Source organism: Balaenoptera musculus, chromosome 10 (assembly GCF_009873245.2).
Source record: "Balaenoptera musculus isolate JJ_BM4_2016_0621 chromosome 10, mBalMus1.pri.v3, whole genome shotgun sequence".
In the NCBI taxonomy this organism is placed as follows: Eukaryota; Metazoa; Chordata; class Mammalia; order Artiodactyla; family Balaenopteridae; genus Balaenoptera; species Balaenoptera musculus.
In genome coordinates, this window is record NC_045794.1 from 7,636,963 (window position 1) to 7,760,189 (window position 123,227).

The 123,227-nt window shown below is 41.7% G+C and overlaps 3 protein-coding genes and 1 pseudogene across 7 annotated transcripts; 2 read left to right on the forward strand and 2 right to left on the reverse strand.

Annotated features, from left to right (window-relative positions):
- The first annotated feature begins 26,134 nt into the window (after positions 1–26,134).
- A2ML1 (alpha-2-macroglobulin like 1) lies at positions 26,135–70,081 on the forward strand. The gene is made up of 36 exons (XM_036865585.1): positions 26,135–26,261; positions 26,743–26,926; positions 27,236–27,398; positions 28,126–28,178; positions 35,504–35,524; positions 36,244–36,403; positions 37,340–37,424; positions 37,919–38,045; positions 38,545–38,659; positions 38,994–39,103; positions 40,108–40,275; positions 41,779–42,006; positions 44,165–44,225; positions 44,473–44,618; positions 45,079–45,228; positions 45,814–46,008; positions 47,295–47,385; positions 48,032–48,143; positions 48,762–48,990; positions 49,158–49,284; positions 50,421–50,542; positions 51,107–51,158; positions 51,520–51,603; positions 53,054–53,230; positions 53,388–53,469; positions 53,830–53,986; positions 56,978–57,052; positions 58,169–58,331; positions 59,927–60,141; positions 62,893–63,108; positions 63,487–63,614; positions 63,788–63,878; positions 64,182–64,250; positions 68,365–68,467; positions 69,275–69,316; positions 69,836–70,081. Exons 1-35 carry the CDS (start codon positions 26,140–26,142, stop codon positions 69,313–69,315), a joined length of 4,422 nt encoding a protein of 1,473 aa, XP_036721480.1. The 5' UTR covers positions 26,135–26,139; the 3' UTR covers position 69,316; positions 69,836–70,081.
- An 11,505-nt stretch (positions 70,082–81,586) lies between these two features.
- PHC1 (polyhomeotic homolog 1) lies at positions 81,587–102,941 on the forward strand. Of its 4 annotated transcripts, XM_036864651.1 has the most exons (15): positions 81,587–81,864; positions 84,668–84,825; positions 85,934–86,044; positions 86,851–86,931; positions 87,413–87,562; positions 88,298–88,453; positions 94,185–94,674; positions 96,066–96,829; positions 97,342–97,489; positions 97,729–97,940; positions 98,581–98,695; positions 99,854–99,962; positions 100,170–100,320; positions 100,790–101,021; positions 101,938–102,941. In XM_036864651.1, the coding sequence occupies exons 2-15, from the start codon at positions 84,712–84,714 to the stop codon at positions 102,090–102,092; spliced, it is 2,988 nt and encodes a 995-aa protein (XP_036720546.1). In that variant the 5' UTR covers positions 81,587–81,864; positions 84,668–84,711; the 3' UTR covers positions 102,093–102,941. The 4 variants fall into 4 exon arrangements, with proteins under 4 accessions (XP_036720546.1, XP_036720544.1, XP_036720543.1 ...); XM_036864649.1 differs by lacking the exon at positions 81,587–81,864 and having other exon boundaries at positions 100,790–101,050; XM_036864648.1 differs by lacking the exon at positions 81,587–81,864 and having other exon boundaries at positions 88,322–88,453.
- Positions 102,942–103,059: 118 nt separating this feature from the next.
- On the reverse strand, positions 103,060–115,063 carry M6PR (mannose-6-phosphate receptor, cation dependent). 2 transcript variants are annotated; one of them, XM_036864654.1, is made up of 8 exons: positions 113,833–115,063; positions 108,593–108,772; positions 107,677–107,843; positions 106,214–106,323; positions 105,804–105,934; positions 105,123–105,249; positions 104,533–104,651; positions 103,060–103,531 (listed from the first exon to the last, which is right to left on the reverse strand). In XM_036864654.1, the coding sequence occupies exons 2-8, from the start codon at positions 108,769–108,771 to the stop codon at positions 103,372–103,374; spliced, it is 993 nt and encodes a 330-aa protein (XP_036720549.1). In that variant the 5' UTR covers position 108,772; positions 113,833–115,063; the 3' UTR covers positions 103,060–103,371. The 2 variants fall into 2 exon arrangements, with proteins under 2 accessions (XP_036720549.1, XP_036720550.1); XM_036864655.1 differs by lacking the exon at positions 103,060–103,531 and having other exon boundaries at positions 104,127–104,651; positions 113,833–114,332.
- Positions 108,783–111,476, reverse strand: LOC118901498 (annotated as a pseudogene).
- Positions 115,064–123,227: the final 8,164 nt, after the last annotated feature.

Consider the following 123,227-nt stretch of genomic DNA (forward strand, 5'->3'; position numbering starts at 1 on the left):
ACAAAACACAAGATGTGGTTGAATGTACACACAAGGAATTAGGAGGTCCTCTGGACTTTATTCATGTTTTCTCCTGCTTTTACTTATACTGTATAACTAATCTCTTCAGGATATTGAATGAAGAAGTTTCTTTTTAAGTCAACAATTATATAGGTGGATAAATACTTTTAGAAAAAAATTTTTGTTGCACATTTTTTTTTGTTTTCATTTAAGAATGGTGGTATTGAGAGAGTTTCCTGGCAGTCCAGTGGTTAGGGCTCAGTGCTTTCACTGCCGAGAGCCAGGGTTCAATCCTTGGTCAGGGAACTAAGATCCCACAAGCCCAGCGATGCAGCCAAAAAATTAAAAAAAAAAAAAAAATGGTTGTATTGAAACAGTTCTGGAGATGGATGGTGGTGATGGTTGCACAGCAACGTGAATGCACTTAATACCACTGAACCGTACCCTTTAAAATGGTTAGAAGGGTAAATTTTATGTACAATTTGCCACAATTTTTTTTTTTAAAGTGAGCGGTACCTTATTTATTTATTTATTTATTTATTTATTTATTTATTTATTTATTTTTGGCTGTGTTGGGTCTTCGTTTCTGTGCGAGGGCTTTCTCTAGTTGTGGCAAGCGGGGCCACTCTTCATCGCGGTGCGCGGGCCTCTCACTATCACGGCCTCTCTTGTTGCGGAGCACAGGCTCCAGACGCGCAGGCTCAGTAGTTGTGGCTCACGGGCCTAGTTGCTCCGCGGCACGTGGGATCTTCCCAGACCAGGGCTCGAACCCGTGTCCCCTGCATTGGCAGGCAGATTCTCAACCACTGCGCCACCAGGGAAGCCCCACAATTTTTTAAAAATTGAAAAGTTTGCAACACAGTTCTACCGTTAGTTTCTAAGGTCCCATTTCACATCTTCATCAGCATTAAAAATCTTGACAAATCGGTTTTTAAAGAAGAATGATGGTCTTATATAACAAGTCTTCAAATAATTCTAGTAGGAATAATATTTTCCAAGTACACATCCAAGCTCCCCCTGAAGTTCTGCTATTAGACATTTTTGCCCTTTGAAGTCATGTTTTTGAGGTATTTCAGGCTGAGCTTAATATCAGGTCCTGCTTCCCACAGTTTGCGTCACTGTATCCCCATCTCAGCCCAATCTCTAGGTTAAATTCTGCTCTTTGGTAAAACACATTAAATATTTCTCATCCAACAATAACACTTCGCATCAAATGATCTTTGTTACTGGCAAGACTCTGATATTATACTCCATTTTTGATAATTGGATTTCTGTTTTGTCTCCTGTGGCTGAGTGCCTGTTTTGTAACCTTCCTAATACCCTAAATGCTCTATGATTGGGCTCAGAGTTTCATCCAACAAATATTTAAGGGATCTACTATGTGCCACACACTATTTTAGATGTTTGGGTTAAATCCTTGCCATCATTTGCTTTATGGTACAGTAGGGGAAACAGATAGTAAATAGTAAATGTTCTTAAGCTGGAAGTGTGCCTGGAATGTTTGAGGAACAGCAATGAGGTCAGTATGGATGGAGCACAGAGAGCAATAGTGGAAGAAAGGTATTTAAGGACCAGATTAAGTGGGCCTTAAGATAACTGCAGAGACATTGTTTTATTTTGAGAGAAATTGAGAAGCATTGGACAGTTTTGAGCAGAGAAGTAATATGATCTAACTTACATTTTTAAAAGATCATTTTAGCTCCATTGTTGATAATAGACTCTGGACAGGTAGAAACAGGAAGACGACTGCAGTAATACTGGCAAGAGGACTTCAGCTTCTGGCCAAGATGAAGTAACAGAGACTGAATTTACCCTGCCATCTGAAACAACTGAAAAATAGGACATAGTATATATAACAATGGTTTTCAAGCACTGGACATCAGTTAGCCCATGGTAATGCTCCCTTAGAAATGGAAAACAACTGGGGTGAGCCCTGTGATTGCTCCATCTTACTACATGGGGAGTTTTCAGGTCACAGTGCAGGGGAAGGCAATCTTAAAAGAGTTTAGTGGGGCCACTGAGTTGAAGAAATGGAGTTGAGGGTTAGAGGGCCAGCCTGGTGGAATTCTCAGGGCAGAGTACCAGAGAGGAAAGATGATCACAGAGAGAGAATACAGAGATTTGCAGAGGGTCTTGCTGAGTTTTTCAGATGAGTCTTACCAGCATATGCATGTGAAGAAACTACCCAAGGGCAGCAAAAGAACCACCTGAAATTATTAGTAGGAATGGTCCCTGGGGCTCACAAAAGGACTGGAATAGTTTTATTCCCACCAGCCACAGTGGAAAACCCAAATATATCATGGGACAAAAAGTAGAGAAGTCAGAAGGGTATTGCATCAGGAGTGGGAAAAAAATGCCACAGACTAAAAGCCATTCAGGAACTTCCCTGATGGTCCAGTGGGTAAGACTCCACGCTCCCAATGCAAGGGGGCCTGGGTTCGATCCTTGGTTGGGGAACTAGATCCTGCATGCATGCCGCAACTAAGAAGTCTGCATGCTACAACTAAAAGATCCCGCATGCCACAACAAAGATCCTGTGTGCTGCAGCTAAGACCCGACGCAGCCAAATACGTACATACATAAATAAACAAATAAATAAAAGCCATTCAATCACACTTAACAAAGCTTAAAACCAAGCCTTACCAACAAGGACCTACTGTATAGCAAAGGGGACTCTACTCAATATTCTGTGATAACCTATATAAGAATCTAATAAAGAATGAATATATGTATATGTATAATTGAATCACTTTGCTGTACACCTGAAACTAACAACATTGTAAATCAACTATACTCCAATAAAATTCAAATATTAAAAAGACAAAAAAAAGCAAGCCTTGATCACAGCTGGGGCAAACAACAGATTAACCAAAAACCGTAAAAGGGAAAAGCTGAAGAATGAATTGACCATAGGGGCTTTGAAAGCTTCAACATATTCCTGGAATCTAGGAGGCCATGTGCATGAGTCAGGTTGTGCACATGCTCAGGAAAGACCGTAAGGAAAAAAAAAAAAAGAAAAGAAAAAGGGAATTCCCTGGCGGTCCAGTGATTAGGATTTGGCACTTTCATTATTGTGGTCCTGGATTCAATCCCTGGTCAGGGAACTAAGATTCTGCAAGCCACACCCCACGACAAAAAAAAAAAAAAAAAAAGGAAAGACCTGAGAAGGCCCTAAGCTCTCACCTCTGACTGACCTTGAGACTCTGTACAAGCAGGAAGTGAAGGCAAAGATACTGTTGCAAACTGCCTGGCTAAATTTGAAGATATGCTCCAATATAACCACAGAGCCCCTCAGCAAGACTGAGAGATTTATTGGTTTAAGGACATTTTTTGCCTTAAAGAAATCTCTCTCCAGTTATTAGTTGACCACTAAGCTAACTGAGTAAGGACTTTGGTGGCTGCACACAAAAAAGAATATAGACTTTACAGAATCAGTACAGAAGAGTCACTAAACCATCAACAATTACAAGAAGAAACAACAACGAACTGGGAAGAGGAGAGACTGACTGGCAGAGTTGCTACATTATATTACTTGAAATGCCCAGTTTCTGACATAATGTTAGGACACATTAAATCAGCTATTTAAAATATTCAAAGAACTAAATGAAAACTTTGTCTAAAGAACTAAAGTTTGAGAACAATATCTCATCAAATAGAGAATACCAATAAAGAAATAAAAATTATAAAAGGAGCCAAGCAGGAACTCTGGAGTTGAAAAATATAACACCTGAAAGGAAACAAGCACTAAAGGAAATTTGAGCAGGAATAAGAATCAGCAAACTTGAAGATAGGTCAATTGAGATTATACAGCATAAAGGTAGGAGGGAGTGGAGCTATGTAAGAGCAAAGTTTCTGTAAACTGTTGAAATTTATATTAATCCAAGTTAGATTGCTACCAATTAAGGTGTTAATAGTAATCCACAGAGCAACCACAAAACACATAATTTAAACATGCTGGGACGTAGTGAGAGAGTAGCACTGACATATATACACTACCAAATGTAAAATAGCTAGCTAGTGGGAAGCAGCTGCATAGCACAGGGAGATCAGCTCGGTGCTTTGTGATGACCTAGAGGGGTAGGATAGGGATGGTGGGAGGGAGACACAAGAGGGAGGGGATATGGGGATATATGTATATGTATAGCTGATTCATTTTGTTATACAGCAGAAGCTAACACACCATTGTAAAGCAATTATACTCCAATAAAGAAAAAAAACATGTAGTAAAGAAACAAGGAAATTTAAGTGATATCTACAACAAAAGGGAATGCAGTAATGGAGGAATTGAGGAACAAAACGACATATAATAAGCAAATGGCAAGATGGCAGACATAAATCCTAACATCCTTTTTTTTTTCTTTTTAGCTTGTTTATTTTTTAATTTTTTCTTTTTTTTGGAATTTTATTTATTTTTTTATACAGCAGGTTCTTATTAGTTATCCATTTTATACATTAGTGTATATATGTCAATACCAATCTCCCAATTCATCACACAACCCCCCTCCACCCCCCACCCCCACCGCCTTCCCCCCTTGGTGTCCATACATTTGTTCTCTACATCTGTGTCTCAATTTCTGCCCTGCAAACCGGTTCATCTGTACCATTTTTCTAGGTTCCACATATATGCGTTAATATATGATATTTGTTTTCCTCTTTCTGACTTACTTCACTCTGTATGACAGTCTCTAGATTCATCCACGTCTCTACAAATGACCCGATTTCGTTCCTTTTTATGGCTGAGTAATATTCCATCGTATGTATGTACCACAGCTTCTTTATCCATTTGTCTGTCGATGGGCATTTAGGTTGCTTCCATGACATGGCTATTGTAAATAGTGCTGTGTGAACATTGGGGTGCATGTGTCTTTTTTTTTTTTTTTTAAGATTTTTTTTTTAAGGCATTGTTTACTTTGTATATTTATATATTTTTGGCTGTGTTGGGTCTTCGTTTCTCTGCGAGGGCTTTCTCTAGTTGTGGCAAGCAGGGGCCACTCTTCATCGCGGTGCGCGGGCCTCTCACCATCGCAGCCCCTCCCGTTGCGGGGCACAGGCTCCAGACACACAGGCTCAGTAATTGTGGCTCACGGCCCAGTTGCTCCACGGCATGTGGGATCTTCCCAGACCAGGGCTCGAACCCGTGTCCCCTGCATTGGCAGGCAGACTCTCAACCACTGTGCCACCAGGGAAGCCCCTCATGTGTCTTTTTGAATTATGGTTTTCTCTGGGTATATGCCCAGTAGTGGGATTGCTGGGTCATATGGTAATTCTATTTTTGGTTTTTTAAGGAACCTCCATACTGTTCTCCACAGTGGCTGTATCAATTTACATTCCCACCAACAGTGCAAGAGGGTTCCCTTTTCTCCACACCCTCTCCAGCATTTGTTGTTTGTAGATTTTCTGATGATGCCCATTCTAAATGGTGTGAGGTGATACCTCATTGTAGTTTTGATTTGCATTTCTCTAATAATTAGTGATGTTGAGCAGCTTTTCATGTGTTTCTTGGCCATCTGTATGTCTTTTTTGGAGACATGTCTATTTAGGTCTTCTGCCCATTTTTGGATTGGGTTGTTTGTTTTTTTAATATTGAGCTGCATGAGCTGTTTATATATTTTGGAGATTAATCCTTTGTCCGTTGATTCTTTTGCAAATATTTTCTCCCATTCTGAGGGTTGTCTTTTCGTCTTGTTTGTAGTTTCCTTTGCTGTGCAAAAGCTTTTAAGTTTCATTAGGTCCCATTTGTTTATTTTTGTTTTTATTTCCATTACTCTAGGAGGTGGATCCAAAAAGATCTTGCTGTGATTTATGTCAAAAGAGTGTTCTTCCTATGTTTTCCTCTAAGAGTTTTATACTGTCCAGTCTTACATTTAGGTCTCTAATCCATTTTGAGTTTATTTTTGTGTATGGTGTTAGGGAGTGTTCTAATTTCATTTTTACCTGAAGCTGTCCAGTTTTCCCAGCACCACTTATTCAAGAGACTGTCTTTTCCCCATTGTATATCCTTGCCTCCTTTGTCATAGATTAGTTGACCATAGGTGCATGGGTTTACCTCTGGGCTTTCTATACTGTTCCATTGATCTATGTTTCTGTTTTTGTGCCAGAACCATATTGTCTTGATTACTGTAGCTTTGTAGTATAGTCTGAAGTGAGGGAGTCTGATTCCTCCAGCTCCATTTTTTCCCCTCAAGACTGCTTTTGCTATTTGGGGTCTTTTGTGTCTCCATACAAATTTTAAGATTTTTTGTTCTAGTTCTGTAAAAAATGCCATTGGTAATTTGATAGGGATTGCATTGAATCTGTAGATTGCTTTGGGTAGTATAGTCATTTTCACAATATTGATTCTTCCAATCCAGGAACATGGTATATCTCTCCATCTGTTTGTATCATCTTTAATTTCTTTCATCAGTGTCTTTGAGTTTCCAGCATACAGGTCTTTTGTCTCCCTAGGTAGGTTTATTCCTAGGTATTTTATTCTTTTAGTTGCAATGGTAAATGGGAGTGTTTCCTTAATTTCTCTTTCAGATTTTTCATCATTAGTGTATAGGAATGCAAGAGATTTCTGTGCATTAATTTTGTATCCTGCAACTTTACCAAACTCATTGATTGGCTCTAGTAGTTTTCTGGTGGCATCTTTAGGATTCTCTATGTATAGTATCATGTCACCTGCAAACAGTGACAGTTTTACTTTTTTTCCAATTTGTATTTCTTTTATTTCTTTTTCTTCTCAGATTGCCATTGCTAGGACTTCCAAAACTATGTTGAATAATAGTGGTGAGAGTGGGCAACCTTGTCTTGTTCCTGATCTTAGAGGAAATGCTTTCAGTTTTTCACCATTGAGAATGATGCTTGCTGTGGGTTTGTCATATGTGGCCTTTATTATGTTGAGGTAGGTTCCCTATGCCCACTTTCTGGTGAGTTTTTATCATAAATGGGTGTTGCATTTTGTCAAAAGCTTTTTCTGCATCTATTGACATGATCATATAGTTTTTTTCGGTGTATCACATTGATTGATTTGCATATATTGAAGAATCCTTACATTCCTGGGATAAATCCCACTTGATAGTGGTGTATGATCCTTTTAATGTGTTGTTGGATGCTGTTTGCTGGTATTTTGTTGAGGATTTTTGCATCTATATTCATCAATGGTATTGGTCTGTAATTTTCTTTTTTTGTAGTATCTTTGTCTGGTTTTGGTATCAGGGTGATGGTGGCCTCATAGAATGAGTTTGGGAGTGTTCCTTCCTCTGCAACTTTTCGGAAGAGTTTGAGAAGGATGGGTGTAAGCTCTTCCCTAAATGTTTGATAGAATTCACCTGTGAAGCCATCTGGTCTTGGACTTTTGTTTGTTGGAAGATTTTTAATCACAGTTTCAATTTCATTACTTGTGATTGGTCTGTTTATATTTTCTATTTCTTCCTGGTTCAGTCTTGGAAGGTTACACCTTTCTAAGAATTTGTCCATTTCTTCCAGGTTGTCCATTTTATTGGCATAGGGTTGCTTGTAGTAGTCTCTTAGGATGCTTTGTATTTCTGCGGTGTCTGTTGTAACTTCTCCTTTTTCATTTCTGATTTTATTGATTTGAGTCCTCTCCCTCTTTTTCTTGATGAGTCTGGCTAATGGCTTATCAATTTTGTTTATCTTCTCAAAGAACCAGCTTTTACTTTTATTGATCTTTGCTATTGTTTTCTTCGTTTCTATTTCATTTATTTCTGCTCTGATCTTTATGGTTTCTTTCCTTCTGCTAAATTTGGGTTTTGTTTTTTCCTCTTTCTCTAGTTCCTTTAGGTGTAAGGTTAGATTGTTTATTTGAGATTTTTCTTGTTTCTTGAGGTAGGCTTGTATTGCTATAAACTTCCCTCTTAGAACTGCTTTTGCTGCATCCCATAGGTTTTGGATTGTCGTGTTTTCATTGTCATTTGTCTCTAGGTATTTTCTGATTTCCTCTCTGATTTCTTCAGTGATCTCTTGGTTATTTAGTAACGTATTGTTTAGCCTCCATGTGTTTGTGTTTTTTACATTTTTTTCCCTGTAATTCATTTCTAATCTCATAGCGTTGTGGTCAGAAAAGATGCTTGATATGATTTCAATTTTCTTAAATTTACTGAGGCTTGATTTGTGACCCAAGATGTGATCTATCCTGGAGAATGTTCCGTGCACACTTGAGAAGAAAGTGTAATCTGCTGTTTTGGGATGGAATGTTCTACAAATATCAATTAAATCTGTCTGGCCTATTGTGTCATTTAAAGCTTATGTTTTCTTATTAGTTTTCTGTCTGGATGATCTGTCCAGTGGTGTAAGTGAGGTGTTAAAGTCCCCCACTATTATTGTGTTACTGTCGATTTCCTCTTTTATAGCTGTTAGCAGTTGCCTTATGTATTGAGATGCTCCTATGTTGGGTACATATATATTTATAATTGTTATATCTTCTTCTTGGATTTATCCCTTGATCATTATGTAGTGTCCTTCCTTGTCTCTTGTAATGTTCTTTGTTTTAAAGTCTATTTTATCTGATATGAGTATTGCTACTCCAGCTTTCTTTTCATTTCTATTTGCATGGAATATCTTTTTCCATCCCCTCACTTTCAGTCTGTATGTGTCCCGAGGTCTGAAGTGAGTCTCTTGTAGACAGCATATATATGGGTCTTGTTTTGGTATCCATTCAGCGAGCCTGTATCTTTTGGTTGGAGCATTTAATCCGTTCACGTTTAAGGTAATTATTGATATGTATGTTCCTATTACCATGTTCTTAATTGTTTTGGGTTGTTTTTTTTTTTTTTTTTTTTTTTTTTGGCTGTGTTGGGTCTTCGTTTCTGTGCGAGGGCTTTCTCTAGTTGTGGCAAGTGGGGGCCACTCTTCATTGCGGTGCGCGGGCCTCTCACTATTGTGGCCTCTCTTGTTGCAGAGCACAGGCTCCAGACGCGCAGGCTCAGTAGTTTGTGGCTCACGGGCTTAGTTACTCCGTGGCATGTGGGATCCTCCCAGACCAGGGCTTGAACCCGTGTCCCCTGCATTGGCAGGCAGATTCTCAACCACTGCGCCACCAGGGAAGCCCCTGGGTTTGTTTTTATAGGTCCTTTTCTTCTCTTGTGTTTCCCACTTAGAGAAGTTCATTTAGCATTGTTGTAGAGCTGGTTTAGTGGTGCTGAATTCTCTTAGCTTTTGCTTGTCTGTTAAGCTTTTGATTTCTCCATCGAATCTGAATGAGATCCTTGCCGGGTGGAGTAATCTTGGTTGTAGGTTCTTCCCTTTCATCACTTTAAATATGTCATGCCACTCCCTTCTGGCTTGTAGAGTTTCTGCTGAAGAATCAGCTGTTAACCTTATGGGAGTTCCCTTGTATGTTATTTGTCATTTTTCCCTTGCTGCTTTCAATAATTTTTCTTTGTCTTTAATTTTTGCCAATTTGATTACTATGTGTCTTGGCGTGTTTCTCCTTTGGTTTATCTTGTATGAGACTCTCTGTGCTTCCTAGAGTTCGGTGGCTATTTCCTTTCCCATGTTAGGGAAGTTTTCGACTATAATCTCTTCAAATTTTTTCTTGGGTCCTTTCTCTCTCTCTTCTCCTTCTGGGACCCCTATAATGTGAATGTTGTTGTGTTTAATGTTGTCCCAGAGGTCTCTTAGGCTTTCTTCATTTCTTTTCATTCTTTTTTCTTTATTCTGTTCTGCAGTAGTGAATTCCACCATTCTATCTTCCAGGTCACTTATCCCTTCTTCTGCCTCAGTTATTCTGCTATTGATTCCTTCTAGTGTATTTTTCATTTCAGTTATTGTATTGTTCATCTCTGTTTGTTTGTTCTTTAATTCTTCTAAGTCTTTGTTAAACATTTCTTGCATTTTCTCGATCTTTGCCTCCATTCTTTTTCCGAGGTCCTGGATCATCTTCACTATCATTATTCTGAATTCTTTTTCTGGAAGGTTTCCTATCTCCACTTCATTTAGTTGTTTTTCTGGGGTTTTTCCTTGTTCCTTCATCTGGTACATAGCCCTCTGCCTTTTCATTTTGTCTATCTTTCTGTGAATGTGGTTTTTGTTCCACAGGCTGCAGGATTGTAGTTCTTCTTGCTTTTGCTGTCTGCCCTCTGGTGGATGAGGCTATCTAAGAGGCTTGTGGAAGTTTCCTGATGGGAGGAACTGGTGGTGGGTAGAATTGTGTGTTGCTCTGGTGGGCAGAGCTCAGTAAAACTTTAATCTGCTTGTCTGCTGATGGGTGGGACTAGGTTCCTTCCCTGTTGGTTGTTTGGTCTGAGGCAACCCAACACTGGAGCCTATCCGGGCTCTTTGGTGGGGCTAATGGTGGACTCTGGGAGGACTCACGCCAGGGAGCACTTCCCAAAACTTCTGCTGCCAGTGTCCTTGTCCTCATGGTGAGCCACAGCCACCACCACCTCTGCAGGAGACCCTCCAACACCAGCAGGTAGGTCTGGTTCAGTCTCCTATGGGGTCACTGCTCCTTCCCCTGGGTCCTGATGCGCACACTACTCTGTGTGTGCCCTCCAAGAGTGGAGTCTTTGTTTCCCTCAGCCCCGTCGAAGTCCTGCAATCAAATCCCGCTGGACTTCAAAGTCTGATTCTCTAGGAATTCCTCCTCCCGTTGCTGGACCCCCAGGTTGGGAAGCCTGAGGTGGTGCTCAGAACCTTCACTCCAGTGGGTGGACTTCTGTGGTATAAGTGCTCTCCACTTTGTGAGTCACCCACCCAGCAGTTATGGGATTTGATTTTTTTGTGATTGCGCCCCTCCTACTGTCTCATTGTGGCTTCTCCTTTGTCTTTGGATGTGGGGTATCTTTTTTGGTGAGTTCCAGTGTCTTCCTGTCGATGATTGTTCAGCAGTTAGTTGTGATTCTGGTGTTCTCACAAGAGGGAGTGACCTAACTTATCCTTTAATACATTAAATGTAAGTAGATTATATTATCAAAAGGCTGAAATTGGCATACGGCTATATAAAAGGAAAAAAGTGATCCAGTGATATGTTGTCACTTTTGATTCAAAGATGCAAGTAGGCTCGAAGTGAAAGGACAGAAAAAGATATGCCATGAAACAGTAATCAAATGAGAGCTAGAGTAACTATACTAATATTAGACAATACAGACTTTCAGACAAAAATTGTTACTAGAGACCAAAAAAAGGACATAATGACAAAAGGTCAATCTATGAAGAAGAAATAGCGATTATAAATATATGCACCTAATAACAGGTCTGAAAAACAAGCAAGAAATGCACAAAATTGAAGGAAGAAATAGACAATTCAACAATAATAGCTGTAGAATTTAATATCCCACTTTCAATAATGGATAGAACAACCACAAAGAAGATCAACAAGGAAATAGACTTGAACAACAGTACATCTAACAGACATCCATGGAACACTTCAACACCCAGCAGCAGCAAAATACATTTTCTCTAGTGCATATAAAACATTGTTCAGGATAGAATATATGCTTTTCAACTTCAGAATCTCTATTTAGGTCCTTTAAAAACTTTCTATCTCTTTATTGATATTCTCTATTTGATGAGACATCATTCCCATACATTCTTCAGCTCTTTAGACATGATTTCTGTTAGCTCTTTGATCGTATTTAAAATAATTGACCCGAAGTCTTTATCTAGTAAGTACAACATCTGGGCTTCTTCAGGGACTTTTTCTTTCTTTCTTCCTTTCTTCCTTCCTTCCTTCCTTCCTTCCTTCCTTCCTTCCTTCCTTCCTTCCTTCCTTCCTTTCTTTCCTTATTTCTTTCTTTCTTTCTTCCTTCCTTCCTTCCTTCTTTCCTTTCTTTTTTCTTTCTTTCTGTTTTCTTTCTTTCTTTTTTCTTCTTTCTTTCTTTCTTTCTTTCTCTTTCTTTCTGGCTGTGTTGGGTCTTCGTTGCTGCACACGGGCTTTCTCTAGTTGCAGTGAGCCAGGGGCTACTCTTTGTTGCAGTGAGTGGGCTTCTCATTTCTCATTGTGGTGGCTTCTCTTGTTGCGGAGCATGGGCTCTAGCCACACAGGCTTCAGTAGTTGTGGCACACGGGCTCAGTAGTTGTGGCTTGAGGGCTCTAGAGTGCAGGCTCAGTAGTTGTGGCACACGGGCTTAGTTGCTCCGTGGCATGTGGTATCTTCCCGGACCAGGGCTCGAACCCATGTCCCCTGCACTGGCAGGTGGATTCTTAACCACTGAGCCACTAGGGAAATCCCAGAGACTATTTCTATTGATTGTTGTTGTTTTTTTCCCCTGTGTATAGGTGATACTTTCTTGTTTCTCATATTTTTTTTTTATTAAACATCTCAAATAATAATATGTGGCAGCTCGGGAAAGCAGATTCTCCTGCCTCCTCAGGGTTTATCATTTTGCAACTTCTTAGACTAGTTATTTGTTTGTTTAGTGGCTTTTTCAAATAATTCCAAAGAATTTTTCAGTGTCAGAGTTTTTCAGAGTCCCTATGGATATCTCATGCCTCAGCTTTTCTTGTTAAGCTTTCTGGTTAGTCTACTGTGTGTGTCAACATCTCAGGCAGCTGTGATGTTGAAACATTCCGGAAAAGCTCTTCCCTCCCTCCCTAAGGTGGTTAGTACCAGGCAAGTTTGTGTGAAGTTGAATAAAGAGCCTTTCCAGTGCTCTTCCAGGGAACCCCTAGCAGATAGATCAAATAATGACATTTTTTTGGGAATGAGATCCTTTCTGCTCCCTGCCAGTATTAGAAATGCAGGCTGTTATTTTAAGGCTGCCAGGGAACTGGGGGGATGGGACTAAGGTGAGTTAAAATGCCACAAGGCTCATTGCTGTTACCAGGGTTCAGCTCTTTTTCTTAACTAAATGTTCCTTGGATTGCTGAAAGCCTTAGGTTAATTTTGAATTCTAGAGCTGATTCTGGCCATTCTTGCCAGGCTTTTTGGTTGCTTTTGTGGAGGGACAAACTTTTGGAGGTTCTTACTGTATGATTTTTGCTGAAATCACCTTAATTAGGCCTTTTTGCTCTCATTATTTTTTTCATTCATTCCTATTTATTAAATGCCTAGCACAGCCAGACACAGTTCTAAGAGGCCTGAGGATACAGTGTGTTCTTCCCTGGGGCTCACATGTTATATAACCACAGTAATAAAATAGTGGCTGGTGGTATAATGTAATTTTATCCAGTATCTTGCTGTGAAGAATTTGTGTCCTGTTGGTTAAGTAGTCAACAAAAATGTATTGAATGCTTACAATGTGCCCAGCATTGCTGACTTTCCAGGAAAACTTTTGTTCCACTCTCACATCAATCCCTTATAGTCTACTTCTCCAGAAGGAAGGTTATACTTCACAGGAAGCACTTACATCTGTTCTGCTACCTCTCCCCCTCCTCCCCCCTCCCCCAAATAGTCCAGTCAGATTCAAAAAGAGTGGCTTAGTATGTATAAGACAGTGCCTCATAGTCAAAATAATATGGTTAGGCCTGAGGAGGAAGGTCCTGACTTTCAAAAAAGAAGATTTTCTTTTGTTGAGGCAGGGGGGTGGTGGGTGGGTGGTAAAGGATTTAAAGTTAAAAAGTAAGAACGATAAAGGCATAATGAAAACCTGTATGAAAGAGGTTCCCTGAAACTTCTCAATTACACACTATACTCCTTTGAACTTTTCCTTATAACTCTAACCCAGCCCACAGGTCTGTCTTCTAAATGAGTAATACCTGTAGCATGCTTTAGGTACTAAATCATATGCTATTTAAGGCATTTCTTTAGTATTTTTCTTATTTGTTATTAGACTTTTTGTGTGTATCTTATGTTATGAAATATTTTCTTTGAAGTCAAAGAAAAGGTCTTCAAATATTTCCCCTATTATGTCTGACATGCTGAAGGTGTTTTATATATATAAATCAAATACACACACACACATACACACACACACACGATTTATAATTGGCTCATGTGATTGTGGAGACATGTCCAAAATCTCCAGGGTCAGCTGGCAGACTGGACACTAGCTACAAACACAGTCACACTCTGAGGCACTGATTGGGGTTAGGGCCTCAACATATAAATTTTGAGGGGACACAATCCATTCTATAACATTGATCAATAGATAGTTGTTGAAAAAATGTCCTTTTCCCAAGTATAATCTGAGCACGTGATCTCTCTGTTTCTCCTTTGCCTCTTTCATTAGGGACTTTCAGTTTTCTTTCATTTCTTGCTTAGGAAACTAAATGCTGGTTCAGGTACTGTCGAAGCTTGGGTGGGGTTGGGTGGCAACTGCATTTGCCCTGATGCATTCATATTTGAACGTTGACATATTGCATAGTTCACTTGAATGGGTTTGGGAAAGAAATAATTGAACCTATAATTAGTAGGGAAGGGTGGAGGAGACCCAGAGGTAAGCAAGGAGTGGCCCCAGCTCTGGGTGGGTTTTCCCTTGCTTTTCCTCAATAATATGACTTGCTTTGGTTACTTCCTGCTCTCCAGAGGTAGAGTCTCAGATCAGCAGACCTACAGTGGGACAGAAACAGGCCTTTCTCTGCTGACTTCCTCTGGAATGAGGAGAGCAGAAAGCTGGCTTGCTGAGAATATCATAGTACTAATGTGTATCCTAGGAGACTACCAAGTAAAGAGAGCTACTCACATTTTGGACAGCAAAGTATTCAAAGAAAATGTTAGCAGAGGGAAGACCAAAGAATATGTGTGAAAAAGTGGAAATAATCTGGAAATGAGAAAATAACATCCTGGAGTAGAAGGGTGTGGGACAAAATATAAAATATATAGAAAAGGATCAGGAAAGCTGGGATGAAATAAAGAAAAAAAATTCCAAACACACCAGAACAAATTTTTTCCTTAGTTGTACTGAGTACTTATTACCACTATTTTTTTGTTTATTTTTTTTGAGGGTGAATAGGAAATTTTTATGAGTACCCCTTAGTTATGCCTAAGATAATACATAGAATACTATAATAAGCTATTAAGATAAGATAATCTATAATTATATGATATACTATTGATACAATTCTTACTCCAGAAATACTTTTATTGTTTACAGTAAAAGGTCCATGGACAAGAACTCTTTCAGATAATATATTATGACATCTATTTAGGCTAACACCCTCAAGTCAGGATTCTAATACCCAAACAAAACCAAGTGAGCTAACTCTTTACAAAATACCCTTTAACACAGCTGCTTTATCCGTTTGTACCACATGATGTGCCAACCATAAGACTTTATGCAGCCTAACTTTTGGAGATTTTTACACCCTCAACATTTTCCCCCGCCAAATTCCAGGCATATTATCAGGCTGTTAACTACATTTAAATAGATTTTAAAATGGATCAGAAAAGAAAAAAATAATTGGTGGGCCAATTTGACTGACAAGAGTGGTAAAGGAAAATAAACAACTTCCAATGGAAGATCAGTTAGGCTTCTTCAGAGGAGCTGGTATTACTGGAGCTGGGCGATTCTCCTTACACAGAAAGCAGAGACAGAGTGATGGACAAAGGAGAGACAGAACTTGCTAAAATCAAGCTTCAATCATGTTCCTATCACATGCCAGTGTTACAGGCAAACCACATTCATGGGGACTTCAGGGAGTGTTTATGCTCTGGAGTTTATTCAAATTCAGCTGCAGTTTGATTGAAATTGAGAGCAGAAATGGTTTCCTGATTTTAACTCAAAGTAGTGTATTTGGGCTATATTAGTATTAATATAATACTTAACTAGTGAAGCATGTTTGAAGTTTCTTTTTCTCCCCAACCTTATTGAGATATAATGGATAAATAACAATGTGTATGATGAAGGCATATAATGTGACGATTTGATAAATGTATATGTTGGTAAATGATTACCACAATAAGGTGAGTTACCACATCCATCACCTCACATAGTTATCATTTTGTGTGTATACGGTGAGAATATTTAAGATCTGTTCTCTTTGCAAATTTCAAATAGACAATACTGTATTGCTAACTATAGTCATCATGCTGTACATTACATCCCCAGAACTTATTCATCTTATAACTGAAAATTTGTACCCTTTGGCCAACATCTCCCCATTTCTCCCACTCCCCAGCTCCTGGCAACCACCATTTTACTCTGTGTCTATGAGTTTGAGTTTTTTAGATTCCACACATAATTGAGATAACACAGTATTTGTCTCTCTCCATATGACATTTCACTTAGCATAATGCCCTCAAGGTACATCCATGACATCTCAAATGGCAGGATTTCCTTCTTTTTATGGCTGAAAGTATTCCATTGTATATGTATATATATGTATATACATATACCACATTTTCTATATCCATTCATCCACTGATGGGCACTTAGGTTGTTTCCATGTCTTGGCTATTGTGAGTAATGCTGTGCTGAACATAGGGGTCCAGATGAACCTTAGCGATAGTGATTTCATTTCCTTTTGATATATGTGATATATATAAGTGGGATTGCTGGATCATATGGTAGTTCTACTTTTAATTTTTTGAGGAACCTCCATACTGTTTTCCATAGTGGCTGCACCAATTTACATTCCCATCAACAGTGAACAAGGGTTCCCATTTTTCCACATCGTTGCCAACACTTTTTGTCTTTTTGATAATAGCCATCCTAACAGGTGTGAGACAATATCTCATTGCAGTTTTGATTTGCATTTCGCTGAAGATTTGTGATGTTGAACACCTTTTCATGTACCTGTTGGCCATTTCTATGTCTTTGGGAAAATGTCTATTCAGGTTCTTTGCCCATTTTTTTTTTTTTTTGGCCACACGGCACAGCTTGTGGGATCTTAGTTCCCTGACCAGGGATCAAACCCGTGCCCCCTGCAGTGGAAGCATGGAGTCCTAACCACTGGACCACCAGGGAATTCCCTCTTTTGCCCATTTTTAAAATTCAATTGTTTTTGCTATTGAGTTGTGTAAGTTCCTATATATAGTGGATATTCACTCCTTATCAGATATATAGTTTGCAGATATTTTCTCCCATTCCATAGGTTGCCTTTTTATTTTGTTGGTTATTTCTTTTGCTCTGAAGAAACTATTTCATTTGATGTATTGTTTATTTTTGCTTTTGTTACTTATGCTTTGGGTGTCATATCCAAAAAATTATTGCTAAGACCAAAGTCAACGAGCTTTTCCCCTATGTTTTCTTATAGGAATTTATGGCTTCAGATCTTATGTTTAAGTCTTTAATTAATTTCAATTTTTGTGAATGTCGTAAGATAGTATTCCAATTTCATTCTTTTGCATGTGAATATCCAGTTTTCCCAACACCATGTGAAAAGACTATATCTTTCCCAGTGAGTATTCTTGGATCCCTTGCCAAATATTAGTTGACTGTATATGCATGGGCTTATTTCTGGGCTCTCAATTCAGTTTCATTGGTCTGTGTGTCTGTTTTTATGTTAGTACTATACTGTTTTGTTTACTATAGCTTTGTAATGTAGTTTAAAAATCAGAAAGTGTGATGCCTCCAGCTTCGTTCTTCTTTCTCAAGATTGCTTTGGCTATTTGGGGTCTTCTGTGGTTTCATATGAATTTTAGGAGTGTTTGTTCTATTGCTATAAAAGTGCCATTGGAATTTTGCTAAAGATCACATTGAATCTACAGATTGCTTTGGAAAGTGTGGGCATTTTGACAATATTAGTAATTCTGATCCATGTATATGAGCTATCTTTCCGTTTATTTGTGTCTTCTTCAATTTCTTTCATTAATGTCTTATAGTTTTCCGTGTACAGATCTTTCACCTCCTTAGTTAAATTTATTGCTATGTATTTTATTGTTTTTGATGCTGTTGTAAATGGGATTGTTTCAATTTTTTTTAGATAATTTGTTTTTTGAAATTTCTAAAGTCACGACTGGCCCTATCAGCAGTTAGAAAGCTATCTGACACTACCCTTCATGGTCACCTCAGGGAGGGGTAGATAGAAAAGGAAAAGGTTGGTTTAGGATAGAAGCATATACTTAAAAGGAAGTAGTTATTAATAATAGAAAGAAGATGAAATATATAGTTCAGGATATCTCAGAATTCTGATTTCATGTTTCTCTAAATTGGTATTCATTTTCATATAAACTTTCTGTAGACTATGATTGTATTTGTAATAAAACTGATTATTTACTTAAGAATTTATTTAATGTAGAATAAAACGTAAATTGGATGTACTGGTACTCCCTTCTGTCCACATCAGTCAGAGCCTGCAAGAATCAACCACAAAATGTTCCATACCTAACAAAAAGCTTTGGCATGTGCATGTATGTGTGTGCCTATTGTGTGTATTTGTCCTAGGATCCCACAAGCCACGCAGTGGCACAGCCCTGGGAAAAAAAACAAAAAACAAAAACCAGCAACAAATACAAAATTGCAACTGAGAAAAGTGTTACAAAAAACTTGTAAGAGATTTTATTAAAGGAATTTGCACAAGTAAATGGATGTCAGAGGAGGTCTTTGTGAGCAGAACTTCCCTCAGACCCTGGGAAGTGGGCTCCTGCCCAGGTTCTGTGCCTCAGTGGACCCAAACTTTGGAATGCTTTCCTCAAAAATTTACAAGTCCCATTCTGATGCCTGGGACAAGCTGAGGCTGTAGGAATGAGGGGAACATGGACGGATTATTTTAAACTGTAGATAGGAGTTCCGTAGTACATTCCTAACAAGGAGCTGATGGGATATTTATGGACGACCCAATCATGATCTCATCAATACCCACCAGTATTGACTGATTAACTGAAGGTTCCTAGGTGCCAGGTACTATATTAAATGTGGGAGATACAATAATTAGCAAAACAGGGTCCCTGCCCTCACAGCTTATATAGTCTGACTGTGCACACTGGAGAGGTTTCCAAATGAATTTAGATGTGACTCTTACATTCTGGGCCTTCGAATGCTAACTACTGCAGGGTGTAGGTTTAAGTTAATGTTCACTGTTTTCATTATGCATCATTGCTTATATGGTTATATCTTAAAGAAAATTGTAGACAATAAAGTACAGAGGCAGCCCTTTGTATTTTTCTGAGCAATTCTCCTTTCCCATCAAGGGAGAGTTCATTTGGATTCATTTCACAAAGACCTCATTAATGTTGGCATCTTATTTCTTCTATCCCATATGGTTACTATTTTCATTTTATTCCAGGTAGCAGAGTACCAAACTAGAGAAGTCCTGGGAGGACCAAACTACAAGAGACAGAGGATGAAGAGAGAAGGAAGACAGTTTCATGGCCTCTTTCTTTTTAAAAAAATTTTTTATTTTTAAATTTTTTACTGAGGTATAGTTGATTTACAATGTCGAGTTAATTTATGCTGTACAGCAAAGTGATTCAGATATATCTATATCTATATCTATATCTATATCTATATCTATCTATCTATCTATCTATCTATCTATATCTTCTTTTTTAAAAATATTCTTTTCCATTATGGTTTATCATAGGATATTGAATATGGTTCTCTGTGCTATACAGTAAGACCTTGTTGTTTATCCATTCTATATATAATAGCTTACATCTGCTAATCTCAGCCCCCCACTCCAACCCTCCATCCCTCCCCCAACCCCCTCCCCCTGGAGTCTCTTGGCCTCTTTCTATTGGGCTTTGGTGGGAGCAGTGCAGAAGAGAGTTTGACATTCTGTGCCTTTATTATCAGAACTTTGCTCTAAACTCCAGGAAGCCTTTCTGACTAAACTACTCTTAGAGCCAACATTACAGTGCAGTTCTCAAAGCTGCTGGACCAGCAGCATCGGCATCACCTGAGAACTTGTTCAAAATGCAAATTCTCAAGCCCAGCTACAGACCAGTGAATCAAAAACTCTGGGACTGGGGCCCAGCAAGATGTATTTCAACAAACATTTTTTTGTGTCTCCCTTATTAATAAATCAATTAAGACAAAAGATGGGTTCTTCTCCCTATAGTATATGAAGTATGTGAAGTTACCTATAAGAAAGAATAATTAGTTAATAATGCCACAAATCATAAAGTCATATCAAACAAGAGCCCCAAAGAGGGAAGGACCATTGAAAGGGTTTGGGAGAGCAGGAGCCAAGTGAGTTATTTTGAAGGTAATGAAGAGATGGATAGGATGAAGGATAATTTTTGCCCTTTACTCCTCATTTATGTGTTTATACTGAGTACCCAGGCTAGGAGAAGGAAGACGGATAAGCTTTAATTCTCACTCTAAAGAGTTTGACAGTATGGGTGGGGAAAAGAGGCATGTAAATAAGTGACAAGACAAGGTAGATAGTGCTGTGGTCAATTCACTAGGTAGTGAAGTTTGGGGTAGAGAAAAAAGGAATTGGTTCTGTCTGGAGCAGTGGAGTATATGAGGTGGATTAGAAATGCCTTCATAGAGGTATTAGTTGAATCTGGAAGGACAATGAGAAATTCTCCCAGTAGAGAAGAAAAGGCAATTCAGGCAAAGGGAATGGCATGGACAAAACCATACGTATGAAGAAGCAGTCTTTCAGGTTTTTTCCATCTGCTTTGCTGTGTCACTCTGCCTTCTGCTGATCATGTGGAACCCTCAATGCCCCAAACAGAAGTAAACATCTTTCTACAGATCTTTTTCTTTTTAATGAAAGTTGCAAGTTTTTTAATTTAAGAAATACTAGAACTAATTTAATTTGTCCTATTTTTTCCAACCTCCAGATCTTTATTGATTATCAATTATTATATTTTAATTTTTAATTGCATTAAAATACATAACATAAAATGTACCCTCTTCACCATTTCTAAGTGTACACAGTTCAGTATATTCACATTGTTATGTCACAAGTCCACAGAGTTTGCCTTATTTTACTCTTCAAAATGTTAATTGCTTGAAAGTTGCTAACCCTACGAAAGGGTGCTCCATCATAATTTTTAATAACACTAAAGCAAAATTTGCAGAAAGCTTACTATGTGCCAGACACTGTGCTAGGCACTTTCCATTCATCAAGTCATTTGATTTTTATACCAACTCTATAATATAGGTGCTATTATTGTTCTCATTTTATAGATGAGGAAACAAAAGCACAGAGAGGTTAACAACTTGTCATGGGTCACACAACTAATAAATGGCATCCTCTGTACAGATTCTTTGCACAATTATCTTTCTTCTGCAAGATTGGTGTCTTATGGTTGCTGGAGCAGTAAATAGATGTTTTAAATCTCCCTTAGCAGTGAAGTTAACTTCCTAGGTATCCCAAGTTAAATACATGCAGTGTAAATAAGCACCCCTCCCTAGCTTAGGTATTACTATTTTTTCATTGCATAGCTAATATATTATTGGACGTGCATAGCTGGAACCATACCTGTCTCCATTCTCACTTCTCTTTTAGATCCACATGGTTGGAAAATGTTCAGCAGAATCCCAAAGTTAAAAAATCTTATAAACTAAAATCAAAGGGCCAGGGTAAAAGAAGATTCTTGGCTGAAGAGAATGAAGGTGTATTTCTGTGATTTTAGAAAAGCTGTGAGAAGTAGACATGTGTAGTGGTGGGCCCTGAACATGTTACAAAGGGAAGAAGAGGGGAAAAATTTAGAATCAGAAAATTCAAAGTAGGAGGAGAGAAGGAAAAGGTGCCAAAGGAAGTATGCTAAGCAGGTTCTATAAACTTTCTTTCTTCATTTTTCAGTTCCTTTGTTTTGACATGTAAAACATTACCTCTACATTACAGCTCAGAATGAATTATATTTTTGCTTTAGGCAGTCATTTATCTTTTAGAGTGATTAAAAATTGATTTAAATGCCTTTTATATTTTATTTGATATCATTTCCAGAGATCTTCATTTATTTGTGCAGTTTCTGTATGGTGTGTTATCCCAGGGATTGGCATTTACTTTTTTCTGTAGATAATCAGATAGTAAATAATGCAGGCTTTGCATACAACATAGTTTCTAATAATCCCGCAAATCTACTATAGCACAAAATAGACACTGATAATATGTAAACAAATGAATATTACTGTGCTCCAATAAAACTTTATTTACAAAACCCGTGAAAGGCTGGATATGACGAACAGGCCATAGTTTGTCAACCCCTGTTTTGTCTTCTGCCTTAATTAAGAGCTCCCTTTAATATTGCTTGTAGCATAGATCTGCTGGCAGTAAATTCTCTCAGCTTTTGTTTGTCTGAAAAACTCTTTTTCCCCTTCATTATTGAAAGATATTTTTGCTGGGTACAGAATGCTGATTTCCATTTTTTTCCCCCTCCTTTTAGTACTTTAAAGATGTCAATCCACTGTCTTCTGGATAATATTGTGTTTCATGAGGAGTTTGCTGTAATTCTTTTTTTTTTTTTTATGTAATGTGCCTTTTTTTCTCTGGCCACCTCCAAGACTCCCTATTTATCTCTGGTTTAGAGAAGTTTGAACATGATGGATTAGGTGTGTTTTATTTTAGCATTTATCCTGCTTGGACTTCTCTATGATTCCTGGATCTATTGTTTGATGTTTTTCGTTACTTTTGGAAAACTCTCATGTGTTATCTCTTCAAACATTTCTTCTGCTTGTTCTTTCTCTCTTCTTCTAGGATTCCAATAACTTGTACATTAAACCATTTGATATTGTCCCACAGCTCTTGGATACTCTGTTCTATTTGTTTCTCCTCTTTTCTCTTGATGTTTCAGTTTGGGTAATTCCTAGTGACCTACCTTCAAGGTAGGTATTGGTTTATTATTTCCTCAGCTGTGTCAGGTTTACTAATGAGCCTTTAGGAGGAGCTGCTCATCTCTGATACCATAGTTTTTATTTTCAGCATTTTTATCTGACTTTATCACTTATGTCTTTATTCTCAAATTCCCTATCTGTTCATGGATGTTGTCCACCTTTTTCATTAGATCTTTTATTAAGATTGCTCCCAGCCATTTGAAAGTCCTTCTTTGATACTACTAACATGTAGATCATCTCTGAACCTGGTTCTGTTAATTGCTTTGTATTTTGAAGACAGGTGGTTGTCTTCTTTGTTACTTTTCTTTTGGTAGATTATATAATTTTTGATTGAATGCCAGACATCTTGTGTAGAATAGGAGGGATTTAGGTAAACACTATTTGTGCTTCTTCTCAGGCAGTTTAGCATGGTGGATAGAGTCAATCTAGTTAAAAGGTGAGGTGGAGTTAGGTTTTGCTATTGCCAAGATTACTTCCAGTGCACCATAAGCTTCAAATTCCTCTTACAGTATCTTATGCTTAGGGTGGGGTCTGGAATGCTGGAAAGATTTCTCAGTGTTTGTTCTCTGCCCTCAACTCTCAACCTTCTTTATACACCTTGTAGGAGTATACAGAGGTAGTTTCTCTCCATATTCATGCTCCTCTGCCAGTGGCAGACTGCTACTACTAGTTACTTGGTGTTTGCTAGGGTAGTGGTGAGGGGTAGGGTGGCTCTCTGTGGTCCTCTTCATTTTCAGTCTTAGGTAGTTTTTATATACCTGGACATTGGAGAATGAGATTTCTCAGGATTCCTGCCTCTACTCCCTGCCTACCTCTGCTGTGTATCTGTGGCAGGTCTTGTGTGGGAAAGATTTTCCTGCCCCTCCTTCAGTTTTAGGAGACCTCTGAAAGTACTGGCCTAGAACTCTTGGCTGAGGACTGTTTCTTTTCCCTCCCCCAGGGTAGATTTTTTCCCCCTCTATCCTTCTCTTGGCAACAATGGGTTTTTACCTGTGCAACAATGGGGGCAACAGTATTTGCTGCTCCTCCCCAGAGGCTTAAGACTTTTGAGAGAAGAGTATGGGCATCTGGGCCCTTTCCTGCAGTGATAGATAATATTGTCCACTCTGCCTATACTACTAAGAGAGGCTTAATTTAGTCTGTCATCCTCTCCTAGTCTTTCTTGTGAGCACCTGGTCAAGGTCTTGGAAAAGAACCCGTGAGTAACTACAAACTTCCCTTGCTTCTGTGGCACACAGAGGTTTTTTTGGTAGTTACTCAAGCCCACATAGACCGTTAGTAGTTCATTAAAACTTTAGCTGTATTTTTCTTACTTGCTTCTATGATGGCCCAAATACTTCCCATGTTCTGGCACAGATGAGACAGTCCACACATCCAGTCTCTGCTCTGGAGGAACTGTGTCTCCTTAGATTTCAGGCTACTTAGTTGAGCTGCAGCCTTGACTCAGCTCTCAGATTCAACTTTTTGGTTCAAGAAAAGTTGTGATTTTGCAGTTTGTCTGGCTTTTCCTCACTGCCAGGGAGACAGAAATGCTCTCTCCAGTTTTTTACATCTATAAAGGAAGTGGAAATTCCTAAAAATTGTTTTGTATCATATTTCCTCCCCCCACCCCTTCAGTTAGTATTGCAAACAATTCCTTTTGTCCTGAAAACATTATTTTAAATGGCTGAATAGAATTGCTTTGTATTAATATGGCAGTTTATTCAACCAAGCTCATATTATTGGGCATTGTAATAGACTTAATGTTTTATTTTCCCAGCATCTTTACTCCAACTCACTTCTTTCTTCCTTTTTTTTAAACTGTGATTTTCTTCCTCCCTCCCTTCCTTTCTCCCTCCCTCCCTCCCTGCCTCTCTCCCTCCTTCCTTCCGGCTGCACCGGGTCTTAGTTGTGGCACACGGGATCTTTTAGTTGCAGCATTTGAACTCTTAGTTGTGGCATGCATGTGGGATCTAGTTCCCCGACCAGGGATTGAACCCAGGCCCCCTGCAATGGGAGCGTGGAATCTTACCCACTGGACCACCAGGGAAGTCCACAACCCACGTCTTTCTTTAGAGAATTTCTCCTCCCCAATTCCATGTGGCTCTATGGGGCTGTCAATCACAGTAGCCTATCACTCAGGCCTCAGAATGACCCAGGAACTCCCAGTCATAGTAGCCTGGCTACAATGATTGATTCAGAAGTGAGCATGTGAAAGGAGGAACAAAATCTTCAGAAATTTCTCTAACTTAGATGAAAATTTTTATCTACCGGGATCCTAGAGCTGGAGATTCTGGATTGATGACTCACAGCTGCCATCTTTCCCACCACTTGAAGGAAATCCTATGTGCGGCAGGAGATGAGCAAATAAGACAGAAAGATTGGGAGGGGGGGGATAATGAGTCCTGGCAGAATCAAGACTCTAATTCCAGGTCATGAAGTTTTCAGAGTTTCTCTGGTTCATTTCTTTCTTTGTCTGATCCTCCCCAGTTATTCAAAACTCTTTTTTTTTTTTTTTTTAAATCAGTCATCAATTTTATACACATCACTGTATACAAAACTCTTTTTTTGTTTAAGTTGGCTTGATTTGGGTTGGTCATTGGTCCTAGAAAGTATCCTCACTAATTTATACTTTAGGTGGCTTTCAAGTCTTGCCATTATAAAGAACACTGGGAAGAATCTCAGAGTGGACACATTTTCTGCATACGTGTCTGCTCTCATTCCCCATAAAAATACATTCCCAGAATAGGAGTGACTAGGTCAAAGAATATGCAAATCTGAAAGGCTCTTGATGTGTACTGTGAAATTGCCCTTTAAGATTGTCGCCTTTGTATTTCTTCTATGAGTTTGTATGTTCCTATTTCCATACAGTCACAATAATACTTATTATTAATCAAAAAAATTCCCAATTAAATAAATGTATACTACTTTTGTATTGATACTGCTCCCATTCCTGTGCTCCCAAATATGTCTTTTTTTAAATGATTTATTTATTTATTTATTTTGGCTGCGTTGGGTCTTCATTGCTGCGCATGGGCTTTCTCTAGTTGCAGCGAGCGGGGGCTACTCTTTGTTGCAGTGCGCGGGCTTCTCATTGCAGTGGCTTCTCTTGCTGGGGAGCACGGGCTCTAGGCATGTGGGCTTCAGTAGTTGTGGCTCGCGGGCTGTAGAGCGCAGGCTCAGTAGTTGGGGCACACGGGCGGGCTTCGTTGCTCCGCGGCATGTGGGATCTTCCCAGACCAGGGCTCAAACCCACGTCCCCTGCATTGGCAGGCGGACTGCTAATCACTGTGCCACCAGGGAAGTCCCCCAAATAAGTCTTAATAGAATAATAAAAAGAGAAAAAAAGATCCAATGGGGATGGGAATTTGGAATGAAGCCAGAAAAACGGGAAGGATCTAAAATGTGTTCTGAGAGCTTTACCGCTATGAATACTCAGCACGTTTTTTTTTTCCCCAAACAGGTTTTATAGACTGGCTGAGCCAGTGTGAATGTTTCAGGGAGAAAGAAATTTGAGGAAGTGAATAGAAGCCCTACCCTGGTATACCACCTCCGCCTGAGGCCCCAAAAGGTGATTGGCTGCGGCATCAGCCATAGCTCCATATATATGTGGGTGAGCAGACCTCTGGTTCCTGGTCCTGAGGAGTCTATCCCACCCACAAAGATGTGGGCTCAACTCCTTTTAGGAGTATTGGCCTTATTGCCAGCCATGGCAGAAAAAAGCCTCCTGTAAGTGGATGGTGTCAGCGTTGATTTAGGGCAGGCGGCTTCTTCGTCTATCCTTCTCAAATATAACTATGGGGAACAGGAGATAGCCTCTGGTTTATTTTAATTTCCTTCTCATCTTTTCCCTTCTTTGGTTTCACTTTTCCTTTACCCAGAGAGAAAAGGTAAGATGACAGGAAGAAACTTTAAAAAAAAAACGATATATATATATTAAAATATAGTAGCCTCTCTGTAAGAGAACTAATTTCCTCCTTGGTACCCTAGGTCCAGGTTCTCAATGATGGTCTACTGGTGGGAGGTTTAAGGCTGTACACTGAGTTATTTGTTGCTTTTCTGCTTCTCCCTTATAGAAAATAAGGTTCATAAAGACAGGGGCTTGGTCTGTTTAATTCATTGCTATATGCTGAGTGCTCAGAAGAGGGATTAATTTTGTATTAAATAGATGAATCATTACTGCCCTGAAATCCTTTTGCTTCTTCAATAGAAACTACCTGGTGACATTACCAGCCCGGCTTAAGTTCCCTTCTACTCAGAAGGTTTGTTTGGATCTGAGCCCTGGGTACAGTGATGTAAAATTTACTGTTAGTCTGGAGACCAAGGGCAAGACCCTCACATTGATAGAACATTCTGGATCGAAGACGGGGCACTTACATTGCAAGTCCTTTTTGGTAAGTACAGGCTTAGCCCAACTGTAGTCCTCAACTTTCCTATTCTCCTCCCTGGGTATTCACTATAATTTCTCTTTAAGTATGTTTTCTGTAATTTTACTTTTGCCATGGCCTTTAAACCTATCTCTCCTAAACTTCAATTCCTGGACATAACTTCTGGTATTATTCTCTGGCAACTTTTTAATGGCTCTACCCTTGCTACCCCCATCTAACTCATTTCTTTCCTTTGATTCTCCCTCTTGGGTTGAGACGGGTTGATTCTGTTCCCCCAGTCTCCTACTCCTCCCAGAGCTCCCTTTTCTTGGCCAGGTACCCGTTCCTTCTGGTGGCATAGAAGAAGTAGCCACGGTCCGGGTGAGAGGAACTGGAAATAAAATCAACTTTGAGGAGAGGAAAAAGGTTCTAATTCAGAGGCAGCAGAATGGCATCTTTATACAAACTGACAAACCTGTCTATAACCCAGGGCAGCGAGGTAAGAGGCACACAGATAGGATGAGACAAAAGCCTGGGAAGAGCTGCACCCATAGGTAGAGGGGCTTTGCAGGTTGGTGGCAGGCTGATGGACCAAGGAAGAGAGGGGGGTCTGGAGGGATGAAGGGTTATGGGTGTTGAATACATGCAGTACTACAAACGCGAAAGACTAGTTGGTGGAGTTGCTACTGTGTGTGTGTATCTAAAACCAAACACAGGGAATTCCCCTGGTGGTCCAGTGATTAGGACTCGGTGCTTTCACTGCTGTGGGCCTGGGTTTGATCCCTGGCGGGGGAACTAAGATTCCACAAGCCGAGTGGTGCGGCCAAAAACACAAATAAGTCAATAAATAAAATAAAACAAAATACACATTTCTCTTGGAATGGAATTTGGCAGGTGTAACTGGATTCCTGGTTCTCACAGAAAGCTGCTTGTGTACAAATCAGAAAACATCATCAAGGGCATTTGGCTGGAGCCCTGTGATTCGTATTTGTTCCTTCTGCCTTAGAAGGGGATTCCATTCTGAGGTTTCAAAGTCAGGAGCCATGAAGAAAAACTGTTTGGGGCGTGAGCTCTCTCTCAGACTAGGTTTTATTACAAAAGTAAAACCTGATGGGATTTTGCTGACTAAGAAGTATGTGTGAGGAAGCATAAAGGGTGGAAGAAAGAAAGATTCTGAGAGGGGAAAAAAAAAATCCCCTTTGCTAATGATGCCTGTTTCCTTCTAGTGCATTTTCGCATCGTCACCCTCACCAGCAACTTTGTTCCAGTGAATGACCAGGTGAGAATTTAGTTGGGAAGAGGGACAGGGAAAGGGAAAGGGAAAGGGGTAGGGCTGACTGAGAGAGAACAGGGAAGAGGAGAAGAGATTCTTTCCAGGGGGGGAGGCCCTCTAGGTGCAGAACGCTTGTGGGAACTGGAGTTCTAGACTCCTGGCACACATCCAAATCGTCCCCGCCCTTGTCTGCCTGAAAACATGCAGAGGCATCTAGCTGTCATGTTTGATAGCTGAGAACATCAATTAGGTTAACATTCCTGAGAGATGGTTCCATTTGCTGCTGTTTTTTAAAAGAGTTTCTTGCAAACTTCAAGACTTTCCCTCCAGGAGTGACACCTAGTGGCTTTGCAGTTCAAATACTAAGAAATAATTCAGGAGTGTATTTAACAGATGGAAGAAATAAGAATATCCACCCCCACCATCTTTTTTTTTTTTTTCTTGCTATGAGGCAAGGTAATTTATAGAGCAGACAATTCTTTTAAGGCAAAGTTCTGTTGCCAGAGGTAAAAATGTGGTAACGTTTGGTGAATACTTAAATTTTCCTTGAACTACCTGATTGCTAGAATCATTAGCCTTATGATAGGTTTGCTCTCAATTTTTTTTTTTCTTGTGTCATTTCTAAGTGCTTTTGAAAGACCTCTCAGACACTCCTGGCTGTCTTCTTTTTCCTTCAGTTACAGCCCATGTATTCAAATGAAAATTTTAAAGATAATTTTGGAGAAAGCATTACTTATATTTCCATCTCCATGTTTTCAGAACTGCTGTTTCCTTTCCCAGTGCACAGGGAAGCTATAAGCTTATTATTAATCGGTAGCCTCCTCCAACCACTACTTTCTTTCCCGATTTAGAATTCTTTTCAGTTTCTTCTTCCTATCAGCTGTATTCTTTATCAGTTGGGTGTAATATTAAGTACTTACTTCTTAAACAGAGTGTTGATTCCAGAGCTGAAAAGAGGGTATGCAAGGGTTAAAGTGTAGCCACAGCCAGTTATTTTAGACTCTACTGCCCCCTGGAGGTTGATCTCATTAGCTACCCCTGTTACATTATCTTTCCTCAGCTCAAATTGGGCCGAATTGCTGAGAGGTGCCCTGATTTCCATAGCTATGCTCTATTTCTGTTGTCAAATTACTCCTTCCTCCTCACACCATTTCTTTAGTCAGCCCCCGCTCCAAGTTCCAACTTGAAATACTGAAAATTTGAAACACTGAATTTGAAACTCCAAATGAAACACTGAAATTAACTAAACATTTTTTACTAGGTAACAGAGTGGCAAAAATTGTGAGTTTACAAAGCTCAAGATTTTATCCTCAAGCAACTGAAGCATACATGATACTAACTGATTCTATCTAGCTTGGTTGCTACACCCATTTATTCAGAAACCTCAGGCAGCTTCCAGTGCAAATGCTATCTTCCTAGTTGAACACTTGTTTCCTTCCAGAGACTGCTTCTGCCTGACTCGTGTCCAAATCTGCTTCTTGACTCCCTGCGTGAGAAAAGTACTTTGCTATCTGAGGAACTGGTCTTTTTTTGTTTGTTGTGTTTTTTTTGTAGAATTTATAGCAATCCACAGTAATCTCAGTGATACTTGCCTCCTTATTGTGTAAAGAGCCCGGTTTGTACATGTCCTATTCTTCCCTTCAGGAAGGAGGGCAGAATATTCTCCCCACCCCTTAACTGCCACCCCAAATGTGCCACTTTGGCATGTGGATTATTTTGAGCTGAAGGCAATCAAGGTCCCAGAGAGTCAGGAGAAACTTTTACTTCTTTCTTAAATGCCTAAAAGAATGTAGATGGGGGTGTGGGGGGGTGTATGGGTGGGACTGGGCCAGAAAGAGAGCTATTACCTAACTTTTTTTTACTTTCCAGTTTTATTGAGATATAATTGGCATACAGTACTGTGTAAGTTTAAGGTGTACGATATAATGATTTGACTTACATCATGAAACAATTATCACAATAAGGTTAGTGAACATCTATCATCTCATATAGATACAAAATTAAGGAAGTAGAAAAAAATTTTCCTTGCGATGAGAACTCTTAGGATTTAATCTCTTAGCAACTTCCATATATAACACGCAGCAGTGTGAATTATATTTATCAGGTTATATATTACATCCCTAGTACTTATGTTTCCTGTAACTGGAAGTTTGTACCTTTTGACCATCTTCATCCAATTCCCCATCCCCTCATCCCCTGACTTGGTAGCAAAAAAATCTGATCTTTTTCTTTGCCACGCCACATGGCTTGCAGGATCTTAGTTCCCTGACCAGGGATTGAACCCAGGCCTTTGGCAGTGAAAGCGCCGAGTCCTAATCGTGTACTGCCAGGGAATTCCCAAATCTGATCTTTTTCTATGTGTTTGGGTGTTTTTTAAGTATAATTGACCTACAACACTATGTTAGTACCTGTTACATCACATAATGATTTGATATTGCTAAACATTTCAAACTGATCTCCATAAGTCCAGTTGTCATCTGTCACCCTACAAAAATATTACATAGATTTGGACTATACTCCCCACACTGTACATTTCATACCCATGACTCATTTATTTTGCAGCTGGAAATTTGCACCTCTTAATCACCCTCACCTATTTCTTTCCTTTCTGCACCCCACACCCCTCTGACAACGACCAGTTTGTTCTCTGTATCTATGACTCTGTTTCTGTTTTGTTATTCTTGTTCATTTGTTTTGTTTTTTAGATTTCACATATATGTGAAATCGTACAGTATTTGTCTTTCTTTGTCTGGCTTATTTCACTTAGCATAATGCCCTCTAGGTCCATCCATGTTGTTGCAAATGGCAAGACTTCATTCTTTTTTATGGCTGAGTAATATGCCATTATATATATATATATATATATATATATATATATATATATATATATATATATATATATATATATATGTATATATTACATCTTCTTTTTAAAATTTTTTGGTTGCATTGGGTCTTCATTGCTGCGTGGGCTTTCTCTAGTTGTGGCGAATGGGGGCTACTCTTTGTTGCGCTGCACGGGCTTCTCATTGCGGTGGCTTCTCTTGTTGTGGAGCACGGGCTCTAGGCATGCAGGCTTCAGTAGCTGCAGTGCGTGGACTCAGTAGTTGTGGCTCGCGGGCCCTAGAGCACAGGCTCAGTAGTTGTGGCACATGGGCTTAGTTGCTCCGTGGCATGTTGGATCTTCCCGGACCAGGGCTTGAATCCGTGTCCCCTGCATTGCCAGGCGGATTCTTAACCACTGCGCCACCAGGGAAGTCCTGCCCATTTTTTGTTTTTTTTTATCGGGTTGCTTTTTTTGATGTTGAGTTGTATGAAATCTTTGTATATTTTGGATATTAACCCCTTATCAGATATATCATTTGCAAATATCTTCTCCCATTCAGTAGGCAGCCTTTTCATTTTGTTGATAGTTTCCTTCACTGTGAAAAAGCTTTTTAGTTTGATGTAGTGCCATTAAAATTTTTTTCCTTTTTCTTCCCTTACCTGAGGAGACATATCCAAAAAATAATTACTAAGACCAATGTCAAAGAGTTTACAGCCTATGTTTTCTTCTAGAATTTTTATGGTTTCAGGTTTAACATTTAAGTCTTTAATCCATTTTGAATTTATTTTTGTGTATGGTGTGAGAGAGTAGACTACTTTGATTCTTTTGCATGTAGCTGTCCAGCTTTCCCAGTGCCATTTATTGAAGAGGATGTCTTTTCCCCATTATATATTCTTACCTCCTTTGTTGTAGATTAATTGCCCATATATGTGTGGGCTCATTTCTGGGCTCTCTATTCTATTCCATTGATCTATGTATCTGGTTTTGTGCCAGTACCATACCATTTTGATTACTATAGGTTTGTAGTATAGTTTGAAATCAGGGAGCATGATGCCTGCAGCTTTGTTCTTCTTTCTCAAGATTGTTTTGGCTATTTGGCGTCTATTGTGTTTCCATACAAATTTTAGAATTATTTATTCTAGTTCTGTGAAAAATGCCATTGGTATTTTGATAGGGATTGCATTGAGTCTGTAGATTGCCTTGGGTAGTATGGTCATTTTAACAATATTATTTCTTCCAATCCATGAACATGTTATATCTTTCCATTGTTTGTATCATCTTCAATTTCTTTCATCAGTGTCTTATAGTTTTCTGAGTACTGGTCTTTTACGTCCTCAGATTTATTCCTAGGTATTTTATTCTTTTTGATGTGATTGTAATTGGGATCATTTTCTTAATTTCTCTTTCTGATAGTGTATAGAAATGAAACAGATTTCTGTGTATTAATTTTGTATCTGTAACCTTACCAAATTTATTGGTGAGTTTTAGTTATTTTTTTGGTGGCATCTTTAGGATTTTCTATGTATAGTATCATGCTGTCTATAAACAATGACAGTTTTACTTCTTGCTTTCTGATTTGGATTCCTTTTATTACTTTTTCTTGTCTGATTGCTGTGACTAGGACTTCCAATTCTATGTTGAATAAAAGTTTTGAGAGTGGGAATCAATGTCTTATTCCTGATCTTAGAGGAAGTGCTTTCAGCTTTTCACTGTTGAGTATGATGTTAGCTGTGGGCTTGTCATATATGGCCTTTATTATGTTGAGGTATGTTCCCTCTATACCCACTTTGTTGAGAGTTTTTTTTTTAATTATAAATGGATGTTTAATCTTGTCAAAAGCTTTTTATGTGTCTATTGAGATGGTCACGTGATTTTTATTCTTCAATTTGTTTGGTGTTTCACATTGATTGATTTGTGGGTATTGAATCATCCTTGCATCCTTAGGATAAATTCCACTTGATCATGTTGTATGATCCTTTTAATGTACTGTTGGATTTGGCTTGCTAACATTTTACTGAAGATTTTTGCATCCATGTTCATCAGTGATATTGGCCTTTAATTTTCTTTTTTTGTGATATCTTTGTCTGGTTTTGGTATCAGGGTGATGCTGACCTCGTAGAATAAGTTGTAAAGCATTCCTTCCTCTGCAATTTTTTGGAATAGTTTGAGAACTCTTCTCTAAATGTTTGATAGAAGTCATCTGTGAAGCCATCTGGTCCTGGAGTTCTGTGTGTTGGGAGTTTTTTTTAAATTACTGATTCAATTTTATTAATGATAATTGGTCTGTTCATATTTTCTATTTCTTCCAGTTTAGTCTTGGGAGATTGTACAGTTCTAGAAATTTGTCCATTTCTTCTAGGTTGTCCATTTTATTGATGGGTGATTATTCATGGTAATCTCTTACAAACCTTTGTATTTCTGTGGTGTTGATTGTCACTTCTCCTTTTTCATTTTTGGTTTTATTAATTTGGGCCCTCTCGTTTTTTTCTTGATGAGTCTGGCTAAAGGCTTATCAATTTGTTTATCTTTTTTGAGGAATCAGCTCTTAGTTTCATTGATCTTTTCTATTTTTTTTTTTTTTTGCCTCTATTTCATTTATTTCTGCTCTGATCTTTATAATTTCCTTCCACTAACTTTGGGTTCTGTTTGTTCTTCTTTTCTAGTTCCTTTAGATGTAAGGTTAGGTTGTGGGTTTTTTTTGAGATTTTTCTTATTTCCTGAGGTAGGCTTGTATTACTATAAACTTCCCTCTTAGAATTGCTTTTGCTGCATCCCATAGATTTTGTATCATTGTGTTTTTGGTTTTGTTTGTCTCCAAGTATTTTATTTTTTGATTTTTTTCAGTGATCCATTGGTTGTCTAATAACCTGTTGGTTAGCCTCCATGGGTTTATGTTTTTTGTTGTTTTTTTCTTGTAGTTGATTTTTAGTCTCATAGTGTCATGGTTGAAAAAGATACTTGATATGATTTCAGTTTTCTTAAATTTATTGAGATTCTTTTTGTGGCCTATCATGTGTCTATCATGCTATAATGTTCAATGTGCTCTTGAAAAGAATGTGTATTTGGCTGCTTTTGGATAGAATGTTCTATATTATATATATAAATATATATATATGTTCATATATATATGAACATATATATGTTCATTTGGTCTAATAAGTCATTTAAAGCCAGTGTTTCCCTATTGAGTGTCTTTCTGGATGACCTGTCCATTGATGTACATGGGGTGTTAAAGTCCCCTACTATTATTGTGTTACTGTCAATTCCTCCCTTTATGTCTGTTAATATTTGCTTTATTTATTTAGGTGCCTGCATCTTTTAAAAGTGTATCTTAAATAATCATCATATTATTATAACACCTTAGAAAATTAACAATAATTATTTAATATCATTTAATGTTCAGTTCTAATTTTTCCAAATAACTGAGTTTTTTTTTTCCAAACTATGATCTGATCAAATTCATGTATTACATTTGATTGCTACATTTTAAAAATTTCTCTTAATCGAAACAAATCCCCCTTATTTTCATATTAGATTGACTTTTTTTTTGAGAGAGAGAGTGAGAGAGAGATCAGGCTAGATGACTTATAGAATGTCCCCATTCTGGAATATGATATTGACTTTTGAGGAAGCCTAGTTGTCTTATGGAATATTTGATATTCTTGATTTGCCTGATTATTTCCTTACTGTGTAATAGAACTTGTTCCTTTATCTTCTGGAAGTAGCTCTGAAGTCTTAATTAGGTTTAAGCTAAACTTTCGGTAAAAATATTTGGTGAAAGAAAAATAGATAATGCTGTGAACCTCAAATACATCTCTGGAGGCACATAATGTCAGGTTGTCCCGTTATTAGTGATGGTGAGTTTGATTACTTAGTTAAGGTGATGACAGCCTAATTTCTCCAATGATAAGGTGTGTCCTTTTTTTGAAATTAGCAAGTAATTTTGGGGTGACACTTTGACAACTAGCACAATGACTCATTCTCCAATTAAACTTAGTGGTTTTAATATCCATTTGCCTGAGGAAATTGTACATGATCCTTTGATGGAGCTCTTTTAAACATTTTTTTTAAAAGAAATTATTTTGTAGTACTTGAAAGGTTCCTGCCCACTGGCATTCAGAAAGTGGAGGAGGAGGCCAGGAGAACGTCAGCTACCAAGAAGAGGTTTAAACATGGTGGAGCCTCCAGATACTAATATTTTCTCTTAGGGCATGTTGTGGAAGAGCTCAGTCACAGAGCACTGATGGATGCTGAGGGTCTAAAGTTCCATTTCTTCAAATTTTTTGGAGACTGGCAATCCCTTTAGGAAAGCTCTTCCTTCTCCTCCCCCAGCCAATAAGCCTTTGCCCCACTGTTACTCTTACCAGGGCACAAAAGAGACATTTAGAAAGGAAGGAGTGGGCAACAGAGAAAGAGAGAGACCTTCGTGAACTTTTTGCTTTCAGCAAGCCTATCCTTATTGAAAGTTCTTCTTTAACCCATATTATCTGGTTTTCCTTTTCAGTACACCATTGTGGAACTGCAAGTAAGTAGAAGTTTCTTTTTCTTTTCTGTCAGTTGTGGAGAAGGTGGTTGGTGCTAAAGCTTGAAGTCAGCAACGACTCTGAGATCTTGGCCCAGAGCCTGAGACTCTGCACCAGCACAAAGTACCTGCAATCCTGCCTAAGCTGTGCCTGTTCTCTTGCCTCTGCCCACCCTGCCCCTCTCAGTGTTAAACCTCTGTAAATAAGGACACCAACCTCTATAGTGATGAACCTTCCTACTCTGATGCCTGTATGTTCTCTGCACTGTGTCAATCCAACGAGGGTTGGTTCTGTACTCTTAGTCTTTGGGTTGGCTATTATCACAGACACTCAACCATTGAACATGACAAGAATACCTGTGAGAAGTATTAAGAAGGTGAAATTCCTCACAGCTTCCCCTCCATTTTTCTGTCAAATTACCTATCATTCAGATATCTTACAATCAGTCCCCTCAGCATTGCCCCACGTAAGGACCAAGAATAATCACTCTTTGTAAAGGGCATCCTAAATCCCACTTTCTGAAACATGATAACATTTTAAAGGACTCAGTCTGATCGTTTGAATCCACAAGGGCCCTTTTCTTCCTGGACACAGACCATGGGGGTCACGAGCAATGGGTGGGATTCTTTAGGTTCTTTTTGCTTCTTTACATGCTTTCTGCAGTGCAGGGTGGGAATCAAAGAGGCAGGCACGTCATGGGATTTCTTTTTAATGGACACAGGATCCAAACAACAATAGGATTGCACAGTGGTTGAACGTGGTGCCCAAGGAAGGCATTGTAGATCTGTCCTTCCAACTGGCACCAGAGGCGACGCTGGGCACCTACAGTGTGGCCGTGGCAGATGGCAAGACCTTTGGCACCTTCAGTGTGGAAGAATATGGTAGGTGGGAGACTTAGTAGGTCAAAGTGTTGGACATAATCTTTTTTTATTTTTTAATTTATTTTATTTTATTTATTTTTGGCTGTGTTGGGTCTTCGTTTCTGTGCGAGGGCTTTCTCCAGTTGCGGCGAGTGGGGCCACTCTTCATCGTGGTGCACGGGCCTCTCACTATCGCGGCCTCTCTAGTTGCGGAGCACAGGCTCCAGACGTGCAGGCTCAGTAGTTGTGGCTCATGGGCCTTGTTGCTCCGCGGCATGTGGGATCCTCCCAGACCAGGGCTCGAACCCGTGTCCCCCGCACTGGCAGGCAGACTCCCAACCACTGCGCCACCAGGGAAGCCCGGACATAATCTTGTGTCAAAATCAGCAAAGGTCAAGTAAAATCTACTATGGAACTAGGTCCAAGATGGCAGAAGATTTGACTTCCAGTGGACCTTGAGCCTCCTTATACGCTCATTGTAATACATTAGCATAAGCTAAGTGGCACACCCACCAGAGCCATGACAGTTCCGAGGCTGACCATCAGAGATCAAAAAGTGGACAGTGGCCCAATTCCTGGAAATCTCTGCCCCGTCCCCAAAATAGTTGGAATAATCCTCCCACTCATTAGCCTATGAAATTACCCAGCCCATAAAAACTAACTGCCCCATATTCTTGGGCCTCTCGCCTTCTGAGATGGGCCACACTCTGTGGAGTGTGTTTCTCTCTAAATAAATCCACTTCTTACCTAGAAACAAAAAAAACCCAGAGGGATTATTTATTCATTTTAGTGCTAAACCGGCTAATAACTTCAGGAGCATTTTACCTTAATAATGCCCTGTTAATTTAACTAGCTAATGAATTATCACTGCTTTATACCCCTCTACTTTAAACTACCTTTTTGACCACTACCTATATGGTCAAACCTTCTTCCTCTTTGTTTTCCATCTCTCTCCAGTGCTGCCTAAGTTTAAGTTGGAAGTGGTGGAACCCAAACAGTTATCAATGGTAGAAGACTCTTTTTTAGTGAAAATTTGCTGTCGGTAAGAATAAAGCTCTGGATCCAGTGAGGATTAAAGCTATATTGAGAGATGTTGTGAGGGAGTGTTATGGAAAGAGGGATTGTGGAGGTAGCAGCTAAACCTTGGGATGCTTTATGTAGTCCAGAGTCACGAGTTCTGCAAGAACGCATGTTCTAATTGTGTTTCTGTCCTTACTTTCCACTGCTCTCTCAGCCAGCATGACTGATTTAGTGTCTCCTTTGTACAGAGCACAATATTGAATCCCATGGGGAAATAGGAGTAAGGAAAAAGAAGGACACTGTTGTTGTCCTTTGGGTGGTATTTATTGTGAAATGGCAATACTCTAAGGTTTTGAGCAAAGCAGGGATGTGAATGAGAGCTGGAGAAGGCTAGGACTGTCAGAGTACTTCCAGAGGTGGGAATGTGAGAGAGAAGGAAAAGTGTTGTTTGGGGGAGGAGGGTTGGATCGTAAGTAGAATTGCCCAACTCTGACTCCTCATGCTTTTCTGGGTTAGGTACACCTATGGAAAGCCTGTGCTAGGGGCAGTGAATGTATCAGTGTGTCAAAAGGCATATAATTACTTGTATCGAGAGCCAGAAGGGGAACACCTACCTGACAGATGCAAGAATATCTCTGGAAAGGTGAGTAAAAGGGATGTAGAAAAGGAACCTTAATTCCTATGTCCTAAAGAGTAAGTAAGCACCAATATAGAAAAGTGGTTAAAAACAAACAAACAAAAACCCAAAGTAGAAAGCATTTCACATGGTTATTATCCCAGTTCCAAAGAACCAGGCAGTCTTTTTTTATCCCCACAAAAGATAAAGCCTTTTAGAATCTGCCTTGGAATCAAGAAATTAACCTAAACCATTGGGAGATAAAATTTTCCTGTTCTAAAGTGGGTTCTTTTCTCCTCATATCTTGGAACTTCCAAGTTGCTTTATGATTATATATGTGTGGGTGTATACTTCATGTTATGGGATGGGGTTTCTATCTTAAAAATGGAGAAATGAAAGTATAGAGATGAGAAATTATTTTCTTCTACAGGAAGAAATGAAAATTTCTTCCGTCATGAAATGGAAGTAAAGATTAGGTTATTCATCCTCTCTCTCTCCCTCTCTCTCTCTCTGACTGTGTCACTAGACTGACAAAGCAGGATGCGTCTCAGCTTCTGTGGCCATGTCTACCTTCAGCCTCACTGGGCATTCTTACCACCAGGACATCAATATCGTGGCTACTATCGTGGAGGAAGGGACAGGTAAGTGAGATGCTCCTTGGTTCATTAAGAAAAGAGAAAGGGAAAGAGCTGTCCCAGAGACAGACCTACTCAGAGGACTCAAGACCCACCCTCATCGCTGTTTGGAAGGGACTCTGTTCCTAGTTCACAGTCAAAGGGAAGTGCCAGATTCCCTCTGCCATCCACTCCCTGTTTCTCCAAAAGTTTGGGGAGGAGTAGTTGGTTTGGATCTTTGGCCAGAAATATATTCAGCTCCCTACTTCCAGTGACACCATCCTTTCAGGGATTTTATGTTAAACATGAAGGTGAGGATATCAAGTTTTTAGATCATCATACATCTGGTTTCCCTCTGCAGGAGTGGAAGCCAGTACTACACGGGATATCTTCATTTCTGCACAAACGGAATCAATGACGTTTGAAGACACCAGTGATTATTATTACCCTAATTTCCCCTTCAGTGGAAAGGTATGTTAAAACTTGTCTCTGCACAGACCAAAAAATGCTTAACCATCCACTGTCACCTCCTTCCTGTACACATATAATAATAGCTAACTTAGCATTGTTCGAAGTACTTTATGTGTATTCACTTGTTTAATCTTTACAACAATCCTGAGTTAGGCACTCTTATTGGCCCTATTTTACAAATAAGGAGGCTGAGGCACAGAGAGGTGAAGTGATTTTCCCAAGGTCATAAGCTCATAAGTGTTAACTATGATCAAAGCCAGGCAACCTGCCTCTCGAGTATGTGCTTAACTCCTTGCACTGTGTGTCCTTAATCTCATATGAGATGTGCCTTGAATATTAATGTGACTTCAGTGCCCTTCCTAATGCCAGGGGTTCACATTCTCATGTTTAAATCTTTGAATTTTACAGCTGCAGGTTATCTGGAGAGATCATCTAGTCTGAGCTTCTGCATCTAGGCAAGGTTAATATCAAGCTTCCTGTGACAGAGAGCCATTTATAGCTCCTTAAGCATTGTTTTTAGCGATTTAAAAATTGGTAGTGTTTTCTTGCTGATTCCTAGCAATCTACCCCTCTCTCCAGCTTAGCTTTCTTCACTTCCAAACAACTGCTGAACACAAGAATGTTGTACATATTTAGATCCATTTATTCCTTAGTCATCTTTTCTCTAGACCAAGAGTAGATGCGGACTTTCTTAGAGCCTAAGGATTATACAATTTAGGAGTGGAAGGGGACTGTCTGTAGGAAAATGAAAGCAAAAAAAATGTACAGAGCCTTGGCAGGGGTGTATGCAAATGAAGGGCCCTGACGCTTGATAAGCCATGTGGCAAATCTACTTCTGCTCCAGGCCAAGCTACTTCTGTGTGTTTCTCAGTTCCTCATAGAGCCTACTTTCCAACCCCTGAATCACATTTACCTTTCTCTGGACTCTTTCCTGAAATGTATTCTTACAGTTTCAAACTTACACTAAACCTGACTCTAATGCCCTAATGACCTTCACCCCTCAGATAAGAGTTAGGGGCCATGATGGCTCCCCCCTCAAGCATCATTCAGTGTTTCTGGTGATTGGTGACAAAAATGGAACCATCAAGCAGACCCTAACTACTGACAACGAAGGTCTTGCTCCCTTCAAGCTGGACACGGTTAATTGGGACAGGAAAGACATTTCTCTGGAGGTAAGCACTGGGAGGTCCAGCTTTCCAGCAAGGAAGGCCTCCCTGAAGGAAAACGTCAAAATTTTCCTTTTCCCCCCACTACACCACCACCCACCACCCCTGGGGAATTCCATCTCCCCCATTCACCAATCCTGCCCTTCAGTTGACAAAAAGTTTTTCTTAGATCCCATTTTTAATACCAATCAAATAAATGACCTTCAGATAAAAATTGCTATTTCTACTAATTCATTTTATAACTTAACTCCATCTCTGTCTGATCCTTTATTTGAAATCAGATTAGGGAGGAAAAAGTGGTTCAGAGTCATCTTCTTCCTCCTATTCCCCTTTTCCCTCTTTCTGTTACTCATTAAAATAACAAAGAAGAGAATTCTAGGTTTTGCATAACTTATAGGGAAGGTTACTTGTATCAGTTATCAATTGCCACACACTACTGCTTAGCAGACAACTACAGAACTTTAGTGTACACAACAGGAAGCGTTTATTGCTCCTGTAGCTGGGTAGACAGAAGGGCAGTTCTACCGATCTTGGTGGACTTCCTTATGTCTGTGGGTCAGCTGACTGTAGGCTGGCACTCCACACATCTCACGATCCACCGAGCTAGCCCAGGTATATTCCCATGGCAGTGAAGAGATGCAAGAGCAAAAGCAGACGTGCAAGGGCTTTTCTAAGCCTCTACTTATCTTGTGTGTGCTAACACCCATTCCCAAAAACAAGTCACATGGTAGGTCCACAGTTAGACTAAAAGGGCACACTTGGTAAAGTGGACTTCCCTGGTGGTGCGGCAGTTCAGACTCTGCGCTCCCAATGCAGGGAGGCTGGGTTCGATCCCTGGTCATGGAACTAGATCCCACATGCACGCTTCAACTAAGAGTTTGAATGCCACAACTAAGGAGCCCGCCGGCCGCAACTAAGGAGCACGCGTGCCTCAACTAAGGAGCCTGCTTGCCCCAACTAAGACCTGGTGCAACCAAATAAAATAAATAAAATTAAGAAAAAAAACCTATAAAAAAGGATGTTGCTATGGGGAGGGATGAAGAATTGAAGCCTTTAATGCAATCATCCAGCTACACTACTCAAGCAAATACGTATTATTTCTGCTGTGGCTAATTTACCTATTTCTGTACTCTAGGCATCATTCGATCACTCCACTTAGAACTGATTATTATCCTCTATACCTAGTTTTCTTACCTCTGAGATATATCCTTTAATTTCTTAGTCATAGTTATCTCTTCCCTGCATCAGTCTGTGAAGGTATATCATCCACAATTTCCTATTTCCTGATAACTATAATTCAGCCCTTATTTTACTCCCCTTTGTATCAACATGCTGCTGCATATAACCACTATTATGGACTCCTCAAATATTCTTGGTTGAATCTCTAGTGAAATATCTACATGCTACTCTTAGGCAGTACAGATTTGAGAATCATAACAAGTCCATGGGGTCAATACGGTTGGGGTACATGAATTTTAAGGCCTTTTTTTCTCTCTCTCTCTTTCTCAGGGCAGGTTCCAATTGGAAGAAATGGCATATAGTCCAGAAAGAATGTCTCATTACTATGAAAATGCCTACCTGTACCTGCAGCCCTTCTACAACACAACTCACAGCTTCCTTGGCCTCCAGCGGCCAAATGGCATCTTGGAATGTGGCCGGCCCCAGGAAGTGCTGGTGGATTATTACATCGATCCAGCTGATGTGGAACCTGACCAGGAAGTCATCTTCTCCTACTATGTGAGACTGGGAAATGGGGATGGGTGAGAGTGTGTTGGGAAGGAAAGGGAATAAAGACAGTGAGCTAGACGGGGTGAACAGACAGTCTTGATAGAGATATAATGCAAGCCACGTAGGTAATTTCTAAATTTTTAGAAGCCACCATAAAAAAATTAAAAGAACAGAGGAAACTAACTTTTAAAATATAGTTTGTCTAACCTAGTATATCCAACATATGATCATTTCCACATGAAGTCAACATAAAAAATTATTAATAGATATTTTACATTCTGTGTTTCAGCTGCATTGCAAATCTTTGAAACTCTAAGTATGTATTTTATACTTAAAGGAGTTTGGACTAGTTACATTTCACGGGCTCCAGTAGTCACCTGTGGCCAGTGGCTACTGTGTTAATATAGGTATAAAAGGTGGGGGGAAATGGGGAATAAAGAGATTTTGAACAGGAGTCCAGGGAAATTGTGTGGGGAAATAAAACTAGGAATAAATGAGACAATGTTGCTGACCAGGGCTGAAAGGGAGCCTGGTGGATGGGTAGGAGGGAGGATGAGGAGGGGATGGGGACTCAGAATAAATTTCATTCTGTGTTTCATTGGTCAGTATTTTTAAATAGATGACATAGGGTTAAAAATTAACATTGATAGCAGCTCTGCTGGGGAAATAAAGTCACAACTTGTAACCTGAAAGAAATATAAAGGTAAGCAGTTTTACTGGTCATCTTGATGATCGTGAGGAACTTAGACTCAGGTGAACTTTGGGTTTGATGGTCCAGAGTCTCTTTATTCCCTTATCATCTCCTTAAAGTCTCTGAGAGAATTTCTCCCCCTGAATCATTCCAGTGTCTTCATCAAGTTAAAACAATCATCCTAAATAACAGAATGAGGAGAGGTAGGTGGGAAATAATAAGGCAGAATGATAATACATGTACTGTCTTCGGGACAGAAGTGTGGCGAGGCCTAGGAGAAAAGTGGAGTTGGGACTGATCAGTGTGGAGGATAGTCTGAGAAACTGGCCATAGGGCCCTTGACTGGAGCCTGAGATGCCTGCCTGCTTAGAAACCATCTCAGCGAATTCAGTTTCAAGGGAGAGTGAAGAGGAAGGGAGAGTTAAAAAGAGATTTCTCCTCCAGAGAGTCAAATGTCAGAAGGACTCAAGACAATTTCAAGGTATACTCATTGCCACTGAATTTTTAAAAAAAATTTTTTATTGATGTATAGTTGATTTACAGTGTTGTGTTAGTTTCAGGTGTACAGCAAAGTGATTCAATTATATATATATATATAATTTGTATATATATAAATTCTTTTTCAGATTCTTTTCCCTTATAGGTTATTACAAAATATTTATAGTTCTCTGTGCTATGCAATATGTACTTGTTGGTTATTTATTTTATATATAGTAGTGTGTATATGTTAGTCCCAAACTCCTAATTTATCCCCAACCCCTTTACCCTCCACCGAATTTTCAATTGAGTGATAATTTTTAAAAGGTTGTAAGAAACAGAAACAGACTCACAGACATAGAGATCAGACTTGTGGTTGCCAAGGAGAGGGGGGAGGGAGAGGGATGGACTGGGAGTTTGGGGCTGGTAGATGCACACTATTACATTTAGAATGGATAAACAACAAGGTCCTACTGTAGAGCATAGGGAACTATATCTAATCTCCTGCGATGAACCATAATGGAAAAGAATATAAAAAAAGAATGTCTGTATGTGTATAACTGAGTCACTTTGCTGCACAGCAGAGATTGGCCGGACATAGTAAATCAACTACACTTCAATAAAAAAAATTTTTTTTAAATAAAAGTTTGCAAGGATGGATTTTAGTAGACTTTATGTTACAAGGATTATAAAAGAATAAAACTTAGAGATCTTCAAGAAATGGTGTCAGCTGTCTATTCTCTCTGGCTCCGAGGCAGTGGTGGCCTTTGTCTCCTCCCACCCACCCCGTGGTTCTCGCAGACCTCCAACTGGAGGAAGAGTCATCAGGGCTCTTGGTACCATCCAACATTTGACAAGCGGAAGGATGCTCCATGAAGTACTGACCTGGGCTCCAGAACTATGAAAGGAGCCTCTCCTTACGGAGAGATGCAGGGATTGGGCCAAGGCTAAACTCCTCTAACTTCTATGTTGTTGATGACTTCTTTTTCTCTTCCTTAGTTAATAGGGAAAGGGAATTTGGAGATGGAGGGGCAGAAACACCTGAAGTCTAAGAGGGAAGGTGAGTGTTCATGCATCTCTTGGAAGACTTAAACTTTACATTTCCAAGAAATAGTTCTTATAGTAGAAGCAAGAGTAAGAGCAATGAGAACAGACCATAACAGTAACCACAGAAGAATAGGATAGTGTGAAGCAACCTGCACCATGAGGCCTGCAGCTGGCTCAGGAAGAAATGCAAACACAGGGTTGGATGTCATTGGTAGGTGAGTGTGTACTCCCATTCCTGAATATCCCCTCTTCCCTTTCAGGACTGGAAGGCTCCTTCTCTCTCTCATTGACCTTCAACTCCAGACTAGCCCCTGATCCTTCCCTGGTGATGTATGCCATTTTTCCCGGTGGAGGTGTTATAGCAGACAAAATTCAGTTCTCAGTGGAGATGTGCTTTGACAATCAGGTAAAATGGCAGTTGAAGAGGGTGAAGGAAATGTCTGGACATAGAGAGAGAGCCTGTGTATGCTGGGGTTGGAGATAAGGCAGGGGCGGGGAAAGAAGGAGTTAATATTGAAGCTGGATATCATGTTCTCGATCTTTTGCATGGTTTGTTGAACTCTCTAGCTCTCCCGCTTCTTTTAAAAGGTCATGCTGGGAAGTCACATGTTCTGTATAGCTATTCCACAAATTCTCTTTCTTTCTACTTTCTGTCTTTGAAACTTTCTACATTATTCTACCGTGCTGCTTAGTTTTTCCAATTGTATTACAAGACCCTGTTTCTAAAGGGCAATACTTTACAAAGAAAAATCAGTATAAAAATGAAGGAGTGGGCTGGGGACCGTACTTAGGGCATATGGGTGATGACTGTTTCTCCTCCTCTCCAGGCTGACCTGATCCCCACATTATCCTTTTCTCTTCCCCAGGTTTCCCTTGGCTTCTCACCTTCCCAGCAGCTTCCAGGAGTAGATGTGGACCTGCAGCTGCAGGCAGCTCCCCAGTCCCTGTGTGCGATCCGGGCCGTGGATGAGAGCGTCTTGCTGCTTAGACCAGAGAGCGAGCTGAGCAACAGCTCCGTGAGTGGTCTGCTGACATGGTGGCAAGAGGGAGTCAACAGAGAAGACAGACTGACCGCATCAGAATTAAGAGATGGATTCCAGGCAGTGGGAAAGAGAGTCTCAGGGAAATATTGCATCTCCACAAGGTGGTAGCAAAGCTGGTATGGAAATGAAGGTAGAAATGATGATATGGGGACTTCCCTGGCAGTCCAGTGGTTAGGACTCTGTGTTTTCACTGCCGTGGGCCCGGGTTCAATCCCTGGTCAGGGAACTAAGATCCCGCAAGCCATGCGGCATGGCCAAAGGGAAAAAAAAAAAGAGAAAGAAATGATGATATGAGAAGGACATGGTTAATACGGTCACAGCGGTCAGTACCGGGAAAGATGAAATAGGAGATAAGGGTGACAGATTATGAAAAAAATGAACTAGAGGAAGGGGTTATGATGGAAGAAATTCTGGAATAATGAAGAGAAATAATACAAGAGCAGTAAACTGTGCCACCAGAATCAGAATCTGAGAGAAGTTTCTCAACTGATTTCACTATGTCAATATTTTATTTTCTTAAGAAAAAAAAAATTTATTTCCTTTTCTGTCTTTTCTCAGGTCTATAGTATGTTCCCATTCTGGTACGGTCACTACCCCTATCAGGTGGATGAATATGATGAGTGTCCAGGGCCTGCCCCATGGGACTTTCCCCCGCCCCTCACTGATGCAGTGCCCGAGGAGCGTTGGCGCAGGCGTTCTACCATGTGGAGGCCTTGGTTCCCTGAAAGCATAGATGTTTTCCGTTTTTTCAAGGTAGATGTTCTTACCCATTTTGTTCTCATAGAAACAATTGTGGTGGGAGGGGGAAAGGAAAGCTCACATCTAATAAAGCAGGCAGAGTCATATGGGCACTGGCAGGGGCAAAATCGTGAAAGAAACTCCTGATGGGTAAGGCAGCCTCACTTGGTCCTCATGCTTGTAGAAGTCACCTACTGTCTGAGGCTATACACTAGTCCTCTCTCTGGGGTCTCCAAACATTGACTTCCATGGGATCAGCCAAGAAGGAAAAAAAAATGAAGAAAGGTAGACCAGAAGTCTCTATTATGAAAGATACTGCACCTATTTTATTCACAGAAGTTTGGGATGCTTTGGCCCACATCTGACCAGGAGGTCTCTGAGGTCAGGAAGTGGGTCTTGTTCATCTTTGTATTCTCTATAATGCGTGATCCTTCATAATGCTCACTATATTTTTGTTGAATTGATTGAGCTGATATGGTCTCTGCCCTAAGAAAGTTCAGTCCAAATCAAATAATAAGGATACAGTGACTAATATTTGGAAGAAGTATTAAACATATTGAACGATGAAATAAGTGGAATACTACTAATCAGCCAAAAAAAAGAATAAAATCTTGCCATTTGCAACAACCTGGATGGACCGTGAGGGCATTATGCTAAGTGAAATAAGTCAGACAGAGAAAGACAAATATCGTTTGATCTCACTTACGTGTGGAACCTAACAACAACAAAAACAACAGCAATGAAACAAGCTCATAGATACAGAGAATAGATGGGTAGTTGCTAGAGATGGGAGGTGGAGGGGGTAAAATGGGTGAAGGTAGTCACAAGGTACAAACTTCCAGTTATAAAATACGTAAGTCTTGGGAATGTAATGTACAGCATAGTGACTATAGTTAGTGCTACTGTATAGCATATTTGAAAGTTGCTAGCGAATAGATCTTAAAAGTCCTCATCACAAGAAGAAAATTTTTTGTAATTATATATGGTAATGGATGTTAACTAGACTTATTGTGGTGATCATTTTGCAAAAACGTATGTATATGTGTGTATATACATATGCATAATACATCTATCTATCTATCTATATATAAACACAATGAGATAAGTTTAATTGAAAAGCTTTCACACTAGCTGGAATAGAAGTGAACCAATCTTGGTGGCTGGGTATTGGTCTCGCAATTAATAGGCAATGAATGTGTTGGTTTAACCCTTTGAGGGTGAAATTTCTAGGCTGTAGCCCTTGTAGTAAGGGAGAGGACCCCCTTAACTCTTCATTCTCTGGTCCCTTTGGTGCCTATCAGGAGGTGGGCCTGAAAATACTGTCCAACGCCAAAGTCAAGAAGCCAATAGACTGCAGTTACGAAATTTCAGAACACAGCACTGCAACGGAAGGTAAGCTGCCTCTGTGGCTTGCAGATTCACTGAGATATTTAGCATCATGGAACTCTGAAAGGTCCCTCTTTGCCTCCTATTCTTGCACTGAGCCAGTAGCCAGAATGATAATGGATTGTGGGTTATAGATGAAGGCAGTTTCCCTAGGATCTCACTCTCTCTCTGTCTCTGGGGAGGGCTTTTGAAGCCTGAAGCCCTTATCTACTCATTCACTGGCCAGACGTCCGTGTCTGTCATTTCCCCTGATAGTCTCATGACCAGTCAGTTCCTCAGTGGTCCTTCCTCCTCATCTCTCTCTTTTTTTCAAAAAAACTAATTAATTTATTTATCTTTTTATTTTTGGCTGCGTTGGGTCTTCATTGCTGCTCATGGGCTTTCTCTATTTGCGGCGAGCAGGGGCTACTCTTCGTTGAGGTGGCTTCTCTTGTTGCGGAGCACGGGCTCTAGGTGTGCGGGCTCCATTAGTTGTGGCTCGAGGGCTCCGTAGTTGTGGCTCTCGGGCTCTAGAGCGCAGGCTCACTAGTTGTCCTCATCTCAGACTGGATGTTCTCTGCTTCCCTCTGAATTTCTTGCTGGTTTTCTCTCCACCTCAGTTTATCACATGACATAAGTCTTCTGCTTTTTCCCTTGTTCTTGGTCTCCTTAGAAAGCTATGAAAATATTGCACTGTCTTACATGGAAACTTTAAGTCAGCCAGAGGATTCTCAGGTTCGCCAGTACTTCCCGGAGACTTGGCTCTGGGATCTGTTTCCTGTTGGGTAAGTGATGCCTAAAAGGTATAACAAAATTATATATACAGTGTCGATTCAGCAGAGAACTCAGACTCAGATAATTTCTAATGAACCTAAGTCTCAAGCCAAGAAGGTTTAATGGGGATATGAGCACGTGTTTCTTTCCCTGGATTCTTAAACAGTTATATACAATCACTCAAAACAAATTCACACGTCTTCACATTTGCTCAGTGCAGACAGTGCATTCTCACTGCAGGGCCACACAAACGGAAAGGCACATCTTGACATGAGTTTGGTTCTTGCCCACTGCTTACCCGCTCATTTTGACAAACCCTAAGAAGGCATATTCTCACTGATTCAGAGGGCACTGGGCTCTCTTACAGATATGTTTGCACACAGATGCCCACCCACACATACTCCCTCTCCTCACATCCTCAGACAACCCCCCTTCTCCCATACTTGTACATCCTCACTCGAAGATTCACACTCTGAGATTCATGTGGGCCACCATTTCGATTGCCTTTTTGCTTTTTCCCCCACACACAACAGCAACGAAATATTCACTTCTGCAGACAAATTTGTAGCTTAATTCCCAAATGCCTTTCTCCTGCTGTCTGCTTCACCTGGGTTCTTGTATTCTCACAGTAACTCAGGGAAGGAGTCTGTCCACGTCACAGTTCCTGATACCATCACCACATGGAAGGCCATGACTTTTTGCACTTCCCAGTCCAGAGGCTTTGGTCTTTCACCCACTGTTGGACTGACTGCCTTCAAGCCATTCTTTGTTGATCTGACTCTCCCTTACTCGGTAGTTCGCGGAGAATCCTTTCGTCTTACTGCCACCATCTTCAATTATCTGAAGGAGTGCATCAGGGTAAGAGCTGGGGATGCAAGAAGCAGGTGTCAGTCCCTAAACTGGAAGCATACCAATTTTCCCCGAGAAAGAAATGAGATGTCGGTGTCTCTGCCCCCATATTTTCCTAAACCTCTGTGTATTGTCTCCTTTACTCCGACACTTTATCACTCAAATATCCTCTTCAGGTTCAGACTAAGCTGGCTAAATCAGAGGAGTACCAGGTGGAACCAGGGACAGACTCTCAGGCCTCCAGCTGTCTCTGTGCTGATGAATCAAAATCCTATCACTGGAATATCACAGCTGTCAAACTGGGTAAGAGAAGGAAGTGGCAGATGGGCAAGGAAAGCACAGAGACTGAGAACTCTACCCTTTCCTCTACTGTATTTGCTTTGTTTTCTCTTTCCTCTTTGTATTTGCCTCTATTTTTCTCCCTCCTAATTCTATGTTATAAAAAAATAAGCGAATATTCTTTGATAGATGACCAAAACATTATCCACACTGGACTATTCTGAGAGTGAAAGAGGGAGATTTTAATATTTACGCCAGGACAAGAGATAATGTTACTAGTCAAATACTTACTATGGGCTATGGGCCAGGCACTGTCCTAACTGTTTTACATGAATTAACTCATTTAATCATCACAATAATCCTATGAGATGTCATTTGCTCTTGGATTAAGTCCTTGCAACTCAAAGTACAGTCTTTTGGTGTATTAGTTATCTACTGCTGCTTAACAAATTACCCTAAAATTTAGCAGCTTAAAAGAACAAACATTTATTATCACATAGTTTCTGTGGGTCAGTAATTTGTGCAGTGTAGCTGGATGCCTCTTGCCCAAGGTCTCTCATGAAGTTCAGCCAGGGCTGTGTTCTCATCCAAAGACTTGCCCAGGAGAGAACCCACATCCAAGCTCATTCCAAAGCCTTTGATCCTCATGGACTGTCAGACTGAAGGCTGCAGTTCTTGGCCTCAGGTGTTGGCTAGTGGCCTCCTTCAGTTTCCCATCACATGAATCTCCCCACTGGGCTGCCTCATGACATGACAGCTGGCTTCCTCCAGAGTTCGTGGCTTGAGAGGAAGAGTGCACCTGAGACAGAAGCTGCAGTGTTTTTTATAACCTAAGCTCAGCCGTGACATCTCATTGCTTCTGCCCTATCCTCTCCATTAGAAGCAAATCACTAAATCCAGCCCACAGGCAAGAAGAGGGGATTACACAACAGTGTAAATATCAGGAGGCAGGGATCACTGGGGTCCCTTAGAGGCCACCTACCGCAGAATGTGGGCTCCACCTCAGATCTACTGAAATAGAGTTTGTATTGTAACAGACAAGAGCCGCAGGTGATTTGTATGCCATTAAGTTTAAGAAGCACTAATCTAGAGGGGAAGAGACCTCATTGGTACCTCTGCCAATAGGGCTGATGTCTTCCTTTTGCCCTCTTTCTTCTCAGGTCATGTAAACTTCACTATGAGCACTAAGATTCTGGACAGCAATGAACTCTGTGGGGACCAGAAGGGGTTTGTTCCAGAAAAGGGCCAGAGTGACACACTCATCAAACCAGTTCTGGTCAAGGTGAGTTTCCTGCAGGCCTAGCTTCAGAGGTAGAGGCAGCAACCAAGCCAGGGATGGTCAGTGTGTGTCTAACCACGTCAGTCTCTTGCAGCAGTCTTACTCCAACGCCAATCAGGCAGCTCACCTTTATCCTTCCCTGACCCCCTTCTGCCCTTAACTACTTGCTTAACCCATACTGATGGTCTATGGAAGTACCTAATACAGTACCTGTTACTTTGTAGACACTCAATGAATGTTAGTTTCTCCTAAGAAAATCCCTAATGTCATCATTCGCTGCTTCCTGTCATCATGAACCCCATTGTCAATCCTGTCTCTTAGAAGTTTCCTAAACTTATCCTTAGCTCTAGCCCAGAAAGAATTTTACTGAGAGGCCCCTCCCTGGGTTGAAATGGAGTCCTTCTGAATGTCAAAGAGAAGCTTTGTTCTCTCCAGTTCTGAGTGAAGCCCTGGAGCACAGGCAGGGCCTCTTCTCCCCATTTCCCTTCCCCTTCCTATTCCTTCAGTGCCACCTGCCCTGATACTCATCTATGTTTTTTCACCCATCCTTGTCTCTCTCCATGTCAGCCGGAAGGAGTCCTTGTGGAGAAGACACACAGCTCACTGTTGTGCTCCAAAGGTGGGTGAACACAGAGAGGGGTTGGTGTGAGAATTCCCTTAGCAACAGGAGGTCTTCTTAGGCAAAAGGAGGAATATACAGGACAAGAAGAAATAGGAGAGTCTAGGGGTGCCATTCCCAATGGGGCCAAGTAGCTGAAAGGCAGGATGAAGAAGAGAAAATGTACAGCACAATTATGGCTCTCGCTGGAATTTATTTTCAGCAAAGACCACTGTGATAGGGTAAAAAAATCTACGTCCAACCCACGGAAAGCACTGGGTACAGAAAACCCTGGATTATGGCAAGTTTTTCTGTGGTTTGGGCGTGAGAACCCCCACTATTTCCACCTTTTATTGTTTTACCTTTTCTCTGCCCCTCATAGGAAAAATGGCTTCAGAATCCATCTCCCTGGAGGTCCCTGTGGATGTTGTTCGTGATTCAGCCAAGGCTTATGTTTCTGTTCTGGGTAAGCAACCAGAGATTCTTGGCTCCAAAAGGAAAAATGGGGCCAGAGGCTGCCAAGGTGTGGCATGGGTTGAGGCCTATGGCCCTATCTGGAGGAAGGTATGGTAGATTAGAAGTGATGAAGGAAGAAGAGCTTATTTTACAAAGTGGGCAAATACAGCCTGTGCAGTGCAGATGGGATTAGACAGACGTATACTCTAGTTAAAAACAGAAAAGAGTCTCGGCAGGAGGAAGTTAAAGGTCGTTGAAGCTTGATATGTATTTAGGTTTAGGTCTATAAATTGGGTGGAGGGGAGACGAAATGTTTGCAGGAACCATTTAAAAATGAGGACTTCAAAAAATAAAAATAAAAATAAAAAAAAAATAAAAATGAGGACTTCATATATTTGAATACAGTTTTGGGAAGATTCAACCATATTTACATAGGACATGCCACTTCTTTAGGCAAGGAGAGGGAGCAAATAGAAAAACATGAGCTTGAAAGTTGTATCGAACTGGCTTAGGATCCCAGTTCTGCCATTTAATAGCCATGTGACCTTGGATAAGTTAATGAACAATTTCGATCCTTCTTTTCCCTTCTGTAAGACAGTGATAATAACCTACCTTTCAGGACTGGTGTAAAGATTAAATATAATAAATTTCCCAGCACAATATCTAGCCCATAGTAGAAGGCCTATACATGTTAGGTTCTTTCTGTACTCTAACCCCCTACCCAGATCCCTTCCAGGTGAAAATGTCTCCGTTTTGGCTGTATTTGATTCATACCTCTGGACTAGCACTCACCTCACTGTATTATAGCTCACTGTCTCTGTCTGTCTTCCACACTGCATTGAGGGATCCTTGAGGACAAGGGCCACGTCTTTTTCATTTTTGTTCTTAGTACAGTTCCTGCAGTTGACTTTCAGTACATATTTGCACATTTGAGTTGAACTCAATGACTAAAATGCAGATGTTCATGAGTCACTTATGTCAGGCTTACTGGCTTGTGAAGTATATGGAGGGGTCAAGAGACATAACGAGGAAAAGCGTATCAGGAGTGTGTGTGTGCTTGGGAGAGACTTGGTGATTTGGAGGGTGATGTATTTATATGCAGTGGAGGCACTTAGAGATTGAGACTAAGCATTGCAGGTTTTATTACAAACCTCATCAGCTTCTTGAAAGCCATGAACGCCCTCAGGTGGCCTACATACCTCTCTGTGTACTCCAGCACCTTGTACATACCCGATATTATATATGTTATACTTGCTTATAATAAATTAGCATTACAATGTATTGTAACTGTTTGCCCCCCCTGACTATGGGCTCTTCGAGGTGGAGGCTCTTGCCCCCCAGGTCACAGAGTAGAGACTCCCTAAATGATAGTGAATACGTGTTTGTTAAATGTATGATAATAACTCTTAAGGGTTTCTTCTTCTGCCACCACCTTCCTTCCCTCTCCTTTTGGATCCCAGGGGACATCATGGGCACAGCCCTGAAGAACCTAGACAGTCTGGTGCAGATGCCAAATGGCTGTGGGGAGCAGAACATGGTCTTGTTCGCTCCCATCATTTACGTCTTGCAGTACCTGGAGACGACAGGGATGCTGACTGAGGAAATCAGGTCTCGAGCAGTGGGTTTCCTGAAGCTGGGTGAGTTGGTGTTCACTCTTGGACACCTTGTCTAGCGCCTATGATCGGTGATAAGACTCAGGGAAGTTCAGCCCCTGAAGTGTCCCTCATCCTTGAAGGCCATGGGGGTGTTTTTTGAAGTTATCACTGTCATCTAAAACCACATCTGGCTTCCCAGGGTACCAGAGGGAGCTGATGTACAAACACAGCACCGGCTCCTACAGTGCCTTTGGGGAGAACGATGAAAATGGAAACACATGGTAATGTTGTCCAGTTCCCCATGAGTTCTGTACCCCAGAGCATAATTCCTGAACCCTCTGGAATTATTCCTCTACCTCTCCCCTTAACCCCATTCCTTCTTGCTTTCTATCCTCTACCACTTTAATACTGTTTATTTCAGCTTCATGTATGGTCAAGCCCCTTACCCTTCTCTCTGACCTTGTACCTCCCAGCTCTTGTCCCAATGAATGCCAATTAACGCCTCCCTTTTCCAAGCTTCCTATGGCATTATGTTTCCTCAACTTCCCTTCTGGAACCATTCAACAGAATAAACTGTAGAACTATTGCACCCTCCCCTGGAAATCCACCGTCATGCCACATTTCCCTCTTTACCCATACAGGCTGACAGCCTTTGTCACCAAATGCTTTGGCCAGGCTCAGAAACTCATCTTCATTGATGACAAGAACATCCAGGATGCTCTCATGTGGATGGCAGGAAACCAGCTCTCCGATGGCTGCTATGCCAACGTGGGAGAGCTCTTGCACACAGCTATGAAGGTGCGGACCTGCCCAGGGGCCCACAACCCACTGCTGTGTCTGGGAGGGACTTGTACCTCTGAGTGAGCAGAATCAAGAGAGCACCGGCCTGAGAGTCAGTTCTTCAGGTCTCAGGCCTGGCTCTGGGTGACCTTGGTCAATATTTGTAACCAGTCTGAGCATTCAGCTTCCACATCTGTAAAATGAGAATATGTACTAGAATATGGTTCTCAAAGTATGGTCCCCAGATCAGCAGCATCGGCACCACCTGAGAACTTGTTTGAAATGCAAGTTCCAGGGACTTCCCTGGTGGTCCAAGTGGTTAAGACTTCACCTTCCAGTGCAGCGGGTGTGGGTTCCATCCCTGGTCGGGGACCTAGGATCCCACATGCCTTGCGGCTAAAAAAACAAAATATAAAACAGAAGCAATATTGTAACAAATTCAATAAAGACTTTAAAAATCTTTTTTTAAAAAAATCAAAAAAATCTTAAAAAAAAAAAAGAAATACAAATTCCAGCTCTCACCCCAGACCTACTCTGAGGAACTCTGGGAGTAAGGGCAGCAACTGTGTTTTAACAAGCCCTCTGGGTGACCCTGATACTTGCTAAAGTTTGAGAACCACTGGACTAGAAGATCTCTGAGCCTTTTCCTATTTCCCTAAGTCTGAAGCAAAGCCATTTCCTCTGGTGGGGACTCCTAGACAGCTCAGTGTCTTTTGTAAGGGGTTTACTCTCTGGCAGGCACTAAGTACTCTATCTGATATTCATATTTAATGTTTACAACAAATCAACATGCTAAGCACTGGCATATCATTATTAATTCCATTTTACAGATGAAGAAACTAGGTGCAGGGGTTAAGTAAATTGCCTGAGGTGAATGCTAGTGGGCGGCAGGACTGTAATTTGAACCACAGCACTTGGACTCCAGAGGCACTGTTCCCGCCCATTCACTGCACTGCCTGACCTTTCCCAACACAGGGCAAGGTGTCGGGGTGTGGGCAGCTTGTTCAATTCAGAACAGACCGAGGGAGAGAAAGACTGTACCAGCTTTCCTAGAGGAATCGTTATGCTACTCCAGGACCTGGATTAAAAATCTTGAGCACTGGGACTTCCCTGGAGGTCCGGTGGTTAGGACTCTGCGCTTCCACTGCAGGGGGCATGGGTTCAATCCCTGGTCTGGGAACTAAGATCCCGCATGCCGTGCGTTGCAGCCGGAAAAAAAAAAAAAAATCAATTAAAAAAAAATCTTGAGCATTGAAAACCAAATCTCTATATGATTCATTAGTGTTCCTTATGCAGGATCTTCCCAGTGTCCCCCATACGGGGGAGTAGTACAAGCCAGGACGTGACTACAACAAGACCCTAGAGGTTTTTCTTCCTCCTGTCTTACCAGAGCCAGCCAGTCTCTCAAGAAACCCATCATTTATGTTGTCAAACTTGGTGGTTCGGTCCTTACCGGGAGCTCCAGAGTTAAACCCAGCTTATTAGTTGTGTATTTTTTTTTTATACATTTATTTATTTTATTATTTTATTTTGTTGACTGCGTTGGGTCTTCGTTGCTGCGCGCGGGCTTTCTCTAGTTGCGGCGAGCGGGGGCTGCTCTTCGTTGTGGTGCTCGGGCTTCTCATTGCGGTGGCTTCTCTTGTTGCGGAGCATGGGCTCTAGGTGCGTGGCTTCAGTAGTTGTGGCTCTTGGGCTCAGTAGTTGTGGCTCGCGGGCTCTAGAGTGCAGGCTCAGTAGTTGTGGCACACGGGCTTAGTTGCTCCGCGACATGTGGGATCTTCCCGGACCAGGGCTCGAACCCTTGTCCCCTGCATTGGCAGGCGGATTCTTAACCACTGTGCCACCAGGGAAGCCCACAGTTGTGTACTCTTGAACAAACTATTTAACCATTTTAAGTGTTTGTACTCTTATCTATAGAACAAAGATAGTAATTTAGATTACATATATTTTTTTAAAAATTGCTAATATCCTTCTGTGAAAGGCATTAATCAGGAAGATGTTACCTATTCTCCTCTGGAGAAGAAGCTGGGCTTTATGCCACTTGAGGGGAACGTCCATTTGGGGGAGGCTCAGATTCAGTAAAAAATCTGAGAATAAGAGATTTTCTCCTTATCCCAACTCCCTCCCCCCACTTTTTTTAAAACCTGTTATCCTTCCTAACACCTTATCTTGGGTTTCCTAAATACCCACTCAGAGCTGAAGACCTCATGTTACTTCTTGCAGGTTACCGTATAAGGCTGTGCAGTTGTTGAAGTCCAGCCAGTTCTCCCCTCCACTGTGTGTCCTGGAGGCTTGGGGCTGTGGTTAGCCTGTGGAAAGGAGCGCTTCTTTTTTTTTTTTTTTTTTTTTTAAAGAAAGCTGCGTTTTATAGCTACTTTATTTATTTATTTATTTATTTATTTTTGGCTGTGTTGGGTCTTCGGTTCGTGCGAGGGCTTTCTCCAGCTGCGGCAAGCGGGGGCCACTCTTCATCGCGGTGCGGGGACCGCTCTTCATCGCGGTGCGCGGGCCTCTCACCATCGCGGCCCCTCCCGCTGCGGGGCACAGGCTCCAGACGCGCAGGCTCAGCAGCTGTGGCCCACGGGCCCAGCCACTCCGCGGCATGTGGGATCCTCCCAGACCAGGGCCCGAACCCGTGTCCCCTGCATTAGCAGGCAGACTCCCAACCACTGCGCCACCAGGGAAGCCCTTTTTTTTTTTTTTTTAATATTTATTTTTTTATTTGCCTGTGCCGGGTCTTAGTTACGGCACTCAGGATCTTTGTTGCCGCTTGTGGCATCTTTAGTTGAGGCATGAGGGATCCAGTTCCCTGACCAGGGATGGAACCTGGGCCCCCTGCGTTGGGAGCTTGGAGTCTTAACCACTGGACCACCAGGGAGGTCCCAGGAGTGCTTTTTAAAAAATAATAATAATAATTCATCCGTTCAGAGGGGACACATTTCTGCAACGTGCATGCAATTCTTCATGTGCTGGCTGCTGCCCTGACTTCCTGTCTCCGTTTCCATCCAGGGTGGAGTCGATGACAAGGTCTCCTTGACTGCCTACATCACGGCTGCGTTGCTGGAGATGGGAAAGACCACAGATGTGAGTTTCTCTAGCTCCTCCCCTTGACAGTCTCCTGATCATGCCTGTTTCTAGAGAAAGTCACCTATTTTTGTCCCTAGCCAGCCTTTTAAACTCAAAAGAGGATATGATGATTTCCTTATCACTGCCCCTTTTTTTTTTTTTTTTTTATTCACACACACACACACTGTATTTTATTTTTACAAGACATAAATAGACTGACACCAAGCATTGTACATGGATGACCACAACAAAAGCAACAATGATTGCAATTACCAAACATGAAACACACTCATACTATGTCATAATATTGACCTTCAGTCCAGTAATCCTCCACTGTAACAGCTCCTTTACTTTGCAGTGAAAATTGATTTGTATATTCTTTGCCTCTGAGTCCTTGTGGGATTTTTTTTTTTTTTTTAAATTCAGACAGAAAGTCACAAAAATTATACTCATCCTCATCAGTTCACTCAGTCCCATGTAATTAATTTTTTTTTTCATCTTGATCTTTTGTTAGCACTTTTATGAGTTCATCAGTTTTTCATTAGAGTTCTGAAAATGCTTATTCATTCAGTTCAGCAGTACAGTCAGTTACCAGAAACCTGTACTTGTCAGAGTCTTTTCCATGAATTTCTTGAAGATGAAACCCTTTTATAGGAACATATTTGCAAAATCATCAGAGTACACCCAGAACTGTCTGTAAATGACAAAAGACTTAAAAATGACCACGGTTAAAGATTTGATGAAAGTTCATAATAATGCAGTTGACAAGAAAATTAGTTATTTCTGAGATATACATTTTAAAGTAATAACTAGGATTATTACTTATAACATTATACCAGAACTTATAAGATTTTTAGAAATTTCATGTAATGTCTGAAACATTTATATTAACATATTTCCATACATATTTCCATACAAATACAAATATAAGATTTTTAGAAATTTCATGTAATGTCTGAAACATTTATATTAACATATTTCCATACAAATAACCCAATGAAAGTTTAGTATTAGTTGTTTTGTTTGTTTTTTTATACTGCAGGTTCTTATTAGGCATCAGTTTTATACACATCAGTCACTGCCCCTTTTAAAAGGAATGCCTTATAAATTCAGTTCTTCATCTTCACTTTTTAGGACCTGATGGTGAGTCAGGGTCTGCAGTGTCTCAATCATTCCGTCTCCTCCACCACCAACCCCTACACACAGGCCCTACTAGCTTATACTTTCACTCTGGCTGGGAAAATGGACATCAGAAACATTCTTCTTGAAAAGCTAGATCGACAGGCTATCATCTCAGGTATGCTGGCCATGTTAGGAATTTTTTGCTTTCTTGTTTTTATTTTATTTATTTATTTTTGGCCATGCTATGTGGCTTGTGGGATTGAACCTGGGCCCACCGCAGTGAAAACGCTGAGTCCTAACCATTGGACCACCAGGGAAGTCCCAGGAGTTTTTTGAAATTGTGAAAATATGTGAAAAATTTCCCTAGTCTCCATAGTCCCACATATATTCAATTCTAGGATTCATTTTAGTAAAAGTTAAGTCATAAAATCATTGTTAACAGTTTTGCAGGAAAGCCCCTGAAAGTCCTCAAAGGCATGTTATATTTTTAACATGAAGAGAAAATAGATGGTAGAAACTAGTCAGAAAACGTATTGGCATTGGAGAACCACCCTTTTGCAGATATTTAACAATTCTTTGGTGTAAAATCATGGAGTTTGATGGGGTATGACTTGAACTTGGAGATTTCTCAAGGTCCTTTTCAAACTTTTGGATGTATTTAGAATAATATTTGATATTCTGGGAACTCCCTGGTGGTCCAGGGGTTAGGACTCGGCGCTTTCATTGCTGAGGGTAGAGGTTCAATCTCCAGCCGGGGAACTAAGATCCCGCAAGTGACGTGGTGTGGCCAAAAAAAAAAAAAAAAAGTATTCGATATTCTAACAGATCTTGTAAATACAATATTAATGAATTTTATTTACCTAGCTGTTTATTTAAAATTATACTTCCAGGCAGAAATTTAATCTCAGCTTTCATCTATACGAATGTCATTGCCGAGTTGTCCTCTCATATGGGCTCTGGGTAGTTTTTTGGCCTGTGTGTAAGCAGCTCTAGTCGTGGAATGGGGATCTCAGACAGTGGGTGGAGTTATATCTGCTCAGGTGTATATCAGTTTAATGTGATTAACTCTTCTCCATTATCTTGCATGGCAGGCTGACATGTTTTCTTTTGTTCTTCCACTTAGATTGCCTCCTGTGGGCTATGTATTTATTATCTCTAACCTTATATTTAGTTAGACTTCTAGCTTCCACTCTTCTCATTTCTACTTGCTGTTTGTTGTCTTCAAGTTACCTGCCATTGTGGCTGTCATAGAGTCGGGATTTGGTCTCATATTTTATTTGCTCGCCCTCATTAGCATTTCTTCTATGGTTTCTCAGAGTTCTTATGCATGTTCTGCCGTTTTTATTCTTCTTAAAATGTTAGACCTTTGATTAAGGAAAATAAATGCTGAAAATTAATAAAATTTTGTAAGCCAAAAAAAAAAAAAGACCCCAAACACATAAAATTCTTAAAAGAAGTTTCTACTTACCTATCTCCATTAACATAAGAATTTATAAATTAACAAGGGAGGTTCTGATATCATTGCTGGAGGCATTTATTGATGCTCCCAGCTTTACCCTGGGGAATTATGTGCGGGTGTACACACTCACACACACATCCTTGCATGGACATGGTGGCCAATAAATCAGAAGATTTGAGAAATATTTTTTTCTAACTCACGATTAATTTTTGGTTGGTACTTTCTCTGGTTTAAGGTGTAGCATTTACAAAGTGAATATGGGAAAGTCATTTCCTTCTAAGACTTTCCTAAGTACGTGTTTTTCTCCATAGGAACGTCCTTTCACTGGAGCCACAAACCTACTCCGTCATTGGATGCCAGCCCTTGGTCTGAGCCTGAGGCTGTAGATGTGGAACTTACGGCATATGTGTTGTTGACCTGGCTCAGCAAAGCCAACTTGACTCAAAATGAGATAAAGAAGGCCACTGGCATAGTGGCTTGGTTGGTCAAGCAGCAAAATGCATATGGAGGGTTCTCCTCCACTCAGGTAAGTAGCCTGCTCTTCTGCCACTCATCAGGTAGGGTTAGATCCCATGTGGAGAGAGAGGAAAAACCAGGATTAGATCTCGTGTGGAGAGAGAGGAAAAACTATTGCCCTTGCCCTCTAGGTCCAGGGACTAATCACTCTATAGAAAGGGAGAAAATCATGCGAAAAATATATAGAAGGGTTCATAAAATTAGGTCATTTGAGCACATAAATAGTACTCTATGCATTTAAGTCTCTTTCTTTGTAGAGTATGAAACATCATGAAATCTATGTTCTACATGTAAAGAGGACATGTATAATTATGGCTAGATTTACATAGTCACAAACTAGAAAGCCAGTTATGGGGTCTGTAAGCATCAAAGCAAGATTTTACAGGTATACCTCCTATTTCAGGTATTGGAAAGCTGGTAAGATAGAGTCTTTAAAAAGTTTACAACCTAGAAAGAAAGCTAGGAAAAGTTGTATATATTACATAGCAGGATCTGGTTACAGAACAAAGATACAAAAGTTACAAAATATTGAATTTCAAGAGGGAGAGCGACCTCATATCAGCTTGAGGGATAAGAAAAGTCTTCACAGGGATAAGAAAAGTCTTCACAAAGATACAAAACGTACAAAATATTGAATTTCAAGAGGGAGAGAGACCTCATATCAGCTTGAGGGGTAAGAAAAGTCTTCACAGGGGAATGGCACTTGAGGGAGATCTAAAGGGACATGTAAAAATTTTAGGCAACTATTGAAAGGAAGGGGGAATAGTCTGAGTAGAGACACCCATTTGCAAAACCGTAGAATGGCTGTTGGGAAAACTGGTTTAGCTGAAGCATAAAGGGACTTAGTTGAAAAGGTAAGGTAGCTTCATATTATGAAGGGCCTTGCATGTCAGGCTCAGTTTCTGCCTAATTCTGAGGAGCCATTAATTTTTTTAAACTTTGTTTCAGAAAGATTAATCTGTCCCTTGGATATGGGATGATTTAGAGGAGAGAGACACTGGATTTGAAGAGATCAGGAGACTATTTCATTTGTCTAGGTTAGGGGTAAAGAGAAATCGAATTGGTGGGGTGGCAGTAGGGAAAAAAGGAGGTGGAATTGTATGATAAATTCAAATAATGTCATAAAAATCATCTTAGATGATCACAGAGAGAATAGCCATTAATTCATTTGTTCTGTAAATAGTATTAAATCCCTACTCTTTCCACGTCACTGATGATACAGAGGTAAACAAGAAAACACATTTTTTGTTCTCATAGCGATTATAGTATGACTTGTTGAAATCAGGGCCAGTTTCACTGAGGATGTAACATGTAAAGTAGACCTGGAAGAATGAACAGATTTTAATAGATGGAGTGCCTGGTGTAGATGTTAAGAGATGATGTTAAGACCTTGCATATGGTAATGACTTAATTGGAATTTTAAAAAGTTATATGGTACTATGTTTCCTTGTTTCAGGGAAATTCTTGGCCAAAGATCAGGAAAGATTTCCTTCTTCTTGCTGAGCCCTAAATAATCATAATATATAATTTTAGAAAGCAGAGGATGGAATGTTTAGAATTCTCCGTGACAGATATATGCCAGAGTTGCTTTTCAATAAAATCCTTGGCTATTACAAGAAGTCACATATTACCCACTTCGGTTTTTAGGTGATGGTGAGGTCCCATTCCTTGAATAGTCTCCACATGTCCAAGGAATAAAGAAAGCCCTCCTGGGCTCCAGGTCACAGAGCATAGACAAAAAGTTGTTTGTAGATGGCCAAGCTGCACAGATATAACTTGTTCACAGCTTCCCCTGGGTTGATACCTGTCTTCCTATCTTTATATGACAGTGTGATGTCTAAATATGACTGTTCTTTTTTGTTTGGGATAGGGAGAAGTGGGGTTCCTTTATTATGCAGTAGATATTTGACAAAGTTTCGAGCATACAGAAATTCCATAACACAGAGTGAGATATGACAATTTTGCAGAATATCTCATTCTTTTTTTCTTTCCTCCGGTTGTAATTTATATAAATCATGTTTTCAGAAAGGAAAGGCTCACACTTTTTACGTGATGCCATACTCTCTTAGAAACAGTTTATCTGTCTTATTCCCGGATGAAGAAAAGATTGTCACATGTCATAATGGCTAAGAAGCTTTGTCCTTCAAGGAGGGGTTTTCCAAGAATCCCCTGATACCCTGTGCCACAGAAGATCATTATGCAATTAAATAACTTTGAAGAGCATGCAATTTTTAGGGTTATCAAGTTACTGCTGTTTCTTCCCCAAATAAGGAAATTGCAAAATATATATTGAGCAGTGATCCACTCACTTTTTGTTTTTGGTTTTTTTTTACCAATTAAAAAAAAATTGGAGTATAGTTGCTTTACAATGTTGCATTAGTTTCAGCTGTACAGCAAAGTGAATCAGTTATACGTATAGATATATATATACTCTTTTTTGGATTCTCTTCGATCCACTTACTTCTAACAATAGCCCGTTCTGAAGCTAGGTTTCATTGCTGAATATAAATATATGAAATTAGCCTAACGACCCATGAGTGTTCAAGAATGACTTGATGGTGATTTTCTATGCAGGTAAGATATTATGATTTCTACGTTAGCTTCCCCAGCATTGGTGAATGTGGTTCTTAGATCCTTAGAGGAGGTATCATCCAAGCTAGTGAACAACAATCAGGTGTGTAGGTTACAGGGTTCTTGGAGGTTAGTTCCAATGGCCCACAAAACAGTAAGCATATGCCTGATGCCTGATTGTTTTCCTCAGGATACTGTAGTTGCTCTCCAAGCTCTTGCCAAGTATGCCACTACTGTCTATGTGCTGCCTGAGGAAGTCAACCTGGCTGTAAAATCCGCTCAGAATTTCCAGCACACTTTCAACGTTCAAGCTGCCAACCGGTTGGTGTTTCAGCAGGAGACTCTGCCCGATATCCCCGGGGTGTACACCTTGGAGGCCTCAGGCCAGGGCTGTGTCTATGTGCAGGTAAGCAGGGCTCCAGGAGGACTAGTGTGCGTTGGGAAGGAGAGTCTGAGGGCATCTCTGCCTCTAGTAGAACCTTCTCTCATCTACCTTATTTGCAAGGAAAGTCGTTCGAACCGTACCCTCTTTTTATTTTTTATTTCTTTTTTATTGGAGTAAAGTTGCTTTACAATGTTGTGTTACTTTCTGCTGTACAGCAAAGTGAATCAGCCACATGTATACATCTATCCCCTCTTCCTTGGATTTCCTTCCCATTTAGGTCATCACAGAGCACTGAGTAGTGTTTCCTGTGCTGTACAGTCGGTTCTCATTAGTTATCAAACAGAACAATCTTTAAAATCCTTCCCAACTCTGATCTGGTTATCTGTTTCCTCCAACTAGACGGTGCTGAGATATAATATTCTGCCTCCTAAAAGTGTGGAGGCCTTTAATCTTAGTGTGGAAATAGCGAAAGCTCGGTGTGAGCAACGTACTTCACCTCGATCCTTGGCTCTGACCATCCATACCAGGTGAGGACAGCGGAGGTGCGGTGGGGGGCACCTAGACCATGGAAGCTGAGCTGGAGAGAGAGAGAGAGAGAGAGAGAGAGAGAGTGTGTGTGTGTGTGTGTGTGTTGCAGATGCACAGTGTGCCGAGAGGGAAGATAATGGACTCACACAGGTTTGCTTCTTTCTGCCCTCAGTTATGTGGGGAGTCGCAGCTCTTCCAATATGGTTATTGTGGAAGTAAAGATGCTTTCCGGGTTCAGTCCCATGGAAGGCACCAAACAGTTAGTAAGTTGCTTCTGTTTTCTATCTCTGAGGGGGGCTTATTATTATAGCTTTTAATTATCATTAAAAAGCTGGTGAAATGGGCATCATGGTTTATACATACAACTCATGATTGTATTATCTAAATGGGCTACAAAGGTGCACCAGATATATGATATGGAACCTGTTATAGTCTTGGTTCCTTTTTCTTACCTTTTCCACAGTATATATTGTTTCTGCAACCATGGCAGAGCTTTGGAAGATTACTCTAGGGGATAGGGAAGGCTCTGGCTCTCAGTCTCCTTTTTTTTCTCCTTTCTTATTCAGCTTCTCCAGCAATCACTGGTGAAGAAGGTTGAATCTGGACCTGACACACTCAACATCTACTTGGAAGAGGTAGGGATCAGGAACCGAACCAAAGAGCTTGATCGCTTATGTGTCTTTTCAACTTCCCTTCTAATGTACATGTACTAGTGTCACACACACGAGGACGAGGAACCTGGGAGATGGAGTTCACAACCACGAGATGAACTCTACTGGTGTACCATAACATACCCCTTTGCATCTCCAGGACAGCACTATCTAACAGATACAAAATGGGAGCCATCTGTGTTCTTTAAAAATTTCTAGTAGCCACATTAAAAAAATTAAAGAGAAACAGATAAAATTAATTTACTTATATATTTTATTCAATTTTATATACCCAAAATGTTTTTTTATTTCACCATGTAATTAACATACACAAGTGTGAATGAGGTATCTACATTTTTTTTTTTTCTTACTACATCTTTGAAATCCAGTACGTGTTTTACACCAACAGCACATCTCACTTCTGACTGGCCACATTTCAAGTGCTTAATACCCACACGCAACATGACAGCTCTGGAGAATAACAGAGTGGTTAATAGCTGAGGCTCTGATGCCAGAGTGCTTGGGTTAAAATCCTGTTCTAACATTGGCTGCAATTGTTGGATGATTGTTTCCTCATCTGTAGAATGAGGGTAGGTAGTGGTAAAAATAGTTACCTATCTCACAGAGTGGTTGAAAGAATTAAGTGATTTAAGACATGAAAAGATATTTGGAATTGTACCTGGTATGGAGTAAACCCTCCATAAACATTAGCAATTATTATTATTATTTTATAATGTAATGTTAATGTTAATTAATTTTCATTAGACATTGTATGTAACTTTTCATTTCAACCAAATAAGGAGTTCTCAAGGACTAGTAGTATTCTAAAAACTGTTACGATGCTTATTTCATCATACTCTATTTAGCACAAGGAAGAAAGGTGGCATTATTATATAACTGACAGACAAGACTATCTCCAATTAAAATTAACTGTTGTTAGTAATGTTTTCCACTCCCACACCAATTCATCTTACTGTAGTTTTCTTATCTGCCAGGGGGTGGCTCTTTAGGGTAAGTCCTGTATAGTTTCTTTTGAGACAACTCTGGTTAGTGTATCAGGAAAAACCCTGAAATCATGATATTGTAGTTGTTTAAACATTTTGCAAAGTTTATGATGCTTTCATACACACCTTCTTTGAGTCTCACACGGCACCCCTCCTTCTACGTAAGGAGGCTGAGGCTGAAATGATAAGAGTGAGTGTGCTTGTCAAGTCATCCTGTTTGTCAGTGTCCAAGCTGGGAGTAGCACCTGGGGATTCTAATTTCCATGACACCATTCCTGAGACTGCAATGGCAGGCCGGTCAGTGTATCCAGCCAGCTTTGTCAGCTTCTAATCTGAGACATCAAGTCGAATGGTCTAAAAGCCAACCGTCATGATTATATCTGTGACTATTTCCTTTTTCTATGTATCTTCTCCCCTTTTGTCTTGATCAGCATCACCAGAGGACAATCTGATTCACATTTAACAAGTTATTCTTGCTTTTATTCCTCTTCTCTGTTGTTTTTTGTTATTTGCTTGCTTGGTTTGGGGGGGTCTGTTTCATTAATTTCTTCATTATTTCTTTTCTTTATTTTGGGCTGAAGGGAAGGGGAAAGGACATTTTTTGTTATTCTTTGTCTAACTTCTTAAGTTGAATGCCGATTTGTTTATTTTTAGTCTTTCTTATTTTCTGATGAATATGAACTATAAATTTCCCTCTAAGTATATTCTGTCTTTGTCCCACAATTTTTGACAAGCATTGTTTTTATTACCATTTAGTTCTATATCTTAATTTTGGGGGAAATTCATGGGCTATTTAAAGCCATCTTTTTGTTACTAATTTCTAATTTTATTGCATTATGGTCTGAGATCATGATAGTGAGCCTCTGAAATGCATAGAAGTTTCTTTTGTGACCTAATATATGGTCTTTTTTGGAAATGTTCATTGTGTGCTCCAAAAGAATGTCCATTCCCTTTCTCTTGGGTATGGATTTGATCTAGATCTAAAAGTCCAAGATGATTATTTCTGTTGTTCATGTCTTTGTTAACTCTGCTTATTTTTCTGCTCAATCTATCAGTTTTGGAAAAGGGCTTGTTAAAATTTCTAATTACAATTATTGATTTGTCCTTTATCCATTTATCTATGCAATTCTGTCAGTTGTTTCTTGATATATTTTTCAACTATATAATTAGGTATGTATATGTTATGAACATATCTTTTACAGTTTTCCTTTTATTAGTATACACTGTGCTTCTTTTACACTAATTATATATGTGTATATATATATATATATATATATATATATATATATATATATATATATTTCTCTGCTTTAGATTTCTACGTACACATGCACTTTTTTTTTTTTTTTTTTTGCCTTAGATTCTATTTGGTCAGATATTAAGCCTGCTATCCCAGCTTTCTTTTGGTTTATATTAGTCATTTACTTTAAATCTTTATGGTAACTAAATGATCAACGAGAACAGTGGTTCCAAAGATTTTTTTCCAGGACCCCTCTCTACTCTTAAATGACCTCAAAGAGCTTGTGGTGATGTGGGTTACATTTACTGACATTTAACTTATTAGAAATTAAAACTGAGAAAAATACTAAAATATTTATTGTCATTTAAAAACAACAAAGATAAACTCACTACATTTTAATATAATATTTTATGAAAAATGTATTTCCCAAAACAAAAAAAATGAGAATAGCAGATTGTTTTATGTTTTTGCTTTAATATTTAGCTTAATCAAAGAGAGTGAAATTCTCCCATCTGCTTCTGCATTCAATCTGTTGCAATATCACACATCAGGTAGCTCCCTTACACTAGTACAATGAAAGAGAATGAGAGTGAAAAAGGCAAATAACGTCTTAGTATTATTCCAAAAAGAGTTCTGATCTCACAGGCTGCCAGATACAGTCTTAAGGATCCCTGAGAGTTCCTGGACCATGCTTTTAGAAGCACTGTACCTAAAGAAATCTCTTTGGAAATATCTTCCAATTAGGTGTTTCTAACTTCTTATTTAAATTTACAACATAGGGACTTCCCTGGCGGTCCAGTGGTTAGGACTCAACTCCTCCACTGCAGGGGTCACAGGTTTGATCCCTGGTTGGGAAACTAAGATCCTGCAAGCCACGCTGTGCAGCAAAAATAAAATAAAAGTAAATAAATACATAAATTTACAGCATAAATCTTATTTTCTTTTTATATTAGATTAATTTATGCAATTCTTTTGAACTCTCCATTTATTCACTTATTCAACAAATATTTATTGAGCCACCAATATATGCCAGATACTATTCGACATGATAGAGATGCAGCAGTAAAAACAGTAGACATGACCCCTGCCCTCATGGATTTGATATTCTAATGGAGAGACAAGCAATATACAAATTTTAAAAGTACATATATATGTGCACACACACACACATATTCAGGAATAATTTTAGTAGTAATCAGTACTACGCAGGAGTGTGGTGGGGCTAGGCCAGGATGTGATTGTTTTAAAGTAACGTGGTCAGGGGACTTCCCTGGGGGTCCAGTGGTTAAGACTCCGCCTTCCAATGCAGGGGGTGCGGGTTCCATCCCTGGTCGGGGGAGCTAAGATCCCACATGCCGCGGCCAAAAAACCAAAACAGAAAAAAACCCAGAAGCAATATTGTAACAAATTCAATAAAGACTTTAAAAATGGTCCACGTCAAAAAAATCTTAAAACCATAAATAGATAAAGTAAGGTGTTCAGGAAAGGCCTCTCTGAGGAGACGTCATTTGATCAGAGACCTGAATGAAGAGAGAAAGGCGATCGGGAGCATACAGGTGTTGGAGTGAAGTGGAAGCCTCCGTTCCTTTGGCCACTTCACTTAATTTAGTGGAGGAGCCACGGGTTAGAGTAGACCAAGAACAAACCCATTTTACAGAAGAACCAGGAAGCGGTAAGATGCTAAGAAGAAAAAGCCAGGAAGACAGCAGGAGGCAATATTAGGAGTGGCATAGAGCAGAGGTAGAAGGGCTTCAGAAAATCTGTGTGAAGACAGCAAGAGTCTTTTAACCTCCACCTGACAGAGATGTTATTTTCACTTTTGTTTTAATGTGATGTTTGTCTGTCTTCCCCACAGCTTAGTAAGAAGACTCAGACCTATACCTTCACCATCAGCCAAAGCCTGTTGGTCACCAACCTCAAACCAGCAACCATCAAAGTCTATGACTACTACCTACCAGGTGATGGCCAAGATTTATCTGCATCTCGCAACATACTTCTACCTCATTCTTCATGATATCTTTCTTAATTTTACGGATACTCCTTTCCAAGCCAAGTGCACATAATTACATTATCTGATCTCCTAAAGCATTTTAAATCAATTACATGCCACTTAAAAAAGTCTTCTGCACTAGACATATTTTATACAACGTGGTCCATAGACTGAAAGAACGATGTTTTCTAAAGACTAACTATTCTTTTTTTTTTTTTTTAAAGATTTTTTTTTTTAATAATCTATATTGTTTTTTTTTTTAAACTTTATAGCTACTTTATTTATTTACTTATTTATTATTTTTGGCTGTGTTGGGTCTTCGGTTCGTGCGAGGGCTTTCTCTAGTTGCGGCAAGCGGGGGCCACTCTTCATCGCGGTGCGCGGGCCTTTCACTATCGCAGCGCCTCCCGTTGCGGGGCACAGGCTCCAGACGCGCAGGCTCAGCAGTTGTGGCTCACGGGCCCAGCCGCTCCGCGGCATGTGGGATCTTCCCAGACCAGGGCTCGAACCCGTGTCCCCTGCATTAGCAGGCAGATTCTCAACCACTGCGCCACCAGGGAAGCCCAAGACTAACTATTCTTAATATTTTTGCTGCAATGACTAATTTACTACAAGTGTGCAAATATTAGTCATTGGAAACTTGCTGTAATTCTGAATGTGCTCATAACCTGTAGAAATCTTTTGAAGAGGGTTAAAGCAGTAACTTTTATGTAGTATTTTCTCTCTGAATGTATTAGGCCTGCAATATAATAATATATGTCATTTAATTTTACAGATGAACAGGCAACAATTCAGTATTCTGATCCCTGTGAATGAGGTAAGCCCAGAAGAAAGAAGGCTGGGCTTTTGGGGTAGGGTGGCAGTATTCAGAAGTTAAGGAGACGTTCTTCTGAGTTAAGGGTATTATCTTTTGGAAGCTTATTTTTGATAAAGTGGACTTTACTTTTTTGTCCTGAACTCTTTTATTAAAAAAAACTGAGGTATAGTTGTTGTACAATATGTCCTAAACTCTTGAAGAGAGAATAATCATCTCCATAGTTCACATCAGAAAAAATTAATAGTGGCATTTGTATGAGGGGTTCTATGTGATTTTTAAAAACAGTATTTTATTTTTTTGGCTGAAAATTTTCCTAATTATTACATTATATATCTTTTTATATAAAAATACTAAGACAAAAGTACAGATTACCTGATTCTACTTCCCTGAGATAACACTCTAATAATCCCATTGTGTGTTTTGTGAGATTTTTTTTTACTAGTCAGGAAAAAACTCCTCTATCATTGTGAAGACCTTCTGTGTATCATGATGTCTTCTGTCTTTGTTTTTTCCCTCCAGGATAGAAGATGGAAAGAGACTAAATGAATTCTCCACGACATTACTGGACAGCATTCTTCTGTCTCTTAAAGCAGAACCCGTTCAATCAAACAATTTGGTTTCTCTTGTTAAAAAACAAAATGCAGGACTTCCCTGGGAGTCCAGTGGTTAAGACTCCACGCTTCCACTGCAGGGAGTGTGTGTTCAATCCCTGGTCAAGGAACTAAGATCCCACATGCTACGTGGTACGGCCAAAAAAAAAAAAGCAACCAAATAAAATTGAAAATCGAATGGGCTATATTAGGTGATTTATGAATTGAGCAGCATTTCTTCTAGCAACCAGAAGGGTGCTCCAAGGGGTTGTACAAAATTGAAGGTGTTTATATAAAGAAGGGTAGGGCAAAGGAGCTCTTAGCAAAAGAAAAGAAAGAATTTTTTTTAGGCCACGACATCTTTTTTGGGGGACTGAGGGGGAGGGAATGGCAAGGGTTTTATGGCATAGATTGCCTCTCCTTCCTCTGGGGGATGGAGAAGGCCCACGTGGCATATGACCTTGTTGGTGCTGACTGGAAAACTCCAGACTAGTTGATTAAGATTACATTCCTGGGGAAGGTGGAAATGGCAGTTAGGTCAGGTATTAAATCTAGATTTGGTATCAGGGGCTTTAGCACAAGTGACACCATTTTGGGCCTGTGGTTTTTCTCTTTAACACTCAGATTGACTAGTGAGTGGGTAACAGATGGGTAGGCCTGAACCTCAGCTACTTTCTACGACTTCACAGATGCACAGGTGCCGGAATAAAGGGCTGGGGAAGATGGGCTAGGAATCATCACACAAAGGAGGAATTATATGGGAAAGCTCCTTGGGGTAGGGTCATTGGTTTAACTATTCTGTTGAGCCATTTAGGAGACTCTCCAGAGAGGAGATGGTGGTAGAGGGTGTTCCAGGGAAGATAAAAATGTCTTCCTGGAGGTTAAATCTAAGGGAAGATGTAATTTAGGTCTTTGGGAGTAGACTAAAAAGATTTTTTTCTTTTCTTTGAAAAGAAAATCTGTGTGCTCGACTCTGTGCATATTTCTGTGGTTACCAAAGGTTCTGTTTAAAGATATGGTTATTCTTTAACAAAAACTCACGATTTGGCTTCTTCCTTAAACCTTTTGACCCAGACTTCGCAAAGAATCGAGTCAAGTATTCAGAGAGAGGTCCAAAGAGAATCCTAATTAAGGGACTGTGTTCAGCCAGTCTGTCACTGCAGGGCAAGCAGTGATTGATAATAAGAAAAGTGGCTGGCCACAATTCCCTATCATCTCTGCTTTTCTCCAGCCTGATCCCCCCAGCCTTTTCCCACTTGGGATACCTATGGTGTAAACTCTTCCTTGGGGCAATGCTTTTGTTTTGGAAACAAGTTTGGAGGCAATGGGATGGGGGTTGGGGAGCAATAAGTGATATTTAAACAGAGAAGATGCTCTAGGTAATTACACCCTTTTACTTTGGATGTCCACGCACTGATCTTGCTCTTCTTAGATCAGAAACTCTGACCAGAAGAGTCAGGGAAAAGTAAGTCCATGATGTAGATATTTCCCTAAACCCAAGGCCACGCTTGCATATTTCCTTACCTCCTCCACCCTAGACTTTGCCCTGCTCCTCTTAGGAGTTCCCAAAGTGAGAGAAGACGGGGAACATACCCAAAGGAGGTCATCCCTAAGCCTGCCTTACCCTTCGGTATGATGGGAAGAGAACGGAGAACTCTAGAGAAAAGAGAGCAGTCATGAACGCTCCTCCCACACAGTGAAAGCCCCACCCCCCCTGTACTTTTGGGTCTGTAGCTCCTGCCAAAACTTCCCATTTTTTTTGCAATGGAAGGAGGTGGTGGTCCTCAAGATTTAAGAAGTTATATCTGGCCAAAAAAACATATCAAATGATTATAAAAACTATTCTTGTGTCTTTGGGGTTGAAAGAATATCTTATGATTTAATATTATCAACTACACTGAAAAAGGGAATGTTCATGAGAAAATTTACATTCTTCAACTTACTGAAATATAAACGTTTGTGCATATTTGAGAAGCAAGGTGATTTTAAGGTTTAAGTAGTGTTTAGCATTAAAGTGACACTTAGTGTTCTAGTATTTATAGTTAAGTATTCAATACAGGCATTTATTGTATGCCAGGTACTTTGCCAGGCCTGGGAATACAGAGATAAATAAAGTAAGGTTTCTGGGACTTCCCTGGTGGACAGTGGTTGAGAATCTGCCTGCCAATGCAGGGGACATGGGTTCGAGCCCTGGTCCGGGAAGATGCCACGTGCCGCGGAGCAGCTAAACCCGTGCGCCACAGCTACTGAAGCCCGCGCGCCTAGAGCCTGTGCGCCACAACAAGAGAAGCCACCGCAATGAGAAGCCCGCGCACTGCAACGAAGAGTAGCTCCCACTCACCGCAACTAGAGAAAGCCCTCATGCAACAACAAAGACCCAACGCAGCCAAAAACAAATAAATAAAATAAATAAATTTATTAAAAAAAAAAAAAGGTTTCTATCCTTAAGGAGCTCACAGACTATTGGAGTGAGAAAAAAACCAAATCAACAGTCATGATATAGTGAGACAAAAATATAATGATAGAAAAAAGTACATAAAGCTATGGGAGTACATAGGAGAGGTACCTTCCCAGACTGAGGTGACGGGGTGGTCAGGAAAGGCTTCTCCAGGTTGGTCCCTGAGCTGGATGAGCAACAACCAGAAAAAGAGGGAGCAAGTTTGGGCAAAGTGATCTACGTGCGAAAGGCAAAGAGGTGGAAGAAGGCTGGTATTTCCCCAGAGTAGTTCAATGTACTCCTGGATGATGTGTGTGTGTTTGTGTGTGTGTGTCTGTGCGTAAGCAGAGAGAGGTTAGGTCACGAATTGCTTTTTAGAAAGATTATTCTAGGGACTTCCCTGGTGGTCCCGTGGTTAAGACTCTGCACTCCCAATGCGGGGGGCCCAGGCTCAATCCCTGGTCAGGGAACTAGATTCCACATGCTGCAATTAAACGATCCCGTGTGCTGCAACTAAGACCCAGTGCAGCCAAATAAATAAATAAATAAATAAATATTGGGGAAAAGAAAAAAAACTATCAAGGAATTCCCCAGCAGTCCAGTGGTTAGGACTCCATGCTTCCACGGCCAGGGGCCCAGGTTCGATCCCTGGTCAGGGAACTAAGATCTCACAAGCCGTGTGATGTGGCCAAAAAAGAAAAAAAAAAAAAAACCTATCAAACGTGTGTATTCTATTGATAATACATCATCTTTTTGTGGGAGGTATAGCTTAACTTTAGTTAACAAGTGTCCACAGGAGACATGTTTTCTGTGTGTGTGTGGAGGTAAGTGGATTGGTGGGGGTGTGCATGGAGGGTTAGAAAGGTGGAGAGAAAGAGAAAAAAATTAAAAAGATAGAAAAAGACAACTATAAAATTACAAGGCTTAGATAAGAAGTCATCTAAAACTGAGGTTTTTAAATCTTTTTTCTACTGTACCATGAATGAGATGACATTTTCACATGCCATCCTTGCCCTGACTCATCTCTATAAGGAGACCCAGGATTATCTCTAATTCTGGCTTCCAGCATTAATTTACCCACTTAACAAAATATAAGAGTACAACCTCTATGGACAGCAATTTTGCAATAGTTACTGAAATATAAAACATGCACATATTTTGACCTAACAATTACACTTTAAGGAATTCATTTTACAGTTATGCTTGCATCTATGTGTATTGATACATGTTTAAGAATATTGTGGCTGTAAAATACTACAAATAACAAAAATGTTTATCAATGTATCTATATTACAAAGATGCCCATTCAACATAGCTACACAAGGGAATACTATGCAATTGTTAAAGAAGAATATGGCAGCTCTACGCAGCCTCTTATAGAATAACCTCTAAGGTCTATTCTTAGGCCCCAATCCTTGGAGGTACCTTTGTTGTCTTTCTTTTTTCTCACATCCCACATCACATCCATTACGTCAGTAAATCTTATTGGCCCTAGCTTCAAAATATATCCAGTACCTGACCACTTCTCACCTCTTCCACTGTTATCACTCCACTCTACTGCAGATGCTTCCTGACTGGTCCCCATCCTTGTCTCTCATGCCTGTTCTTATCACAGCAGCCAGAGTGATCCTGTTAAAAAATGTAAATCAGATCATATTACTCCTCTACTCAAATCCTCCCAACATTTCTCAGCCAGAGGAAAAGCTGATGTCAGGTTTTGTAATCATTACTTGCTTCCTCCCTCCCTCCTCCAGTCCTCCCTTGGCACTCCCACACTTCTTTACACCTCTGACCTCATCTCCCTCTCCTCCCTTCCCATCTCACTCTGGTCCAGACACACTGCGCTTGCTCTTCCTGTAGGGGAGGGAAAAGTTTCCTTGATCCTCTTGAGGTTCCTGGCTGGGTCTGAAAGTTAAACTGACAGATTAACAGAAGAAAAGCATACACATTTATTTAATATAATTTTGATGTGACTAGGGAGCCTTCATAAGGAAATGAAGACCTGTAGAAATGGCTAAACCCACATATTTTTATGCTAGGTTTGATGAAGAGTGGACAGTCAAGGAGAAATCTGACAGGTCAAAGGGTATGAGGGAAATGTCGAAAACTGGGAGGAACTCAGCAAGACCTGTTTGTTCGGCCCCTTCTTGGCATCTCTGGCTTCAGAGGTAAGGATGTTCCTTTCCTCCAGGTACAGTATAGGGAGAGCGCTTCTCAAATGAGGGTTTATAACCTGTTTCAAGGGAGAAGGGCAGGGAGAAGTTCACTCTGCCCTTCTTGTTTCTGCTGTTTCCTTCTTGTTTTCTGCTGACCTTCTTGTTTCCGCCTTCAGCTTAAAATATTCAATATGCCAAGATGTCATATTTTGGAGTATCATGCCCTGAACCGCATGGTTCCTCTAACGCACTGGCACATGATCCCTCTGCCTGGAGCAAATATACACATGGCTGCCTCTCTTCCCTTCATCTCTCTTCTTAAGTACCGTCTTCTCTGTGAGGTCTTCCCTGACAACTGTATTTAAATTCTAGCCCTATACCCAAATTCCCCCAACGCTTTTCCATTTAAAAATTTTCCTCTATTGCACTTGCCATCATTAACATTCCATAGATTTTAGGTTTTATTTGTTTACTGTTCTTCTCCCCCACTAGAATGCAGCCTCCATGAAGGTAAGAATTCTTGCCTGTTTTGTCTACTGATGGACATGCATGAGAGAAAAAAGTGACTGTCTTATAGTAGGTCCTCAAACTATTTTTTGTTGAATACTCGATATATGGAGGACTTAGATGTAGGGTATAAACTACAGAAAAGAGTTAAGGATGATTCCAACATGTCTTTGTCTTGACATCTGGAATTGCCATTTTCTAAGCTGAGGAAGTCTGAGGGAAGAACAGGTTTGCTGCAATTGCTGGTGGTCTGCCATCCATGTCTCTAGAATGCAGTCAGGAAGGAAAACTCAGGCAGGGAGCTTGGATGGGGAGATCTGTTCTCCCTGACTTTGCCAACTCTGACAGTTTCTTTACTCGGATTTATAGTTGTCAAAAAAATGATCCGAAAATTAGAAATAGAGGGAAGAGGTTCCTAGGTGTTCTTTCAGTTTAGTGCTGGGCTTGTGCCTTGCATTGATTTCCTATTGACTGAGTTATTTTACAACCCTGAAGAGGCAGAGGTTAACTCAAACCTGCAAACAGTTCCTCTCCAGTAGTGGAAAAGATAATCCTTAAGGTTATGGGTCATGGTTGAATATGACATTCACCAATTTTCTACTCAACTTAGCAATCTTCTCTAACATCCCTTTATTAAATTGCCTGTAAACATCCAGCTTCTCGAATGCACTTTTAACTGATTTTAGTACCTCACTGGTTCTTTCATTAATTAACAAGTGATATGAAATCTTTGACACATGTTCATTTTATTTTTGTATGAGAGTTATGATTCTACCTTTTTGAAAATTACACTTGAATGGCGTTTTCACAGAACTGAAAAGCTGCCACTCAAAATGATTCCTGAGCACTTTCTCATTGATTAGCCCAAGCATGTGATACAATAACTTCTCCAGTTGTTAGCAAACAAAGGAGTAAAGAAGTTGGCAGCTGGCTGGACTTTAGGCAGCAGAAAAGGTGTTAAGATTAGCTTCTGTTTTTTGAAATACCGGTTAGCTTCTGTGTTCACTTTCTATTGCTGCTGTAACAATGTGCCACAAGCTTAGTGGTTGAAAACAACACAAATTTATTATCTTACAGTTCTGTAGATCAGAAGTCTGACATGCATCTCACTGGGTGAAAACCAAGGTGCTATCAGGAGGCTTTTGTGGATGCGTTAGTGAAGAATCCATTTCCTTTTTTGTTGGTTTGTTTCCAGCTTCTAGAGGCTTCCTGCATTGCTCAGCATATGGTCCCCTTTCACCTTCAAAGCCAGCAATGGCAGGATGCATCCTTGTCCCATCACATCTCTCAACCTGTCTCTTCTGCCTCTCCATTAACACTTTAAAGGGCTCTTATAATTACATTGGGCCCATCCAGATAATCTAGGATAATCTTCCTATGTTAAGGTCAGGTGATTAGCAACGGTCAACCAATAAAATAATGTAGGAGGTTGCAAATAAAAGTTTATTTGGGGGACTTCCCTGGTGGCACAGTGGTTAAGAATCCGCCTGCCAATGCAGGGGACATGGGTTCGAGCCCTGGTCCAGGAAGATCCCACATGCCACGGAGCAACTAAGCCCGTGTGCCACAACTACTGAGCCTGTGAGCCACAACTACTGAGCCCACGTGCCACAACTACTGAAGCCCACGTGCCTAGAGCCCATGCTCCGCAACAGGAGAAGCCACCGCGATGAGAAGTCCGCACGCGGCAACGAAGAGTAGCCCATGCTCGCCTCAACTAGAGAAAGCCCGCACGCAGCAACAAAGACCCAACACAGCCAACAATAAATAAATAAATTAATTAAAAAAAAAAATTTTAGTTGGGATCTTAAGAATTGCAATTCAGGAGACACATTATTCTGGTAGTCCCAAAAGGATGTTCCAAGGAAGAGAAAGAGTCAGGGGCTTTTAAAGACAAAAAGTCATGAGATTGTTAAAAGCTGCCTGGCGAGAATCGTGATTGGCTCTGATGCGAGTCAGAAAATCATTGTCCTTTAGGAATCATGAGTTGTTTTAGGCTGAGGGGCCCCATAAGTATCTTGAGTTTCTAGCAGGTGTTTTGGATGACTTCTTCAGGTCAAAAGGTCAAATTCCATCCAGGCGGAGATGTGCATAAGTCATACTTCCTTAATGACCTCCCAGTTCCATTTTAGAGAGCTCTCTTAGCAATAGCAACCCCATTTTGATTTTCCTTTCACACAGCATTATATCCATCTGCAGCTTTAATTCCCCTTTGTCATACCATAACACAGTCATAGGCTTCATGGATGAGGACATCTTTTGGGGCCATTACCTGCTTATCATAGTTTATAAGCCGACAAGGGAGAAAACAGAGAATTTAGGAAAGTGATATATACATCTCTCTTCTTTATTTTTTGCTTCGACATCTCCCCAGTATCTATGTAGACTGATCACCAGAGTTATTTCCCTTGTTAACAAAGGCAGGTGGGCCTTCCATTAAGGGTATTTACGATGGCAAATGCCAAACATCTTTGTTCAAATGTTTATGTGTGTGCTAAGCATTTTAAATAGATCTTTTGCACTATTCTATTTTTCACACTGAAAGACGTGATATAGTTGAGCTTTGGAGTCAGACAGACCTGAATTTAAATTCTGACTCAATTACTTACAACTCCCATGAACTCTGAGCAAGTTACCTGATCTTCCTAGCTTTAAATTAAGGATAAACTGTAAATTAAGGATTAACAATAGCTACCAGAAAAGGTTATGGAGAGGGCAGGAGAAGTTCCATCTTGGGCCTAGAAACTTATTTCAAAAAATTTATTTAGTATAATTCTGATGTGACATGGGAGACTTCATAAAGAGATGAAGACTCAAAGAAACAGACGGGTATATTTTTAGGCCAGGTTTGATGAAGCGGCGACAGGCATGGAGGGATAACATAGGTTAAAGAGTACGAGGTAATTGCAGTGACGGCGAAGTTTAGCAAGGCCTGTTTGTTAGGATTCTTCTTTGTGTCCTTTTGTCTTCAGAGATAAGGATTCTCCTTCCCTCCCAGGGCACCTCTCACATGAGGGTTTTATTACCTGTTTCAAGGAAGAAGAGAGAGGAAAGAAGGAGATCAGACTGACTTTCCTGCTTCTGCCATTTTCTCAAATTCCTTCAGCTTAAGATACTCAATATGCCAAGATGCTATATTTTGGGGTAGTGTGTCCTGAACACCACTATGGGTATTAGTGATGAGAAGTGAGAGGTATTCTTTTTTTTTTTTGCTTAACAGCAAACGTTTATTTCTCAAGGTTCTGAAGGCTGGAAGTCCAAGATCAAGATGCCGACAGACTCAGTGTCTGGTGAGACCCCTCTTCCTGGTTCATAGACAGTGTCTTCTCACTGTGTGAGAGGTATTCTTATATCTTTTAATTCCACATATTTTTTTTCAGTTGAGAGAAGGACAAGCACCTAGAAAATTAATTCAGTTAATCAATATTTATTGGATATCTTCTATTTGCCAGGGATTATGAAATGCCCCTCTTCTATATTCATCTTTTAGCCTTCAATTTTTTCCACTTAAAATTGAGAGGATTGCATAATTTAAAATTTTTTTTTTTTTGCTTTAAAAATATTAGCGTCTATAAATTTTCTTAATCTTCATTTTCTCCCAACTAGACCTAGAAGTGGCATACAGAATTGTGGTGGGATAGGGGTGGGATGTGTATGGTGGTTCACATCCACAATTGGTTAAAGTAAAGTTTGATTTTTTTCCCTACTTCCTCCCATCCACATTTGCATAAAAATGTGATCACACATGCTTACTTACTTGGTTATTTGTAAATACATGGCAGTAACACCTCTCTTCCTTCACAATTCATTGAACATTGCTGGGCTTAGAAGAGAAGCTTGAAGAATGCTCATTCAATGTTCAGTTGATGTGCAAAATTATATTACTTTCTATTTGTTTTAGTTGCTGCCAAACAGTTGATTTCCTTCAAATCCTGATCTTTCTTTATTCAGATAAGTTTGCAGGGGGAGGGCTTCCATTTCTACACACCAGATAGAATGCATTTCCTTTTCACCTATTTAGGCTAATGGCTTTTCAGTGTTATGCAGAGTAAAGAAATTATTTGGCTTCTATTCAGAAGACAATTTGGTTTGAAAAAGAAAAGGCTAATTCCAGCATAATCATTAAATGAAAATGACAAAGTTTAGCACAAATTAAAAAAAAAACCAAAAAACAAAAAGAGAAAGAAAGAAAGGTCAGTTGAAGACTTTCTAGGAATCACAAATTGTTCCGCTCTGTTTAGGTTTAGATAAGCTTTTCAGTATTTCCCAAACTGATAGAGTCTTTGACAAGGATTTTCTTATGGGTGGAGGTTTTCCTAATACTTCACTTTGCTGTTAATAAATTTCTTTTTTAAGCTGAATTTGTCTTTGGAAAATTGGTTAGACTTATGACCCTGGAAGTCTGGTCTGTCTTGGAGAGAGAAACGAACTTGAAAAGAATTACTGTGAAGTGAGTGATACAAGCCTTTAACATATGAAAATTAAAATAATGGCCTATAATCAATACAACATGCTTTGTGACAGAGTATTTGTAGACTAGATTTATATCAGAAATTCAACAAAATTACACATCATCACTACCTTATCCCCTAACATCATCTAAATGTATAACTTTTAGTAAACGTAGGGGTCCATGACCCAGGAAATAAAAAAAATAATCTTTAGAGATAGAATGAAATTATATGCAATAGTAGTGATTCTGTTCCACTTCTAATGGGGCTGAAGTGGCCATGTACCCTCCAGGTATGAAATCCCATAGGCTATTGGAAAAATGAGTGCATACCCTCTGGCATCTGGATTCCTTCTCCTTGGGATATGTTACAGGCCTTCTTTAAACACTTCACAGTGATAATTCTCCCATGGAAACATGAATAATGTTTCTTGACCTGAATGTCATATAATCTAAAAATTGTCTATAGATAGAACTTTTTCACTGGTGCCAGGAAATCAGCTTAGGCTCACTATATCCATTCTAAGCCTCCGAAAGAGAGCTTTAAACTTCTTTGGCATGCCAAAAATCTAGGTTTGAATTAAATGACTAATGCTTTACCTAGTTTTTACCACGACTTCTCTCTGCCAGAATCTTTTCAATTCATCCTCAGCCAAAGCTGTCATCCATCCTGGCAACGTACCTTTTCACCTCCCCACACGTCATGTCTTTGCTTTTCCAGTCCTTTGGCTGCCCTCCTGTTTCTTCCCTCACATACTTGTCTGACTGGTTCCTAGAAGCTTGGCTGAGATTTTTCTCTGCCATAAATCTGGCTACCACAAATTAAGGGCCCGGTGCCAAAACACACCTCTCTCAATGAAAATCTAAATAGATCTAATATATAAACAAAGAGAATACTTCTATTTTCTTTCTAAAAATAAATCATGCCTTGGTTTTTAAAGGAGAGAATGAAGAGCAGGTTGACAGAGAAAATAACTGGTTAGAACAGAGGTTAGGAAAAGACTTGAGGTAAGAATAGTTACTCAACCATGATAATATCAGAAAAAGCAACAACCGTATTTATCCACAAGGCAGTCCCTCGCCCCATCCGTAAAGGCTAATGAGGGCAGTTATCTTTGTTCCGTGCACTGATGTAATCTAAGCCTTCAAAACCTGAGCTGCACATAGTAGGTGCTCTAGAAATATTTGCCGCATGTTCAAAGACTAAGAGAATTAAAAACTGATAAAAAATGACAAAGGCCACAGCTTCACCAAATGTTTAGCCTTCCCAAACACAGCCCCATTGTTCTATTCTCTTTATACCCCAAGGCTTCTCCCTTGTTTTTGTCGTTCTCTTTTACATACATATTTAAATCTAAGAACACACACACACACACACACACACACACATCCCAAATCCCTGAAATAACAGGCTGAAATGTGTTATTCAAAGCAAGTTATATTGGGCTGTTGCTTTTAAAGGAATGTCAACTCCTAACGGGTTTACTGTTTCTGTACAGCTTTCCCGCCTTCTCCGAGTGGAGGTGAGGGATGAGGAATGAAACAAACAACATTCTCTCTCCTTTTCCTCAATCTTTTTCTGTCCTTTTCTCTCCTTTCCTCGGCTTTATTTCCTTTCCCCGTCTGCCGTTTCTCTAGGGTCGCTGCTTGGTTTTCTCCCGCTCAGCCTGTTGGTCTCTTTGATCCTTTCTTTCTATCCCTTATTCCCAGAAGCTCCAGAAAAATACCTTCTTTTTTCCCCTTTTCCACGTCACTTCCCTCCCTTCTCCCATCTCCCTCTCCTTCTCTGTGAGAGGTGAGTTCCCCGCTAGAGGCCAGCACTTTCTCCGTTTCGACCCTCCCACCGGCGAGCAGAACTCGGAAAGAAAGAAGGGGAAAAAAGAGGAGAAAGAGCGAGAGAGGGGAAAAAAAACACAAAAAACCCCGGGGCCTAAGCGCGGAGGCCCGGCAGCAGCGTCGTCATGGCAACGGGCGCCGGCAGGAAACGAGGGACTCGCGGGAGGGAGGGGGTAGGGCGCCGAGGGGAGGGGGAGGGACGGGGGAGGGGTCCGGCTGCCCCGGAAGCACCTCCCCGCCAGCCCCCTCCTCCAGCCCGGCCCGCAGCCCCCGGCCTGCAGCCCCCACCCTCTCGGCCCGGCAGGAAGTGACAGGCCCCGAGCGAGCCCCGGAGGCCTGGCGGAGCCGCGGCCGGCCCGCACCCGGAGCGGCGGGAGGGGCGGGGAGCCGCGGCCGCGCCGGGCGCCTCCCACCCCGCTCTCGGCGCCCCCGCCCCTCCAGGAAGGGGAGGAGGCGAGGGGAGCCCGCCGCGGAGGCCGAGCGAGCCCCCCGCCCAGCCCGGCGCCGGGGGACCCCGGCACGTGAGGTGGACGCCCCCCCGAGAGCACTCGGGTGCAGAGCCAGGCGCGGAGGTAAGCGGGCGGCCGCGGGCCGGGCAGGGGCAGGACCTCCGGGGGCTTGGCTGCGCGGGGATGTTTCTTCCGCCACCTCGGGCTGTGGAACGCCCCAGGTACCTCCCCCGGCGTCTTTCCCTGCCTACCTCTGGCGCTCGCTCTGCGGTCCTTCCCTCTGCCTGTCCAGCCTCTCGCTCTTGTGTTCATTTCTCTGTGCTCACTGCTTTCCGTCCGTCACCCGAGTTGCTTCTGACCGCTCATTCTCTCATTCATTTTCCCGTCTCTGACTTTGGCTTTCCCATCCAGGCATGCTGTCTAGTTATCTCCCTGCTTTTTCTGGTCCGCTGGTTTCCTCAGCCTCCAGTTCCTCGACTTCTGTCTGTCTCCCCGCTATCAGTAAGCACATTTCTCCGCTCACTTGGGTCGGTTCACTGCTGGCACCGCTCAGTCGACCCCCCTCCCGCGGTGTGATTGATCCCTCTTGCGAACGTCGTTCTCATCCAGGTTCTAGGTACAACAGGGACCCCTGGGGCGTCTCCTCTCCCTCTTCTTCACATGGCTTCCATTTCTTTGGCACAGCCTTCCCCGAACCAACCCCCTCCTCCCGCCCCCCTTCCTATGCCCCATCCTTCCTACGAGACAGTTTCGTGCTTGGGGAAATTGATTTCCTCCAACTCTTGGCTCGGTAGGCCCAGTACCGGGTCCACTTCAATATCCTCTTCCAGCTCCGTGCCAAAGGTCTGCTCCAACCCAACCACACACACCCAAATGCTGCCTTTCAGGATGACCGTGGTTTAGTTACTTTGGGGACCTCTATGGGTCAGCTTCTCTTTCTCTTCCAGTTAAATTCTGAAAATTTAAATTCACTGTGGTTCCCAAACTTTTTGTTATCTTTGCTTTCTGTATTTAATTTTACAGTCCCAACACTGATCACTGATGAATAGATTTATGTGCCTGGGATCCAGGAATCCTGGTTTTGATGACAGTTCCTCCTGATTTTATTAAAAACTTTAAGCTGGTCCCTTTCCACCTCTTTTCTGTTTCTCACTCTGAAAAATTAATAAGACTTCCATTTTGGGGGGAGATGAGGGATCATACGTTTTATTAGCATTTTCACCCATGAAGGGAATTAATGTCCCCCCCAGCTAGTAAAGGGGTCTCCTCCTGTCTCTGGGTCCAGTGAACTAAGTCCGGTGATCTATATAGCTATGCCGTGCTGCCTCTAACCCTTACCCGCTTTTTTTCTTCACATGCTGATAATGAGGATTCATGGGTCTGTATCTGTTTAGTGCTTTAATATTTTGGCAAAAGATGTGGGGAGAAGATAGACTAGACTTGAAGCCAGTATGATTTCTCCTGTGTGCTTCTTGGGTTATATCCATGTTTGCAATAACATTTGCTATTCCTGTGCAACTGAATTCTTGGGGGGGATAACGATGCAATCAGATGATACTGGGAATGGAATCATAAAAAATCTCCCCAACTTTATTTCCAAGCCCAAGCGTTTTGATTTTATTTACTTTGTTTTGAATGCAGTCATTAAAATAGATCCACTCTAATAAAACTGTCGACACCCCTTAGCAGAAATTCTGGTTTGATGTTTACATTCCAAAACAAATTGTGCTGTGCTGACCCGATATTTATAGTGGCTCCACGCCTCAAAAGTAGACAATATAGTATTTAGGTTTAACAGAAGAGGGGAAAAAAAAGAATGAACAAAAAAACCTTATTGTCATTTAGTGCTGCTTCGAAGGCATGTTTCTTCCTACTTCTCATCTGTCTCTTTGCTTGGTTCTTAGCAATGTTTTCATGTCTTTTTGCAAATTTTAGTGTAGACCCCAGAGGGTAAATTCTGACTACTTTAGTGGACTCAAAAGTTGAATCTTATTTTCTTGAAGATCTTCATTGTTGTCTTTACTATGTTTAATACCTGTAAGTCATTTGTTAAAATGATGTATTATACTTATTTGTGAAGCCTTCCTTGCAAACAGGGAAACTGAGGTTATAAGAAGGGAAAGTGACATGTCCAAGGTGTTACTAGTAGCCTGAGTGGGAACCAGACAGCTCTTCGGGCGATACGGGCTGTAGGCTAGTTCTTCTGTCTCCTAGTTTTATGACTTTCTATGATGCATTCAATGTATTGATATCTGTATCTTAAGCCCCTCTTTCATAAAATAATGACAATGAGTACTCAAAGTGAGTGACACTGCCTTAATCATAGATTGTTTTCGGTTTGAAGAAGCATGTCCTAGTGTAAAGGTTTGATACTTAACTGGGACAAGTTTAACTTCAGGAAACCTCATTTCCACAGTTGTAAAGTGGGGATAATTATATTTCCTGTAAAGCACTGAGAGATAATGGAGGTGAAGAGCCTAGCCCAGTGAGAGGAGGCACCTAGTGGCTTCTCAGTAAACGGTGACCATTGTTAATAAGATGACGCTGATAATGGTGTTGCACATGCGGAGAGAGATGAGATAACAGTAAATTTTAAATGGGACGATTTTAAACTATTTAAAAGTGTTATGGGGATATAAGGTGGCCTTACTATTATGAGGAACCGTCTTACATTCTGGCCATTATATATTTAATGGCATGAGGGAATATGTAAAAGTTGTTTATTTTGAGACACTGCTTAGCTTCAGAAGATGGTGTGGGGAAGTTATGGTTATAAGAGTATATTGAAGATTTGGTAGTTATTAAACCGGAGAAATCATTCATGGTTTATGGAAGAAGAGGAAGGTTCTTAGAAAACTTGAATAATAACATGAAATGGTAGTTTGAGATCAGGTGTAAATTTTGATCCTTTGCTGCTTCCATCTAGGTGTTGAGTCCGAGCGCCAGCCTCGGGCACCCTGGACCTCTATCATGGAGACTGAGAGTGAGCAGAACTCCAACTCCACCAATGGGAGTTCCGGCTCTGGGGGCAGCGCTCGGCCCCAGATAGCTCAGATGTCGCTGTATGAACGGCAAGCGGTCCAGGTGAGGCTCAGCTCTGAGGGGCTGCGATCTGTGAGCACTGGCTTGGGGCGGGCAAGGATGCAGGAAGATAATTGCCCTTGGTTCCTTTCCAGCAAACGGGGGCAGTTGGATTAGGTGACAACTAAGGTCCCTTCCAGTTCTTCTGAGAGTCTTAGGAGTTCTCAACAGTTTGAGCAAGCAGGCAGAATGAGATTCAGTCTTTTAAGGTTCTTATACCATTCAGTTCATGTTGCTAGATTCTAACTAACCATTTCTCTTCATGGATTGTCAGGTTTTTAATTTTTGGTCTTTCTTGAAAATCACCCTGAGCAATGGAAGTTAAGAACTTTTACTTAAAATATTTTAGCTACTAGAATAACTATGCACATCCTAAGACTGGTTCTAATTATGAAAAAAAATACAGTAATGTCCTGAAGTTAATGTTAAAACTGAATTACCGGTATCATCTCGATAAACACCCATTAGTATTATGCTGTAGATGTTTGAAAATGCCACTTAATTGAAAATTTTACCTGATACAGTCTTTCGTAAGCCACCATTTACTCTATTTTTCATCATATCCAACCTCTTAGGATTCTGTCATCTTTATTGTATCCCTAGAATATGGTCTTTTATTTTCTTCTTCTCTTTACATTAATCAACATCCCATTTATTTTCAAACCAGTTTAGTCCTAATTCTTTGTTATATCGTATATTTCCAGATTCCGTTTTGGGAAATAAGAGTTCATGTGAGTTACACTGCTTTACTTTTCAAGAATAGAGCACAGCAGAATTAACTGCTTGTCTACTTTTTAAGGACTTACTGGTTCTAATGTAAAAATGGACGAAGCAGATGTTGACAATTTAACCAGATACCCGTCTTCCTTTGTTTCCCTCCTTCCCGTATGTCCCTTTTAGAGGATCACAGTGATTTCCATAGAATAGGAGTTAGGAGTGATTCTTCTTTTTTCCTGGCCACGCCGTGCGGCATGCGGGGTCTTAGTTCCCCGTCCAGGGATCGAACCCGTGCCCCCTGCATTGGGAGCACGGAGTCTTAACCACTGGACCGCCAGGCAAGTCCCAGGAGTGATTCATTCTAAGTGGATTGATCCCCGCTCTTTCTTCCTAGGCTCTGCAGGCACTGCAGCGTCAGCCCAACGCGGCTCAGTATTTCCACCAGTTCATGCTCCAGCAGCAGCTCAGCAATGCCCAGCTGCATAGCCTGGCTGCCGTCCAGCAGGTGAGAGGTCAGCAGCTAGCTGGCCCCGGAGGGAGGGAACAGGCACCGCAGGTGGGTCGGGGCACGCTACACCCTCCGCTGAGCCAGGCTGGAAGCGGTCTCCTCTGCCTCCTGTCCTCCTGTAGGAGGATGAAGGGACCTTAGTGTCTGGGCTCGCAGTAAGAACTGTGGGGAAACTACCTTTTAGAGGTAACATGGCTTTGTGCTAGACCTGTACCGTCCAGTATGGTAGCCGTTAGCCACAGGTAGCTATTGGACACTTAAAATACGGCTAGTGCAAATGGAGGTGTGTGAAAAGATTTTGGATTTCAGAGACTTAGTATGAAAAAAAATTTCAGTAGTTTGTTTATGTTGGTTACATGTTGAAATGAGATAGATCAGCTTGAATAAAGTAAATTATTAAAGTTTACTTCTCCTGTTTCTTTTCACTTTTTGAGAAATGTTCCTACTAGATGATATATGTGGCTCGTATTCTATTTGTATTGATGGGGCAGCACTGGGCTGGACTTAGCAGTGACTCATGACGTGACCTGACCAAAGTTTCTTGCAGCTAAAAGAAAGTGGGAGGAAGAGAACGGGTTGCCTGCCTGCCCCGGGCGGGTCCTGTGGGAGTTATTGGGTTAGCATATGTGACAACATGAGGGTAATTGGGATTGTGAAGACACTCGTCCTCGCTCCATAGTAGAGGCTCTCAATTCTTACCTGAAATCTCTATTATATTTTGTGCCTGTGATCTATTACTGGCAGGTTCAGAGCCTTTTCCTTCATTGTCTCTGCTCTTTCTTGTCTTCTTTCCCCTCTAACAGGCCACGATTGCTGCCAGTCGGCAGGCCAGCTCCCCCAACACCAGCAGCGCCCAGCAGCAGAGCACCACCACCCAGGCCTCCGTGAGTACTGCTCCTCCCCTCCGAGGGGCTTTCCTCTCCGGGTTAAACTACTTTGTGCTGCTGATCTGAGAGTGTTTATTGAGCCGTCCACGGTATTTACTGCCCTTCTGTAGAGAATATTAGTAAAGTGGAAAGTAACCAGCTTGGATCTATATAGGAGTCTTACTTAACGAGGAGGTCTAAGAAAGGAGGAGGAAAGTCCTGCGTAGGCGGTAGCAAAGCCTTGAATGAGAAGTAAGATCGGTTCCGTTTCGTCCCTTTGCCTTCTCAACTGTTACGCTGGTGGTTAGGGACTGGTTTGGTGATACCCTCCAGTAGCTGGGATGACAGTAATGGATAGCAAGGTATTATTCATTTCCTCCTGACTCTGTGAAAGTGGGATACTCTGTTCTTGACCGCGTCACTCTGAATTTGTCAGTCGTGTATATTTCCTTTTACATCTCCCCAGTCCTGAGTCCTGGTTCCTTTCTGTACCACACAGATCAATCTGGCCACCACGTCGGCCGCCCAGCTCATCAGCCGATCCCAGAGTGTGAGCTCTCCCAGTGCTACCACTTTGACCCAATCTGTGCTTCTGGGGAACACCACCTCCCCACCCCTCAACCAGTCCCAGGCCCAGATGTATCTACGGGTAAGCCAAAGCCACAGCCGCTGTTGCCCCAGGGGCATAAATGTCCTGTGACTTACTGAGTGAAAGCTATTTTTTTTTTTTTTTTTTTTTGGCTGCACCACGCAGCTTTTGGGATGTTAGCTCCCCGACTAGGGATTGAACCGGGGCCCGCAGTAGTGAAAGCGCCGAGTCCTAACCACTGGACCACCAGGGAATGCCCAGAGTGAAAGCTGTTTTATTTAATCATGGTTACCCAGATGTTTTAAGACAAGCTGATCTACTTCCTATGCCTTACTTAACCTCTAGAAGTGATGCTTAGTGTTTACAGGTAGCCTGCAGATTATTGAGATCCTAAGTTAGAAGATGTTCACCTTAGTATTTGAGAAATTTGCGTCAGATAATAGTCTAATCTTTAGACCTATGACTCAAGTACACGAATCCTAAGTGTTATCTCTTGGCCTGTCTACTTACTATATATAAACACTTGCTCCGGAATCCTCATTGTCTCAACCTCTTTGATGTTTGATTCTTTGTTATCAGTGTATAGTTTTATACACATTCTAGGTTTTCTTCGGATGATTCATCGCATGTGGAGAATGAGGGTCTCCTGGGTTGGTGTGGAAAGGGGCAGGGCTTAGCTGTTTCGTATCTTCTGTTTATTTTGTCTTGTGGTCCTTCCCTTCCGTTTCCTCTGTCTCTCTTCTTTTCCTCTTGTTCTCTTTCCTCTGCTCTTCCTCTTCCTCCTCTCCTTGCCAGCCACAGCTGGGAAACCTATTGCAGGTAAACCGGACCCTGGGCCGGAATGTGCCTCTAGCCTCCCAGCTCATCCTGATGCCTAACGGGGCGGTGGCCGCGGTCCAGCAGGAGGCGCCATCTGCCCAGTCTCCGGGAGTTCACACAGATGCCGATCAGGTCAGTGGCAACCACGTGACCTGTGGACGGACACTGGGGAGGGCGAAGGGAATGGCCTCGGACCAGGGCCCACCCTTCCACCCCATTACCACTTTACCACTTTTCAGAATCCTTTTTTAAAAAAATTTCTGTAGAACTTGAATACCTTATACCTTTTTAGTTCTTTGAGTTAGGAAGGGAAGTAGACTTGACTGAAAACAGCCCTGTGGATGTGGGAAGCCTTATTCTTAATACAGGACAGATGTCCTTACCCTTCTTTTAGCCCTCCATGGCTCAGTTTTATTCAGGAAGTCTTAGTTCTCTCTTCTTGCAGTACTGTCTCTGTAAGGTAAGGGATGGTTGAGGGAATTCTAGTTAGACACACGTGACGCTGACCTGGCTGAGTTGCTGGCAGAACACTTGATTCCTTGTCTTTATGAGTTACTGTAGCTCTCAACCTTCAGCCGTCTGTTTCTGCTCACTGTGTTCCCAGTAAAGTCTTCCTCACCAGTGCTTCCCATGCCTTATCTGCAATATGTGTGTGTGTGTGTGTGTATATACATATATATAGAGCCTGAATGCTTTAGCTTCTTATGGGTGGGATATAAACTGGGATCTTATAGTACTCGTTTCATTCTTTTAGTTTATCAGTCAGCAAGTAAATATTGACCTCTTTCTGTTGATGTGCTCAGGTATATACTAGAAACTGGGGGATTGAAAAATGAGTCAGGTCTGCAAAGAGCTTAGAGAAGAAAGAAGTGCAAAAGTAAACAGTACCAACTTTGCTGCAGGAGTTTAGGGAAGAGTTGCCTGCATTTCTTTTCAGTGACTTTTAGGAACATGAGCAGATTCTTAAAGGACGGGTAGGATTTGATTTGGAGTAAGAAGAACACTGGAGAGAGAACAGTATGTGTAAAGGCCTATCTCATGTATGTGACCGTGATTTGGGGATGAGTGAATAAAGTGGAGACAGCAGGCCTGTGGCTGGAAAGGTCGTTGTTAGGGAGAAGTCTGAAAGCCAGGTAACTTCACAGGTAGCAGTGGCACTGCTGGCTTGAACAGCAGATTGATAGGGTCAGGAAACTCCTTGAGAAAGAATCATTTAGGAACACGTGCCTGGAGAAGAAAGAGAAATGAGAGAACCTGCTAAGAAACTGTTGAGGTCATTTAGTGACAAGGTAAGGCCTTTGGTTTAGACTACAGTGATAGCCGTGGAATCAGAGGGTGAGGTGGAGCCTGCTTCCATAGCAATTCTTTCATTTATCCATCTATTTATTCATCAGATATTTGTGTGTCAGTGTGTGGAGGGACAGAGTAGTGGTTGAAAGTGGGAATCTGATGTTTGGGTCAGATTCCAACTCCATGACTTAGTGTGACCCCTGCAAATGGCCTAACATTTTTGGCCACAATTTCTTCATCTATTAAATAGTTATAAAATACCTACCTCAGAGTGTGTTGTGAGGACCAAGGGAGTTGATGTGTGTAAGCGTTTGAACAGTGCCCGGACACAGCATAGTGAGGGTTTACGAGTTTAGCCCTCATTATGATCAGATATCAGACATTCCTTGGCCTTGAATGTCCAAGGTCATGATCACTGGACTGATGGAGATGACACATCATCAAAGCACATTGAACAGATAATCACCTGAATAGTTTAATAATTGCTTCATTAGAAAGTACAGAGAGCTGGGACTTCCCTGGTGGTGCAGTGGTTAAGAATCCACCTGCCAATGCAGGGGACACGGGTTGCAGCCCTGGTCCTTGAAGATCCCACATGCCGCGGAGCAACTAAGCCCGTGCGCCACAACTACTGAGCCTGCGCTCTAGAGCCCGTGAGCCACAACTACTGAGCCCATGTGCTGCAACTACTGAAGCCCGCCTGCCTAGAGCTCGTGCTCCGCAACAAGAGAAGCCACCGCAATGAGAAGCCCTCGTACCACAACGAAGAGTAGCCCCCGCTCGCCGCAACTAGAGAAAGCCCGCGCACGGCAACGAAGACCCAACTCAGCCAAAAATAAATAAATAAATAAATAAATAAATAAATAAATTTATTTAAAAAAAAAAAAGTACAGAGTGCTCTGAAAACATAGAAAGGGACTTAATTTAGCCTTGGGATGGGGGTGGAAGTCAAGAAGGCCTTCCCGAGGAGATGGCAGTTAAATGGGGGCCTGTAGAAGTTAGTCAGGGGAAGACATGGAATGAGAGTGAAGGCAGGGTCCCCCCCATGTCCAGAGACCTGAGGAGGGAAGAGAGTTTGTATATTTGAGGCACTAAAAGAAGACCCGTGTTCCTGGAGCCTGGCGATGGGGGATGGAGATGGCACTGGGGAGGTGGGAGAAACTAATCTTGCAGGGCCTTGGGGACTGTGTTTAGGATTTGGGGCTCTATGTGAAGGCCAGTGGGAAACGGCAGTGACTTGGAGACTTGAGGGTTTAAAAAAATTTTTTTTTTATTTTAAGGACTATGTTGGCTCCTCTGGAGAATAAATGGAAATGGTGTGAGTGTGAATATAGGGAGAAAAACAGTGTTATAAGAGTTTAGGGGAAAGATGGTGTTTGGATTAGGTGGTAGCAATGTAGATGGACAGAAATGAGTAGATTGGAGAAAAACTTAGAAGACCATTGGAAAGGGAGGCCTGACCCAGTGGATGGGGGATGGGGGGAGGTGACAGAGCTGGGATCTGACACGGCTGTGAGGGGCCAGGAGTGCTGTGAATGCGATGAAAAACGCTGGGGAAGTGGACGCAGGGTGAAGTTCACTTTAGGATGTGCTGACCTAGAAGTGCTTGTGAGCCGCCCATGAGGAGGTATTGGGTCAGCAGTGTGATGTACACAGTGCCCAGCTCAGAGGAGAGGTCTGACTGAGTTGGAGATGAACAGACAGGAGTAGTGTGCATGGAGATGATAAGAGAAGTCAAGCACCGGAAGTCGCTTGGGGAGCTGGTACGGATTGAGAAGAGAAAAGCCTTCAGGCTGGAGCCCCGAGGTTTAGAACGAACCCTTAGAAAATGGAGCAGCCCCAGGTGGAGTAGAGGGTGGTGGGCTGGCAGAGGGGAATAGGCGAGAGTGACAGAGACAAGATCTGGATTGTGCAGTGTCACGAAGACAAGGGCGCCGAATGTTACGAAAGTGGAGAGGGTCCTCTGTCCAGTGCAGTGGAGAGGGCGGGAGAGCTGGACTTAGGTCTGTGGGTGGAGAGCCCTTCCAGGGGAGTCGGGGGCTGAAGCCAGAGGAGCAGTGTGACTTGAGGAGTGACTGGGTGGTGGGAATTGGTGCGGTGATTGTAAACAATTATGAAGAGATGAGCAGGAGCAGGAGAGGAGGGTGAAGCTGGGGTTGGGAATGGGGTTCAGGCTTGGTGACGGGAGGGAACCGGTAGAGGAGAGGCTGAAGAGAAGGAAAGAATCGAGAAGGAGGAGGGGATGGGATCCTTAGCCTGGAGAAGGACGGCCCTTTGGTAGGAGGAAGGAGAGGAAGGAGAGGAGGAGAGGGGGTGGCAAGTGATGGGAGCAGGTGCAGGGGCAGGTTTGGTGGAACTGCTGAAGCGTCTTCACATCTAGTGGTTTTATTGTCTCTGCTGGAGTGAACAGTGACAGGGGAAAGAGGAAGTGGTTCTGAGGTACAAGGAGAGGAGGAAAGTTTTAAATAGCCATTATGGAAAGAAAGCTGATTAGAAAAAAACAATATAATTGCCAGGTAGTATATAAGCGCCCCAGCACCCAATCCTGATGATTCTTGTAAATCTCTCTCAAAAGCTATTACCTCTTTTTCTTTATTACTGTTGTCTGAATTCGGGTTCTTTTTGTTTTTCACCTGAATTACTGTACTAGTTTCCTAACTGGTCTCTTGACTTCAGCCATATCTACTTCTAATCCTCCCCCACATTACTATCAGAATAAGTTTTTTAATAAGAAGATATATGTTGTCACTAACGTTATTTTTAATTGTACCTCCGGTATACAGAATGTGATAAATCATAATCCTTGGCTCACGGCCTCCTCTCATCAATGGTCCATTAATGGTCCACTTTTTAAAAATATTTACTCAGTAAGTTTTAATCATGCAATAAGCCATCCCCAGTTGCATCCACTGCCTCCCCTTACCCATGATTCCTAGGTTCATCCTTCCCTGTGTCCCTTTTTATATAGTTTTACTGCCTTTATGTATATTTCTAAAATGTACTTTTATTATGGAACATTTCAGACATAAACAAAAATATAAAGAAATATGAACCTCCATGTACTTAACCATCCAGCTTCAGCATTTATAAACATGTGGCCAGTCTCTCCAGACCCCTTCCCTTCACCTGTGGATTACTTAGAAGCAAATTCCAGATACTATATCATTTATATATATATATATACACACACACATATATATATACACACACATATATGTATAATTTATATTGAAATTTATAAGGTACTTGTGTTGTACTTGTGTTGTCTACAGTCTTTTTGGGAATGATTTCTTAATAGCTTACTGTCAAAATCCATCTGTATTGTTGTATGTCATTTTACTTTATTCATTTTGATTTCTATGTAATATTCCAGTGTGTAAATATACTACACATCTTCATTCATCTTCTCTTCTGATTATGGCCATTCGGTTGGTTCCCAGGTTTTTATTATTATGACTAGTGCTGCTGTGACCATTCTTACACAAGCCACCCATTGTATACAGCGAGCATTTCTCTTATGGGATTCCTGGGTTATTAGAGGGTGTGTGAATATTCACCTTTGGGATATGATGCCAAACTGTTTTCCAAAGTGGTTGTACTGATTTATACTTTCATCAGCAGTGTTTGAAAGAATGGTTTCAACTATAGATTTGACCATGATGATTCTGACGCATATTCTTCAGTGGCTTCCTGTAATGCATTAAGTGCTCATCGTTCCTTCTCTCCATTCATACCTTGGAGCACTTACTCTCTGTCAGGCACTGTGCTAGGTGCTGGGAATATAACAATGAAGAAGATGGAGAAACTTTGTTTCCAAAGTAAAGTTGAGGCTCTCTTTCTTTTAACACACCAGGCCCTTGGAGATCTGGCCTCTTTCTAGCCTCAGCCTACCTTCCTAGCTTCATTTCTTGCCATTTCCTCTAATTCACCCCAAACATAATGAAATATTTAGAATTTCCAAAAATGCTGTGCTCTTTCTTGGCTCAGTGGTCTTGCAGTGTTGTCACCTATGTCTTCAAACCCCTGCCTTCACTATTACCTGTTGGTTCTCAGCTCAGACATCACCTGTTTTAGGCCGTCTTCGCTAATCTCCCTAGTCTGAGTTCATCTCCTCTCTGTGCTCGTGTAGCACTGTGTGCCTATCTGTGCGTAGTGTAATTTGGTTTTCTTGTCTTTTTTAGTAGAAAGTACTCATTAAAAGCAGGGGCTCGTGTCTTTCATCTCTGCATTCCCAGTATCCAGTGTGGTACCTGAAGCATAGTAGATGTTTTGTAGATGTTGAATGAATGAATGGAGAGGAAAGGGAAAATCGGAGACATTTTGAAGGAATAAAATAACCAAACTAGATGATGGATTTGATAGTGAGTGAAGGAGACTGAAAAATCAAATATGACTTGAGTCCCTCCCTGGGAAGGTCTTCACTGTGTACATTTGTACAGGAGGGGGTACGAGTTGAGGGGGGCTGTGGAATATCTGTAGCTGTCGTCACTGCTTCGGAATCAGTCACAAATCTTTGACCTGAGTGCCCCCTGTTCCCCTTTTCTCAGTCTGTCTTTTACTTCTTATCTTTCAGGTGCAGAACTTGGCAGTCAGGAACCAACAGGCCTCAGCCCAAGGACCCCAAATGCAAGGCTCCGCTCAGAAGGCCATTCCTCCTGGAGCCTCCCCTGTCTCCAGCCTCTCCCAGGCCTCTAGCCAGGCCCTCACTGTGGCTCAGGCTTCCTCTGGGGCCTCAGGCCAGTCCCTCAACCTTAGTCAAGCTGGTGGAGGCAGTGGGAATAGCATCCCAGGGTCCATGGGTCCAGGTGGCCAGGCACCTGGGGGCTTGGGTCAGTTGCCTTCCTCAGGAATGGGTGGTGGTGGGAGCTGTCCCAGGAAGGGCACAGGAGTGGTGCAGCCCTTGCCTGCGGCCCAGGCAGTGACTGTGAGTCAGGGCAGCCAGACAGAAGCAGAAAGTGCAGCGGCCAAGAAGGCAGAAGCAGATGGGACTGGTCAGCAGAGCGTGGGCATGAACCTGACACGGACAGCCACACCTGCTCCCAGCCAGACCCTTATTAGCTCAGGTAAGCTGTCACCTCTCATAACGTCATTGTTCTCTCGGCACTTGTTTGAAATCGTCAGAGTACATATCTTTGCCTTTTTTCCTGCTTGTGTTGGTCCTGGACTAGTGGAAGGAAAGAGAATCACATCAGCCTTGATCCAGGGAGACAGGACGACAGGTAACAGAGATGGATCTTGTCTGTTTCCACCAGGCAGCAGTCAGTTTACAAGTTGCCTTGTCCTCTCTTTCTTAGGTCCTGAGTTCTTCAGTTTACTCACCCTACCCATTCATTCACTTGGTTCCTTTTGAGTTGCCTACTGTGTTCTAGGAGGTGCTGGGACACATCTTTGGAAAACAGACTCCTGCTCACGGAGCTTACAGTTTAGCATAAGGGATGCGTTTAATGCTGGTTAGTTGGCCCAGTGTAGAGTAGAGACTGTATAGGTGCCTTAGAGCACTTAGGATGAGCAAATAGAGCCATGGTTTAATACAGTCAACTTGTGATCGTCTGTATCAATGATGAGGGTAAAAAAGAATAAATAATAATAATAACCCAAAATAGTTCTTGCTCTCAGGCTGTGTATAGAGTTAGATGTGTGCACCTTACTTGGTAATGTTTATTTTTGCCTTCCTTGTTTCTAGTTCTTCAGTTGTTGCTATATTTGAATAATGTACTCACAAAATGTAACAGTCAATTATCAGTTTAATACCTAGTATTTACACACTGTAGCACTTCTGTTACCGAAGTGCTTTCATTTCACATATATCCTCTGGACACTCTGGTAGAGTATGGAGTGGGGAGATCCCAACTCCAGTTTACAGTGGAGAAAACTGGGTAAAGCCCGAGCTTGCAGCTGCTGACTCCTAAGACTTGTTCTCATAGGCGGTGACCCAAACTGATAAATCTTGGAGACCGAGGCATTCACGGGAAGATGTTGGTATCCTTACCTCTGTGGACGTTTATTCTTTCAGTGACCGCTAAGTGTTTCTCATGTGTCAGGCCCTGGGCTGGGTTCCAGGGATGTAAAAATGAATGAAACATGGCCTCAGTGCTTGAGGAGCTGAGTCTAATCATGGAGAGGATGGGGCCCGCCATTGTCCTTGCTGAGTGCAAAGTAACAGGATTTAAGTAAAGCAAAAAAATAAAAGTTAGATAAATGTAAGAAATTACCGAGGACCGTTAACTGCTCGAGCAAGAGTGGTCTGTCGCGGAAACCTTGAAGGCTGGAGGTAGCTGGTAACGGCAGACTCGGAGCAAAGGGTGTGAGCCAAGCAGCCGCCCGGGCCCCTCCAGGCTCGCCTTCCATTCACCGTCTGGGTCCGCCTCGGAAGGGTGCTCTGGCTTCCCATTCCTGGTGCTGCCGCTGATTTTCTGCCCCCCTCCCTCTCTGTCGCTTCGGGCTGTCCCCGCAGCCACCTACACGCAGATCCAGCCCCACTCCCTGATCCAGCAGCAGCAGCAGATCCACCTGCAGCAGAAGCAGGTGGTGATCCAGCAGCAGATCGCCATCCACCACCAGCAGCAGTTCCCGCACCGCCAGGCGCAGCTGCTGCACACGGCCACCCACCTCCAGCTGGCCCAGCAGCAGCAGCAGCAGCAGCAGCAGGCCGCGCCCCTCCCTGCCCCACCCCCCCCTCAGGGCCCCCCCGCCCAGCAGGCCCCGCCTTCGCAGTCCCAGCAGCCAGCCCAGACTCTGGTTGTCCAGCCCATGCTGCAGTCTTCGCCCTTGTCGCTCCCTCCTGACCCAGCCCCCAAGCCCCCCGTCCCCATCCAGTCCAAGCCACCTGTGGCCCCTGTCAAGCCTCCTCAGCTGGGGGCTGCTAAGATGTCAGCCACCCAGCAACCTCCGCCCCACATCCCCGTGCAAGTCGTGGGCACCCGACAGCCAGGTACAGCCCAGGCCCAGGCTTTGGGGCTGGCCCAGCTGGCAGCTGCCGTGCCTGCTTCCCGGGGGATGCCAGGCACAGTGCAGCCTGGCCAGGCCCACTTGGCCTCCTCGCCGCCTTCATCCCAGCCCGCTGGTGCGCTGCAGGAGTGCCCGCCTGCGCTGGCCTCGGGGATGACCCTGGCTCCTGTGCAGGGGACGGCGCATGTGGTGAAGGGGGCGGCTACCGCCTCCTCACCTGTTGTGGCCCAGGTCCCTGCCGCCTTCTACATGCAGTCTGTGCACCTGCCGGTGAGTGACGCCTGATGGCTTTGAGGGCACTATCGTCCCTGAGAGGACCTGAGCTTAATTTAGGAGGGGAATAAGGAGTTAGGCAGGTTAAGATACTGGTATTGATCACTGCTTCTTTTGTAAGAGAGAGACATTAGTGCAGATAATATCTGAAGTTCATACTCCTAAATTTGCCACTGAAATTCTGTGTTTTGGGATCTGTACTAAGTTATATCAAGATATAGCCTTAACCACCAAAATTGATTTTTAGAAAAACAGTAGTTTGTGGTTGGGCTGTTGATGAACCCAGGGTCTCCAGGTCTATGTGAGGACCTGGAGAAAATGTTGTATTTTTTGTCTTGATGTAGAAGTTACACTTCTTGGGAATGACCAGAAATTTTACTGTACTGTGGGAAGTATACAAATTGGGGAATCTAGAACTAAGAAAATTTTCTCTGACAGTATGGCAATAATTGTGCTTCTTTACTGTCCTTCATTCATAAATCTTTTCTTTCCTGTTCTTCACTGTATAGGGCAAACCCCAGACATTGCCCGTAAAACGCAAGGCTGAGTCAGAGGAGGAGAGAGACGATATCTCCACGTTGAGTTCAATGCTTCCTGCGAAGGCGTCTCCGGTAGTAGAGAGCCCGAAGGCCATGGAGGAGAAGGGCGGTCTTGGAGGTGAGTAACTGACTTCTGCAGTGCTGCTGGAGTACACAGAAATTAGAGGAAAGTTCTGAGTGAGCTGAAAGATCACTCTGCCTCAGTAGGCCTGGTGGAGTAGATCCAAACACAGGGAATCCAGGGTGAATGACCAAAAGGGAACATGTATTACTGTGGAAGATCAGGCTGACTTGGCTCATAGATGGATCAGCTAGGTCATCCCCTATCTGTTCCTCAATCTTGTGTTTATTTTCCAGACAAAGCTGAACCAGTGACCAGTGTGAATGCTAGTACCCCGAGCAGTGATGTAGTAGCCTTGGCTCCTGCCCCGTCAGCACCGCCTCCCACGCTGGCCATGGTGTCCAGACAGATGGGTGACTCCAAGCCCCCACAGGCCATCGTGAAGCCCCAGATTCTCACCCACATCATTGAAGGCTTCGTTATCCAGGAAGGAGCAGAACCTTTTCCGGTGAGGGCAGGGCCAGAAGGTGGGGCTTGGTCGGGTTGTTGTCTTTTCAAACTCCACGAAATCAAAAGGCTCAGAACTATTTAATTATTAGCGAATGGTTCAATTCTGTTGTTTGTATGGTTAGTTGTAAAGAAGGAAGTGAAGAGAAGAAAGAATATGTAGACTAGAAAGTGAAAATATTGGGAAGAGGAGAAGAAAAGGAAAAAAGTGACCTCTAAAGCTGTCGTGTTTAGTTAGACAAATTAGGTTGTTTTGTAGTGAAGAAAATTGTGGTAGAGAAGTTAAGAGACTTTTCTGAATACCATGAGTTGCAGAACCAGGACTTAGAACATAAGTATCTTGACTCCTAGTATGTTCCCTGCAATTTAGGAAGGAAAAAGACAAAATAGGGAGCCCAGGTAGGAACCTGTTCTCCAATGGCTTATCTGAAAAAAGCCAGTTAGAGGCTCTTGATTGCTATATTGAAAATGGTTCTCTCTGCATCGGACTTGGTCATTAACTCAGAAATCTGGGCAAAGACATGGTGGTGAAAAATGGTGGGGAAAAAAAAAAAAAAAAAAAGAAAAAAAAAAATGGTGGGGAAAGCTACAGGGAAGCAGAAAGGAATTAGGCTAACTTAACTAACCTTTTTCTGGGACAGGTGGGTTGTTCTCAGTTACTGAAAGAGTCTGAGAAGCCACTGCAGACTGGCCTCGTGACAGGGCTGAATGAGAATCAGTCGGGTGGCCCCTTAGGTGGGGACAGCCCATCTACTGGTAAGTATTTATTTAGAGACCCATCTGGGGAAGGAGGCTGATGGAGATGTGTTTGAGGACTTAGTGTAAAATAGGAATTATCTATTTAAAGTGGGAATTACGTGAAGTCCATCCACGCTGAGAAACCAGAAACCACATCATATAACACAATACGTAGACTCACACAAAAGTTGTTCCATAGGATAGAATTAAGGGGAATTTTATCAAGCTAGAGTAATCTGTTGAATTATTTACTATAAGGATATATTTTTCTTTTTTTTTTTTTAAATTAATTTATTTATTTACTTTTGGCTGTGTTGGGTCTTCGTTTCTGTGCGAGGGCTTTCTCTAGTTGCGGCGAGTGGAGGTCACTCTTCATCGCGGTGCGTGGGCCTCTCACTATCACGGCCTCTCTTGTCGCGGAGCACAGGCTCCAGACCCGCGGCCTCAGTAATTGTGGCTCACGGGCCCAGTTGCTCCGTGGCATGTGGTATCTTCCCAGACCAGGGCTCGAACCCATGTCCCCTGCATTGGCAGGCAGACTCTCAACCACTGCGCCACCAGGGAAGCCCAGGATATATTTTTCAAAAGACGATCTAAAATAGGCTATTTCTGGGAATTCCCTGGCGGTTCCGTGGTTAGGACTCCACGCTTCCACTGCAGGGGGCACGGGTTTGATCCCTGGTCGGGGAACTAAGATCCTACATGTCGCAGGGTGCAGCCAAAAAAAAAAAAAAAAAAAAAAAAGGCTATATCTTAATTTCCAGTTCTCCTTATTCTAGATTCTGTAATACATGTTAAGGAGTCCTGTTCACACTTCCCCCCCTGCTTTGGGAAACTTCTGTGGGAGAGAGGTCTTATGTCTTTCCAGGCATTAGTAATCTTTTCCTCTCTCCTGTTCAGAAATGCAGTCTTGTCTGAAATCTGAGATTATGAGTCAGGATAAAATTAGTCATTTAAAGTGGAAATCGTCTGGCTTAAGGTTAGGAAGACTGTGATGTTCTCGAGGGACAGTTCTTTACGGTTTTGGATCTTGAACTCTGTCTTAGGGATTCTCAATTAGGTTGAGTAGGTCTTTGGGGGGAACCCTGAGAGTAATTAGAGTCCAGCGCTGGGCCTGATGGGGGCCTGAGTGGCAGCAGAAACCGATGCAGCCCTCCCGCGCTGCCTTGTTTTCAGAGCTAGATAAGAAGGCGAACCTCCTGAAGTGCGAGTACTGTGGGAAGTACGCCCCTGCAGAGCAGTTTCGTGGCTCCAAGAGATTCTGCTCCATGACTTGCGCGAAGAGGTACTGTAGGCACCGCGCCTCACCCACCTCCATCTAACCTTACACCCCTTCCCTAGGATCTGCTCAAGGCTCGTAGTTAACGTCTCCTTTGCTTTCATTCCCTTCCCCAAATCGGCCCTTAAAATGCCAATTCACATTTAGTGCAGGGGAGCAAGGCGGTCTTCTCTGGCAGCACTCATGACCTCCTGTACGTGCCCTGACCCATAGGTATAATGTGAGCTGTAGCCACCAATTCCGGCTGAAGAGGAAAAAGATGAAAGAGTTTCAAGAAGCCAACTATGCCCGCGTTCGCCGGCGCGGACCCCGCCGCAGCTCCTCCGACATCGCCCGTGCCAAGATCCAGGGCAAGCGTCACCGGGTGAGCTGCCGGTGCGGGGCGCACTACCTCAGAAATGGGCCCTTTTCCTCCCTCTTCCCCACAGGGCAGTTCCTTTGCCCAGCTAAAAAGAGTATGAGACCAGAACTCCGGTTTTGCGTTGATTGCCTTACTCCAGATTCCAAGAGATCCTGACCTCTTTGTCTCTTCTCACCTTACTGGTTGCCTGTCCGTTAATCCTTATGCCATGTTTGAGGAGGGAAAATCTAGGGCAGTCCTTGGCAGAAGGGGAGAACCGAGAGAGGGATACAGTTCACACTTGAAAGGCACTCGAGAGCGGACTGGTGACTTCGGGCATTTGCACGTGAAGTACAGATTATTTCACTTGTGCTAAGATTAGTTTTTCCTCTGTGCCCAATAGTAATCCAAACCCAGGGTGGCTGGGGAGAGGAGAGGGAAACCTCATGACACTGTTACTCGTGACCTCACTGTTTTGCGGTTCTTTCTGTAGGGTCAAGAGGACTCTAGCCGGGGTTCAGATAATTCCAGTTACGACGAAGCACTCTCTCCAACATCTCCTGGGCCTTTATCCGTGCGAGCGGGGCATGGAGAACGTGACCTGGGGAACCCCAATACAGCTCCACCTACACCAGAATTACATGGCATCAACCCTGTGTTCCTGTCCAGTAATCCTAGCCGTTGGAGCGTAGAGGAGGTGTATGAGTTTATTGCTTCTCTACAAGGTATCGCGGGCCTGTCCACCAGAACCCAGGTCACCTATATTGCTTCATTTTCCTAGTTTTCTTTAGGTCATCCCACAGGGGCTTTTGTAACTGGAAATGTAACGGACTTAAGCAGGAGAGGCTTAAGTATGGTATGACGAAGGCTCTACTCTTGGTATTTATTCCGGTTACTTGTCCACAGCCTGGTTTCCCAGTTTTCCTGGGTTGACTGTCCTCTGCTATGTCAGTAATTTTGCAACAGTTGATTTTCATCTATGATTCTTAATAATTTTTAGATAAAGTATTTTTTTATGTGTGATTAATTGTGATACCCACCATGGATAAAAGACTTTTCTCAGTGGAGAAGGGGATTAGGAAATAATGGGCCATTGTTGCCCTGCTCTCTTCAAGGCAGGATTGTTTATAAGCTATTCTTTTTTTTTTTTTAATAAATTTATTTATTTATTTAATTAATTAATTTTTGGCTGCGTTGGGTCTTCGTTGCTGCGCACGGGCTTTCTCTAGTTGCGGTGCGCGGGCTTCTCATTGTGGTGGCTTCTCGTTGTGGAGCACGGGCTCTGGGCGCGTGGGCTCTAGGTGTGTGGGCCTCAGCAGTTGCAGCGTGTGGGCTCAGCGGTTGTGGCTTGCAGGCTCAGTAGTTGTGGCACACGGGCTTAGTTGCTTTGCGGCATGTGGGATCTTCCCGGACCAGGGATCGAACCCACGTCCCCTGCATTGGCAGGCGGATTCTTAACCACTGCGCCGCCAGGGAAGTCCCTCCCTGTCTTGGCTCTTTTTGTTTTTATAAACAGCCAGTTGCCGATTTCATTTTGCTTCCAAAGCTTGCCATCTCAGGCCACTGTATTACTGAATTTAGGACAAGTACTTTGGTGCTACCGTGTAGTTTCTCATACATATTCCCACCATTTCCTTCTAGGCTGCCAAGAGATTGCAGAGGAGTTTCGTTCCCAGGAGATTGATGGACAGGCGCTTTTATTACTTAAAGAGGAACATCTTATGAGTGCCATGAACATCAAGCTGGGCCCTGCCCTCAAGATCTGCGCCAAGATAAACGTCCTCAAGGAGACCTAAGGTGGCCCTCTTGCACGAACCAGCCTAAGGCAGACACTCCCCACTGTCCAGGTTATAACCTGGTGCCAGCAGAGACTTCACAGGGAAGACAGAGCTGTTCCAATTATGTATGTCTTCTGTAGAGGGGATTACTGAGACAGGGAAGACAAGTGCAAGAATTGGTCGCTGGTGCTACATGGTGGCAGCTTTGACATTTCTCTGGGTTCTACTTTACTTTTTAAATCTTTACGATTCTCACCTACCCTAATCCAATCTTTATAACAGAGGCAGTCTGGAGAACTAGGACTGCTCGGCCTTATCCCGGAGCGGAGTGTCTAGCCAGGGTCAGAATTCTCCTAGAGGAGGAATGTACAGTATGGTGAGGCAAGGAAATGGGTGGAATGTAGGTGTGCCTCCGCAGTGGGGGAGCTAGGGTTTTCTAGCTTGTGTGACACAAGCAGCAAAATCTGGCACTCCCTCTTCCCTCTGGATCGTCTGACTGTAGCTGTGGCCCAGAGTTTTGTTGTCACTCCCTTAGTATTGGATATTTTCTCCTGCATCCACGGCAGGGTCACCAGCCAGGGTAGAGACTGGGTTGGCATCATTCTGATTTGCTGCAGGGACTAAAAGTTTTGGGCACACATGTGGCTGTTGTCTTTCTTTCCGCATCCCCCTGCTCCTTTCCAGTTTATCTGTTGTCTCCTACCCCACCTTTCTTTTCCATTCCAACTCTGCTCTGTCCTATAGCTTTATAAAGCAGGAGCGCGTGGGACTGAGGTCAGGAATAGAAGTACCTGCCTTAGGCGCTATACCTTATACAACAAAAATATTAAATATTTTTTTTCCTCCTCAGTAAAAGGATGAAAATTGGTCTCAGTTGTCTCTTACTCCATCATTCCAGTGTATCTACCCTCTTCTTTCACACAAATGACTAGGCCAATGTGGTTTTTTTTTTAATCTTTTAACTGTTTTTGTACAAAAAAATGTATATATTTTTTGCATTTTTAAAACACCAGAGTGTGGGGGAGGGATGCAAACAAACAAATAACAAAAAAGATGCTTTTATGACATTATTTTCCCTGTTTAGAAAGAAGAAAAAAAATCATTCCAATAGTATTTAAAAGTCCAAAGATGAAATCATTTCATTTCCTTCTCTAAAGGCTAAAAAAGGCCCCTGCCTGTTGATTCCATCCTCCTGTGTCCAGTGGAGCCATGTTACTCTTCAGTGGCCCAGGCTCACTATCACACAAAGATCAGGCCAGGTTTCTGGGCACACGGCCTGAACAGAAAGGTGGAAGCATCAGAAGATTAAGACCGTCTCCCCACAGAAATAAGGTCGTGGGCAAGAAGACACGTCCCTGAGCCAGAAAAAGGGACACGTGCCGCAGCCGCCACAGCCAGGGCGGAAGATGGCAGAGCCCTGGATGTCCCACTTCTGCTTCCATTCCCTTTCCAGAAGACTGGGGGCAAAAAAAAAAAAAAGTCAAAATGACATGCCTATGAAGGAAAGTGCAACATGTTTAGACATACTGATTGACTGATAGAGGGAACGTTTTAGGAGTAAGAAAAGCTTTGCCAGCTTTGACTGCAAGTGGGAGAAGAAAGCCATCAAGGAGATCCCACTGCAAGGTAAACAGACTTCCCTTTTCTGGAACCCCGGCAGCACAGGAGGTCAACTTCAATATCCCTTTCCAATGGACTGGACTTCGGGATTAGGCATTTTGGCTGCAGATGGACCAATAACCTAAGACTACAATCCAGGTCCTAGCTCCAGCTATAAAGTCACTCCAATGCCAGCAAATGATGTTTGGTACCTCGTCATCCTCTAATTGGGAAATTTCAAATTTTCCCATCCTAATCCCAGAGGTGGGAGAATTAAGTCTACGACATCACCAGGCTCAAAGCAAATGGCAGTACTTGGACTACAGCCAAGTGGTCAGTGCAGAATAGTTCCAAGCAGCAAGAAATGACATCCAGGTTCTCATGGAGACTACTGTAGGGTACAGAGCAACAGCATGAAAGCAATCAAACCTTGTATAAATAATGTTTCGTTGCTTTTTTTTTTTTTTAAATTAAAGAAATCCAGTGTCTCAAAAACTTGTGAAAATGTGTTTAAAAAAGGAAGGGTCAGGGAGCCTGCCACACCCTTTTGCTCATGATAACTCCCCTACTTGTACTTTCTGATACCAAGAGACCATGCAACAGCCTCTGCTGTCATTGGCCCTATTATATTATCTCTGTCCTACAACTAACTGTACCTCTCTGGAGGGAAAACAAATAATAGGGCACAAAGGGAAGGCATTTCTACTACTGACAAGTGGACGCAAACGAAAAGCAAACCGGAAAGCAAGAGCAATATTAAGGGGGAGATGAGAGACTGGAGCGGAGGCTGCTTAAGAAACCTGGCTGAGGATGCTTTGGTTTGGGGGCTGAAGAAGCTGGACATTTAAAGTGCAATCACATCGGTAATAAATGATCATCCCTTTCTTCTGACTCCTCCCCCAGCTGGTCATCCCCCACACCACGATATGCAGCAGGCACGTTTCGGGGTTTAGATCGGCACACAAAGTCACAACCATCCTGCAGGGGGAAAGGAAGGGAAGGAAACGATCATTTGAAATCAGCAGCTTTCAGGTGGGCAGAGTATGTTTATGGTCCAAGAATGTGGCAGGAACTGGTTTTCTCCAGGGATAATGAAGAGAAAACCCCAAAGCTCCAAGGATCAGCCTGAATCGAATGTGGGGAAGAGCAGACAGGTTCTAACTTGGCCTCACCCTTTCCTCACCTAGGCCCCTTAAGAGCTGTATCAGGATCCCAAATCTCAGCAAAAGGACTGCTCTTCCAGCCAAGCCTTAGCAAGGCCAGACACTAAGATGCTATGTTGCTTATCTGTACTAGGGCAACCAACTGTCTTGGTTTGCTGGGACTTTTGTGGTTTTAGCACCCAATGTCCTGTGTCTCAGGAAACCCCTCAGTCTGGGCAAACCAGGATGGCTGGTCATTCAACCTTGTCTGTAGGCCACGGACTCATCCAGCTGCCCTGTTACTTACTGCTACCAGGTTGCCAAGATCCTGCCAGAAGGCCAAGTGGGGAAACTGCTCCATTCCTTTGGCTCCCACCACCAGTCGCTGGTACAGGAACCCCCCGATGATATAGACAGCGATCAGCGATGCAAACCTGTTGAGGGAGAAAGACATCTATACTCAAAAACCAAGAAATAGTAAGACTCAGATACTAAAGATAATCTCTGTATTCATTGTTACCTGTTTCCTAAGCTGTGTTCCATAAAAATGAAAGGAAAAAAAAAAGGGGGTGGTCAGTTGAATGAACAAGGGGGCTGGTAGGTCCTTAGAAAACCAATTAGAGTGTCAGTCTGAGAAAACCAAAATGATCAGAATAAAATAAGACAGAGTTTGTGACTCTGACTTAGGGCTGAGAACAGTCACCATTAGATACACAACTCCATTTCTTTCAAAGTTCTAATAATCTAATGGCAGCGTATTAAAAACTGTCCAGCCCTCCAGTAGGGAAAAAACCCTACCTCCAAATGCAAATATTTATTGGGGACAAAACATTAAGTCATTTTTTTAAACTTGCACAGAGTTTAAAGAGGATTTTTACAAATTATAGTATAACATATACATGTACACTATTTGTACCTATAGACCTCCAAGTAATTGTGGAGTTAAAAAAAAAAAAAGGTTTGGACTGATAAAGGAAAAAGTACTCACGTGACAAGTAAGATAGAACCCACGCTGAGGTGGGAGATCTCTGGGGAACAGGCCAGGCTGCTGTCTATCTCAAAGAGGTAGAAACAATCTTGGACTTTGCCTCGCTCCTCAAACACAGGGTTAAAGTTGTCCTGATGACAAGAGGACAGAACACAACATTTATGTTGTGTCTGACACCTGTCTGAAAAAAGCACAAACCCACAAAACCCCCAAAACATTTGCCTTCTCCTGGTTCAAAACCTTCTCTTCCATGTATGATGGAACACGGGTGCCTATGACTCAGGGAAAAGCTGAACTTCTCGTTTTTATCTCCTCCGTCCCAATTATCTTGTTCCCTCTGGACAGTCTCTCCCACCTCAGGCCAGTCCTTTCATCTCCTCTCTAGGCTCCTAGGCCCCAGGGTGCCTCACCGCTAGGGTGTGTCGATTGCAGGAGATCATCACCACTGCCCGACGCTGCTCCTTGCCACAGTGACTGTCATATTCATCACCCCCTTTATAGATCAGCATGATCCAATTACCTGAGGAGGGACAAGGAAAATGGAGCTTCGGGGTGCGGGAAAAGCAGAGGCAGACCTGGGCACTGTGGTAGAGTGGAAGTGAGTTCAATGAAATTGGCTGTAATTAAAATAACCCTTTCAGGATGAGCTCTGTATATCAGAAACAGCAGCTAAACCTTGCTCCTTTATAACAGCTGTGTGTTCCCTTATTAAGACGACTAAGAATCAGACAGTCATACAAGAATAACCTTAATTTGCCACAAAAATTAAGGCAATTGATAGTGCAAATACAATTATGATCCATACCTGAATCATGACTCACATTTTCCAAATACCTGCTAACATCAAAAGAAGAGGTTCCATACAATTACTGGGTGGCAAGGGAAAGCCTAAGATCATAAAGTCGCCACAGATAAATTCAAAGTGGATGATTTTGAAGACTGGGGGGCATTTTTCCTTCTTTAGTATTTACTGTGTTCAAATTTCTTTTGCAAAGTATCATTTGATCAATAATCACGTGAGGTGAATCAGGTAAGGACTGTGCTTCCAATTTTGCATATGAGAAAACAAAATCAAAAAGGTGCAATGAGGGCTTCCCTGGTGGCGCAGTGGTTGAGAATCTGCCTGCCAATGCAGGGGACACGGGTTCGAGCCCTGGTCTGGGAAGATCCCGCATGCCGCGGGGCAACTAGGCCCGTGAGCCACAATTACTGAGCCTGTGCGTCTGGAGCCTGTGCTCCGCAACAAGAGAGGCCGCGATAGTGAGAGGCCCGCGCACCGCGATGAAGAGTGGCCCCCGCTTGCCACAACTAGAGAAAGCCCTCACACAGAAACGAAGACCCAACATAGCCATAAATAAATAAATAAATAAATAAATTTAAAAAAAAAAAAAAAAGGTGAAATGATTTTTCAAAGTCACAGGACAAATAAATATGAGCTGGATCAAAAATCCAGTCTTCTGACCCCTAGCCCCAAACTCTTGACGTTGTTTTTTATTATGTTATTTACAGGAGCAACAATGTGCAATGAATAATTTACTTATCTGCTTAAGGGAGGAAAACAGACCATAGTTGCTCACATAGTCCTTTCCAGCAATATGATTTTATGACATTTGAGAAATATTATCAACATAACTCAACATGGTGGGGAAATTTTTGTAGACTGACTGGTTTGCAAAAAAGCTTGATCTCACTTTAAAACAAACACATAAACGTCCTGAGCCTTGGCTGTGGAGGAGCTGTGGAACTAGGTATCCTGTGGTTTGCAGGTGTCTCAGGTGAACTGAACCACACATACCATATGGTATACACTGAAGAGACTGGGAAGGGCTGAGACATACAGGATTATCAGAGGGATCAACAGGGAGGATCTTACTTCCATTGAAGATCTGAGTCTTGTTGAGTCTCCCTACTACTGTCTCCTTCCCATTACTTTTGTTGATCTGCACCAGGCCTGCCCCAGAGGTGTGGTTGCCAGCTTCTCGGCACACCCGGAACATGTAGATATACGTGTCTGTGCCCTGGCCCACGGTGCTCTCAAAGCTGTGAGGAGAAGTGAGAAGGAAGAAGACAGTTACAGCTGTCAGCCTTAGGAAGAGCAGTTTCCTTTTTAACAACAACAATGGCGCACTCAACTTATTTATCTGACGTCATGGCTAAACGTCCTAGTGAATAATATCTGTTGTATCATGAGATATCCATGACCCAGACAGAACACCCTAACTGTTGATGATGACTGATTAAAATACAGCATCCAAGACAGCTAGTATTCTAGATATTTCTAGAATAATTGCTCTAGACTATGCTAAAACATTAGCTACTACATCCCCCTGAGTAAGGGTCTACGTTCATGAGATACACCCTCCTTCCTTAAAGATTATCTTCAGATTTATATACCAGAAGATTCCTGACACTTATGATGACGCAGTAGGCCTAAATATGTTCACCTGATACTTCTAAATATCGAGGCATCAAATAATGCTTTTTAGTTCCTATGAGCTGGTTTCTTGGGTCCAGTCTTGGAGACCGCTACTCTTCTGCATAAGGTACCTGCACACGGCTGCTGCACCGCGGGCTGAGCACGTGCTCTATATCATGAAGGAAAGCAAGACAGCACGGCCAAATAAGACTAATACTGCTAAAGTTCGGATTAGAACCGTCTCTCAGAGGAGGTTATGATACATGTATCCCCCCTATGTTTGGTAGTAATACTAAAATAAAATCAGTAAGAGGAGGAAGAGATTCTTTAATAAAGTTATCTCCTTAAGCCCATTAAGATTCTTCTCATTTACCTTTTGTTAAACAGCGGCGTCAGCCTCTTCAGTAGAGCCAACTCTTTCTCTGACTCTTTATCCTTTTCTCCTACCAGGTCGCATGTTTTTTCTTCGGTCTGCCAGGATTCTCTTACTGCCACAGCCAGCAGCAGCAGCAGGAGCAGGCCAGTTCTCCAGGAGCTGTAATGGGGGAACATCCTTTTGGGAGAGGGAGTGTGTGTGTTAGGGAAAGAGGCAGAGGATCGGGAGAGAAGGGAAAGAAAGAAAGCATATGAATGTGTCATAAATGAATGGTATTTTTTTAACCTTTTAATCTTCCACCCACCACCTATTATTTTACACTAGCCAGTTTTCTTCATTATTATGATGTTGGGCTTTATTTTCTTGTCTCCATTTCAAGTTCTGTTTTCCCCATTATTTAATATTCAGAATTGGAATCTTAAGTCTCCAGGTTTCTCTTTTTCTTTTTAAAACTTATTTCAAAAGCTTCTTCCTAGCTGACTCCCTTGCCTGACACCACTGGTCACCTCCTGTCCTTCTCGTGCTCCTTTCATGTGCATTCAACAAAGAGGACGGCATTGGCCTTGGTGAAGAGTTAGTGTCTACAGATTGTTGTTGAGATTTCTGCAAGGTGCGCACAAAAAAAGAATATCTAGACTTCTAAGCTGTATTGGGAGAAAAACACATTTTTGGTCCTAGAAACTGTCAGAAGAACCAATCAATGGCCTAGAGAATACTTAAGTGTGACCAATGAACAGTATTTTGATTATGCAGAAACTATAAGATTCTTTGGCGTATGCAACCAATATTACCTTTTAATATCCCTGTGCCAAGAGCACCTGTGTTAGGAAACCCATATATAGATATACATATATGTACGTATATACACACATGCACATATATATCTATCACCTGTGTCGGGAAACTATATATCAATCACTTTCAGTCTAATTCATAGGTAAGTTCTTCAGAACAAACTATGGGGCTGAGAAGAGGGAAAGGAAAGAACAAAAAGAATTAAATTATGACAGCCTGGTGGAGACATCCTTGCCTCTTTACCATTTGGTGAGAAATTAGATTGAGATGTCTCATTATTTAGAGTTCAATACTAGTTCATAAATACTGCTTAAACCAGTGGCCCTCCATAAGATAATACTCAAATTACAATTGACACTTGATAAGGGCTAGTTGGAAGTTATTAAGAAAGATGTAAAATAGAGAAAGAGACTTGAATACTTTGGGACCTAAGTCCTCATTTTAATATTCAGGAGCATCTAACAGTCTTTGTTCATATTCACCATAAGAATGATGAACAGAGATAAACACAGCCACAGCACCTAAAACTCGACATCTACCTGTTCTGATGTCTCACCTCTGAAAAATCATTCAATCATTTAAATGACAGGAAGAACAAAATTCACTAGGTCCAAACGAGTGGTTTGAATAAGTATTCCAAAACCCACCTCAGGCTCTACAAGTCATGAACCTCAAGAGTTTCTAGCTTCCAATTGCTGATGACTCTTGGGAATCATCACGTCACTTTACAATTTAGCAAATCCAATTCATCTGATGCTTGTACTGCTTTAGGAATGGAAACATGCGGCTCTGTTTCCCAAACTCATTTTCTTTTCTCTAATTCCATCTTTACACCCAGGATACACTGATTTACCCTTTCAAAAGAATTCACTTTGGTATCCATTAATGATCCCTTAGGCCATCGCTACTTGTTAATTTTATAACAGTATCACCAATTTTTCTGATACAAAGATTCAATTCTTCCGAACTTTTCTCACTTATGATAAAATGCTTCCATACTACAAGTCTGGACTTCGGTTTGAATACTCTTTTAAAGTCCTCTAATTCTTTGTCATGCTGGGCTACTGACTCCACTGCATTTTTAGCATATAAAACTTAAAACAGGCAGAATTTAATGGGTACTAATAGGTACCTGAATAAATTTTCTCCACTCTCCTAAACAAACTTACGGTTTTTTTTTTGTATGTCTGATCTCATTTATTTGTTACTCTTAGAACATCTCGTTTTTGACTGGACTCAGACTTAGAGGTAGAAGCTCTCAGAGGACAGCCTCCGTCTCTTGGCAATCTGTTCCTGGTGTTCTTCTTTGGCCTCCTTCATTCTCTTGGCCAAGAGTTTAGCATATTCTGCAGCCTCTTCCTTATTTCCTTAGTATGCTGTTTCTTCAGAGCAATATGCTGACGTTTGTGCTGCAGAACACGTGGAGTAACAAGACGCTGAGTCTTGTGTGCTTTGGTCCTAGGTTTCTTACCTTCTTTGTTTAGGGGTCCTCTCACAATATACTGGCGGACATAGAGAGAGACTGAAAAGTTTGTGGATTCTGCTAGCTCTTTTGGGCCCCAGCTGACGAGGCGAAGTTGTATCTGTGAGTCCAGGAATATGCTTCTCCCCTTTTTCCACTATGACCAAATTGAGAACACTCAGATTGGCATCCACAATGCAACCCCGTACAGATTTGTGCTTTCTTTCTCCAGTCCTCCTTGGTCTGTAACAGGAATGCCCCTTACCCAGTAGCGGGTAGACTCTACCATGGGTCCAGACACCTGCTTCATGGGGAAAACCTTGTTTGTTGTTCCCACCGATTCAGAACACATAACCCTTCCATTCTTCACCCAGAGCATCAGCGGCAACTTCTATGGCCATATGCTTCTCACAAAAGGTATGAAGTTTTTGTTCATCATCCACTTCAGTGAGTCTCTGGCAGCCATTGGCTGGGAAAGAGATGTTCAACTTCATCCTGAAGTGGCCAACCGCCTCTGAGGCACCATGATACAGAGCTAAACGAACTTACATTTGACATTCTTTTTTTAAAATTTATTTTATTTATTTATTTTTGGCTGTGTTGGGTCTTCATTACTGCGCGCGGGCTTTCTCTAGTTGCAGTGAGCGGGGGCTACTCTTTGTCGCGGTGCGCAGGCTTCTCATTGCGGTGGCTTCTCTCGTTGCAGAGCATGGGCTCTAGGTGCGTGGGCTTCAGTAGTTGTGGCGCACGGGCTTAGTTGCTCCGTGGCCATGTGGGATCTTCCCGGACCAGGGATCGAACACATGTCCCCTGCATTGGCAGGCGGATTCTTAACCACTGCGCCACCAGGGAAGTCCCACATTTGACATTCCGTTTCCCACATTCCACTAGGGCAACCAATACTTGGGAAGTCATCTCCCCGACTTGGTGTACTCCAAACATCAATTCATTGTAGTAATATTAATAAGGTGTTTCCATAGAATAAGTATAGCCAGCCACAAAGTCTGAGGCCCCCATAAACACATACAAAGCATCAATAGGAAACACTTAATAGAGTGCTTGCTTTTTGCTAGGCATTTAACATACATTAACCAATTAAGCCTTATAAAAACCCTATGCAGTAAATACAATGACTGTCCTTATTTTACAGAGGAGAAAACTAGACACAGCTAGTGGAGTGAAACAGACAGTGCAGCTCTGAGCTCATGGTCTACACTTAACCATTCCTTTCACACTAAGTTTTTGGGGGATCAGAGTACGCAGCCAAAGTCTTGCTTTCATTTTGACAAAGCAAGAAGGGGAAGTGACCCCTCACACAGTTCACTAAACAGGAGGCGGAATAAAGAACTCAGACCTCAAACTCCTACCTTCTCTAAATTAACTCACTGCTCCACACAACTTGACCAGCTGACTAAAATGAAGTAAGAGGCTCCTTTTATTAGATTGATTAAGCATGACATTTTCTTTATATTCTCTCAGGACCCAATTTGAAATTTCAACTTTCTGTGCTTTCAATATTCTTTTATCCAGGACCATTTTCTGGAGGGATGCTCACACAGAAGGCTGTGTTCTTTGGCTTCAAAGTTAGTTCCTTATCTGTTAACAGTTGATGATTTCTTTTCCCAAATTAGAACAAAGACTCTCACAAAACTGGGAAAGGATGAAGGGCTGAACACCCTGCAGTCAGCATTAGTTGAGTTGAACTAGCTTTCCTTTAATTATTCGTTCAAAAAGATAGGAGATAAAAAGAGATATATTCTTCTCTTTCCTGCTTAAGGTTTGGCTACATTTGAGCTGCTTCTCTTTGATTCAGTGGCATATGCTCTAAGTGCTTTATCTAGATTATGTTCGTCAATCTTCACAACCCAGAAAAGTAGGTATAATTTCTCCCATTTTACAGATGAGGAAACTGATTCCTACAGAGCTTAAGTTACTTGCCTTAGGTTATCCAAGTATTAAACATGTATGAAGTTATTAGTAAGGCAACTTGAATGAGTCATGGTATAAAGCTATTTTCTGATAAATAAAGGAGTGCAAAAATGTATTGGTAAGAGTATGAAATCCAAGGGCTGGGTAGTTCCTTTTTACATCTAATTGTGCTACAATTAGATTCTCAAGGTGCAAGACTTTGTCCGAGATACTTTGGAAACAAGCGGCAGGACTTAAAGATTTTGAAGAATCCCTTTCAATTTTCTTGTTCTACAACGATAGATCCATACGGTTAAGGCTAAAAAATTCTCCTCCAATGGGATGACCAATGACTAAGCCAGGAATTGGGAAGCACTTTACATCACTGGGCCTCTGTACCACTCACTTCCCCCGCTCCTTAAGACTAGCCATGACCATTTTCTGTTTTTCGGTGGAATTTCTACTTTCTTCTCTCTGGCTCATTTCTGATGCGACGGCCCTTATCTCCTGTCTCCAGCAGCCCACACTTTCAGAAGAGCAGCCCTAACTAGCTGAACCACCCAAGGTTGAAAAGCCTTAAGGAAGCAGCTCTATGGCCCAAGGGCGGAAGCTCCCTCCAAAGAGGAACGCAAATCCCTCTATTGGCGACTCTTCGTACCAAACACTCATCTCCCTCAAACTTCTTCCAAGCTTCCAGACATTTGCGTCCCGTCTAGTTTCCCGACTTTCCAAATGCTTAGGGCCATACCCTCTACAAATGATGCCACCTGACCTCCCTCTACGATGCGGGCCAAAATCCCGTCTACGGGTATCCAGTAACACCTCGAACGGACTCCAGACTTAGCGACCTTCCTTTCCCTGCCTTCCAAACTCTGGTCTTGGAGATCCTTTCTCCCTTGGCGACTCTGTAACTCCCCAACCTTACGCCTCCGCCTTTCTACCCTCAGGCTCCTTAGCTGGATTTTTGGGCTAGAACCCGGGCCAAGGGAGACTTAGCGATCCCGGCCCCCGTCACAGCCACGAGGGGTGAGCGCTCTCCAGCCCACTCCTCCTCCACGCCCCTCATACTCACGTGTCACGGGCAAAGGGAGCAGCCACAGCTCGGAATCCCCGGCCGAGTACCTGCTCGCGGCTGGGAGACAGGACCAGAGAGGGGTCGGCCGCAGACCCCGGTTCCAGAGCTCGCGGCAGAGCCAGCGACCCCACGAGCGCCTCGCTACGCTCCACTCCGGGAACCGGAAACAGGAAGTGCCGGGCGGCCGCTGGGCAACTGCTCCTCCCACTAGACCCCGCGGCATGTCACCGTAGAACCGTTTCGCCCCTTTCCCCTTCCCGGCCTCTCAGATCATCCCGGACGCTGATTGGCCAGGACCGTGGGCGTTAGGCTCCGCCCTCGCGGCATCAACTCCAATCCCTATCGAGATTTGCAAGTTTAGTTCCACCTTTGCGGGTCGCCTTTCTACTGACTGGGGTCCCAGACTCCCACCTCCTGGCCTCTCGGCTCGGGCCCCTGTCACGCGGGGTCACGCGGGGGTCACGCGCGGTCAGGCGCCAGGCTCGCTCCCTGGTAGGTTGGACCGGAGGGCGGCGGAAGTGGAGATGCGGGGCGGGGCCCGATCCCCAGGCCGCAGCGGGAGCTGTAGTTCTCGAGCCGGTTGCTGCCTCAGGACGTCTGCCGCCTGAGGGGGACGCTGGTTCGCTGTGTGCTGGCCCCGAGTCGCGTTGTCCCTAGAGGACAGTGGAGAGCGACTGGGTCGTGGTCCTCCTGGCTTTCTTACCGTCACTTTTGTTCTTTACGTCCTGTCTCAGGTTTAGCACCTTGAGGTGCGGCAGGGGTTACTATTCCAGTTAGCCTTATCATCCCTCCGGCATTTTGTTCGATAAACACTCTGCAACCACTTCTGCTGACCGAGAAAAGTCAATTTTTGGTCTTTGCGCCTTTGCTAAGATCCTTTGCGGTGTCTCTCACATGTGGCGTCTTAGCCGCGTGTGGAAGTCCTACCCGTTCATAGAACTCGGTTCAGAGGCGCCTGTGACTCCTGGACTCACCCTCTTCAGCTGGAACCGTTTCGTCCTCCCAGTGCCCGCTGGCTGCTCGCACCTGGCTTTAGTCTGGTTTCTTTCTGCTTTGATTCCTCCGTTGCATTTGCGTGTGCCTCCCACCGTCTCCTCGGATGGGGACTGGATTTTGCTTCCTCCTTGTGCTCACCAGAGTTAGAACAGCGTTTTGAATCGAATAATAATAGAAGCTGACGCTGTGAGAAGCCCGCCCTGTTGTACGTGCTTTAAACGAGTATCAACTCCACCTTCACGACCAGCTTACTGAGGAGGTATCTTATCCCCATTTTACAGATGAATAAATTAAAGGCGACAGGGGCTAAGGGACTTACCCCGGGCCCCACAGCTACTAAGTTATGGAGTCAGTATTCCGGCTCCATCATTTAGGGATAAGTTAGTTATATAGGGTGTGTATACAGTCCAGAGTTCATGCTCTCGACACTGCGTTATACTGACTCTAGGATCCTGCATTTGTTTATTAACTGGTACATTCAATTCAGGCTAGGTGGTACATTTGGGTTGGGTTTGGATGTGTCTTCAAGTAAAAAATACGAAAATTGAAAGATGAGTTGCTTTCTAATAATAAAAGTAACTTGTCTACGGACACATACACACTACTATATATAGATTAGATAACTAATAAGAATCTACTGAATGGCACAGAGAACTCTATTCAATACTCTGTAATGACCTATATGGGAAAAGAATCTAAAAAAAGAGCGGATATACGTGTGTCTATAACTGACTCACTTTGCTGTACAGCAGAAACTAACACAATGTAAATCAACTGTACTCCAATAAAAATATTAAGTAAGCGGTTGTAGGAGGTTCCTAAAATCAAATGTTGAGGCTGCCTCCTCTTTAGTATATGCAGAAAAGGGAAGGGTGCTTGAAAGAAAGGGTGCTTTGAATGCTTGCTTCAATTCATGGCTTTGAAAATTGTCCCAGACCTGCTCTTTTGTCGACTCTGAGGTGGGAGCTCTGTTGGGAATGCCTTTTTTAACCTCTCAAGAGCTTTGTCCTGGGTGAGTTTTTTGTTACAGGTTTTGCTGTGGTTTCACTGTCGAATACACTCTACCTGCTCACGTTTTCTGATCTGCTTAGCAATCTTTTGATATTTGTTTGGTAGTTTCTCAGTCCCATTATGCATGTATTCAATTTGCCATCTTGAACTAGATTTCAATTTTGAACTGTTATTGATGCCCTCCTTTAAAAAATGATCATATTTAACATATTTCCAGGGCTAAATATATTTTTGGTTTTGGTAATTTTCAATTTTAATATATCAATAAATTAAAAATTTTAGAAAAGATGCAAGAAGAGTACAAAGAACTCTTGTATACACTCTACCTAGATTTGCCAAGTATTTACATGTTGCCCCATTTGTCTTACTGGTCTCTCTCTCCCCCCCCCCCCATCCTCCCTACACACACACACACACACACACACACACACACACACACACACTTTTATTTTGAACAATTTGAGGGTAAGTTCCCCATTACCACTAAGTACATTATGTGTATTTCCTAAGAATAAAGGCATTCTTACATTACCACAGTATAATTATCAAAATTAGGAACTCTAGCACTTTTTTACCCTTTCCCAACCACAGAAGCAAAGCCAGAGTCACACACTGCGATTAGTTGTCATTTTTCTTTATCTTACTTGACCTTGAAATTTGGAAAAGTACAGGTCACTTATTTTGTAGAATGTCTCTCATTTTGGTTCGGTCTGATGTTGCCTCCTGAATTAGGTATGCATTTCTTGATAGGACTAAGAGGGAAATAATGATCCTGTATCACTCAGCATCCAATCAGAAGACAGATACCACATGAGTGATTTTAAGGAAAAATTTAGTATAAAGAATTGTTTTTTAGTAAAGAATAACTACTAAAAGGGGTAAGAGAGGACTGTAAGTTACACACAAGTCTTATAGAAGTAGGAACTACAAAATGCAGCTACTGCCTTGAGGGCTGAAGATGGGTTAACAAGGAAGTAACTTAGAAACTTAAAGGAAGTGCTACCTTTCCACCCACAGGGGAGAGATTCAGACCTCTGAAGAAAGGGTGTGGTTCCTGCCACAGGAACATGCAGCCCACTGATGAGGTGAGAGAAAAAGTGCTGGAGGCTGTGGGTCACTGCGTCACTGTTGAACTGTCAGTGGGAGCCTCTTTATGGTGGCTTCTTTGTCCTTTGGACTTGTCCCCATCATTTTTTGAGCAGTTCTTTACTTTTGGGCACATAGATGTTCCATGTGGATCTTGAACTTTTCTTACCCTAGAATCAGTCATATCTCGAAGATGGCCTGGTTCCTTTTAGTGGAGAAGGGTATTGAGAAACCAAGATCTGATTACAGTGTGTGTTTATTGCTACTTGTGTGTCCTTGCTTTGGTCCCTCTCAGCAGACAGTTAGGAAATCTATATATCTTTCCAAGAGTGGGAAATCAGCTCCCATTATATTCAATATATTTATATGTTTGTTCACACATGAGAAAACACTGGAAGTAATTTTATAACTGGTAAAGCAAGCCTACTAATTAGAGTTCAATGTTTGTTTAAAGTTTCATTTTTTGTTGTTGAGGTAAAATGTATAAATCATGAAATTCACAACGCTTTTTAAAATTTATTTATTTATTTATGGCTGTGTTGGTTCTTCGTTGCTGCACGCGGGCCTTCTCTAGTTGTGGCGAATGGGGGCTCCTCTTCCTTGTGGTGCGCGGGTTTCTCATTGCTGTGGCTTCTCTTGTTGCGGAGCATGGGCTCCAGGCACGCGGGCCTCAGTAGTTGTGGCACATGGGTTCAGTACTTGTGGCTCGTGGGCTCTAGAGCACAGGCTCAGTAGTTGTGGCGCACAGGCTTAGTTGCTCTGCGGCATGTGGGATCTTCCCGGACCGGGGCTTGAACCCGTGTCCCCTGCATTGGCAGGCAGATTCTTGACCACTGTACCACCAGGGAAGTCCCGCAACTCTTAGGTATAGAATTCAGTGAATCTTGACAAATGCATCGTAATTGTAACCTCCCTCTAATCAAGACTTAGCAGATTTTCATCACCCAAGAAAATTTCCTCATGCCCTTTTCCAGTCATTCTCCTAGGCCTAGAGGCAACTATTGCTCTGAAATTTTTACCATAGATTAATTTTGTCTCTTCCAGAATTTCATATAAAATTGAATCATATACTATGTTTGGTTTCTTTCACTCAATATGATGTCTGTGAGGTTCTGTTGTTGCATATATCAGTAGCAAGGTTTTTCTCTTTTTTTGGCTGGATAGTATTATATTGTATGAATATTTCACAACTTGTTGATCTATTCTTTTGATGGGCATTTAGGTTGTATCTATGTTTTCTTCCAAGAAGCTTTATAGTTTTAGCTTTTATGTTTGTATCTGTAATCAGTTTTTTAAAGTTTTTTTTTTAATATTTATTTTGTTTATTTGGTTGTGCTGGGTCTTAGTCGTAGCAGCTGGGCTCCTTAGTTGTGGCTCACGGGCTTCTTAGTTGTGGCATGCGAACTCTTAGTTGCAGCATGCATGTGGGATCTAGTTCCCTGACCAGGGATCAAACCTGGGCCCCCTGCATTGGGAGCACAGAGTCTTAACCTCTGCGCCACCAGGGAAGTCCCTGTAATCAATTTTGAATTAATTTTTTTGTATTGTTGAGGTAGGGTCGAGGTCAGTTTTTTTCCCACATGGATGTATGGGTCTTCCAGTAATGTTTGTTCACTTTTCTTTCTCCCTTAAGTTGCTTTGGAACTTTGTTGAAAATCAGTTGACTATATACATGTGATTCTGTTTCTGGACTTAATTCTGTTCCATTGATCTCTTTGTTCATTATTATGCCAACAACACACTGTCTTGATTCTTCTAGCTTTATAAGTATTGAAGTAAGTTAGTGTAAATCTTCCTTGTTTTTTCAAGATTGTTTTGGCATTTCCATAAATATGTTTAGAATCAACCTGTCAATTTCTATTTTTAAAATCTTGCTGGAATTATAATTGGGATTAATGTGAATCTAAAGGTAAATTTGAGGAAAATTGACATTTTAACAAAGTTGAATTTTACAATCCATGGATAGGATACATTCCCTATTTATTTAGGTCTTATCTAATTTCTTTCAGCTATATTTTATAGTTTTCAGTGTAGAGGTCTTACATGTCATTTGTTACATTTATTCCCAAGTACTCATATTTTGATGCTTTTATAACTGAAAATTTTTTTTTTACTAATGTTTGCTAGTAGTGTATAAAAATGCAGTTGAGTTTTGTATTTTGACCTATATCCTGTAACCTTGCTAAATTTACTTATTTTGGCAGTTGCTTCTTTCTTTTGAACTTCTGGCCATCATGGTGTAGCTGGGGCTGGATTTATTTTCTCATCTGAAACAACTGGAAAACGAAAATATATGAAACAGTGGTTTTCAGATACTGGACAACAGGCAGTACAAGACAATAATTCCTGAGAGAAGGAAAATAAGGTGAGCCCCTGCTTACCCCTGCTGACAGTTGCCTCTGCTTACTAATTCTTGTCAAAAAGCAAGCCTCAAAAGGATCAAACTGGTACCAAGTAACTTAACTGTGTCCAATAACAAAAGCCAACAATTTTGAAAAGAGCTCAAGACAATTTGGCACCAACAGCATAAAATTCACAATGTCTGGAATCCAGCAAAAGATTATCAGGCATGCAAAGGAGGCAAATATAACCCATAACCAGGAGAAAAATCAGTCATTAGAAACTGAACCAGAAATGACAAAGATGAAAGAATTTGCAGAAAGGATGTTAGAATAGCTATTATAAATACACTTCATATGTTCAGTAGATAAGAGGAAAATTGAACATTATAAAGAGAAAAAGGCAAGATATTTAAAAAATAAACCAAATTATGCTTCCACAGATGAGAAATACAATATCTGAAATGATGCAATGAAAATATACTGAATGGAATCAACAGTAGACTAGAAACTACAGAAGGAAAGGTTAATTTAAAAAAAAGTTATTTATTTATTTACTTATTTATTTTTGCTGCATCGGGTCTTAGTTGCGGCATGCAGAATCTTCGCTGGGTCTTACGGAATCTTTTGTTGCAGCACACGGGCTTCTCTCTAGTTGTGGTGAGTGGGCTCCAGAGTGCGTGGACTCTGTAGTTGCAGTGTGCAGGCTCTCAAGTTGTGGCACATGGGCTTAGTTGCCCCGTGACATGTGGGGTCTTAGTTCCCCGACGAGGGATTGAACCCGTGTCCCCTGCATTGGAAGGCAGATTCTTAACCACTGGACCACCAGGGAAGTCCCAGGAAAGTTAATTAACTTGAAGACATATCATTAGAAAATATCCAAAATAAACACATGAGGAAAAAAGACCCTCCCCCTCCAAAAAAACCCCAAAAAACCCAGAACTTCAGTTACTTATGGTACAATATCAAGCAATCTAATATATTTAAAATTAAAGCTTCAGAAAGAGGACAGAAAATATATTGGCCAAAATTTTTCAGAATTTGATGAAAACTATAAATTTACAAATCAGAGATACTCAATGAATATCAAGCAGAAGAAACATGGAGACACATTATTATCAAGCTGTTGAAAATCAGTGATAAATAGAACATCCTAAAAGCAGCCAGAGGGGAAAAAAACACAGTGGCATAGTTCACATCAGAAACTATGCAAGTCAGACAAAATTAGACACCTGTAAAGTACTTTTGTGGGGGAGGAGAACCCTGTCAACCTAGAATTGTATACATACAAAAATACCTTTAAAAAAATGAAGGCAGGGGCTTTGCTGATGGCACAGTGGTTAAGAATCTGCCTGCCAATGCAGGGGACATGGGTTCAAGCCTTGGTCCGGGAAGATCCCACATGCCACGGAGCAACTAGGCCTGTGCGCCACAACTACTGAGCCCGTGTGCCACAACTACTGAAGCCTGCGTGCCTAGAGCCAGTGCTCCGTAACAAGAGAAGCCACCATAGTGAGAAGCCCATGCACTGCAACGAAGAGTAGCCCCTGCTCACTGCAACTAGAGAAAGCCCACGTGCAGCAATGAAGACCCAACGCAGCCAAAAATAAAAATAAATAAATTTAAAAAAAATGAAGGCAAATTAAAATTTTTTTCGGATGAACAAAAGATGAGGAATTCATTGCAAACAGACCACTAAAATACATATTAAAGGATGTTCTTCTTCCAGAAGGAAAATTATACCACATGGGAATTTAGAATTATGTAAGGAAATGAAGAACTTTAGCGATGATAAATATGAGTATAAATATAAAACACTTTTGTTCTAATTTTAAAAGATACCTTTAAAAGATTAATGCCTGGTTAAAAGAAAAATATTAACAATCTATTGTGGAATTTATAACGTAGGTAGAAGTAAAATGTTTGACAATGGCCAGGGAGAGGGAGAGAAAGTATACTATTGTAAGGTTCATTTGATATACATGAAGTGGTATAATATTATTTGGAGGAAGAATGTGATTAAAGATATAATGGAGACTCTAGCGCATCAAAAAAAAGAAAAAGAAAAAAGAAAGAAAAAGAAAAGGGAGTTCCCTGGTGGCCTAGTGGTTAGGATTCTGGACTTTCACTGCCATGGTCCAGGTTCAATCCCTCGTCAGGGAACTGAGATCCCGCAAGCCACATGGAGCAGCCAAAAAAATTAAAAAAGGAAAGAAGGAATGGAGGGAGAAGGAAAAGAGGAAACAAGGAAAGAGAAAGTTATAACTGATATACCAATAAGGGAGATAAAATGGAATCATAAAAGACATTCAATTTTATAAAAAAGATCAGGAAAATAGGGAAAAAATGAACAAAATAAATTAAACACATAAATAGCAAGATAGTAGATATAAGGTTACCTATAATGATAATCACATGATCTAAAATGGCCTAAATACTCCAATTAAAAGGCAGAGATTATCAGATTAGATAAAAGAAAAAAAGTAAGACCCAAGTATATGCTCTCTAGGAAAACAAACAAACAAAAAATAAATAAAAGGATGGAAATAATTATACCATGCAAACACTAATCCAAAAAAAGCTAGAATGCCTATATTAATTAGACAAAGTAGATTTTAGAACAAGGAATATTACCATGGATAAAGAGGGACATTTCATAAGGATAAAAGAATCAGATCATCAAGAGGACACGTGTTTGTAGCTAATAACAGCTTTAAAATACGTGAAGCAAAATCTGAGAGAATTTGAGAGAAAAAGACAAATTGACAATTATAGTTGGAGATTTCAATATCCTCTTCTCATAATTAACATAGTCAGAAAATCTGCAGTGATATAGGAGACTTGAACAGCACCATCAACTAACTTGACTAATTGACATTAATTCGCTTGCCACCCCTTTTGTAAATAAAGTTTTATTGGAACACAGACACACATACTTGTTTATATTTATCTGTGTCTGCTTTTGTACTATAATGGCTGAGTTGAGTACTTGTGAGAAGACCATATTGCCAGAAAAGCCTGAGATATTTACTATGTGGCCTTTTACAGAAAATGTTTGCTGACCCCTGACTTAGATGAAAAGAACAAATTTATTGAAAGACACAAACTACTGAGGTTTACTCAAGAAAAAATACATAATTGAATATCTCACTATCCATTAAATAAATTGAATTTATAGTTAAAAGCTTCCCATAAAGAAAACTTTAGGCCCAGATGGCTTCACTGGTAAATTCTACTATCTTTTGATCTTTTATTTATTATTCTTGTCTAGTTCTTTCTGTACAGTGTTGAATAGAAATGGTAAAATTAGACATTCTTGCTTTGTTCTTGGAAAAACCACACTTTGTCATGATGAATTACCTCTTTTATGTTCTTCTGGATTTGATTTGCTGATAGTTTTTTTGTTTTTTTTTTTTTTTTTTTTTTGATGTCTATATTTATGAGGGTTGGGGTCTGTAATTTACATACTTGTAATTTTTTCTCAGGGTCATGATGGCCTCCTAAAATAAGTTGGAGGGTGTACTTTCATTTTCTGTTTTCTGAAGGGATTGTGTTATTTATTCTTTAAAGTTTGATGTAATATGCTGTTTGAAGTCGTCTGAACATGAAGCTTTCTTTTTCTTTCTTTTTTTTAAATTGAAGTATAGTTGATTTACAATGTTGTGCCAGTCTCTGCTGTACAGCAAAGTGACTACGAAACAGAAGCTTTCTTTTTTTAAAATTAAATTTAAATTTTTATATTATTTTTTAATTAATTTTTTTTATTGGAGTAGAGTTGATTTACACTGTTGTGTTAGTTTCTGTTGTACAGCAGAGTGGGTCAGTTACACATATATGTACTCTTTTTTTAGATTCTATTCCCATATAGGTCATTACAGAGTATTGAATAGAGTTCCCTCTGCTGTACAGTAGGTTGTTTTTAGTTATCTATTTTATATATAGTAGTGTGTATATGTCAAT

Bases quoted from the DNA above. Each gene is read 5' to 3' on its own strand.
- A2ML1 (XM_036865585.1), top strand. From the start codon at position 26,140: ATGTGGGTGAGCAGACCTCTGGTTCCTGGTCCTGAGGAGTCTATCCCA. The intron at 45,229-45,813 runs GTGAGTGGTCTG...GTCTTTTCTCAG, and splicing joins GCGAGCTGAGCAACAGCTCC to GTCTATAGTATGTTCCCATT. The intron at 50,543-51,106 runs GTGAGTTTCCTG...TCTCCATGTCAG, and splicing joins TCAAACCAGTTCTGGTCAAG to CCGGAAGGAGTCCTTGTGGA.
- PHC1 (XM_036864651.1), top strand. From the start codon at position 84,712: ATGGAGACTGAGAGTGAGCAGAACTCCAACTCCACCAATGGGAGTTCC. The intron at 97,941-98,580 runs GTGAGGGCAGGG...TTTCTGGGACAG, and splicing joins AAGGAGCAGAACCTTTTCCG to GTGGGTTGTTCTCAGTTACT. The intron at 100,321-100,789 runs GTGAGCTGCCGG...TTCTTTCTGTAG, and splicing joins TCCAGGGCAAGCGTCACCGG to GGTCAAGAGGACTCTAGCCG.
- M6PR (XM_036864654.1), bottom strand. From the start codon at position 108,771: ATGTTCCCCCATTACAGCTCCTGGAGAACTGGCCTGCTCCTGCTGCTG. The intron at 107,844-108,592 runs GTAAATGAGAAG...TTCTCCTCACAG, and splicing joins ACGCCGCTGTTTAACAAAAG to CTTTGAGAGCACCGTGGGCC. The intron at 106,324-107,676 runs GTAAGATCCTCC...GTCCCTCCTCAG, and splicing joins GACTCAGATCTTCAATGGAA to GTAATTGGATCATGCTGATC.